This window comes from Ictalurus punctatus, chromosome 15 (genome assembly GCF_001660625.3).
Source record: "Ictalurus punctatus breed USDA103 chromosome 15, Coco_2.0, whole genome shotgun sequence".
Lineage (NCBI taxonomy): Eukaryota > Metazoa > Chordata > Actinopteri > Siluriformes > Ictaluridae > Ictalurus > Ictalurus punctatus.
Window position 1 is genome coordinate 22960296 of NC_030430.2, and position 144179 is coordinate 23104474.

Below are 144179 nucleotides of genomic sequence, written 5' to 3' on the forward strand. Positions count from 1 at the left end.
AACGCAACAAAAACGCACAGAGAGTCAGAAAACGCAACAAAAACGCAACAGAGAATCAGAAAACGCAACAGAATCGGAAAACACAGCAGAGAATCAGAAAATACAACAGAATTGGAAAACGCAACAAAAAGGCAGCAGAGAAAAACGCAACAATCAGAAAAACACAAGAAAAACCCAACAGAGAATCAGAAAAAAAACGCACAAAAATAAAACAAAAAACATCAGCAAATTCAAAAACACAAGCACATGAAATAAAAACAGAAAGGGGAGGTCCTTACTGACCATCACATGATTGTTGCTGTTCGTGAAAACATTTTAAAGTTCCTTACGATGTTCTGGTCCACTCGGTGGATTCATTTTCTCTTCCTGTAAACATCCTCATCCCGTGGTCTATCCGACTGACGTGTGCTTCAGACAGTCAGCACCGAGCTTGTGATGTTTGAGTTAACTGTAGATGAGCTACGGGGAAGCTTCCACATACCGAAACAAAACGCAATCGCAGTGAAAGAATGAAATATAAAAACACAAACTGTCGTATGTTGCTCGAACACCTTTTCAGTGGAAAAACAATCCGCAGGTTATTGCTGGTGATTTAACGTCAGCGTACAGAAAATCCAAACACACACACACACACACACACACACACACACAACATTTCTGATCTTTGAGTCAAATTTTATTCATTTCATGTTACTTTTTTTTTTTATTTAATCTTCCACATACAGTCATGGTTCACGGAACCAAATTTCCCCCCCTGAATAAGTAAATACCCAATGACAATATAAATATAAAATGACGATCTGAACACTCTTATAAGATCTGAGACACGTCTCAGGTCTGACGGGATCTGTAAGATGGTGCGAGTGTCCATCTGATGAGTTTTAGTGTATTAATGAGGAATCAAACACACCTGATGTCTCTGGGTCGCGTCCCATTTTGCCAGGGTTTTCTAATCTTACTCCTGGCCTTGTTCACGCCAAGGTTATTAATGACAGGACTGTTTTAATACACGTCTGAGAGAGCCTTGAAAGTTAAAGTAGCGGGAGAAATTCAGGTCTGCTCCTGACTTCTACTTTCTAGTTAATCTAAATGTCCTCATATTACAATATTATTAAAAAGAAATACATTAACCTGCTGGTGCAACTGAACGGGGGGGGGGGGGGGGTCGCGTTACAGAGTCATGGCCGCGTTTGATTCTCTCGTTCCGTCGCGTTAGAGTCACCGCCGCGTTTGATTCTCTCGTTCCGTCGCGTTACAGAGTCATGGCCGCGTTTGATTCTCTCGTTCCGTCGCGTTACAGAGTCATGGCCGCGTTTGATTCTCTCGTTCCGTCGCGTTACAGAGTCATGGCCGCGTTTGATTCTCTCGTTCCGTCGCGTTACAGAGTCATGGCCGCGTTTGATTCTCTCGTTCCGTCGCGTTACAGAGTCATGGCCGCGTTTGATTCTCTCGTTCCGTCGCGTTACAGAGTCATGGCCGCGTTTGATTCTCTCGTTCCGTCGCGTTACAGAGTCATGGCCGCGTTTGATTCTCTCGTTCCGTCGCGTTACAGAGTCATGGCCGCGTTTGATTCTCTCGTTCCGTCGCGTTACAGAGTCATGGCCGCGTTTGATTCTCTCGTTCCGTCGCGTTACAGAGTCATGGCCGCGTTTGATTCTCTCGTTCCGTCGCGTTACAGAGTCATGGCCGCGTTTGATTCTCTCGTTCCGTCGCGTTACAGAGTCATGGCCGCGTTTGATTCTCTCGTTCCGTCGCGTTACAGAGTCATGGCCGCGTTTGATTCTCTCGTTCCGTCGCGTTACAGAGTCATGGCCGCGTTTGATTCTCTCGTTCCGTCGCATTAGAGTCATGGCCACGTTTGATTCTCTCGTTCCGTCGCGTTACAGAGTCATGGCCGCGTTTAATTCTCTCGTTCCGTCGCGTTAGAGTCATGGCCACGTTTAATTCTCTCGTTCCGTCGCATTAGAGTCATGGCCACGTTTAATTCTCTCGTTTTCTCATGTAATGTCCACGTGTAATCATCGTGTTATTGATTCACGGCTTCACTTAATTATCTTGTTCCCACATGTTATTCCTTTTGGCTACACGTGCATAATTATCCCATTTGCTTGCATTACTAAGCAGTGTCCACATTTAATTACAGCTCGTTCTCATGCGTTAAGTTGTGGTTACACTTACGTAGATCATCTCGTTCCCCCGTGTTATTAAGTCATGATTCCTGTTCACACTTCTTTACTAAGTCATGGCCATGCATTAGTTTTTATTAAAGTAGGGATGTTACCTGTAGGGGTCTGTAGAAATAAGACTCGGGGACAGACTGTAATTGTTTGTTTTTTTTGACTATACCGTAACAGAATTTACATTTTGAAAATTTAAACATGAAATGTTACAGGAGACCACCCAATTGTATGCCAAGTCTATACAGACAGGACACGTCCTAAAATCCCCAAACTATGTCTATATGTCTAAACTGGGCATGGAGGAATAATTCAGTTATACAGTAGATTGCAGTATGTTGAGCACACACACACACTGCACTGTATCATGGATGTTTAAAAGTAACGTCACGTCCTCTGGCATTTCATTTATCTGCATTTAGCGCGCTGCCTGGCTCGAGAGCACCCTAGATCCAGCCAGTTACATTCTGCAGCATAATGACAGCAGTCTTCTGTTTTTCATCTGATTGATTAATGAATTCATTATTTTCCAACGCTAAACAGGGACGAAGTGAGCATGCAGGGCGGACAGCGGTTTGGGACGAGGCCACAGAGGCGGCGTATCTGCACCATCGGCGAGATGAAATGAACTTTAGCAGGAAATCGATCTTAAAGTGAACTGAACGGTTCATGACCTCGATCATACGCACAAAAAGACTACAACTACAAAAAAAAAATAATAATAATAATTAAAAAAATAATAATAATAATAATACTACATTGCAAATTCATACAAACGACAGGAGACTGGGCTGTGTCCCAATCTAACACAGTGCATCCTAAATCAAACCCATGACACTGATATACACACTGATACATACACAGTAGTGCACTTGTGTAAAATATCAAGTATGATCATGCATAAAAATGTTTACGATAAAGAAACACAAAAAGAGCTTATCTTGTTAGATCTTGTTTTTGCTGTGTGTTTCTCTTTCAAGGTGTCCAGTATATACAGGAGCAACCCCACACACACACACACACACACACACACACAATCTCTCTCATGTGGAAGACCATTTACATTCTTAAATGCTTACAAAAATGCTACACTTTTCACACTGTAGATGTGATGGTGTGCCGCGAGAAATGAAATCATTCTAATGTTAATGTCACCATGTGTCTAAGACCGAGTACGATGTACGCTGCCAGTCAAATGGGTTGTTTTTTTTTAAAACATGTGAAGGTTTATTTTTTAAAACCCACTATTGGCTATTAAATAAGAGAGATGTAGTTTCCTTTTGTATTTAAATCTGTCTTTAAGGACTGTCATTGTCCACGCTCAGACAAGCTGAGATTTGTCTCCGTTGAACAGTGGACTAGTTCAACACACAGACTTCATGTACGAACCGTAATGAACTTTCTTTTACTTTCACGCTCTCCGTCGTTACCCAGATGAGGACGGGTTCCCTTCCGAGTCTGGTTCCTCTCAAGGTTTCTTCCTCTTAACATCTTAGGGAATTTTTCCTCACCACCGTCTCGCTCAATAAGGATAAATTCACACACTTTAAATCTCTATCCTGTGTTGATATGTTTCTGTAAAGCTGCTATACAAATCAAATTGAACTGAAATGAAGTCTTACGGCTGATATTAGACAGTATCGAACCATAGGACTGTCGGAATCGTGTCCGCTCTCCGGTCCCGTGGCTGCGGCCCTAATCGACCGTGACGCGAACGTGTCGTGTGCTATGAGCGTCTCCGGATCAGCCTTTTCCGGATAAATCTAGATTTCGTTTCCGAATAAGAAAATAAAAGGTCACATTTCTTACTTAGGTTTTCTGATTGTATGCTACGTTTAACTAAAAATGTTAATACAGGGTGCTCAAAAACGTTTAACTGGCAGTGTGACGTATGTGGAACATTTCTCACCAACCCTATTCCCAGCATGTTTTAGAGCAGAGCTGTGAAACGTCCGAGCTTGTCTCTTTTATTCCACTAGGGGGCAAAATAGAGCAATAAACACAGGGCTGTGTAATAATGTTTCATTAGCATAAAAACAAAGCCCTGACTCTGTAACCATGAGTGCGTCTCAATAAGCTCCCTGGGTGGTGAATCAGTACATCGTGTACACGGGTTCGAGCGGCAGTAAGGACACGGTCTCACTGCACATCGTTACACCGATGACTCGCCGATTTCCGGGGACGTGACTACATCCTCGCGTTGTAAACCGTCAGCACTTCCTGACATTATACATCATATAAATGTTAGCTTAAAATCACACGCGATTCTCTCATGCTGCATCGCTAACTGTAATCGTAAAGAGCTGGGATTCCCATCCCTGCTTGAAATGTTCCCTAAATGATTCAAGGAAACTTGTGAAATGGTTTCCCACGTCCTGGTTAAGGTCACAGGGTCACCCGAGGTCACCTGTAATCACCTTCGGATAGACCGAACATCCGTCTTTATAATGAAATGAACAAACACTGTATGTATTCATTTTCTATTACAGCAGCTCTGACAGTAGTTCCCACTGTAAGCCAGGCTCACGTGTACGGCGACAAAGTGACCAGAGACCTTTCGTTTTCTACTAGAGACTTCCGGTGACCGTAGGCGACTAGATGTGGGCGTGTCCAGTGACGCGACAAAGTGGAGAAAAGTTTAGCTTTATGCCAATTTGGAGCGACTCGGTGCAGCGACTACCGATGGGAGCGAAGACGCACGTGTGCACGTGATCCGTGATCTCTCATGCTGACTGCGAAAACGGGTTTCTTGTCAAAACTGATCGATGTTCCTACGGAAACCAGTAGACTTCATTGTACAGCGACTGGCGACTCGCTACGTTAAAATTCCTGTACGGTACACGTGTGAACGTAGCATAATATACATTATCGATTCTATAGTAACAGCTTACACGCAGCGTCTCACGTGATCTAAGACGGATTAAATAAAAAAAAAAAAACGGATTAAAAAAAGAGAAAGTGTTGTTATTTAACATGGCTAAATGAATAGACGTCGATAAGGTGACGTTTTTCGTCAAGGATATGTTCGTTTAACATACGGGTGCATCTCGAAAAAATTCGAATGTCGTAGAAAGGTTCGTATTTGTCCCGTAAACTCATTAAAAAAAGTGGAACTTTCGTATATTCTACATTTATTACACGTAAATTGGAATATTTCAAACCTTTTTTTGTTTTAATCTCGATGATTACGGCTTACAGCTCACGGAAATCAAACATCCAGCAACTCAAAATATTCGCATAAAGAATTTATAATACAGAAATGTCGACCTGAGAAGAGCTCTAATCGGCTAATTGACTCGAAACACCTTTGCGGAGTACATGAAAGTTCCACTTTATCCATTAACTTACGGGAGCGGGAGAAGAACCAATTTTTCCACGATATTCGAATATTTTTGAGACGCACCTGTATAAGGAAGGAGTCTCCGATATCAGCGCTTTGTACGCGCTCAGGAAACGTTCTGGTTCTCGGTAACGTGACGAGCTGTGTCTGTTTCCTGATGTATTAACTTGTTTATAGCGACTATAACGTAAGGGATAACAGGAACTAATTTGATTGACGGTACATTAAGCGTGATGTTGATTGATTGATTAATCGACCGAGGAATAAAACGCTTCGGGATGTACCGTTCTAGGAAAATTACCCACTTCAGCGTGATAAAAGCGTCTCACCACCACCACTCCGTCGTGTCTTATTCCTCACCTATACACTTATTAATCTACGGATGTCGGCGCTAACATGGCGTTGAGGGCTGAAACGCGGAACCTCGGGAACACAAGGCGGCGCCGCTGGTTATCTGCCTATACGCCTTGCAGACATAAACAATAAAGTAAACTTATTTACACTACACCATCCGCTCCAACCTTCCACCCGACTTCCCCGGCACTATAATTACATAACGGACCACTGAACACGTACGTATTACGGACATCCGGTCCGTCCCAAAACATTTTAACACCTAATACCTTTACACTTGATTCTAAACAGCTTCGGGAGAGACGGAGTCGAGCATGCAGATCACGTCAACACCTCGAGGTGCGTCACATTTTCAGGTTTGTGCAAATCAAGTAAAAAAATTATAATAATAAAATTAAATAAAAGAGAACTAATCCTTCTCACACACACATGTACGTACGTCCAGTACCAAAACATCATTTAAAAATAAATACTATACTACAAATAAAGCATGCAAGCGCTGATAATCGATTAATGATACACTGTGATATTCATCACACGCAATAGCACTACCGTGGTCTTGCTAAAAGTATTTAGCGTTTATGGTTGTGTTCTAATTAGCACTTTTTACAAAACCCACCACACTACACACTGCATTTGAGGATATTAGGAAAGAAGTCCAGTGTGGGATGTATGTGTAAAAAAAAAATAAATTCTGAATGTTGCTTAGATTTTATGAACCGTGATGAAAGGTGGCGTGGATATTTTGTGGCGTTTTTCTGGCACAAGCAATAAGTGTATGTTGGTTTGACAGTGTGTGTGTGTGTGTGTGTATTATACAATTCCCTATAACTCAAATCACACATGTACCTGATGTAACACACCCCCCTCCCACCCCACACACACACGCACGCACCGTGCAGATGAAATAAGACTGAGGTCCACTGCTGTGTTCTCTCCTCTCACACTCTTCTCATGAACACACACCCACACACACACTCTGCAGTAATGCATCTCATTAGCAGCCTATACTAACTGTACCAGTCTATTTACAACAAAGTAAAAGAAGATGTGAAAATCAATATAAAATAACACTGTAATGGTCACTAGGTAACAGGAAGTAAAGCTCTTCATGGCACCTGGTTGTCAGTAGAGCAGGAAGAGGACGCAGAAGTTAACACTCACTCCTTCCACACACACGGATTTTGTTCTTGCATTTGAACCATGACCTCTGACCTTTGCCCAATAGTGGTGTGAGGTCATAGAGTGAAGGACGGGTCGTATTTGCGGATTTCTTGTAAGAGACGTTCTCTGTCGGAGACGGCTGTGGAGAGGGCGGAGTGAACGTCAGCAAGCTCGGACTGAAGGGCTTGTACCTGAAAACACACACACACACACACACACACACACACACACACACAAGAAATAAAGTACTAAATTGTTCATCTGCTAAAGCTGTGAAAGTAAAGTGTGCCATAAAATGACTTTTGGTACATCAAGCAGGACATGAATCATTTAGGAATTCAGTTGCATGAGTCATTTAGACAAACGGTTCAAAGAATCATTAAGGAGTCATTTATCTAAATAGTTCCAAGCATGATTTAGCAAATCAGAGACAAGAGTCTTTTAGACAAACAGATAAACAAGTCACTTAGCCAAATATGTACGTACAGGAATCATTTAGCCGAACAGATTCAAGAGTCATTTAGCCAAACAGATACAAGAAACATTTAATTTAACAGGTCAAAGAATCATTAAAAAGTGATTTAGCCAAATACTATATATAGTATACCAAACAGATACAAGAATCATTTGGTCAAACAAAATCTAATGGTCATTGATCCAAACAGTCTAACAGGTCAAAGAGTCATTAAATAGTTTTTTTTTATCCAGTCAGATACAAGGATCATTTAGCAAATCAAGAGTCATTAAGCCTAACAGTTCAAAGAGTCATTTATCCAAACCGTTTCAAGAGTCATTTAGCGAATCAAGAAAACAGATACATAAGTATTTAGGCAAATGGTTCTGTGTGTGTGTGTGTGTGTACCTTGTCATCTCCTTCAGGTCCACAGCAGGCTTTGTCTCCTGATTGGCTGTCAGTGGCTGAGAGAGGAAAGGACAGAGATCTCAATAAATTACACACACACACACACACACACACACACACACACACACACACACGCACGCACGCACGCACGCACGCACACAGAGTACCCACGTCTGACTGTAAGCATGGTATCGTCCAGCCGCTCCAGAACTACACCATCTAGAACAAAGGAGACAGGAACAGACTGGGGGGCGGTGGGATATACACGGGGGCCGTCATCCTGAAACACACACACACACACACACACACACACACACACACACACACACACACACACACACACACAAGATAATCATGACTTCACCACTTAATCGGCGAATATGTTGTTATTCGTCACAAACACACGAGTTCCCTTAGAACTCCAACAGCTCCGCCCCCTCACCTTGAGCGTGATGCGGGTGTTGTGTACAGTGATTCTGATTGGCTGGGAGTCCGAGTTCAGCTCGTCCTCCATAAAAGGACCGAGTGTGTTTATTGTTGAGGTGAGTAGCTCGGCCTCACACCCACGCACACACACCTCAACGAAACCTGCACTCTCCGCCGCGCAGCAGTGACGCCCCGCCCCTGGCCCCGCCTCCACCCTCACACACACCTCCGGGGGGCGGGACACAGGGGATATCGGTGGAGAGGAAGCACCTGTAGAGGGGAGAGAGGAGATTGCTCTGATTCTGGGTTAGGGTAATGTAAAACTCTCCGTCTCTCAGCGCACGAGAGTGTGTCTGACCGTGTGTGAGTGTTTGTAGGTCCACCACTCGCTGGTTTCCCAGCTGCTTTGGCGTAACAGATTGAACCTCCATTGCCACCACTGCGTCCTGCGCGTGGAGCTCCATCAGAGAGCGAACAGCACGCAGAGACAGCAACAGCACACACACCTGAGGGAGAGAGAGAGAGAGAGAGAGCGAGAGAGAGAGAGACAGCTGCTGTAGTGATGTCATATCATAAAGTGTGTAGCTGAACTGAAGCTCCGTGCCGAGACATAAATGGCATAAAACCATTTGTAAATGGCAAAAACGTATATAAAACGTGTGCGTGTGTGTGTGTGTGTGTCTCACCATATCCTGAGACATGTCCTCAGTGCTGTGAGACAGACAGCTGCTCAGATCAGCCAAGGATCCTCCGTCTGTCCTCACTGAATGGATGGGAGTGCCGTTAGGACGAGTGAACTCTGAGACAGACAGACAGAAAGAGAGACAGACAGGAAAACAGAGCGAGACAGAGAAATAGTGAGAGGCAGACAGACAAGCAGAGAAAGACAGAAACACGTGCAGAGAGACAGACACAAAGAGAGAGACAGACAGACAAACAGAGACATGCAGAGAGAGACACAAAGACAGACAGACAGACAGACAGAAACACGTGCAGAGAGACAGATACAGAGAGAGAAGGAGGCAAAGAGGCAGGGTAAGACAGAGAGACAGAGAAACAGGCAGAGAGAGAGACAGAAAGACATGTAGAGACAGACAGACAGAGAGAAACAGAAACAGGCAGAGAGAGACAGACAGAGGCAGAGAGAGAGACAGATAGAGAGAGAGAGAGAAACAGGCAGAGAGAGACAGACACATGCAGAGAGAGACAGACAGACAGCGAGACAGAGAAACAGGCAGAGAGAGACAGACACAAAGAGAGAGAGGGACAGAGAGGTGTGTCTTAGTGCGTGATGTCAGAGATACAGCGAGGGTGATGACTGACGCAGTGATGATGTCATACCTGAGTCTGTGAGGATGACGAAGTTTTCGCTGGTGTCGCTGTCCAATGAGAGGCCATCGTCAGCCACGCTGGTGTCCATGACAACGCTGTCACAGGAATTCTGGGAAAGTGAGTGTCTGAGGGGTGGCAGACGCAGAGCGGAGTCGTCTGGTTCTCTACACACACACACACACACACACACACCAAATTAACACCCAATCCATATACACATTAAACCTCTCTCCACACACACACACACACACACACACACACACACACACATTGCGCATGCTGTGATGTGCTCATGTGGTTCTTACTTGCTCTGAGCGCTGAATATTTTGCTCATGGCAGAACTGCGGCTCAGGATGCTGAGAGCGTCTTTAGTGATGGACAGCGCCCCCTTGGTGAGGTCCAGGGAAGCGCTGAAGGCGTCTTTAGTCACGTCTTTTGTCACGCTGAGCGCGCTGGACAGCTCCCCCTCCAGGCTGACCATGGAAGTGTTCAGATTCTGCACGGTAGCCGGAGACGGTGAAACGACTGAGGTCACGACCCGAGATTCACCTCCCTGACCATTCGCTTCATCCAATCCCTCTTCGATAGCCTCACACGCCTCCTCGACATCCACAGGCCCCTCCCCTGCTCCATCACACTCACCCTCCTGCTGCTCCCTCGCTTTTTCCGTGCTTCCGACGATCCCGCTGTCTGGGCGTGATGGAGAGAGATCGGAGTCAGTCAGGCTTTGCGTATCGGTTTCCTCTGGCGCCTCATCTTCCGTTTTCCCGACGACGGGTGGAAGAAGCACGCCGAGCTCCAGCGCCTCCAAGAGGAGCGATACGCACGCTGTAGGAGGAGCCGCCGCCGCCGTCTTAGACTTTGCGCTCGGAAAGCGATTGAGGTCGGAGGCTAACCTGGCGAGATAATCCTTCATACGGAGCAGAGCAACGTACTGGTAATGACTGAGCCACATTCGGATCGGACTGATGGACTGAACCAGGAAGTGGATGGATGCTGACGGAGCGACGTGATTGGACGGTTTTGCGGCACCGTTCTCTGCATTCGTTAACGATCCCTCCTGGCTTAACGACTTCGTTAAAGCTCGCGCTCGGCACATCCATACGCACGCAGCGAACGGCTCCATGAACGGTGGCGCGTTGCCTCCTCGCCGCGCGCCCTCAAAACAACCTGCTACTCGGGACAGGCTGAGGCTCCACACGTCCAACGAAGACGAACGCGAAAGTGAGAGCGAGGGATCGGATTTTAGGAACGCCAGAGGAAGAGGGTGCAAGGTGTTCCGGTCACGAGGAAAAGGAGAGACCGGTGAGGCTCGGAAAAACGGCTGAGCGGAAAAATCCGAGAACGTGGACTCGAGGTCGGAGAAGGACGAGTGAGGAGAGTGATGGGTGTTGCTGAGAAATGCCTGCGAGAGAGTGAAACCCAGAGCGTGTGGACGATCAGCGTGATCCAAGATGGACGAGTCGAGAGGAATGATCAGCTGTGGAGAAATACAACAAACAATACAACGATCAGCAAGACAGGAAGATGAAGAGAGCGTCTTGGCTAGATGAAAGCGTTAGCCATAAAACGTCGAGGAACATGGATATTTTCAAAGACTTTTCAAGAGCTAGCATTCACGTCGTCTTGAGTACCTTCAGCTGCGTAGCGTCCACTCTCACATCCACGTGTTCGTCGCTCTTGCTGCTGTCCTGCAGGTGATAAAAAGCCTTCACCTGCTCCAGAGTCGTCAGCAAACCACGACAAAACACATACATCCACAACACACTCGCAGCGTCCACACACAGCTGCAGACCGTTCAGCTGACCGTACAGATTAGAGCAGGGCACTGCAGAGAGAGAGAGAGAGAGCGAGAGAGAGAGAGAGAGAGAGAGAGAGAGAGAGAAAGAGACAGAGAGAGCGAGAGAGAGAGAGAGCGAGAGAGAGAGAGAGAGCAAGAGAGGCAGAGACAGAGAGAGAGAGCGTGACAGAGAGAGACAGACAGAAAGAGAGAGACAGACAGAGAAAGAGAGAGACAGAGAGCGTGACAGGCAGAGAGAGACAGAGAAAGAGAGAGCGAGAAAGAGAGCAAGAGAGGCAGAGACAGAGAGAGAGACAGAGTCAGAGAGAGAGAGCGTGACAGACAGAGAGAGACAGACAGAGAAAGAGAGAGACAGAGAGAGAGCGTGACAGACAGAGAGAGGCAGAGAGAGACAGAGACAGAGAAAGAGACAAAGACAGAGACAGAGACAGAGAGAGAGAGAGAGAGACTTGTTTACCACTAATTTGTGGTTAACATGTTCATTTTAAAACTAGTTTGTGTTTAACCCTGTTTATTATTTTACTATAAAAATGAACCGTTTACTACAGCGCTAGCGCGTCGTTCGGCCCGTTCACTACAGTTGTGTCCTGGTTATATATTATTAGTAAAATTGAATTACTAGTTAATGCTAGTTAGTGTTTGTGTTCTCTGTGTTTCAGCCTGTTTAATGCCAGGATGTGGTTAGCCTGTAGCGACTTTCATCATGTACACAAAGTGAAACGTAATCACAAGGACAACGAGGGTTCTGTATCTAAGTCCTGTATCATCACATACAGACGGGAATAAAGATGAATAAATAAACAGAACAGTGAAATATCAGAGGTACCGGGTCCTGCGGCGTGGTGAGGGAAGTAATACTCGGTAAACTGCAGGTGGATGGCAGGCGTGTTCTCCGCCATGTTCAGCACTTTGCGGTTACACGATAAAAGCGACTGGGTTTTCTTGCCGTGACGCCCCCTGGTGGACACCTGAGACAACACAGAGACGGAGAACAGAGAGACAACAGAGAGACACCAGAGCACGGTTTCACCACATGGACTAACAGAGGAAGTGTGTGTCTCCTAGCAGTGAGTCACAGCTACAGCTGAGGTCCTTCTTTAGTTCTTCAGAAATTTGGAAAATTCCTGACATTTAAACATCTGTGTGAGTGTGTGTATGTGTGTAAAGCACCGCTGATGGCATCACATACACTGGAAGTGTGTGGGAGAGAGAGAGAGAGAGCGAGAGAGAGAGAGAGAGAGAAATAGACAGACAGATACATTTGAGATAGATATATGGATGGATAGGAAGAACAGAATACAGATAGACAGATAGATAGACAGGCAGACAGATAGATAGATACAGACAGGCAGCTGGATAGATAGACAGGGAAATAGACAGACAGATAGATAGATAGACAGACAGACAGGCAGCTAGATAGATAGAGAGACAGACGGATAAATAGATAGACAGAAAGACAGATAGACAGACCGACAGAAAAATAGACAGACAGACAGAGAGAGAGAGAGATAGCTAATAGTTGAAAACAATCCCTGTATGCTTGGTAGTAATCCCCTCTCATTTTTGTTCTGTCATACTTCACACTGTCTTTCTCTTCCTACTTTTCTCACCCTGCTAATCATCCCTCCATCTTTCCTGTGACCACAAGCTCTTTCACTTCTCTGTTCTTTTTGTGTTACCGTCACACCCAAGAAGAGACAGGTGGAGATAATATACAGCCACACAGACAGATAGACAGACAGGACATGAGACAGAGACGCTATTGAAAACTGGCTGGAAAAACAATTCGATATTATTATGGTGAGAAATAATGCAGAACTATAAAGGGGCGGAGCTACAAATCCTAAACCCCTGAAGAAAACTGCGTCTCCATCATGCTCCTGAAACATCTGATTATTTCACGAGTGCAATTTTGAAATGAAACCCATGACTGTGTGACTGTGTGTGTGTGTATATGTGTGTGTTGACAGAAACCTGGTGGATGTCCAGATCGTCCACACGGATCACCATACAGCTGGAGCGGAGTTTCTTTAAAGCCAAGCTTTCATCAGCGTTTGTGACGGACTCTCCATCTCCTAATGAACATCAAACAACTGGTGTCTTTTCATCGGTTCACAAAAACCTATATCACAAGTAATATTTCTCAGAGATAATTCTCAGCTCTGTCTTTCTCACTGTGTGTTTTTTTGGCTGGCGACTGTGTGTTGGGCTCACGAGGTTCAGATGGAGGTTGGGGAAATCCCGAGCTTTCGAGTTTCTTCTGAAAATCCTGTAGCAGTTTGGACGCCCACTGAGTGCGAGAGTCCAAAGCACTGCAGTAACGCTCCCAATGTCGACAACCATCGCCTAAACACACACACAATTTTTTGTCTAAAATAATTTATATAGACTATTAGGCTGAAATAAATGAAACAGGACAAGGTAAAAAAATTAAGAGTTGTCCCCATACACACTCACCTGGTCTGTGGAAGGGGTAGTAATCGAAGCCCAGTTTACGAAAGGTCAGCTGCATTGCACCCTGGGAGCCTGGAATAGGGGGTTCATCTAAAGAGGAAAGGTCAAAAGTCAAATATCTCAAGGCATCATTCATAAGGTCTGGGCTCTCAGTGGCCCCCATTAAATGCTTTTAATCAGTTTGGACTGGATAGGACATGTAGGACAGATGAGGCATGATGAGGCCAGGCGTGTTGGGGTGAGGCATGAAGAGGCCAGGCGTGTTGGGGTGAGGTAAATGAGGCCAGGCGTGTTGGGGTGAGGTAAATGAGGCCAGGCGTGTTGGGGTGAGGTAAATGAGGCCAGGCGTGTTGGGGTGAGGTAAATGAGGCCAGGCGTGTTGGGGTGAGGTAAATGAGGCCAGGCGTGTTGGGGTGAGGTAAATGAGGTCAGGCGTGTTGGGGTGAGGTAAATGAGGTCAGGCGTGTTGGGGTGAGGTAAATGAGGTCAGGTGTGTTGGGGTGAGGTAAATGAGGTCAGGCGTGTTGGGGTGAGGTAAATGAGGCCAGGTGTGTTGGGGTGAGGTAAATGAGGCCAGGTGTGTTGGGGTGAGGTAAATGAGGTCAGGCGTGTTGGGGTGAGGTAAATGAGGTCAGGCGTGTTGGGGTGAGGTAAATGAGGCCAGGTGTGTTGGGGTGAGGTACGATGAGGCCAGGTGTGTTGGGGTGAGGTACGATGAGGCCAGGTGTGTTGGGGTGAGGTACGATGAGGCCAGGTGTGTTGGGGTGAGGTACGATGAGGCCAGGTGTGTTGGGGTGAGGTACGATGAGGCCAGGTGTGTTGGGGTGAGGTACGATGAGGCCAGGTGTGTTGGGGTGAGGTACGATGAGGCCAGGTGTGTTGGGGTGAGGTACGATGAGGCTAGGTATGCGTGCTGAGGAGAGGTAACCGACCTGTTTCTGATGCTGAACTGTCATTGCAGATGTGCAGGTCAAGCCGAGAAATAAACGTGTGATACGATGACTCCTTCACATCATAAAGGTCGAAATACTGTGCTAATGTGTTGGGCGTTGCCACGGGAACCGGGTGTGGCTCTGGCCATGGTGGGCGGGGTCCAGGAGAGGTAGGGACCGTCTGAAACACAATTTATAGAAAACATTTTTTAAAAACGTTTGCGTGGTAGTTTAAAAAAAAAATAAATAAATAAAAAATTATTACGGGAACAAACCATTCCTGAACCAAGGGGCTGGATCAGCAAGCATGTATCTCGCATTAATGGATATTATAGAACCTAGAGTGGCTTAAACAACTCTCTTCTGATACCAAAAGTAAATACACCCCCCCAGTCCAGAAATACCAGCAGATGTAAGAAATGACAAAAACAGGTGACAGATAATAAAACGGTTTAAATTGTCGGTGATGAAGAACCTAATCAGTGACTGTGTGTGTGTGCGCACCTACCTCCATATTCTTCCTCTGCTTTGCGGATTTCTCCATAGCCTCACTCAGAGATTTAGCGTAATGGATGACAGCTTTAAGCTGAGAGTCGGTCAGAACCCACAGCAGGTCATCCAGGATGAAGAGCAGCTTCGACGCCAGGACATTACAGTCCTTCACCTGGCAGAAATAATAATAATACTGTAATAATAATAATGAACTGGAAGAGTTTTCATTTGTACTACCTTTAATTTGTACAATCTCGCAGTGAGGTAACCACTTTATAATCAAATATAACGAAATATAGAAGCAGGTTAAGTGACATTAAAGTGAACTATAATAACATGTCTATATGCAACAGCAAGCGGTTTATAATATCAATCTCCAGATATTTTCTAGTGACTTGCAGTCACACTCCTTCACTCGCACACTTGTGTGAGGGATTTGTGAAGGAAAGCCAACAAGGGCTCGCTGATAACCTAGAGCTGGTGTCTCACCGAACGATGCTAGGAGTGTATAACATACGCTACCGGTCAAAAGTTTGTGGACACTCGACTGAAATGTTTCTCATGATCTTAAAAAGCTTTTGATCTGAAGGCGTGTGATTAAACGTCTGAAATCGGTGTCGTAGACAAAAATATAATCGTGCCGACGTATTCGTTTCTTTCATTGGAAAACTAACATTTTATTTATAAAAATTATTATTTTTTTTTTTAAACGGACGACTCGGAGAGAAATATTTCCGAAAAGCAGCCGATTAGAGTCCGGCGTCGGTGGGAACTCCTTTAATCCTGTTTAAAAAGCATCTCGGGGAAATTCCTCGAGAAATCGCTCGAGAAAACGCTGAGAATACATTTCTGGGAATTCTAGGCGAAAAAGGCGTCGACTTTGAAGATGCTAAAATATTAAATTATTTTGGCTTTTTTATCACAACATAATTCCCATAGTTCCATTTGTGTTACTCCAGAGTTTTGATGACTTTATTATTATTCTAAAATGTGGGAAAAAATAAAGATAAAGAATGAGGGTGTATAAATTTTTGACTGGTAGTGTACCTTGTGTATTTGTGGGTTGGGTTTATGATGTTCAGGGCAAATTATTATTATTATTATTATTATTATTATTATTATTATTATTATTATAAGATATTACCCTGCGTTTAAGGGCGATCCTGATGCGCCCCTGGTTCGTGATGAGGCGTAGCGGTGTGTTCCCCAAATCCTGTTCCTCGCTCTCCATAGCGTCCGCTTCGATGCGCAAACTCTGCCAGTGAATTTCTTTAAAGGTCAGCACCTACAACACACACACACACACACAAGCACCTACAGTTAGTCTTTATGTTTTGTGTGTGTGTGCGTGAGAGTGTGTTTAGACGTTTATGTTTTATTCTGTGTGTGTGTGTGTTACCTCTCCTCTCTTAGGGTGTGTGATCCGTGTGTATCGGAGGTCACTCTTCTGCCACTTAGGGTTCAGACTGAAGCCCTGAAGTTGCCAGAGCTCGAAGGAGGCGTGAAACGCTTTGGACTTCATTTTAATAACGATGGAGTTAATGATGACCGACATGCCCTCCACGACCTTCTCCGCAAAGCCGTACTCACTACACACACGCACACGCACACACACACACAATTCATTTTCACTAAGCAGAATTTTATGGTGCATATAAACCAGAGTATACGGTATACGAGTTTAATATCAGTCCCAATGTAACAGACAGGACTACACGTCTTAACTGGTGTATTTAGTAGAAAAAGTGATTTTGGGGGGGCGGGGGAGGACAAAACAGTTCATCTCTGACCTTTGACCTGCAGTGATGGCAATGGGGGAGGGGCCGTTAGGTGGGCGGGGCTCCTCACATGTCATCATTTCTACTTCCACCTTGTCGAGAAACTATAGACAGAGAGAGGAGAGAGGAAGTTATTCAATTGTCCGTCTATCCATCAGTCAGTCTGTCTATCTGTCTGTCTGTCTGTCTGTCTGCCCACCCAGAACAGAGAAGCAAAACAGTCCACGTTCAAATAAAAATAAATAAATAAACAAACAAACAAACAAACAAATAAATAAATAACGCAAGGGATGATCATCAGAGCGAGAAAAAGAGGAAGAGACAGAGCGTGAAAGTGAGATTGAAGTATGACAAATACAAACGACAAAGAGAGAGAGGGGGGGATTCCCACCAGGCATATGGGGCTCGTCTTTAATTTCGTCCACTGGATCTGTAGAAGAGATCGTGTGAGAGAGAGAGAGAGAGAGAGAGAGAGAGAGAAACGTGTTAGTGTGAACACAGATACGCTCATATTAGATTACTTAAAGAAAGAATCGAACAATCAGCGTCAGATGCTATTCAAACGCTCCGAAGACGTAGATTTCGTTTGCGCGTATCCGTGTGAAGGTGAAGGGAATATTGTGAGACGCTGATGTTAGATGTGCGCGTGTACAGTACGGTGTACCGTTACTTTAAAAAAACCTTCACACCACACCGCTGTTTCGTTCTCGAAGCTACTCAAAAGGTGTGGGTTAATTCTTCAATAACGATAACTCTGACTGTAGTGCAGATGCAATTGAAATGAATGTGCTCGTTTTAATACACGTTATCGTTTCCATAGCAACAACTCGTTCACAGGGACTCGAATGAAGGATGCTCCAAATGATAAGAAGTTTCCACCATGGGGAAAGGGGTTTTTTTGTTGGTTTTTTTTGGATTTTGCACTTCCTGGTTTCTCTGGAACACGATAAGCTGTGGGTTTTTTTTTTTTGTCTTAATAAGGGGAAAAAACAGACCCTGGTTCCACGACCTGAAATCTCATTTTTAAACAACGTTTGGCATGACGCTGTGGTAGACTACACGTGGAATTCTAGCGTGTTATCCGGCCTCACTCTGATGGCGGCTTTGTTGCAGTAGACGCGGCTGATGGAGAGCCACGTAGGCAGATCCAGCATGTTCTGCAGAACCTCCTCGTCCAGCTCCAGGTTGGAGAGCTGACCTTCTCCCTTCAGCGTGCTCAGGTTGATCTTATCCGGAGACAGGTTCTTGGTAAACCTGTGACAGGGACAGAGCGAGAGGAATTCAAACTCGTATCACAGCCACTGCACCCTCAAATCCCATGATAAATAGGACACAGAGTATGACTGCTAGTATTGTGCAAGAGGAAAATTCAGAAGGAAGGGAGGGACGGAGGGAAGGAAGGAAGGAAGGGAGGGACGGAGGGAGGAAGGAGAGAGGGAGGAGGGAGGAATGAAGAAGGAAGGAAGGTAGGCGGAAAGAGGGGTAGTAAGGGAGTAAGAATGGCGAGGGAGGAAACAAAGAATGAAGAAGAAAGAAAGGAAGGATGGAAGGAAGGATGAATAGCAGAGAGGGTATTGAGGGAGGGAGGGAGGGAGGAAGAATGGAGCGAGGAAGGAAGGGAAGAAAGAAGAAGAAGAAAGGAATGAAGGATGGATAGCAGAGAGGGTATTGAGGGAGGAAGAATGGAGCGAGGAAGGAAGGGGAGAAAGAAGAAAGGAAGGAAGGAATGTAGGGAGGAAGGAGGGAGGGAGGTGGAAGAGGTGGAAAGAGGGATGACGAATGGAGCGAAGAAGGAAGGAAGGAAGGAAAGATAGGCGGGAGAAAGGGATCCAAGAAGGGGAAGAAGAAAAGAAGAAGAAAGGTGGGAGGGTGGAAGGAAAGAGGACGAAGAGAGCGAGGGAGGGAAGAAGAAGGGCAGAGGAAGGGAGAGAAAAAGGAAGAAGGGAAGAAGGAGAGACGGAAGGAGTCGCTGTTGAAGGAAGAAGAGGGTGAACAAGGAAGGACTGAATGAAAGTCGGAATAAAGGAAGTTTTAAAAACTCCTCTACCCACTCTAACATTTAAAACTCTTTCTGCACCGGGTGTTTCGGTTTTCTTCTTTAAACCGAAGTTAAACACGCAACACCGATCCTGCAGTACAGCGGTCCGTGTGAGCGCTTCGACAGCGAAACCTCACAATACTCTACATCGCCATTGTGTACGCTGACCTGAGACCACAACACACTCGCTTTGGCACCGTTCCTTCTGCTTACCAGTGTGTTCGGGGCTGGACTGAGTAACCCGTCTCCCCCACGGCCTCGTCTCATCACCTGCACCACAACTCGGCCTCTCGCTCACTTCCTCTCTAAATAGCCGACCTCTGTTACAGTTGGACAGAAGCTGAGCCTTTCACAATCATTGCGCCTTTCGCACACACACACACACACACACACACACGAGTGTGTATCAGATCAGATTTGTTCAACGGTGAGACCTCGGTTTCCTTCAGACGCTGTACATCTGCTCGCTAACTCGCCTCCCGAAATAACTGGACGAGGTGGAGGTGAAGAACTCCATTGTTATCTCACTTACACCACATTTACAGACCTGTGTTTAAACACACACACACACACACACACACACACACACACACACTAAACAAGTTATGTTATATGCTATATATTAACATCGACTGAATTCTAATAAACCTCCTGTTAGTCTCACGTTCACTCTCCACAAACAAAAACATTTCCACGTCATCTCTGAACATCAAACTGGTCATATATAGGCCAAATATAAACCTTTTTTTGATATTAACTCAAACACTAACTACATATGAAATATACTACTCTACTAATATTTTTCTGTGCAATATGTAGCAATATATACACCTTTGTACAACTCATATTCCTTCTACAACGGTGTACTGGCCCTTTAATTCAGAACGAGCAGCCCTAGTAGCGTGGGGGGCGGGGGGGGGGGGGGGGGGGGGGACTCGTTTAACCGCTGCAACGGTAAAATTTTTTGCAGTGCAGAGATTACAAAATGCAGTTTTGTCATCATTCCACACAAGAGACATCATCTTTACGAAATCAATGTGTTTTCCCGCCCTCTTTTGATTTACAGGATACAATCGGCCTTGATCATCGGATGTTTTTAAACTATCTAGTAGAGATAAACAAGTCACGTCAGAGTGGCCACAAACAAGTCACGTGATAGTAGCTATAAGTCACGTCATAGTTGCTGTAAGTCAGGTCAGAGTAATGATAACGAGTCTTTAGTCTCACATATACAGTACAGCACAGTGAAATTGTTTTCTTCATATACCCCAGCCTGTCAGGGGTCAGAGTGCAGGGTATATGATACAGCACCCCCTGGAGCAGAGAGGGGGCCTTGGCAGTGCTGGGGCTTGAACCCACGACCTTCCAACCAGTAACCCAGAGCCTTAACCGCTAAGCCACCACTGCCCCGCCACCACTGCCCTTAGTAGCTAAAAGTCACGTCATAATAGCTATAAACAATTCACGTCACAGTAGCTATAAATAAGTCACGTCATAGTAGTGAATAAGTCACGTCATAGTAGCTATAAGTCACGTTATAGTAGCTATAAATGTGCCTTCCCTCACCAGCCTCTCTTTTTTAAATTTCTTGAAAGCAGTAAGAGAGAGAAAAAAAAACACATAGTTTTTTCAGAAACTCCTCTGAATTCCTGAAGACTTTCCGGTGTAGTAACAGTCAATAGACTGTTCCAAACTGCTGACACTGGAGACTCCTTCCGTAGTTGTTAAATAAACATCTACTTACAGAAAAAATCATTAAAAAAAAAAAACTTCAGGATATCAATGACTGTTTGCTTTTTGTTGCAAAATAACAGCATGTTTTTAAAATCCGTTTATTATCAGTCTTAGACGGTGTTACGCGTCCGCCATACACGTCCCCGCGTAAACGTATTTGAACGAGTCGGCGCTATCGTCGTCAGGGACGTTCCGTCCGTACAGGACTTCGTGCAGTTTTTTTTCCGTGATTGGCGCGGCAATAAACGCTTGGTTTTGTTGCGGCTTTTTTTCCAAAACGTGCGCCGCGACTTGCGGAGTTTTGTGCTCTTTCGCAGTGATGTCTGATGGTAAACGAGACCGTTTAGCCGTACTCACGTTCGACGCACGTGTATCGAAGAGGGCTTCGGCTGAATGCGCGTTGCGATGACGTCACATGACGCGTCAAGCCCACGGATCATCTCTGGGATGAACTGGAACTGGAGCTTCCTCAACCAACATCAGTGTCTGATCTCGCTAATGCTCTTAAGGCTGAATGAACACAAATCCCCACAGCCACGCCCCAAAATCTAGTCTAATGCCTTTCCATTAGAGTGGGAGGATGTTATAACAGCAAAGGGGGAATAAATCTGGAATGGGATGTTCGACAAGCACACATGAACGTGATGGTCAGATGTCCACAAACTTTTAGCCTTATAGCGTATTTCATGGCTCTGTTCTACTCTCCATGCTCGTTTCTTGCTCCTTCACATACGGACCGCTGATCTAGCTGGAAGCCGTGTGTATCGTGCGATTATCGTTTTCCCTCGCGCTCAGCGTGTGTCTCGTTAAACAGACACTCAGTGGGTGTAAAAGCACATGCTGCCGTGTGTAATCGCAGCCGATTCGCTGCCAAAACCCAAATCGGCACAGGCTCGGTCTGTTCCACCATCTTTATCCAAGATCCTGAGGCATCGCTCGGTGACGCTGGAGCAAACACGAGGAATGTTTGCTTCATCCGCAACGGCTAGATTTGTTAAAGTTTTGGCACCCTGCCACATTAATATCGCCGTACACGATCTAATCTAATCTAATCCATCCATCCATTTTCTGTACCACTTATCCTACTGGGTCGCAGGGAACCTGGAGCCTATCCCAGGGGGCATAGGGCACAAGGCGGGGTACACCCTGGACGGGGTTGTTGGGAAAGATCTCGTTAACGGCAAGAAGTTTTTGATTTGCTTTATGTGACTCTCTGTTATTGATACGCCCACGCCAACTCGTAAAAATTTACACCGATCCTCCTGTTCAAAAGTTTGCACCCCCCTCCGGGACTTAACGTGTTGCCTTCTCGAGCATCAGCGAACGTTTGCACCTTTTGTAAAAGTCATGGACGAGTCCCTCGGTCGTCCTCGGTGTGAATTGATGGATCTCAACATCATATAAGGGTCAAATATACAGAAGATGCTGGAAAAGCAAAGAATGTGCACGGACCTGGAGTATTGTTCTGAAGAACAGTGAGAAGTTGAACTTCTCAGGACAAACAAGGGACTCATGAACAACTCTCACAAAAACATCACCGAGCGTGTGTGAACTTTCGAACTGGTCCGTTTGTGTAAATTCACTCCTTGTCGTGTCTTGTGGACTCTATGTATACATCTGTTATGAGAAACAGCTAGAGCAGTACTAAATAAACGACAAGTTAAAATTATTAACATTTTGCATATTCCGCAAGGCGTACATAAACGTATAACCTCAACTGTAAATCCGTTTATTATTAGTTTTAGGTTACGTCTACGCGTCCGTCCTAAAAGTCCCTGTTTACTGTATGAGCTGTTACTATAGAAACCATAACGTATTAGAGCGAGCGCACTGATATCGACCTGTCGTTCACGTCACAGCTGGAACCACTGTCCGAGCCGCACACTTCATTCTCAGACCAATCAGATCCGAGAATTAACCCATGCTGTAGGTAATATCAGGCAGCATGATAACACTGTCCCCATTGTGACGTCACAGGGGGAGACAAGCCCGACTTTCTCATTGCACAACAGAAATACACCATTAGCTACTAAATTAAGACCTGAATCGTTAAAAACATCAGAAATATTGCAGTTCAAACACGTGTCATATGTTTCAGAGTGGAGTTTTAGTTTAAATGCAGTCTTAATAATAATAATAATAATAATAATAATAATAATAATAAAGCTATATGATTCCCACGTGACTGTGAGATTTTACTGGGTTCATCAAAGAAAATAAATCACAAGGTCAATAAATCTCCCAGCTTTCCCAGCGCAATGAAAAGCTGATGATAGAAGAGCTGTCACGTTTATTCTCCTCCAGCTCTGAGTCCTGTTAAACCCCCGACCCACAGCTTGGCCATGTTTTTACCTGGATAAATGTTTCAGGATTTGCTTTTTAATAATTCCAGCCATCTTTATTTCTCCCCCAGCGCTGCAGTCCAGTCCGAGATCAAGAGCGCAATGCAGAAATTTACTGACTCTTCTCTTTAATTCGCATATTCCAGCTATCTGGCTAAGCTAGACTTCATGAGCTAGCTATGTGTCCAGCATCTTTAGAACTGCTCGCGGTTTAAAACAGTCACGGCGCTGGTGTGACACGGAAATCTGTACCCGAGAGGACGCGTGTACCCCGAAAACGCCGAGCACTGCGCATGCGTATGAAAAAAAACACGATTCTGACGGCATAGGATGGAGCAGGAATGACGCCATTTTGTATGCCAAATTTCCTGTGTAGGTTTTGTATACATAAATGTAAAGTTTTCGAATTGTAAAACTATTTTTTGTTTGTAATCTTACAAGAGATTTCACAATTTCATCTTCTCTTAACAAAAAAGCACTCAGAACATGTACAATTTGCACGGCCTACAAACTTTGTACTGTAATTAATGTGTAATTTTCTTTTTATTTGTTTGTTTATTTATTTTCGTTGCTGTCTAGTTGTTCTGTTTTGAGCGACGGTGTTTTTTTTTTATTGCAGCTATTCTTAATACTTATTGTTTATGTTCTATTTTGGTTGTACCATACTGTAAACTGGACGTTCAAATAAAACATTAAAATAATAAAAAAATAAATAAAAATTGTATGCCAAAGCCCGGAAGCGAGTTAGCATTTTAGCTCTTCCGGTTCCATCGTCCTTAAGTCAATGGGTTTTATTTGATTTGATTTGATTTGATGGGATTTTGGTTAAAAACCTGAAATAAGGTCTGTGGTATATTTTCACCTTTTATTCTACGACGTAAAATACAACGGTAATACCCCCACTCGTCACTTCTTTTTTTAAAAAGCTTTTACGTGTATTGTAAAAGGCGGTTGTTAACAAGTTGCAAAATGGGACTACAGATGTTGTCAGGGACATCTGTATTAATAGTACTGTGTGTGTACCAAACACAAACATATTATTTATTTATTTATTTTTCTTCTTAAATTGTGTCACCAGTCTTTTACGTTGAAGCTTCGCACGAGTAGTAGCGACTTTTATGTTGAATTGTAACACAACCGGAAGTCTTGGGCTTGTTTCGGGCTTCACTCCGTAGTCTGCCTCTACATAAACAAAATGTATAAAGACATTTTAAACCTATTTTCCACCAGATGCTTACATTAGAAAAAAATCAATGTATTTTCATCGGGATTAAGTAACTAATCAGGTAAGGTATTGTTTAACTCGGAGGTTATGCGATAATTTATGACAAACAGTCTAAAACCGAGAGTTTTGGCTTTATGTTGGTTATCTCTAACCGGCTAGTTAGCCGGTGTCATGGCGCATTTTGTATCCTTCGTACATCCTGCACCGCTTCCGGTTTGTGTTCGCAATCTGATTGGCTGAATCAGGATGACGATCCGCCTAGCAACTATTCTAATAGCAGTTCTTATTACAATCAAATTAAACGTTTTTTTTTTCTTTTTTAATAAACATTTACATCAATTATGATCCATCATCTAGGGCATGTTTATGGCTTTAGCGTTGCTAGCTAACAAATTAAGCATGTTTACTAACAATTAGTACCTTCACACTGTGTCATAACATTCATTCACACATTCACTGGTATAGACTAATATGAAATATATAAGGAATAATACACTTAGGGATGTGCAGTTATAAGAAAATAATCTACAACGAGGAGAAGTGGAGTTACCTAGCTGAAGCTGATTATTTTTTAGAACAGCACATTAAAAAGTACTTTATTCCTCCAGTATTTTTATTTATTTATTTATTTATTTATTTATTTATTTATTTATTTATTTATGTATATGTGTGTTTGTGACCTGGTGTGTGTGTGTGAAATCTTGCACTGATTACCGTTCATCCTATTTGCTCTCAGCGAGACGATGCCGTATTTTGGGTGTGAGGAGACGGTGAAGGACTTAAAGAGGGCGCTGTCCAATCCAAATGTCCAAGCAGACCGGCTCCGCTACAGAAATTACATCACACGGGTTATCAGGTCAGTGCCATGGTAACAAGGTGGTCACCCTGCTTGTCACACACACACACACACACACACACACACACACACACACACACACACACACAATACTATTAATCTCTATCAACTACATTTGTGCTTTTATTTAATGAGCATTTGAAGAAAAGTGCTTGGACCCCGATGATTGCTGCTTGCCGCACTATTTATCATTTCATTCACTTTGTTATGCATATAAAATGTTGAATAAAAACGTCTCGGTGTGCATGCGTCTGTAATTTGCAGGTGTATGACGGAGGGTGTGGACGTGTCCAGTGTGTTTATGGAGATGGTGAAGGCGAGCGCGACGGTGGACGTGGTGCAGAAGAAGCTAGTGTTTCTCTACATGGTGACGTTCGCCGGAGCGAAACCCGACATGGCTCTACTCGCAATAAACACCCTGAGGAAGGACTGCGACAATCCCAACCCCATGATCCGTGGCCTGGCGCTCCGCAACATGTGCAACCTCAGGTACGGACGCCGATGTAGAAACAGCCCGTCGATGTAGCGCTGTCTATTGTACGCCACAAGATGGCACCACCTCGATGAGGTGTGTCGGATTATCATCTTATAGTATTTTCCTTTGATCGCAGGATGCCTGGAATAATCGAGTACATCCATCAGCCTGTCATGAACGCTCTGCGGGATAAATCGGCGTATGTGAGGAGAGTGGCCGTGTTAGGATGTGCCAAAATACACAGCCTCCAACCCAACGCTGAGATTGGTATGGAGTTCACAGACGGGTCTGACAGTCAGAGCACACGACTGTATCGCCTCTCCTCTCTCGTATTGAAGAACTGCACACTTCTGTGTCGTTAATCGTGAAAAAATATTCTGTTTTATTAAATCTAAATCTAATCTAATGGAGAGAGGTTTGTTTTCCCTCACAACACACCTCAAAGTGTCCAAAAAGACGCAAGTAAGAGCTCCGTGTGTGAGATATTGTAGATGGAAATTAATGTTAGAGATAACACATTTAGTAACATAAAACATAGATAATTAAATATCAGTATATTATAGTGTATTATATAGATTTACAGTTTATTGTTCAGTATACAGTATGTGTAGAACAGTTTTGAACCACAAGGGCGGCGACAAAGCCTCAGTCGCTCCAATAAACCTGACGCAGCTGAAAGAAATACAGAAAGTAATAATAAATATCCAGACACACATTTGTTATAATTTTTGCCGTTATCCGTGCGTTCTTTCTTTAAATCGATTCTATTTTATTTCTTTTCCCTCTCTGTCCCTCGTTTCCTTCATTCCCTACATTCTTTCTGTTCTTTCCTTCTCCAAGCTGGTCTCAGAGTGAAGTTCTAACGTTCCGTTGCTTATTTTCTTTGAGTCCCTTGATGCGGATGCTGATGCCGATGATGTTTTTGATGCAGATGGCGGCGTGGTGAATGAGCTGTACAATCTACTGAGAGACCCTGACCCTGTAGTGATGGTAAACTGTCTGCGTGCTCTGGAAGAGATTTTACACCATGAAGGAGGCGTCGTCATCAACAAACCCATCGCACACCACCTCATCAACAGGTCTGATTCCTCTACAGCTCGCATGTCTGCGCTTGCTTTTCTTTTGAACAGCACCAGCTGGTCAGAATCAGAATATTTATTATCAAAGTAAAAAAGAGGAGGTGTGGCCTCCTGTGTCTTTCAGTGAAGGAGGCGTGGCCTCTTTCTGTCAGTTGCAGTGAAGGTGGTGTGGCCTCTGTGTCTCAGTCTCAGTTAAGGAGGTGTGGCCTCGGTGTCTGTCACTCCCAATTAAGGAGGACACCTGTCAGTCCCAGTGAAGGTGTGGCCTCTGTACCTGTCAGTCCCAGTGAAGGAGGTGTGGCCTCTGTACCTGTCGGCCCCAGTGAAGGTGTAGCCTCTACATCTGTTAGTCGCAGTGAAGGAGGTGTGGCCTCTGTACCTGTCAGTACCAGTGAAGGAGGTGTGGCCTTTCTGTGCCTGTCAGTTCCAGTTAAGCAGGCGTGGCCACTGTTTTATATGTAACTTGTAACGTGTTGCTCATGTATCGAGACTCATATTGTCTCAGAAGAAGTTTATAAACATTTCCCCCCACGTTATTCATCTTTAATAATTTTTTCCCCGATTCTAGGCTAAAGGATTTGGACAGCTGGTCTCAGAGCGAAGTTCTAACGTTCCTCCTGCGTTATCGTCCCCGTAACGATGACGAGCTCTTCGACATCCTCAGCCTGATCGACACCTTCCTGCTCAGCGCTCAGCCACCTGTCATGGCCGCCACACTCCGGCTTTTCCTTCATTTAGCCTCCGCCCACCCTACAGTGCAGGCTGACGCCCTTACGCGCGCTCGGGGCCCCCTGCTGGCCGCCTGTGGTGCTGCAGCACGGGAAATGCGCTTCACAGCACTCTGCCACGTGCAGCAGGTTCTCCGCAGTCAGCCGACCGCGTACGGCAGCCATTACAAACGCTTCTTCTGCGCGTTCTCTGAACCGGCATACGTCAAACTCCGCAAAATTGAGATTCTGGCGGAGCTGGTGAACGACGAGAACGTAGCGCTGATCCTGGAGGAACTGAAGGGTTACTGCACTGACGTGTCTACTGAACTTGCACAGGCAGCCATTAAAGCGATAGGTAACGCAATGAGTCTGTGCTTAAGAAACACACACCGTGTAACGCGTACACATTCATTCCTAGACTGATACGCTTGCATTTTTAATTATTCTAAAAAGCCAAACGTTTGTTTCTTCACGTTTGGTTCAGAAAGACACAGTCGCAGAGCTGCACGTATCTCAGAGGAAGCGCGTTAGTGCTTGACCAGATTAGATAAGAAAAATGAGGTAAAAAATCCTAAAATGCATTCATATTACGTACAACAAAAGCGTGGACTAAAATGTATACGTTTAACGTTTCAGATTCGCAAAGACGTCCAATGAAATATACCACAACCAAAAAAGTACTGAGATTAACTTTCTGTGTCATGTAAAAGATATTTTGGATATATACACTACCGGTCAAAAGTTTAGACACTACTAATAACATTTAATGTAAATTTACTGATTGATTAGGGGGGAATCCTTTATGAGGACTGTTTTCAGTGGTATATTTCGCAACCTGGGTGTTAGTTGGTGGCCTTTCAGTTTTAATGAAGGAGTGTGAGAGAGAGAGAGAGAGAGAGAGAGAGAGAGAGAGAGAGAGTGTGTGTGTGTGTGTAAGAGAGATGGAAGTTTTACCTAGATTTGTCTCACCTACACAACAGCTGTGTTTTTGTTTGTAAATTTGCATATTCGTGAAAGCTTGCATAGTTAATGAAGGTAAAACTGCAGGTGTATTTTAAACAATGACCTGTTTACAACGACACTTTTATACTTTTAAACATATCCAGCATGCGATGTGTCCGTCTGTAGCGGGATACAGAAGTGATCGTACTTAATCCATGCTTATGGTACGGAGTAAAACCTGGCCCAATTAATCAGACCACGATTAATCAACATGACTGATTTAAAAAGACTCTCCTCCTGTGAAGGGCGCATCGGGCGAACTTATACCGAGAAGTGTTTGGAGATTCTGACAGGATTGTTGGCACTAAAGCAGGAGCATATCACTTCTGGTAAGAGAGAAACACACACACACACACACACACACACACACACACACATATCACTCCGTAATCACTGAATTCATTCACCGCTGTCTCATTTCCTTTTATCCAGGGGGTGCCAATATTAATATCACACTCATGATCGATGCTAATATGATCAAGATTTAGGAGTATGGTAACACTTTCAGGCTGTAAAGATTTGCTCTCTACTTTTCCTTTTGTAAACATGCTGAAATCTGACTCACTGTGTGTTGTGAAACGTTCAGTCGAGCTTAACTTTATGCAAATGAGACACCGAGTTTAGCCAATCAGGTGACGGCAGACGTAGTCCTAGACGTTTGCTTCAGTTTTAAACAAGTTTGATGGAGCTCTGAATTTGACACTTTTTTAAAAACACAGGTAAAGTTTCCTTCATACTTCACAACATACATGCATGTTTCAGATAAATAATATAAAATATTATTAACAGCATTTTTGCCCATCCCAGCCCACTATACCTAGACTTTAGAGTGAAAAAGAATAAAAAGGAATTGGACAAATTATCATAATTTTGAATGTAGCCAGAGCTACATTTCCCTGCCGTTCTCGCCTGGTTTCCCACTGAAGCTAAGCAGGGTTGAGCCTGGCCAGTACCTGGATGGGAGACCTCCTGGGGAAAACTGCTTGATTGCTTCATTTCAGATCCATTGTGGTGGTGTAGAGAGGCAAAGTTGCGAAAATCGTGTCACTGTCCGAATACTTATGGACCCGACTGCATATTTATGCATTATCGTTTCTATAGAAACAGCTCATTCACGGGGACTTGTGTAACGGACGCTCCATATAATTGAACTTTAATAATAAACAGATCAAAAAATATGTTGTTATTTAGCACCATTTTGTGTGTGTGTGTGTGTGTGTGTGTGTGTGTGTGTGTGTGTAGCTGTGTTACAGACGTACAGAGACCTGGTATGGTTTTGTCCTCAAAGCACTGCGGCTGTGTGTCGTGCCGTCGAGGGCTGTGACGATCTCCCTCAGGATGACGAGGTAGGGAATCTCAAAACATAGACACCCGAACACACACACGTACAAAGAAGACGGGTTATTCTGAACACAAAGATCACTAAAGAGAAAAAATAAACGTTAGACTTTAGATGAGTGTTAGATGAACATTAGATGGGCGCTAGATGAAGGATGAATGAACGTTAGATGTATGTTAGATGAGCGTTAGGCGAATGATGGATAATGTTAGAGGAACGTTAGATGTATGTTAGACGAGCATTATGTGAATGTTGGCTAATGTTAGAGGAACGTTAGATGTATGTTAGATGAACGTTATAGATGGGTGTTAGATGTTCAGTGTATAAACATTAGATGAACGTTAGATAAATGTTGATGGCCAGTGGAGTCAGATGAAAGTTAGTCAGATTTTAGGTGAGCGTTAGACAGACTTTAAATGAGTGTTTGATGAATGTTAGACGTTAGATAAATGTTGGATGATCGTTAGACAGATGTTGGATGATCGTTAGATGTTGGATGATCGTTAGACAGATGTTGGATGAGTGGATGATCGTTAGACGGATGTTGGATGAGTGTTAGATGAACGTTAGACGGATGTTGGATGAGTGTTGGATGAACGTTAGACGGATGTTGGATGAGTGTTGGATGAACGTTAGACGGATGTTGGATGAGTGTTGGATGATCGTTAGACGGATGTTGGATGAGTGTTGGATGATCGTTAGACGGATGTTGGATGAGTGTTGGATGATCGTTAGACGGATGTTGGATGAGTGTTGGATGATCGTTAGACGGATGTTGGATGAGTGTTGGATGATCGTTAGACGGATGTTGGATGAGTGTTGGATGATCGTTAGACGGATGTTGGTTGAGTGTTAGATGAACGTTAGACGGATGTTGGATGAGTGTTGGATGATCGTTAGACGGATGTTGGATGAGTGTTGGATGATCGTTAGACGGATGTTGGATGAGTGTTGGATGATCGTTAGACGGATGTTGGATGAGTGTTGGATGATCGTTAGACGGATGTTGGATGAGTGTTGGATGAACGTTAGACGGATGTTGGATGAGTGTTGGATGATCGTTAGACGGATGTTGGATGAGTGTTAGATGATCGTTAGACGGATGTTGGATGAGTGTTGGATGATCGTTAGACGGATGTTGGATGAGTGTTAGATGAATGTTAAACGGAATGTTAAATGAGGTATTGAGTAAATATTACTGCTCAGACTTCAAGTCATTGTTGTCCTGCCTTTTACAAAATGGACTGTACGTCTCCCTCATGCTCGCTCTCTCAGGGAAAACAGGCTCTGTTGTGGCTACTTGGAGTGCATGGAGAGCAGATCAGTAGCGCCCCCTATGTGCTGGAGGGCTTCATAGATGGAATAAAGATGGAGATCTCCTCTGCAGTGAAGATGGAACTGCTCACAGCGTCGCTGAAATTATTCCTGTCTCGGCCAGCAGAGACTCAGGACATGCTGGGCCGTCTCTTACACTACTGCATCGGTACGTAAGACTTAGGGGGGAAAAAATGTGCCAGCTAAAAACATTTTCCACGCTTAGTTAGATCATTCCAAGTCAGCTCACTAGTAAACTCACTAATTTGTCTTTGGTTACACAGTAGCTCACAGCTGACATCATTCTCCTGCAGGATTCAGGAGAATCCTGTCCTCTCAGGGGACGCAGGCTCACTCACGGCTGCTTGGAGAGCTCAGATAGATTTAGCTAGCTCAGCACAAGCTATGGTGTCTGAGCGTGTCTGTGAACTTTGGTGAATCTGGAGTTTCTGATTCTGTTTGTTCCACAGAGGAGGACAGCGATATGTGTGTACGGGATCGAGCGCTGCTCCACTACAGACTCCTGCAGTGTGGAGTGAACGAAACCCGCAAGGTTCTCCTGGGACCTAAATCAGACCCGTCCATGACAATCATTACCGGACGAACCGAGGAACCCGTCAATCACTGGGCTTCCAGTTTTAACACGCTGGATCCCCTTTTAGGAGCTGAGAGCCGTGCGCAGGACGTTCCTGGAGAGATCTCGGACGGAGATGAAGAAATCAGAATAAATGATCCGGATCAGGCCTTTCAGAATGGAACCCTGAAGGAAGGTACGCTAGATACCCCATGCTCTATATTTTATTTTATCTTATTTACATAATCGTTAGACAGATGTTGGATGATCGTTAGACGGATGTTGGATGAGTGTTAGATGAATGTTAGACGGATGTTGGATGAGTGTTGGATGAACGTTAGACGGATGTTGGTTGAGTGTTAGATGAACGTTAGACGGATGTTGGTTGAGTGTTGGATGATCGTTAGACGGATGTTGGTTGAGTGTTCGATGAACGTTAGACGGATGTTGGATGAGTGTTAGATGAACGTTAGACGGATGTTGGATGAGTGTTAGATGAACGTTAGACGGATGTTGGATGAGTGTTAGATGAACGTTAGACGGATGTTGGATGAGTGTTAGATGAACGTTAGACGGATGTTGGTTGAGTGTTAGATGAACGTTAGACGGATGTTGGTTGAGTGTTGGATGATCGTTAGACGGATGTTGGTTGAGTGTTAGATGAACGTTAGACGGATGTTGGTTGAGTGTTAGATGAACGTTAGACGGATGTTGGATGAGTGTTAGATGAACGTTAGACGGATGTTGGATGAGTGTTAGATGAAGGTTAGACGGATGTTGGTTGAGTGTTAGATGAACGTTAGACGGATGTTGGATGAGTGTTGGATGAACGTTAGACGGATGTTGGATGAGTGTTGGATGAACGTTAGACGGATGTTGGATGAGTGTTAGATGAACGTTAGATGGATGTTGGGTGAGTGTTAGATGAACGTTAGACGGATGTTGGATGAGTGTTAGATGAGCGTTAGAAAAAATTACATTTTACGTAAAATACTGTGGTGATATCATATGCTTATGTCCTGAAGCTAATTTCCGTTCCTGTCCGTATTCGCAGGAGACACTGACGGCGCACCTGACGCCTCAGAAGAACCAAGGCTATCTCTGAGTCCTCTGGTATCCCATGATGCCTTTGAAAAGCTGTGGATGGAGCTGCAGGTGCTGCATCGTCAGTGTCTGGGTGTCCCTCGTCCCTCCGTCTCGCCTGACACCCTAAACTCCGCCTTCCAGCTGGTGAAGATCCAAATTTTGGCGTATAGCCGGAGCGATGCTCGTCCTTGGAAGCTCTACATGTACAGCTGGAGCGGTGGCAGCGTGATCCTTGCCGAGCTCCTGCAGGACAGCGCTGACACCGTCACACTGTCCATCAAACAACACCCTGAGGAGCGAGGAGCCGTCGAAGGCTTCGTGTCCGTGGTCTCAAATGTCCTGCGCACTCTGAACTCATCATGATGTATTTACTTTCCTAACTACTGACCGTTTATTTTCTCCTTAATAAAAACTTTTTATTAATAAAGTAATTTGATTTACAGCAGTGTGTGGTTTCAGTTCAATTCTGTATTGAATTATTTCTGTGCATCTCCTGTGCACTGCCCTCTTCAGGTCACCCCACAGATGTTTACTTGGATTCAGGTCTGGGTTCTGGCTATGTCATCCAAAAACATTGATCTTCTTTTGGTTAAGCCGTTCCTTTGTTGATTTGGACGTATGCTTTGGGTCATTGTTGTGCTGAAAGGTGAAATTCCTTTTCATCTTCCGCTTACTAGCAGACACCTGGAGGTTCTGCACTAAAATCGACTGGTATTTGTAGCTATTAACGATTCCCTCTACCTTGATAAAAGCCCCAGTTCTGGCTGGAGAAAAGCAGCCCTAAAGCATGATGCCGCCACCACCATGCTTCACCGTGGGTGTGGTGTTCTTTTGGTGATGCGCTTTATCTTTGCACCAAACATATCTTTTGGAATTATGAAATTATTATACCTTTTGGAATTGGTCTCATCAGACCATAACACATTTTGTCACATGGTTTAGGGTGATTTAGTTGAGCTTGGATGTTTTTTTTATGAGAAAGGGCTTCCGTCCCTACCCTGAACCCCAGATGTGTGAAGAATACGAGAGATTGTTGTCACATGCAGAGAGTAATCAGTACTTGCCAGACATTCCTGCAGCTCCTTTAATGTTGTCATAGGTCTCTTGGCAGACTCCCTGGTAAGTTTTTGTCTCGTCTTCTTGGAAATTCTGGAGGGACTTCCTTAGACGTTCTTGGCAATGTCACAATGGTTCTCCATTTTCTTTATTTGTTGATGATGGCCTTTATGTCATTCCATGGTATATCTAATGTTTTGGAAATTCTTTTATACCCATCTCCTGATCGATTCCTAACAACAAGTGAGATACCGTACACGCTTTGTAAGCTCTTTGAGGACCGTGGCTTTAGCAGTCGGACGAAAGTAAGAAAATCCTACAGAAACAGATGATCTTTATTTGGGGTTAATCAGAATCATTTCATTGAGCACGGCTGTATGATAATTACCTTTGAACATAAGATCGAATGCGATTGGTTCATTCCAAACACAGCCATGTGCCTCATTGTAAAAGGGTGTGCACATGTATGCAACTAGTTTATTGTAACGTTTTTATTTTTTCGCTAAAATATTTCTCATTTTTATTTATTTTTTAATCGTAATTTCACATTGTGTGTGTGTGTGTGTGTGTGTCAGATATCTACGCAGTGTAAATATTAATTACAGCATGGGACATTTTAGTCACCTTGCTTCCTCTATAGCACAGAATTTATTGCATTTGCTTGACGCAAATTTGCAAAGCAAATTTTAAATTCAAAGGTCAAAGTACATGAAGGGGAATCTAAATGGATGTTAATGTCTCCCACAAAGAGAATTTTAGAGCAAATAGAAGATGCACTAGTGAGCAGTTAATTAAACTCAGACCGAAACTGTGGTGCAGGTTTAGGTGGTCGGTAAATCAAAAGAACAGGGACAATAAAAAAAAAAAACATTTCAAGAAAAAAAAAATTAAAACGATGTGTTATTTTAAATGCATCTGTTTTAAGAGTGTAGTAAGATACTGTATGAGTGTATCTGTATCTGTGTGTGTGTGTGTGTGTTTGTGTGTATGCAGGAAATTAGTCCTGTTACAATTGTGTGGATTTTTAAAAAATGAGAACGTAGGAGTGTATGTGGGTGTGGTAAACAGTCCTTGTTTTAACCTACACATTACCTGTAGAGAGCGTTACCTACTTTACACGACACCTGTGTGTGTGTGTGTGTGTGTGTGTGGGGCGTCATCTCTCTTCCACCTGTGAACCCAAGTGCAGTGAGAGGGTACAGATTGATCAACGCTCAGGTGAGTGTGAGCACTAACTCATTACTGACCTTTCTGCCTTTGACTCGTGAGCTTTTATCAAATGACTGACAGCCAGATGTTAGTGCTTTACTGTAAATAATGATCTCAGGTGTGTGTTTGTGTGTGAGATGTGTGAGCTATTCCCATCAGGGCGAAGTCCACATATTTGTGTATAAAATGTATTAACTGGTATATATATACTGTATATTTTATATATGTTTACAAAAAACACGACACTGCATTGATGTCCAGACTTTCATTCCTCACTCTCACTCTACTTCTTACCTGCATTCCTGTAGCTTTCTACTGTTTGAAGTCTTGGAATAATTTGTAGTAGTTATTGAATAATGCTTTAAAGTGAATAATTCGGTAATATGCTGGATGTGTAATGGGTTAACACTGTTAGATTTTGCCAGTGTAATGCTTATAGTTTGACTAAGACTGGTTTTGGTAGTGGGGACGCTTTCTGTGTTATCATGTAAACCGGGATCTTTTGTATTCATTAACCTAAATTATCACAGAAGAAGTAATATTTAACTTTTGTTCTGACGTGAAATTCTGGCATTAACGTGTCGTGAGGGAGGTTTGACGGTAATCCTACACAGTAAAATCCCTAGTGTTGAGTAAACATCCAGTGTGTAGATTTGTGTCTAATGGTCTTATACAAACACTGTAGGGTGTAAATTCAACACTCTGGGTATTAAATCAACACTGGGAGATTGTGCTGTGTATTTTTATAGGTCTGTGTATAAAGTGATATATACAGTCTGAAAGTGATATATACTATGTTATGTCATTGCATTTCATAACACCCCCCCCCCCCCCCCCCCCCCGATTGGCGCCCCTAAACACAGCATGATTTTTTCTTACACAAGGGGAGTGAAGGGGCTTGGGGGCGTGGCTATAAAATGACTGACAGGAGGCCCATCTAAACTATTCCGGTCCGTAATGAAGTGTATTTGAAGTTTTTCACTTGAATTGTCTTGGTTGCTATATCCAATTAACCTCCCCACCCCCTCCCGTCCCCTCCCGTCCCCTCCCCTTTGTAAAGAAGGCCAGTGAAATAGTAATAGTAAATAGCAACACTGCTAATTCCATGTCCAGTTTCATTCGTTCATGAATAATAAAATACTCCATCTGGAAAAGCACTGCCAGTGTTCCCCCCTCCAAAAAAACACAGCATGAGCAAGTGAAGGGGAGTGAAGGGGTTTGGGGCGTGGCTATAAAATGACTGACAGGAGGTCCATCTTAAACATTTCCGGTTTGTAAAACTGGTGCTGAGGCCATGGTTTAAACAATGACCGTGTTATCATTTTCTGCATTTTGTTCTTCTTCAGATTTTGTACAGAAATAAGAATAGTAAAGAAGTCGTGTATTGCACCTTTAAAAAGAGTGAGATCAGCATTTTGTAAAAAAAAAAAAACCAAAAAAAAAAAAAAACCCCCAAAACAAACAAAAAAACCCAAAACCACTTCCTATACTGAAATGTGTAAGTCTGACTCTATCACAGGACAAAACCAGAATTTCCATACTCTTAATTTTCATGTCAAATAAGCTAGGGCCCATTGTACTGCGGTGGTCAAAGTCATTTGACTCTTTATCCGGATCCTAATCTGTACATCAAATGCAAAACATCTAAAAACATTTTCCGCGCGTGCGTGTGTGTGTGTGTGCGCGTGGGTGCAGCGCGCGAGGCACCACAACATCAGTGAGAACACACGCGGAAATGAACTAATGTTCGAGAGATACCTCTCGAGCGAACACTGCTTTTTCCCAACGGGTGAAACCGGTTGTTTTTACTCTATTCTTCTGGCAGAAATGAGAGAAAAGTCCGCAAAAAACAGGACCCAGGACATGTGGACCAGGATAACCCGCTGAACTAAAGACCAAGCTGGAGCATCCTGAGCTTCTGACGGTTTTATTTGAGAGGATCGCGAGTTTTTCTTGTCAGGACGTGTAGGGCTCGAGCGCTCTAGCGCTCACACACACACACACACAGACACAGAGAGAAGTGTGTATATACAGAGACAAGGTCCAGGAGCTGTCACTGAGGTAAGGACCTGCACTATGTACTGAATGACTAAGGAGAAAACATCAAACTGGGTTGTTGTTGTTGTTGTTGTTCTTGTTGTTGTTCTTGTTGTTGTTGTTGTTGTTGTTGTTGTTGTTCTTCTTCTTCTTCTTCTTCTTCTTCTTCTTCTTCTTCTTCTTCTTTGAAAGCATGATAAAGAAAGAAAAAACAATACAGGTCAGGTAGAATCTAAATTTACCCCTAGGTATGAATGAGTGCATGTGTGTGTGCCCTGAAATGGACTGGTGTCCCATCCTCGCACACAGAGCGTTCCCAGGACTCCAGCGCAAGCCAGACCGGGATAAAGGTCTTACTTAGGATTAATGATTGAATGAGAACAATACAGCTACACACGCAGACTCTGAGGAAACGACAGACATGAACACACAACCGGTCAAACTAGTTTTTATTTGCTGGGGAAGCTGAATGATGCTTCAGGAGACAGCTGTGGAAAAGCGAACTTGCTCTCAGTATATTGTAAAGAAGTCCAGGTTCTAGAGGTTCTGGTTCTGTCTTTAGAGTTGAGTTAAATAGTGTGTGTTTTTTTTCTCTCAATTAGCTGTTTGTGAAGTTTAAAATGTTACCCACTAAGACGATAACAGGCACCATGTGACTGTGTATCATCATGGACTTGACATGGACAAAAAGGGAACTTAACACACATACCCACCCCACTTCTAAGGACAATGTATCCACAGTTACATTCCTGTTTTCTCTGTCTGTCTGTCTTTCTATCTGTCTTTCTATCTGTCTGTCTTTCTATCTGTCTGTCTATCTGTCTGTCTGTTTGTATGTCTGTCTGTCTGTCTAGCTATCTATCTGTCCGTCTGTTTGTCTGTCTACCTATATATCTGTCTGTCTGTCTTTCTATTTGTCTGTCTAGCTATTATATCTATCTGTCTGTCTGTTTGTCTGTCTAGCTATATGTCTGTCTATCTATCTATCTATCTATGTATCTGTCTGTCTATCTGTCTCTCTGTCTGTCTGTTCTGTTCAGCTTTAGAGAGTGATTTAAAATATTTTTAAAAATGTATATTGCGTGTGAAAAAGGGTAGTAAGTGTAGTCTTAAACTTTTTCTTTCTTTCTTTCTTTCTCTCTTTAACATGTTTACACTGTTCAGCTCTTGATAGCTTAGAATGTAGTCAGGTTTTACGACTGTCCATGTTTTCTTTCTTGTCCGCTTATCCAGCTCCACTTGAAACAGTTAGGACCTAACTGACCTCTCATTGGTTACAAAGCCAGACCCCCAGCCAGACCCCTCCCTTACTCCACAGGCACATAACATTTCCAAATTTATTTCAGATTCTGTGACTGTGCATGCCTTGGCTGGTGTTTTGACGCGATCTGACCCCCGGTGTATTTGTGTGAAATTGCAGTTGTGTGTCCCTTCGAAAGACACGGAGTGATTCCCGTTCAGGACGATTACAGCACTGCGCTGGAACAGACTGCGTTGGTTTAGCTGGTTTAACCTTTCGATACTGATGTTACTCTTCTTGTAAACACACAGGAAGGAGAGAACCGACTGAAGCGATGGAAACCAGAGTGTGATCTGATGGACTGGACTTGTAACAGCAGCTGGTGTGACGCTCACTGAGTAAAGGTAGATGATGTCCTTTAACATAATAACAATTTTATACAGTTTCACTCACCTGGGTGTGTGCAACAGGAAGTGGAAGAAGTGGGTGTGGGTGTGGGTGTGGTAGTAATGTTCTTTTTAATTTTGCAGTCTTCTTCAAGATGAGATGTCACTTGAAAAAACTTGTACAGACACTTGTTGGTCTGCTCATCCTCACCTGCTTGTATATCTCCATGAGGAGAGGACAAGAGACAGAACAAGAAAGAGAACCCGTGGTAACACACACACACACAGATACACAGACACACACACAGCAATTAAGAGGCTCTAACAAATTCATTTTCTTATCTCAACAGAAAGCGTGTGTCCGTTTTATTTCAGTCCCTCACCACATATGTGCAGCCTGTTTTTGCTCTCTCTCTCTCTCTCTCTCTCTCTCTCTCTCTCTCGCTCTCGCTCTCTCAGCCTGGGGCTTTGTCTCGTCCTACTGACTACATGGTTTTATAAGACGGTCTGTTTACCCACATGACTAAACTCTGGCCTAATGACACACATGAGACACATCATGTGCTTAGTAGGACCATAAAAGACCACCAGTGAACGCCTAATCCCACCCACTGAGCTTGACTGACAGGCAGTCTCACCAATCTGGCATGAAAAAAAAAAGACATAAAATAATACTGGCTAGGAAATCAAACAAATGACTTTTAATTTAATGTGAATTATACCGTATTATAGTATTATCCTTTTTTTTTTAGTATCATTCTTTTTTTCATCAACACACAAAGTCTGGGTTTACCGTTTTCCACGTTTGTTTTCTTCCTTCCCTTCACTTTTTTTTTTTTAAATTCACTTATCTACCTGTGTATTATTATCTGGATTTGTTTAAGATGTTTTAAGATGTCCTAGATGATATTTCCAACTGGAAGGGCATCCTAGAGAGCCATGTTTTCTCACACATAGGAGCATCTTAGAGGGCTTTTCTTTTGGCTTTTACGGACTGAAGGGCACTGAAATAATTTCACTTTTTAGCCACCCTGCCCTCTTAGCCCTTGTTATATTCATGGAAAACTTAAGTCTCCACCTCTGCTTTCACACCTTCGTCCAGTTGCACCAGAGCTCTCTTTACATGTTTTCAACCTGTATCATTACCTGCTTAGAAACGAGGCAGCAAACCAGTTATTAGCTGTCACGAGAGACACGTACTAAATCCACGGTGGTCACAGCAGCAGTCCTGTAAGGCACAAATCAAATTCTGACCCCTGTCTTGTCATTGGTTTATTTCTCAAATGTATTCATAGCTTTCGGTTCCTTTGTCCTTTGTTTGCGATGTCTTGCTCATTGTTTATCTGAGTTTATAAGCGTCTGTTTCCTGTTTATTGCATTACATGCATGATTGAATTACCCAATCATATCGACAGTGAAAGCCAAAAGCAGCTAAATAAATTAGCCAGTTCCAATGGTATCATACTGAATTGATCTCTTGTGTGTTGTAGGACGTTGCCAGGCTTATTGGGAACTACAGCAGTGAAAAATGCTCTCCGGAACTTCAACAAAATACCCTGTGTCTCAGAGCTTCGGTTCGAGTGTTAGCAGGAGATATACCGCATCGGCAAAGTGAGAACAAACACCGGTTAATATAGAGAAAAGTATATCTGGGATATTTGCATTAAATAAAGATATTTTTCTACAGTGAAAATGATGGGGAGAATTGCGGTCTGGCACAATCGTCAAGCTCGAACCCCATTTTCCCCAATGAGGAACACGAACGAGGATATGAAAAGACTTGCATCAAGGTGTTCGGAACGTCCCGTTTGAACATCGCTAAACCGGACGCTATACGGTGCTGTGAAAAAGTATTTGCCCCCATTTTGATTTCTTCTGGTTTTGTGTACATCTCATACTAAATTGTTTCAGAAACGAAACAAAATCTTAGATCAAAACAAAGGCAATGTGAGTAAGCACAAAATACAGTTTTTAAATGATAACGGGCCGGGGCAAGTTGCAGTAATTGAGAGAAACACGAAAATCTTAAAGGAAAATGTCCGGGCTTCAGTTTGTAAGTCTTTAAGCAGCTGGATTAGCAAGATAGAAAGACAATGATCCAAAGCGTAGGAGTAATTCCACCTCTGATTGGCTCAAAAAAAAAAGTTTCAGAGTGGCCTAGTCAAAGTAATGACTTGAACCCATGTAGACGCTGTGACTGTACGTTAAACAGGAAGTTCATGCTCGAAAACGCCCATTGTGGCTAAACTACAGCAGTTCTGCAAAGAAAAGTGTACCAAGATTCCACCACAGCGCTGTGAAAGACTGATCTCCAGTTACCGGAAGCGTTTGCCGCTAAAACAGATTTTAAGTTGAAGGGGGCAATTAGATTTTCACATGGGTGATAGGTGTTGGATGACTTTACACAACACAGAAGAAATCTTTTTCACAGCACCGTACGCTGAGTCTAGCACTGTCTATAGTGCTAAGGCTGTAACCTTTGTTGTTAGCTGAATGTATACAAGCTGTCCCCGGTGTCAGTGCTTTGTAACAGTCAGTCATTTTTTCCCTCCATTGGAAAGTCTTCAGTACAAGGAGTTTGAGCTGTCCAGTTTCTTTAACCTGATATTAAGTGATGACAGGAATTAACTTGTTTCACGGCCACGTTAAACACGTTAAATATAACTATAAGTTCTTTAAAAATGTGACGTTCATTAATAAGTTAACGTTCGCACTCATTGGTAAACTGGTTTTTTAACAGGTTTGCTTGTTTCGGTAGGGTACCTCACCGTGGGTCTCTCTTCTGTGAAGAGGAAGAAAGAGAATTATCTTCTCCAAACCCTTCACTCCATTTTCAATCAGTCGTCAGAGGAGGAGCTTTCTGAGATGGTGGTTGTGGTTCTTCTGGCTGATTTTGACCTGAGATGGGTTCAGCAAATGCTAACCAGCATTAACAAGCTTTTTCCGAAAAGACTGATCCAGGGTCAGCTTCTGGTAATCCACGCCGACGAGGAAAAGTACCCTCCTCTGACAGGCCTGAAGAGGAATTTTAACGATGCTCCGGATCGCGTGACGTTCCGCTCCAAGCAGAACGTAGACTACGCCTTCCTGGTGGACTTCAGTGCCACTCTTTCCAAGTATTACCTCATGCTGGAGGATGATGTGAGCTGCTCTAAAGGATTTTTGTCCTCCATTCGAGGTTACATTCGTTCAAAAGGATCTTCCCCATGGGTGACACTCGAGTTCTCCAAACTGGGATATATCGGGAAACTATACAACTCCAAAGAGCTCCCTCGCCTGGCGCACTTCCTCTTTTTGTTTTACCAGGAAATGCCTTGTGACTTTTTACTTTCACATTTCCGCACTTTGCTAACTCAGGACAAGGTCATCCGCTTTCGACCTTCCCTCTTTCAGCACATGGGAACGTATTCCTCTTTTCAGGGAACATACAATCGCCTCAAAGATGATGACTTCCACGATAATCCTGCTGATAACCCCCCAGCCACTGTTTACACTGACATTGGAATTTTTGAAAACTACAATCCAGACGAAGCTTACAGTCAAGGAGGAAGCTATTTCTGGGGCAAGACCCCTATAAATGTAGGGAACTTCTTTCTCGTGGCTTTCGAGAAACCGGTAATCCCCTCACGTATCGTGATTCAGACAGGGCTGAAAGGGAATGACATTCTTCAATCTGCTGACGTGGAGCTCGGGGAAAAAGTGGTGGAAACAACAGATGGAGTGAAATGCACAGAAATTCACAATTTAGGAGTCCTAAACAAGGGATATTTTGAGTTTCAAAACATTCACCAGACAGTGAACAGATCGGTATCGTGTTTAAATATCAGAGTAGCTGCGAGTCAGCCAAATTGGGTGATCATAAAAGACATCCAGGTGTGGTTAAGGAAGTGATGTAGGATATATATGAGATCATAAAATAAGATCGATTGCATCATTCCATGAATCCGGAAACGGATGCGTTTCAACCAGGACCAAATATGTGCCTTTTGTGTTGTGGAGTGTTTTCCAAAATATCCTACGTATCTAATAAAAGTAGATTTACAACTTGATGGGACCCAATTTTACTAATAAGCTATAAAAAGAAATGATAAATTTAGCACCGCATTGGGCAGACGTTGTAGAGGGAAGGGAATTTGTTAAAATGGTGGCCGTGGGGTAAACTTTAGACATTTGATGGAGGTGAGAATGAACCATGGCTCCTGTCAGCCCACATTATTGGTGATGGGAATAAAAAGAATTTCTACTATAGCTCTAGAACGTTTCACTGAGGTAAACGATAGCAAAGTTACTCCGCCTGTCTGTTCTGTTTTTAAAAACGTAAACCTGTCAAAACAGTATGAGTCATTCTCGAGTTTCCCAGAACGGCAACGGACGATACTTAGACAAAGAACAATACATGATTGATTCTTCGCCACCCCCCCACAAGGTGACTGCCCTGACGCATATTATATTACGCTGTTGATACGGACTGTGTTTACACAATAGAGACCGTGAAATATTATCATAGTTTGGACGTTTAAGGTTATTTTCTTATTGCAAAGGTGGGAAATATTTGTTCTTATAATGGAGTTTGTGTTGTGTTTGGTGAAATCACCACTGGTGCAGTCACACTGTACTCAGCAGGGTTTATTGCTGAGAATGAAGGGGAAAGTTAAGATTAAGCATCTACTCCAGATTTTGGAGTTGGTGTGTATCCGTCAATCATCGGGTCAAGTGTTTCACTCTGGTTTGTCTTTTGGAAACACTTTAATTTCTAAGTGAAAGATTGTTCCTAGTCTGAGGGAACTTCCATCAACTTAACAACATGGTGCTAAAATTTAATGAGGTATATTCTGTTATTAAATCAAGCTGCTGGTCACATAAAATGAGGTGTATACCATATGGTTCTTCAGTCGTGTGTTCAGATATGTTCTAGGAACACCGACGTCCCTTTCTGCACCAGTGGATGTTCATTTGAACATGTTTTATACACACAACAAACGGGTTCACTTAAAAAGCGAGAGTATTTCGAAGAAGGGACCAGTGAAATGGATGACATGGATTTAAAAGTCAATGCAATTGGCAACAAAAGGTTAAGATGGTAAATGGTCTGCACTTATATAGCACTTTATTATCCTTAGCGGTTACAAAGTGCTTTACACTGGTTCTCATTCAAACATTCACTCACGCACCAATGGTAGCAGAGCTGCTGTGAAAGGTGTTAGCTTGCTATCAGGAGCGACTTGGGGTTCGGTGTCATGCTGGCTGGGAATCGAACCACCAACCCTACGATTAGTAGACAACCCGCTCCACCACCTGAGCCACAGCCGCCCCTAGAAACCCCTAGACGCGCCAAGAAGCAAGTAGAAGTAGAAAGTTTTTGTTATACCAGGACAAGACACAGAATCTAACAGGATATTGGTACTTTTACTTTTAAGGGAAATGATCGAGCATCTTTCTCAACTCCACAAGCCAAAAAGTATCAGAGGCACTGCCAGGAAAGAGTTTGTGTTCCTAACTTTGACAGGTGGAATGTAGAGATTGCAGGAGAGATGTCTTCTCAGGGTTCAATGCTATTTATAACATGGGATTTACTTAAATCATATGCCTTAGCCCACTGGACAGTATCTACACTGGACAGTATCTACACTATGCAGGTCTCTTAAGATTGTTGCAGAACTCTAGGGATACACTTTTACATTTGACACTTTTACACTCATTTTTACATTTCGACTCATTTCAAGCTCTACATTTTCTTGTTCTATTGTCAGATAATCTTGCTAATTTCTTTCAATAAAGCAGCAAAACCATCTGCCAGTAGAACAAGAACATATAGAGCTTGAAACGAGTCAAATGACGTCTAGAAGTAGGTTTAATAATCTTATATTTGGTTAATTGTAATCTTATAATAGGAAATACAAGATCGAATCTGACTATATTCGAGATGTTTTCCTTACCAAGATACCAGTTTTTGCACTGTACTGTATATGCATACCTGAAACCACAATAAACTGAATTCTCTATACAATAGCTCTGTGGAAAAGCTTTGGTTTTGCCCATGGTGCATTTCTGAAAACTGGTTGAACTACTGTGAGAGGTTGTGTATTTTTGCATTCACTGCTGTTCAAGGGAGACGGCACGGCAAGATGACGTTGTCGAAGGTTTTCCAGTCAAACAGAGAGACAAACCTAGAGATGACATTGTTTATTCTAAACACCACTTTTCCTTTCTATTTTGTCTACTCAGCATCCATACACTCTCAGAAAATAAGGGTACTAAAACGTTCCTTTCCTAGTCTCTAGTGTGCTTCCCTCAAGCGAACCTTGAGTATGGATCTTTTACCTAGAACTGAGTATGTAGTGTACCTTTAAATCTTTACTCTAAAAACTAATTGGTGTATCTTAAATAATTTTTAATGAGGTAGGTACACTACGGTATGTCCATGTTTCCAGGTGAAAGATGTACGATTGATAGTTCCACCCCAATGACAAGGAACGGTACTGTTTTTCCTGAGAGTGTTGTTGAGACAGTGTTCGGGAGGACCAAAACACTGAGACTGAACTTGGACAGGGTTCCGAAATGTATTTCAATGCCTCCGAGTACTTCTTGATCTTCTCTTCTCTTCAGACAGTCACAGGATGTGTTCCAAACTACAAATTACTGTTGTTTCAAAATGTGTGTGTGGTTGGGCGGTGGGAGGCGCGTCTGTCCCAAATCTCATTCTACCGTACAAGCTAACACCACATTCAGTTACCATAATTGGTGTACAGTTACAAAGAGTTAAACTATGTCTCTAGAGGTTTGTTCTGCGTGACCTTGGATTAACAGATTTATTGAACACGCTGAGCTTTAGGAAAGCTAATGGCTGAGTAAACAGCTCAGGTGTCCATGGTAACACACAAGGTGATGGCGCACAGCAGGTGTTTTGTTCCTCCAGGTGTTTGTCGGAGAGCTCAGCTTGTAAACACACACACACACACACACACACACACACACACACACACACACACACACACACACACACACAGAGTATACCTGCTGCTCTCTTGTGGGAAGACCTGACAATGTTTGATTTGCGGTGCCAAGGAGATATTAGTGACGTAGTCCAAGGATCTTGTGACTTATTTTTGAAAAATAAGTTGTGTCTCTGGGGAAGCCTTAAAGGTCCTATCTAGTACCCTACAATAATGTTTTGTGTTTTTGTAGTCATCAGACTACTAATTTTTGGAGAGTAAGGCTCATTATTAGCTAATGAGCCCTTAAAAAAACATCGAAGAACCCCATTTCTATAGGCGTCTGGATATAGAGGGCAAGAGGGCACACAGGGACTAATACATATATATATATATATATATATATATATATATATATATATATATATATATATATATATATATATATATATATACACACACACACATACCATAACACCATTTCCTGTCATGTTCTGGTGTGCCTATCATCCATTAACCATTGGCAGGTATTATCTTATCAATTAAAGCCGCATTTCCACCGAAATTACCTGGAACAGTTAGTCCCAGGAACTTTTTTCTAGGGACCATTTGCTTCCTCCAGACCTTCATTGTCTGCGTTTCCATCGCGGTCTAAAGTAATGTGAAGATTAGATAAATTAGTCAGGTGACGTACAGTATGACTGCACGACAAGCCCTTGGCGAGGATATGAAGCCTCGAAGTATGCTACAATCAAACTGATTATTGACACAAAGTAAGCTGGTTTTAATGATGAAATGATGTAAAATGTTTGCTCGGCTTATAAGAACACGTAGCAGGCTCTGATTGGAACAAAAAAACCTTTGAATAGTAACAAAAGCGTTCGCTGTAAATAAACCGGTGGTCTAATGGTTAGGATAGGGCGTGGTCATTGGTGCGGCCTGGTCACGGGAATCAAGGTTCGTGTTTCAAAACTAAAAAACGGACAGTCTATTTTCTGAAATCTGAGAACGACACTGCAACAACAACAACAAGCATGGAGGAGATTCGTTGTGTTGATTCAAATTGCAATAAACGATTGTTAATGTACACACCGCAACAGACTTTTAAAAAATGGTTGAAAAAAAATGCTGCGTGAACTCAACCAATCAGCATGTTCAGCGCCCAAGTCCCACCCCCCAAAGGCCCTGAACTTTGAAAAAAGAACCACTTCCTGAGGGAGAAATATTTTACCGGAACTTACATTACACCCTGGTCCCTGCAGTGGAAACACACCAAGTACCTTGAAAAAGTCCCTAGTTCCTGCGGAAAGTTCCTGCGGAAAGTTCCTGCGGTGGAAACGTGGTTTAAGTCATTGTTCACAAAACTAAAATCTGTAAATGATCCGCTTCAGATAACAGTGAACATGTAAATATTGTCCAAATTTGATCTATTCTTATTATTGCAATGAATTAGTTAAATATCACATTAAAGCAGTGGCTTTTATTTAGCATTATTATGAATTAAACCTTCAGTATGGAGCTGCTAGGTCTGTTGGATGAGTTATGATGAGTTACTGAGTGCTGCATGTCATTACTGTTACCATGGTATTAATAATACTATCTTGGGGCAATGTAAATACATGTAAATCATTGGAGTCCAGCCACAGGACAAAATGCGGCTTGCCGACAGATGTAAACTGATAGGAGGCCCGTCAACCAACACGGTACTATTTTTCCTTTCACCTGACAAGGGTGCCTAGCAGACTGTGCTAACACTGTTAGCTAAAATGTAAGAGCCTACACCTGCAAATTTATTTACAGAATGCTATTTAGTCCTGTCTACGGACAAAAAGCGCAAAGATAACAGTGCAATTTCCATCAAATCCATCGGAGTGTCGTCTGAACACCTGCTTCAATCGAACTGATTCGTCTCATTTGACACTGCTGTCTCATTTGTTTATGGAGACTTTGGGTGTGTGTGTGTTTGGGGGATTGTGAGAGTAAGCAGAACATGCCAATGCTTTGAAGGATGTGAACTGGAACAGAGTAATGTTATTTAATTGCGAATCTGTTTTTATTAGGATTTAAACCTAACATGGTGAACAAGTTATATTATAGAATTCAGGCGATTTTACTGAGGTTATCTCATACAGTGTAGCAAGTAATAATCTGGAAAGATCCTTGTAATAGTCTAAAACTTAGACTTTGTAAAAGTCTAAAACTGGATTTAAAGAGAAGCAAATTAGTAAATGAATCACATGTAAATGAATCATACGTAAATGAATCACATGAAAATGAATCACATGTAAATGAATCATATGAAAATGAATAAATAAATTAAAGACAAGAGTAAAATTTAAAAAAAACAAAAAACTGATTAGACATGAAGAACATCTGACCTTTTGTACATAGCAGTTACCACGGTCAATATCACACATATGCTTGTATTTGAGTAGGTACCTAGAAACAGTGCAGAATCTTCAATATTAAATATTTGAGACATCGAACATCCACTTTCTTTGTTTTATGGGTTTCAAAATTCTAAAACCTTCTGTTTACTTCCAATTTTATACCGATCAGCCATAACATTAAAACCACTGACGGGTGACGTGAATAACTTTGATTATCTCGTTATAATCCCACCTGTGAAGGGGTGATTATGTATTAGGCTGTATCTGAACAGTCAGGTCTCAAAGTTGATGTCTTGGAAGCAGGAAAAATGGGCAAGTTTAAGGATCTGAGCGACTTTGAGAAGGGCCAGATTGTGATGGCTAGACGACTGGGTCAGACGACTGGGTCATCTCTAAAACGGTAGGTCTTGTGGGGTGTTCCTGGTATGCAGTGGTTAGTACCTAGCAAAGGGAAGCACTATGGGAAGAAGTCAAGCTTGCGGAGGAAGTGTGACGCTCTGGGCAATGTTTTGCTGGGAAACCTTGGGTCCTGGCATTCATGTGGATGTTACTTTGACACGTACCACCTACCTAAACATTGTTGCAGACCAAGTACACCCCTTCATGGTGTTCCCTAATGGCAGTAGATTCTTTCAGCAGGATAATGCGTCCTGACACACTGCAAAAATCGTTCAGGAACGGTTTGAGGAACATGACAAAAGGTGTTGACTCGGCCTCCAGATTCCCCAGATCTCAATCCGATCGAGCGTCTATGGGATGTCCTGGACAAACAAGTTCGATCCATGGAAGCCCCACTTCACAACTTACAGCACTTAAAGCTTCTGCTGCTAATGTCTTGTTCCAGATACCACAGCACACTTTCAGAGGACTTGTGGAGTCCATGCCTCGACGGCTCAAAGCTCTTACAATATTAGGCAGCTGGTTTTAATGATATGGCTGATCGGTGTAAATGAACGTTCGGACACCTCTGTTGTAAATGAATATTTCCGTTTGCAGCTCGGTGGTCAACAGATACTTTACTGCCGTTCAGTGGTTGTGAGTATGAAATGCAGGTGTAATTTTAGATCTTTTTATGCTCTAGCTGATGGGAGAATCCCTTGTCCTGCACAACTGAGTGTTTTCCTGCTTTAAGACACCATTAGAACTGGGAAAACACTGAATTATGTGACACATAGATACATTCTCCAGGACCAGGACCATGATTGGGAGCCTTTTTTTTCCTCAGGTCCCACCTCTTTTTCTCTTTTTTTCCATTACCTATACAGTATCAGACTTCAAACTTTTAGCACCAGGCTTCAACCTGACACTGCTTATACACTCCGAACCACAGTGATTAAGGGTTCATTTATTATTAATGAATTCAACAGAGGCATCACATTGTCTACAGGATGATTTTATCACGTGGTAATGACCAAAGTGACTGTGAGCTCAATGTTTTCTTAAAGAAACAGTCTGAATTCATAATTCTTTTTACTTTTACTGAACCCCTTTTCTGATTAGTAAAGGAGCATTTATGCACCACTTACTACTGTCAAGTATTTTTGAATATCATAACTAGCTAAGCCTAAAAATGAACACGAACTCTTTGCAATTCTGAGGAAACTGCACAGGAAGTCACATGACTGTGTAACTAGGGGGTCATGTATGTTTAATGTCCCTTTGTCTTCGATTTGAGCTTTACAGACCACCAACTGCCTGATTAGCAAATTAACTAGCAAGCTAATCGACTAGCAAGCTAATAAGCAGTCAATAACAGCGTAAGGTTATAGTTTTCTAGAGACTTCTATTTGCAGTCATATCCTACAGTATCTGCGCATGTTATTTAAAGTTGAATTGACTTGTCAGAATGAATTCTAATAAGAAAAAAAAAACCCTTCATCATAAACATATAATATTTTAGGATATGATTATAAAGCAGCTGTGGGCCCATGCTGATGCTGTTCGTAAATCCCTTCATAGAAGAAGGTCATGTTTCAATCTGACCTAGTTTAACTCAATCATCTGCTCTATATTATGTTACGCATCTTAAATTAGCCCTGTTGAGTTTCTCCCATCAGTTGCTGTTATTCTGCACTACCGCTTTAAAACTTTCTGCTTATATACTAACAGCAGTAGAATTACAGGGGAATATGTTCCGCCTTATACACACTTCATACACATTTACACTTGCCGATAATCATGAATGTTTTCATTAGGCTTGGGACAGAATCTGAATCTGGTGTGAAGTCTGTCACGGTGCCAGTGCCATGAGAAACGATGTTGTGCGTACAGTATTGTTTAATAATGTAGGAATTATTTGGTGTAGCGAGGTATTTTGGTGTTTTGTCACAAAGATCTGTGGGTTAATATGGTGGTGGTGGTGGGGGGTGGGGGGTGGGGTCACAATTACGAATCCATAATTTTTTCTTTTCCTTTAAGATTTTAAACCATCACCCCTTAACGGTTTTGTGTTCACATTTCAAGTTCGACTTTCAAACAAAACTTTCTGACCAATCATACATTTTATTTATTTATTTTTTTAAATTCCGTGTGCACACGAGTTTGGTCTGGTTTGGTTTGGTTTGGTCATTCAGCAGTCCTCAGACTGTCTGTGCTGAAAAATAAAACCACGTGTGTATTTGAAATGTGGGCATTTTTATGGATTGTTAAACCTAAGTATCAAAAACAGACTCCTGATGGGTTAAGGGACTACACGCTACTATTAATAATCATGATAGTAAACAATGACACTGAGCTGCCTGTGCTTAATGTAATCTAATCTACATTTTGAGAATGCTCTCGCTCTTGCCAACAAGCCTCGATGCTTTCCAGCTTTCAGTATTCAGTCTGTTGCTGACAGGCAGATGTTACTGTGTCAGTAAATGACCAACGGATCTTTTTAAATATAGTTATGTGCCTTATGCATTTTAAAAATCAAATCTATTGGCAGCATTGACTCTGAAACTGGAAAGATAGGTTTAGATGTGACATCCAGTCTCTGAAAATGTAAAAGGAACACATAATTATATTTTTGTCTTCCTGGTAATCCTGTTCTTCTTCTTCGTCTCCTTCTTTAAAAGAAAAAAAAAAAAAGATTTGCTTTTCCCTGTTTTGCCGTTTGCATTGTGATTATGTAAATGCCTTTGGGGCATTTCAGTTTAAGGATATAAAATAAACAGTTACTCGCATGGCAAAGTTCATCATTCAGACACTAACACTGAGCTGAGTAACATCATTCTTGGAGCGCTAAAAGCAAGACTTCGCAAAGAATCACTGAAAGTCCGGGTTATTTATGACTGAGTGATTATGGGCTGATTGGGAACAGGTGGTTGTGATTGGAACTCTGGGGAAGTAGAACCAGGTAGAGGATCATGTGACAGGTCATCTGACTGGGTTTTAGGTCATTGTTTGGCAGAGGATTGTGGGATATGTAGTTTTTCAATTCGATTCAGTTTTATCTGTATAGCGCATTTCACACTTTACATTGTCACAAAGCAGCTTTACAGAAATATATCAATTTCAGGTCTAAATTTTAAATTGATAAATGTATCCCTAATGAACAACCCAGAGGCGACGGTGGTGAGGAAAAACTCCCCGGGATGGTATGAGGAAGAATGCTTGACAGGAACCAGTCTCATCTGGGTGACTTCGTATAGTGCGATTATAAATACTTCCCTTCTGTAACCGTACGCTATATGATATAGCAAATAGTGCAACTGTGTAATCAGGAAATTCACCACAGTCTCGACACGCAGTCTATTCAGCTGAAATCATGAACTGTCCATCGATGGAGACCCATGCGCAGAGTCTGTTTTTTTGTTGGTATGTGGTGCAGTCTGTCTACCTATCGAATATCTATCTACTTATCTATCTACTTGGTCCATGTATTTTTGGACAGTGACACAAGTTGTGTAATTTTACCTCTGCACACCACCACCAAAACGGATTTGAAATGTGATTTGAAATGACTTCAATAAATGAAGCAATCAGGATGTGATTGAAGTGTAGACTTTCAGCTTCAATTCGAGGGGTTTAACAAAAATATTGCGTTAACTGTGTAGGAATTACAGACATTTTTAGGGTTATCCCTAACTCTTTATCTATCTATCTATCTGCTGTCTGTCCCTAGATCTGACTGAGCATTTACCCTATATATACATTTATACAGCACTTTTCTAGACACTCAAAGCCCTTTACATAGTATGGGGGGGGGTCTACTCAACCACCACTCGTGTGTAGGATCCACCTGGATGATGCGACGGCAGAAGAGAGGAGGATTATTAGGGGGCCATGAGGGAATTTCACCAGGACACCGGGTTACACCCCTACTAATTAAGGTGTAAATAAGCACAAGTGTCCTGGGATTTTTAATGACCACAGAGAGTCAGGACCTCAGTTTAACGTCTCAGCTGAAAAACAGCTTAGTGTCCCTGTCACTATAGCATTAGGACCTACACAGACCACAGGGTGAGCACCCCCTACTGGCTTCACTAATACCTCCTTAGTTTTCCCCCCAGGAAGTCTCCCATCCAGGCACTACCCAGGCTCAAGCCTGCTTAGCTTCAGTGGGAAACCAGGTCAGACCTACAGTGAGATATAAGTCTACCTACTGTAACACACACACAAGCCTGAGGTTTGGTGGTGTCCCAAACCGCAGCCTATGGACTGCACAGTGCACTATTGTGGGAGCATGTGTGTGTTGTATGATTAACGTATCTGAAGCGGTATGGTGTGTGATCATCACGCTCCGTTAAACCACACTGATTGCTGGTTGGCATGTACTAGAGAATGTATCTCTCTCTTTTTTTTTAATTGAACTTGTGCAGGAGTTCCACTTTGTGACGGCACAGTATGTACTCAGTACTATGAAGGCAGTAAGTACTCATTATAAAACCCGGCCCAAAAACAGTATGTCAAACACATTATGTGAACATTGTTCATTTTCAAGCATGCAGCCAGAGAAATGTCCATAATTCCAGAAAAGAGGCTTCAAAAGCCTCTTTATATATATATATATATATATATATATAAAGATCACATTAAGATCTTGACACAACACTCCACCCTTCCTTCCTTACTATAATGACATGATCTGTTTAACCATAACATCAGATACGTTACATAACCAGTTGTCATGGACGCAGGTTCTGTGTGTAAAAACGTGTTCTCATTATCTTTTAACGAATAGCAAATCAAGAGTGATTGGTTCAAAGTCACTGAAGTGTATTTAGTGACATCAATCTGATCTCACATGTAGCCCCACCCTAGAAACAGTCTTTTACAGAGGTACTGACATTAAAACATCTCAGTTTTAAATAAGAAACTTTCGGTGTAATATCACATGACATTAATAGTGATTATTCAGATATAAAGATTTTTAACTATTCATTTCCAGTATTGAATGAATGAATGAATGCATGCGTGTGTGTGTGTGCGTGGGTCACGCATATGGCGTAACATGTAACCTACAATCATAGTTTAAGTACTGTATATATTGTAAGCATGTAATTATATCTTGAATGTCCAATGTCCCCAGAAAGATAGGAATATCTGACAGTCAGCTGGTACCTATGAGGAAAACTTGATGTTAATAAAAGGTCCTCGAAAAGATAGTAAGACAAACTTTTGTGTATGTGTGTGGGAGGGGAGGGGGGGAGTGGGAGGAGTCATGCTGCATAGCTCCAAGCTGTAAGGTGTGTGTCCCCCTATATAAAGCCCTGCCACATTGGCAGTCTGCTCTGCTCCTGCCTCAGACCCACACACACACACCCCCGACCACGAGTAACCATGGCTCAGCAACCAGTCAGGTAGGAAAATATTTATAAATCTATATTTATATCTATTAATGTGTTAAAGCTCAGTAATGTGTACTCTTAACTTCATAGATACAGTATGTGTGTGTGTGAAATCTGAGATACTGCAGACATGATACGTGCTTTTATGTACTTAAATATGTTTAACCAAGAAAGTCGGGTATGAAAAATGAACTGCACAGAATTTTTTTTTACTATAACGCATTTCATAAAGAAAAGTTCTGCATGAATACAAACATAGATAAATAAATGAATAAATAAATAATGCAAATCTTCCATCAATGCAAATCTTCCAATCAATGCAAATCTTCCATCAAACGGTAAGGATATGGCATGAAAAACAGGTTCACACACAGTGCATTTCGTGCGGTTTCTTCACATAGTTTAGTTCGGAGGATTAACCTGGAGGGCAACAATGAAAGAATTTGTGTTGACACACCTACTATTAACAGTAACCACAGTTATTTTGGCAGTAACCCCTTTGCTTAGAACAGCTGTTCTACAGTCCGAACCCTTGTAAAGACAACGACACGTATGATTCAAGTTTATTCAGCGTGTACACGAATACATGATTTGTGCAAAAGTAGAATTTTTTTAGCGTAAGAATTTCTTGTGATATTTATCGAAACCGTATTGCTCCCCCAACGTCAAATCAGACTCGAGATATACTAAAGCCTACTAGCCCTAACAGGTTAGATGGGAATCAGACTAGATTAGCCAGGTTATCATATTCAAATGCCCTCGAACGTATACGATAAAACACATCTTAACTATAAACTAATGTAACTCTCATTCCTCTGTATTTTTTCCCCCCCTCTCCGTCTAGTCTTCCTGCAAAGCTCATTAACGGAGGCGTAGCAGGGATGGTCGGAGTCACGTGTGTGTTCCCCATCGATTTGGCCAAAACGAGACTTCAGAATCAACGCAGCAGCCAGCAAGTGTACAAAAACATGTACGATCACATCCTCACTCCTTTCTGTTTCACCTTAATGCATTGGCTTATCTTTACAACACATACACACATACACACACACTATGCACAAATGCACCTTGTTAAAAAAAGGTCCAATCTAGGATAAAGTGAAGGAGAAAAGAGCTCGGCGATGTTTTAAAATGAGCAAGTCAGAGCAGGTTCCTACTCCAAACAAACTGCACAACCTGTTTCCTCTGTTTTCATAGTGGCAGGTTTCCAAGCAATGGATTACGGCTGATGTAACACCGCTATATCATCCCGCCAACTTGTGTGTGTGAGTGTGTGTGTGTGTGTGTGTGTGAGTGTATATATCTGTGCCAGCCCTCTAAGCTATACATCTGTCCTAAATGCTGTGTTAGACTTCATACTGCACCAGTATATACTGTACTCCCTCAAAATTTATACCTTATTATACTACACTACACAGTCATGTGACCACCTGTCAGTCAAATTCTCTTCTTACCTTATTACCGTTGTTTGCTTCACTTCATGTTCGTGCAGAGTATTATGAGTTAGTGTGATCTAAAACGTGTCGTGGTTAAAGCCAAATGTTTCACAATAAGTTGGCTGAGAGAGGTTTTTTTTTTTGTTTTGTTTTTACAGTCACATTTGCATTTATTCATTTGGCAGACGCTTTTATCGAAAGCGGCTTACAAACTGAAGAAATGCAAGCAAAGTCTTTTTAAGTCTTCAGTTGGAAACGGAAATCCGTATCTACCCGGGGTAACAAACTGATATTGGACTTTCATCTATTCTGGGTGGCTGTGTTGGCACCTACCTATAAAACAGCAGCAAATATTAGCAAAGGAGCACTTTTAATGCCAACCCTGCCAAAGCTGACCCAATGGCAAAGTTGACACAGGTTGATCCAGCATTAGTCAGGTGGATTTAAAGCAGACTGAAAAACTATCACTTCTAATGTCGGCCCATTGGGAAAACTTACGAACGGCTGATCTCTTCCTCACATCAGGTTGCTACCTGGGTAGTATAAATATCTGTTTTCTGTTCTGTATCAGTACATCCAGTAAACTATGATTGCTGTAGCAACAAATATAAATAGGAAAACCAGATGTTGTTGATGGATGTTCACAGCTGTTGATAGTTTACCTTTATACTTCCATAGGCCATAAATTAGAAAACATACTGCAGTATAACAACAGAAATCACAGGATAATAATAATAATAATGAGTCTTTATTGGTCACATATACATTACAGAACAGTGAAAGTCTTTACTTTGCATACCTCAATATGTCAGGAAGCTGGGGTCAGAGCACAGGGTCAGAAATGATACAGCGCCCCCTGGAGCAGAGAGGGTTAAGGGCCTTGCTCAAGGGCCCAACAGTGGCAGCTTGGTAGTGCTGGGGCTCGAACCCCCGAGCTTCCCAGAGCCTTAACCGTCAAGCCACCACTGCCCTGATATTGACTGATGTGTCGCCACTGTTGCCTTCTCCATGTCAGTTTTCTGTTATTTTCTTTAAATGACTATTTTAAAAATGAAATGCGAAGAGAGTAATATGAGATGGTGATAACTCGGGATGCATTTGGTACACCGAAATCAGTAGTGTAGCTCAGGATTAATTGCAGAGAGGGATCACTGTACAGTCGTACCGATATACTTAATATGCTTATATACTTAATATACTTATGAATATATACTTATATACTTAATATACTTATGCTTAAATATGGACAAATAATAATGATGACTTGATTGAACTTTTGAGCCTCCAATTCTTTCACAAAATATTAATTGGGCATATATATATATATATATATATACACACAGCATATATATATACATATATATATATATATATATACATACACACACACACACACACACACATATATATATATATATATATATATATATATATATATATATATATATATATATATATATATATATATATATATATACACACACACACACACATATATATATATATATATATATATATATATATATATATATATATATATATATATATATATATATATATATATATATATATATATATATATATATATATATATCAGCTCTGTCTGTGTGTTATGTTAACCAGCCAAGAATAGACATTTGGATCTGTCATAAAATATTTGGGGGGGGGGTGTCAAACCTGAAACCATAGCTATGTGTAATATGCAAAATTCTATCTACTATACTTACACAGTATTAATTTAAACCATGTAACGTATCCTTTTCTGTAGCTTATGGTCATTACATAATCATATATACAGCATATACACTGTATAACCAGAAGTCTGTGGACACCTGACCATCACGCTCATGTGTTGTAGTTCTTCTTTAAACTGTTTCCACAAAGTTGGAAGCACACAATTGTATCGAATGTCTTTGTACGCTGCAGTGTTTCAATTTCACTTCACTGGAACTAAGAGATCCCAAACCTGTTCCAGCATGAGCTCTGTGAAGACATGGTTTGCCAAGGTTGGAATGGAAGAACTCGAATGTTCTGCACAGAGCCCTGACCTCAACCCCACTGAACACCTTTGGGATGAACTGGAACTGGAGCCATCGGTGCCTGATCTCGTTAATGCTCTTGTATCTGAATGATCACAAATCCCCACAGCCACGTTCCAAAATTTATTCGAAAGCCTTTCCAGAAGATGTTATGGAAGTTATTATTACATCAAAATGGGACTAGATGTTCAACAAGCACATGCGGGTGTGATGGTCAGGTGTCCACAAACCTTTGGCCTTATAATGCAGTTTTATAGTAAAATTATAAACAGTCGTGAAAGTATTCTGTCTTCAAACCTTACCCTAATGTATGTTATCTTTGATTAGGATGGACTGTCTGATCAAGACGGTTCGGTCTGAAGGCTATTTCGGCATGTATAGAGGTAAAAACTTTATTTCTCCAATAAAATTAAACCACTGTTCACTAATATTGATGAACTGATTAATATTGATGGACTGAGAGCAGTAGAGGAGTGTATCGTGGCTAGTTATTAAGCATTATTATTAGCGTGTGATATATAATCAGATATCATTAATGGGTAATTCTCTGTGTTTCTACAGGAGCAGCAGTCAATTTGACCCTGGTGACCCCCGAGAAGGCCATTAAACTAGCCGCTAACGACTTTTTCCGTCATCAACTCAGCAAAGGAGAGTACGTTCATCCAGTCGGTCATTATATCGAATTAGAAATATAATGTGCAACAGCTCCCTTTAGTATATAATACATTCATGACAGCTCAGTCATCATGTATTGGATATAAATATAGGATCGTAATGAATACGGCGTGTCTTTTTTTTAAATCACTGCAGCTCCAGATTGAGTGTATTTAAAGAGATGCTGGCAGGATGTGGAGCGGGAGTGTGTCAGGTGATCATAACCACACCCATGGAGATGCTCAAAATTCAACTTCAGGATGCAGGAAGGCTTGGTGAGACAAACGTTAATCTCGGCTATATATACAAAATTTATTGGCACCGTCCTAAGCATTCACTATATCCTCCAGTAACGCAGCTCAGCCATGTCGGCTACCACACACACACACACACTAATAATTCCTCCTTTTATAGGGCGTCGTCACTTTTCTCCTGATTCAATGGCTAGTCTTTATTTGTCTTCATTTATTTTGGACTAATTTATTTTCCCCGAGTCATTATCACGAGAGTACTGAGACTGAGTACTGAGATTATTTTCATTTGTGTGTGCGTGTTAATTAATATACATGAAATACAGAAACAGGAACATGTGTGTGTACTTTAAACAGTGCATTAGACACTAGATTAATATTTTTTTTCTCTCTTTTTCTTCAAGACAGTTTGCTTGCATTCATTTGAAATGTTCTATGGGGTGCCAATAATTCTACCACATATGGCTACATTCACACTTTTTCACGAATATGAGTAAAGTATAGTGTGTTCTGACTGGTTGTGTGTGTTGTGTACCCCCTGCAGTGGCTCAGAGGAATGTAGCTGTGATCCCGGCTCTGAAGTTCGGAGCAGGAAGCACGGTGATAAACTGTGCCTACAGCCTCGGACCAACCACACACATCAGAAGAACCTCGGCCCTACAGATCACACAGGAGTTACTGCGCACTCACGGCGTTCAGGGACTTTATAAAGGACTCGGAGCCACGCTAATGAGGTACCACAAAATAGTTCAGCCTACAGAAAGTGTTTCCAACTTCACATAGCTGAAATGTAAAGATCTGCCAAGATATGGTTAGTTTCTGAAGTTTGCATCTTTAGTTTTGTACTGGACTAATGTGGCTAACAAGTAAGGGAGGTTATAGCTACTACATTAGTTTACCATTTATTTGTGCATAAATAATTTTGAAGTAAAATTCTAAGTCTGTATTGAAAACGAAACACACTAATCAAATAGGAAATTTACACTATATGGCCAAAAGTATGTGAACACCTGACCAATCATACACGTATGTGCTTTTTGAACATCCAAATCCAGCTGTTATAATAACCTCCACTCTTCTGAGAAGAGCAGAGGTGAAACTGAAAGCTAAAACCAAGAGTAGATATTCAGGGGTATTTACTGTTTAAACAATCAATCTAACAGGACACACCTGGGTAACAAGAAAGACCTGTCAGTCACATGTTCCAATATTTTTGCCCGCCTAAAAATGGGGTGGTCTGATACAACATGTGCTGTGTTTTATGTTGTTTAACACATCTACATAGCAATACCAGGAAACAAAAGCTGAAATTATAAACTCTCTTCTCATATTCATCTTTTGATCTCAAACCCAAAATGTCTTCCGTCTACTGCGAAATAATATTAATTGGCCTTGCCGATCTAATAGCTTTGAAGGCGACTGTATGTTACATTTAATAATGTTGTGCAGCGTCCATGAGACAAACCAGTTCCTGTTATCACGTACATGCTGATCCTTGTGTTGTTGTTTTCTTCCCTCAGGGATATTCCATTTTCCGTCATCTACTTCCCTCTGTTTGCTCACCTGAACCAGTTGGGAAAACCATCAGAGGCTGAAAACGCGCCGTTTTATTGGAACTTCGCTTCAGGCTGTGGTGCTGGATGTGTAGCTGCTATCGCAGTCAGTCCCTGTGATGGTAAGAGTGTGTTCGTGTTTTTCTTTCGGTATGCTTTTTAAAAAATGTCCCCACAAGGATAGGAATATCTGACACATGTGTTCTTGTGAGGACATTTGTCGAGTGAGGAAAACTTGTCTCTCTGTATCAGTGGTGAAGACAAGGCTGCAGTCGCTCAGTACAGGCGCACACGAGGAGACGTACAGCGGGGTGATGGACTGTGTCAGGTAGAGTAACCATGACTACTGACACCATACAAATCACCATTACCATCACCTAACGAATGTCCTTGTTATACATACACTACCCAATGTCAGCTATGATAGCTGGTCTCAACCATCTGTGGTAGCTAGATACGATCGAGTTCTTAATTATTCGTAGGGAATAATGTCACAGTATGTTTGCAAATTAGGTATTAACATGACTGATGTTGAAGTTAAAATGAAAGACACATTTCTTTATACTAAATACTACAAATCCGAAACTGGAAAAATAGGTTCAATTTGTAAATGCGACCTTATTTTAAAAGTTATAATAACTACACCAAACTTGCTGTAATAGATTGGGGTTAGCAGTCATAGTCTAGTGGTTAGCCTAAACTAGCATAAACTAGCTTAGCATTTAGCAGACACAAGTGGAATTATTACTTACAAACAGGGTTAGCATAGTTTTGAAGGTAGAATTGTATGGCTTGGTTAGCAATGATACTTGAGGAGGTTGGCGTTTATTTGGTTGTAGTTAAGCAGTTTTGTGTAGGGTTAGCAGTCGTAGTCTCGCTAGTGGATGTTTTAACATCAGTAAACACTTGGAAGTTGTTAGACTCAAACAAACCGTATATAGAATGTCAAATAAAGTTAGAAAATCACTCAAGTAAGTAATTGTTTGAGAGCTACAACAATGATAACAAGCCACTTATGTTTGTAGACGGAATTGCTGAGAGTTTTGAGCTGAAAGACTTCCGAAAACATGGCGTCATTTCCTGTAAGGGAACATTTTTTTGCAGGGCATTGTGGGATTTTTCAGGGAGCAAACATTCCAGTGCACTGGGAGAATTTTGCGATTGAGACAGTTCTTAAAATGTCCGACTCTGAGTCAGTGCTCTGACTACTGAACTAGGGAGCTGATTGAGATGCACACTTTGATAGTAATTGTACCTTTGCGGTTAAGTATTACAGGTGGGTTTGGTGGTTGTGTCCTAGCATTTATGGCTATTGGTTGGTTTTAGTAGGTGTACCTTAGTGGTTAGCATTCAGGTTTGGGATTAGCATCATATCTTAGTGATTACAGTACATACATTGTTGGAGGTTATAGCTAAGTGAGTAGTGGTTATAGTTCGCAGTATGTGCTACAGCCAAAGTTAACACTCATAGCTTAGCGGTTTATCGTTAACGTATTCATTCAAAATGAAAATTTTTTTTTAAATCAATTGAAATCAATTCCACTGCCTTTTTTTTTCTTCTAAAACGTCGCTTTCTGGTGTGCTTGTCTTCTTGCAGTAAGATCATCCGTAAAGAAGGCCCCGCTGCTCTTCTGAAGGGTGCCGGCTGCAGAGCGCTCGTCATCGCGCCGTTATTCGGCATCGCACAGGTCGTTTATTTCATCGGAGTTGGGGAATTCGTCCTGGGACGGTTTCCCAACTTCAGATTCTAAATGCCATAAAGTCAGACATCGGAACCAGGTGAACATTAAAGATGAAAGTCTGAGGCAGCTACACTGTGACCATTTGGAGAATGACATGCTGTGAGTTAGAGATTTTCTATGGAAATGCTAACGTTAGCATCTTACAGGTGGCTTTATTAAGAAGCTGGGACAATCTTGTTTTTATAAACCGTTTAAAAAAAAAAATAAATCTCCAGGGCCAGCCTTCAGTTTCCCTCAATGAGGGAAAGGATGCCTTAGACAATAATCAGTACTGTTTTTAATATGCCTTCATCAGCTTCCCCTTCACGAAGTATAGTTTCTGTGAATTATACAGTTATATGCGCTTGGTAAATAAGCTGAACTGTTCTAGAATCTATTCTATAGAGTGATATATGACGCTGTGAGCTTCAATCTGATTGGAGAACCGAGGACCCTCTGCCAATCAGATTGATTTATTATTATTTACTGATTTGATTGATTGATGCTTACAGCGTCATATATTGCCGTGAATGGGTTATTATTGAAGTGAATGGATGGCTGGAGCGTCTGCTCTGAGCGTCTCTTACCGCCGCGGACGGGTTTACATTGGAGTCAATTGAGAACGTTTCATACAGACGTGGAGGGGTCCCTTTTGCGTCAGTATCAGACGCCTAAGGGCGTGACAAATCGTCGGTATTTTACAAGCGGGGAATGAGAAAAGCAAAAATGTATGTTAAGACAATCCTGCACCTATCACGTTCTCGTGGGCCAGATAAAATGACGTGGTGGGCCTTGAGTTTGACACATGTGATCTATAGTGATGTAGATTCGATCCCTCATCTAAAGTGGAGAAGGGAAGTTGACGAGGGTATATTCAACACACCACTGAACCAAAGCCCCATTGTCTTCTTCTTGCCTGCCTGTCCGAGTTTGCCTGAGACAGATGGGAAACATTTCATTTGAGTGGGCAGCCTTGGAGACATGTATTTCAATCCTGATTAAACCGTGTAGTCCATTTTCATTGATGCGGTTACAACAGAGGATCCAAAAAGCTCAGAATTTCAGATGCTGCTTGTAAAAAAATATTGATTTGATATTTGGTATTTGCAGAATCCAGGATTGCGGTTGTGCTATCCGTTCAGACCAAATCAGGAAAAGGGTTTAAAGATAATTTAGAGAAAAGAGAGGCTCCCAAGTGACGCAATAGAAAAGCTTCGCCATATTGCCGTGATATCGTGAGTTTGAATCCATCCGTGGCTGGGAGCCAAGGGAGCAAAATTGGCTGCGCTCTCCGGGTGGGCGGGATGGCTTACTCTCCCTCCCCTGTCAATCACAGTGACACTAACCAATCGTAGTCATCGGTGAGCTTGTGGGTGCGGAAGAGGGCGGATAGCGCTTTCCTCTGTGTGTGTTACGCTGCCCTGTGACACATCATGAGCAGCTGTTCGAGAGAAAAAAAAAACAGTTGGCTGTCTTCATGTGTCTGAGGAAAGACGTGTTAGCCTTCACCCTTCTGGTTGGAAGTTCTTATATGATAGGGGAGAGCTGGCTGGTGGATGGGAATTGGCAGGTGACCAAATTGGGGAGAAAATGAGGAAAAATCCCACCATGTATTAAACATGTAATCACGGTATCTTCTCTAACATTACAGAGTGTTAATCGGTGAACCACACAGTGTTAACCTCAGAATCACACAGTTGGGTCAAAAAGTCTGAATGAACCATTTTTCTCAACTGAGACATGTTTATCCCATAGATATGGCACATTAGAGCCCTAGATCGGCAACCAAATGTGCACTACGGACACCCCTGTGCATTCAAAACCCTTTTTCTTTTAATATGTGACAGAATAAAAGGGGTTGCAGTGCATTCTGAATAGAATGGCATACATTTTTTTTTACTATTGTTGTTGTTGTGAAGATGTAAATAAAAACCCAAAGTTATACCATACGAGTCCATACACTGTGACTTGTAGTTTCTTATGTCTTCATTGTGTGTGTGTGTGTGTGTGTGTGTGTGTGTGTGTGTGTGTGTGTGTTCCAAACCACAGCAACCCTGACCTGCATAAATGAACATAGGAAATATGTTGCGCTCCCATGTTAATCAACGTGGTCTTTCTTTGTCCATACGGTCTTCACATCTGAAAGCGCGCTCCTACAACTTTTTTTTTCTGGGTCCCAATCCAAATCCAATTGGGATCCCAATCCAAATGCACGCTCAAGGCTAAGTCAAGGCTAACAGGCTAATCAAAGGTACCGTTAACCAGATACGTGTTCATGTCGGCTAAATCCGACATGTTGCACAATTAGCTAATTAGCTAATGTTTCTTGAATTAACGCTAATATCGAGAATGTGGATAAATATCATTTATATAGATACTTACACATGAATTGTCTCACCATGACGTGTAATCTGTTTGCTGGGTCAGCATTTTTTCGTTTTATCGGCAAAATGTTTACATTGCGTCTAAAGACAACTGCTTATTTTATAGCGACCCGACGGTATTTCAGCTTTTATTTCAGTCTCTGGTGTCAGAATCTAGTATATGGTACAAACAGAGCATTCACATTTACACCATTTAGCAGACGTACTGTAAAACATACCCTCATGCTAGAAAGAATAGCTCGAGGTGTAAGCTGAAACCCTGTTAGAGAGGAGGTAGTAGTACAACAGGAAGTTATTATGCTGGGGGGACAAGTTAAGGGTTGTTCCTCTGTCTTTATGTATTTAGCGCTCTGTTAAGTGCTTCAGTGCTTATTTGAAGACAAACAGTGACTCAGCTGTTTATACAGCCAGCGAAGTTCACTCCACCACCTAATTGTCAGCACAGAGAAAAGAGAAGCGATAGATTTAAACATTCGTAAACGTTCGCTAGGTTTAGTGTTGGAGGACGACACAATCGTCTGATACTTGTGCTGCGTTTGTGGTGCCTTTTAAGTGGTAGTTTGCAAGTTGTAATAATGTAATTTCCCACCTTGTGACGTTTGATACGTGAAGTGAACGGAAAACATGAACGCGATAGTGAGTAGCGTTAGCAAAAAGCTAGCTGGCTAACGTTAGTGATGATTACCTTCTCAAAACAGTGATGAGTATGGCCAACGTTATAGATTTAACAAAGTATACTGCCTGTATATTAACCGATCTAAAGCTAATACTGTTATAAACTCGTTTAAAAGTAGGGAAAGGGGACTTTACACTGTTTACTGCGCGAGCGGCCATGTTGTTTCGACGTCACTCGGTAAACGTGGAAAGAAATTGACGAGTTGAAATTTCAAGTTGGAGGGGTGTTTTCAGAAAAAAAAAAACGTATTTAAAACAACAGAAAATGTATAACAGAATCTAAAACATCGGTTCTCAAACAGGGACTACTTTAACTGTAAAACAAAAATCACGGATCCCCTCAGTACATATTTATTTTTTTCAAAATTGCCGCATTATTTAAACATGTGCAAGAATATTTTGGCTAAATTTTTGGAGCAGGAACATTTTTAAATTGACGAACGTTCCACTCAGAACCTTTTATTTTTTATTTTTATTTAAATTTGTCATTAGATTCCAGTTAATTAGAAAAATGGACCTTTTAGAGAGAAAAAGATCAAAGAAAAGAAGACCCTACTTTGAGAACCGTGGATCTGGTGCATACACACTTACAGCTAAAAGCAATGTGAACACATGCTTCCTGAATAGTTTCTGAATAAAAATAAGCTGTCATGTTTTGCTTCTGAATTGTGGAATGCAGAACAAACATAAATAAACCTCAATAAGAATTTCAGTAAGAGTTTCCTATTCAGCATTTATTAGCACTGTTCCACAATCTGCTAGCTAATCGGCGAATTAGCCGTTTTACAAGTTAGCATTGTATACGCTACAGTTAACGTAGCAATGCTCACACTTACTAGAGGTTGCTAAACCTAGTGCTCGAAAACATAAAATCTGTTCTGTTAAGACATGGTTTTTATTTTATGTTTGAATGTTCATACTGTGTATTACCCATAATGCCCTGCGAGCAGTGACTACCAAATGTGACATTCAGATCAGTCTGTAAGGAGATAAAACGTAAAGATGACCTGCATTAGGGGTAACACAGAGGTCAAAAGTGTCTCGTGTCAGGATTGCACAAAGGACTGTAATTAGCCGATTAGCATGCTGGCTTTTAGCTAGCTCGAACAGACTGACATCATTACGATGATTTCCTTTTTGAGAAACTCTTCTTTAAAACCAGGCGTACTGTGATGTGTACACTGCTGCAATGAAATTTCAACAGCCGTCAGAATTTGGGACGCAGCCATATTGACCGAAGCGTACTTTTTAATGTTATTCGGATCTTGTTTTTGGAGACCTGTCAAGGCTGATATTCATTCTGTTAAACCGCAGCAGTGGAAGTGAGCTGTAATCTGACAGCTGGGTAAAAGTGTATACTCTGCAGTGAGGATGAAACCCGAACCCACACCTGTTGCCTTCGTTTCAGACACGAAAGATGACACCGAGCCCGGAGCACAGCTCGCCGGGAAATACAATCTCAGACATGCTATATGGCACACTCACGCTGAGGAAGAAATCAGCTTGCTCTTCATTGCCAAGTTCACAATTTCTTGGTTTTCTGACATTCTTTACTCATTACAATCCTTTGCGAGGTCCATCATGAGTGTGTTAGAGCACACTAATACTGATTAATACACTCACTAACGTGAACATTTCACATCTAAGAGAAACCTCGATAATAGCGTGAGTTAAAGTGCATCTTTAACATGCCTAATTTATAGAGGTCTCATACAATAGACTTACATGCATCCAAGGTGAAGAAACACTTTAACGTGCTCATAATTTAAACTGCAGCGTTACCTTTTTTCCCCCAGTGTCACAAACGACTCGTTCAATGATCCGTTCTAAAGGATTCGTTCTATACTCCTCCTTTCTGATTGGTCAGACGTCCCAGTCTGTCGTGATTGGTCTACCGCTGTCAGCGAGCAGCCGATGAAGACCAGAGGCGGGGCTTTTTGTTACAAACCTACGTAGGTTAGTACAGGAAGTAAAGTCTGGAATCACTAACGACTCGATTCAGCTGTTCACAATCGGTTCCTTCTTTTGGGAGTCGATAACTCCGTTTGTCGTGTGCGTCGATTTTTTAAACTTTGCAGACCTTTCACATTCACAAACAGCTACGTGTATAACACGCTACATGAGAGGTCATATTTGAAAAACCATACCAGGTGCACTTTAAATCAGCAGCTAATTCAAGCATACTACCAAATGTACTACAAACATAGGAATATATACCGGAACAGATCTACAGTTTACTTTTGATATACTCTGAAAAATTGCCTTCATCGACCGATACATCGGTGAATCTCTAATATATATTTTTAAACATCCTGCGTCCTTTCCCCTTCAGTGAACTGGCTTTTTCTTTTGCATTTCAAAAATCATACATGCTAAAATCGTACAGCTTAAGCTCGAACGATTTGATTTGGAAATGTTTTACTGTAACGACAGAAGACACAAAACAACACACGAAGGTAAAACCTCAGAAAAGTTTATTTGTTCTTTTAAGTCAATCTTCCATCCTGAGAGGCCTAACTGCTGTTTGAACTCATTAGCCAATAAATAAATTACATGTTTCAATACCCAAAAAGACAACAACAACAACAACAATGTGTTGTTTACAGTACGAAAAACAAGCTTGTTAAAAAAAATGACTACAACACAAAAGGTTTGATCTAAGCTGCTATGTGAAGCCATGCAATGTTACATACAACATACTGTACATGCATCTCCTACATTCTGAGCAGCTGTGAACACACACACACACACACACACACACACACACACACACACACACACACACACACACAACCTCAAAACCAACACACAGGTCCCCAGTTTACTTTAAGGTCCTGTTCTTAATCAGCTTTAGGCATGTGCTGATGTGACATTTGATCCTTATTAAATTGTTTACGCAACACCGTGACGTTAATGTGTATCTCAGCTGGGTTTCTTTCGAATTTCAGCTTCATTATACATCATCACGCTCACCTTCAGCTCGGGCACAAATAAATCTACTCCTTGTGTAACGGGTATGGAAAGTATTCCATACATTTAATATGTAGAATTACACAAAAGGAAATGTATACCTGATGTAGCTGTCTACTTGTGTGAGTACTTTCCCCTTTAATTGTCATGATGTCATTGGTCTGTGTAATTTCCTGTTTTGGCTCCTCCTCTTCCCTTTCGCATCGTAATTGAACGGGAGAGGTAGGTTTAATTTTGAGTTCTCGATCATCTTGTTTCATCTTTATTGAAATCATCGTTTATACACATTTTTTTTTGTAAATAAAATGTTCGTTTTCTAATTAAAGAAATGGACACGTCGTCGCGATTATATTTTTGTATACACCTTCAGATCAAAAGGTTTTTAAGATCATGACAAACATTTCAGTCGAGTGTCCACAAACTTTCGACCGGCAGTGTAATAGCAACAAGATTGCATTTTATTTGTGCTGTTCAAATCAAAAAATTCAAGGCTAACTGCAAAACTGACAACAAGATTAAACGATGGTTTGACTTTAAGCCTAGTTATTTTTAACAGTTTGTATTAAACCGAGACGTATGCAGCGGAACCGTTGCTGCGTACACCGCGAAGACACGCCCATTCTGAGATCGCTTAAGCTACGTTCACACATACAGCGATTTTATCAACCGTCGCTGTACTATGATGTCGCAAGTAGGCGTTCCTACTACTGGTTGCCATAGTAACATTTATTAACACGAAACATTTCGGACTCGCCGGCAGTACGAGGGGTCACGGATCACTCGCGCCCTACCGTCTTCGCTCCCGTTGGTAGTCGCTACGCAAAGTCGCTCCAAATTCCAACTTTGTCACATCTCTGGACACGCCCACATCTATTCGCGTACGGTCGCCAGCTCTCCTTGAAAACGAATGGTCTCCGAACGCACCTTTATTGTCCTTTGGCTACATCACTTAACAGAAATACGTCTAGAATCCAGTCTGAATAGTACGCATGACAGAACAGTAGTTCTGGCTTTCGTGGTCGTTCTTGTCTGAGGAACAGACTGACGAGACTGGCTTCTCCGGGAATATAAATACAAAATAAGAGTTCATTGTTTAACTGCGTCATGTTTGTGTATATCTACTGAATATCATCAGCACATGCCTACACAGCGTCTTCAAGAAGAGAATGAATACACTAAACCTACTCATGGAAACGTTCAGTATTACTATTGATCTTCACTCAGTCTATGTTTTTAAAGGAGTTTTAGCTAATCGGGCGTTTCATTCCTGTTTCCAGTGCACACTCGTCGACTTCAGCTCAATATCTGTGTCCATCATGGAGACAGCTGATGGAATTGTCTTACTTTTCTACACTGGCGTGCTAGTCAGCTAGCTGGTATGTTTAAGTAGTTACTTAACAGAAAAGTAAAGCAGTTTCATTTACTGGAAAGTGGGTTTTTTTTTTGTTTATTCTTACAAGTTTTGTCCTCCATTTGGAAAAAATGAAAAGGAAATGGCGTCAGATTGCGGAGGTGGCTTCTAAGTAAGTTGAGTTCCTGAAGTAATTCTTAACCTCCGTTCACACTGGCAAGTGATAATGTGACAAGAGGCTAGTGCGAACTCAACTTCGCTGAGTTTGTTTGTGATTGCTGCGACTAAAAATGTGCGATTTTGCTGCGTTTTTCTTCTTCTTCAGAATTTGCGATGCTACTCGAATTGGGGAAATTGCAAGCGCACAGTCTTTCGCAGTGATGTTTGTTGGTAAACCCGAGCTTTTAGCTGTACTCACGTTCGACGCACGTGAATCAAAGAAGGCTGAATGCGCGTTGTGATGTCACATGACACGTTTTGGCCCAAATCTGCAGTAATTTTGCGGAGTTTGCTTGATTTTGCGTTCATTTCTGCGATCTCAAAATCACGAAATCCTGGAGGGACCGCTCATGTAACACTGACTGTGTTTACACGGACAGCAGTAATCTAATTATCGACCTTATTCTGAATAAGACAATATTCTGATTAAGGTGTTTATATGAGTCGCTTTTAGAATACTCCTTTCATGTTCAGGTTTTACATGTTATAGAACATAGATCGATTAATGTCACACGTCATTACGTCCCCGCGTCACGCCGTCCGACGTCGCTCCAGAATTTCACGTATCGACGAACAGTTGGTCTTCGTTATGGAACCGTATACAGTTTTGAGTGTTTAATTTTTTATTTTATGAAAGCTTCAAGTGCGGTTAATTATTTCTCATGCTATACGTGCAAATAGACGACTGCTTGAAGCGGTGGGCTGCGTCCCAAACCACGTACTTACCTACTATATAGTATATAGAGATACATGTATTTTGCCTACTATACAGTAGATTAGTATGCCGTTTGGGACGCAGTCGTGCTCTCTTGTTTGTCGTTAAACGGTCGAGCGCTGCCGTGTGTGATCGTGTCCTGTCGCACAATGCGGTGAAAACTCCCACACGACGTTAATAGTGTGATTAAGGTGTGTACATGTCTGTAACGCACGTCGATAATGCGACTAAAACAGGAGTACTCCACACGTCTCGATTCCATTTGTGTTTACTTCGAGTATGACTTTAGTCGGGTTAAGGTCCTCAATAATCGCTGTTTACATGCCAGTTTCTTAATCAGAGTATCGTCTTAATCGGATTATTATTGTCCATGTAAACGTACTGACTTACACAACACATTTCCACTATCTGGTAAGATAGAAGTGGACAAAGTGTGTGTTGAAAACAGGACTGAAACGCAAAAAAGCTGCATCTGTATCATATGAACTGGATGGGTTGAAGCGCTCAGGTTATATACGTCGTATAAAAGAGCAAGGCACCTTAATTGATCGTATACGTCATCGTCGAACAGGAATGACTTAAAAATGACAATGACTAGCTTTTACACAAACCAACAGCACGTCACAGATATTCACCATCACACACATTACAAAAATGGAGTATAAATCTCAATAATATTTACAAACCTGTCCTTAGGAAAGGCAGCGACTATGTAATGCAACATGGATGTGAGCAAACATCAAAAATGCAATTCAGATATGGTGTTAATCAGGTCCAAACGGCTGAGTGCACTACCAGGGATTATTTATCTACCAGCTGTCAAGCACTAACTCTAGATTAACATCATCAAGTCTACCGTGGACGTGTCCCAAACCACATTAATCTTAAACACGCTCCCTGCGGTAGTGCACTCGGACCGTTAAACAGGACTTCATGCGTTATTTACGCTCGCTATAACATACTAGACCTCACTGGTTTTAATCTCCCTCGGTCATGTGACCTCAGAGACCCCGGTCTTTAAATTCCGCATCTCAACAGCCTCCTGGTTTAGACATCGACAGAAATATATAAATTAAATTAAATTACATTCCTTAAAACAGCTTCACAAACTGAATATTTACGACACCTATCCAGCAGGTAAAGTGAAAAAGAAAAACGAATCAATCCAAACAAACTAAAAAAGTTGAGAGTAAGACTTCCTTCCATTAGCTTCTGACTGGATGTTCTGAATGACGGGGGGAAAAAAAAAAACACGAGATGTTTGTTGATCTCGAAGCTCTTGTTGTGTCTGTAAAAAAAAAAAAAAAAAACTGGCACAGAGGTTAAAGGTGAAAAGGTCATGAAGTTAGATGACCTCACGGCTGTTCCGGATCGCGCAGCACAGCACCATGCTGAAGATCATCCCGATAATCTGCGGAGATCAGACACAAATCAGTCATAATAACAATTAAAGAATGTTGTTGTATTCCTAAGCAAGTAGCACCTAGCAATGTTTTTCTTTACTTGTTAGCAAAACTAGCCTTGTAATGTAGCTCCAGGACAAAAGCAAAGACAGTACACTCGAGTACACTCGGGGAATATTGTGTACATATATGTAATTCTTGGCCAAACTATTCCTTCAAACGGTCTCACCATGACTCCGGCGATTCCGATCCCCACGTATCCGATGATAAAGAGTTTACTCTTGAAAAAGTCTCCGATGGCTACGTCACAGTTCTGCGGAAATAAAAACAATGAGATGCATAGCTTGTAAATCTATAAGGAACTTTTATCGGCATATAAAACCCATTACGAGCGCTAAATAATTCCTCTCCTCACCACTAGAGGGCTCAGTCTCTCAGTACTGACTGTTTCTAACGCTACAATCAAGCTACTCTAGCATGCTAGGCAGGCGACCAGTCGTTTGCTGTCTACGTGTGCGACACGGAGCCGCGATCTCCGTGACAGCAGCAAGCAACAAAGCGAAGAGACATTTGACTCAGATTTATTCAGTTCGATGCAAATTTATGTATGATGCGGTAAAGTGACAAATCACTTAGCAAATCTCATACATAGCACATTTCTTTCAGTCCCCATTTCCCTCTCCCCATTCCATTCCCTTCCTGGTTCATTTGTGTAAATCCAGTGATCATTGTGTCACGTGGACTATATCTAAACATCTGTAATGTGAAATCGTTTATTCAGGGCAGAATTAAATAAGAAACAAAAAATAATAATAAAAAGATGAGCATTTTTCCGATTCTACAAGGTGTATGTAAACGTATGACCTCAACTGTAGCTCAGGGTCACGCCCTTATACAAGAATATGACACAGTTTGTGTTGTTTTCCAGTGTGAGCACGATTAGTGTTAGGACTCGACCTTCTAGACTAGTAGCTGTGTTGCAACAAAGAGAGTGTCTAATAATTTAGGAAGGAATACATTTCAAACGTATGTAAAAGGTATGTAAGATTTTGGAATTTCGCCGAAGAAAAATTTGCTTGTGCTACTTTAGGGCTGTAGGACTCACGTCTGATCTCTGTATTGACTTGGATTTTGCTCTTGGGCATTGTTGTCGCTAAATATGGTCTTGGTCTCGACTGAGTTAAAAACAAATGTTCACGGTTTCTTTGCTTTTCGCATTCACAAAGTTTGACAAGAAGTAATCCGTTTGTTGAGAACAGAGTAATCAATGGCGCACTGCATGTATGTGACGTTAAGTAGGCCTTTTGATCTCACTTTCATTTGGATTCGATCTTGACTAGTCCTGGTCTTGGACTTGGACTTGACAATGGCAGAGTTGATAATGATAATGAGTCTTTATTGATCACGTATACATTACGGCACAGTGAAATTCTTTTCTTCGTATACCCCAGCATGTCAGGAAATTGGGGTCAGAGCGCAGGGTCAGCCGTGATACAGCGCCCCCTGGAGCATAGAGGGTTAAAGGCCTTGCTCAAGGGTCCAACAGTGGCAGCTTGGCAGTGCTGGGGCTCGAACCCCCGACCTTCTGATCAGTAACCTTAACCGCCAAGCCACCACTGCCCCAACTTCGTTGACTATGGTCCTAGTGCTTCATCCTTCTTTAGGCCAGTCTTTAGCCACATTCAAACAGAATCCAGTGCTGCGTCCCAAACGTGAGGATGGCTCTATCTCCCGACTATCTGATCCTGACAGCTCGTGACTGGAAAATTTAGTATCTCAGGATTCCCAGGGTGACTCGCAGGACCTCCAGAACATCGTATTCAAATATACATTATTTCCCTGACTAAATAATCAAAAATAAAAATAATTTTTAAACTAAAACAACAAGTTTAATAATAAGAGCAGAGTGAGTTACCTTGGTGTCAGAGGATCGGTCGGGACAGAGAGTTTTTAGCGAATCCGCAGTGCCGCAACAGTTCAGCTGCGAAAAGTATACAACATGAACTCAACACAGAACTTAAAAACCAATAAAAACACACGCATGCACACACACACACACACACACACACACACACACACATACAGAACGAAGCAGCGTGACACTTACGACTCGATGGTAGCTGGTGAGAATCGCCGTGTTGTTACTGTCTTTAGCAGATTCTATATAAAACGTCTGAATCTCCTCAATGATCTGAGGGAAGGAACGCAAGAGGAAAATGAATCCACGCCGACGAACGGACGAACGAACGAACGGACTTAGAACTCGAATACACTTGTGTATATGGTTTTACCGTGTCTTTATTCAGGAATCCAAAAACACCAGCAGCAATTTCGGCTGCGAAAATGATCACGAGGCAGGCGAAGAACTGCAGTTACACAGAAAAACACGCCGTGTGTTAATCCCGCACAAGATTTACCAGTGAATTAAACACAACCGCACCATGTGACACAACACTACAGTACAAATGATCAACTGAACCAGGCTGCAAATCTGTAACAGAACGCAGTGTTTCCATGTGAAAGAATGAAACCAGGACATTTAGACACTATCAGGCGGGACGATGAGAGACTTTCATCGAGATTAAGAACTTTCAGAAAAATTAAGAACTTTCATTAAGATTAAGAACTTTCAGTGAGATTAAGAATTTTCAGTAAGAACTTTCATTAAGATTAAGAACTTTCAGTAAGAACTTTCAGTGAGATTAAGAATTTTCAGTGAGAGTAAGAACTTTCATTATGATTAAAAACTTTCAGTAAGAACTTTCAGTGAGATTAAGAACTTTCATTAGGATTAAGAACTTTCAGTGAGATTAAGAATTTTCATTATGATTAAGAACATTCAGTAAGACCTTTCATTATGATTAAGAACTCTCATTAAGATTAAGAACTTTCAGTGAGATTAAGAACTTTTAGTAAGATTAAGAACTTTCATTGAGATTAAGAACTTTCATTGAGATTAAGAACTTTCAGTGAGATTAAGAACTTTCAGTAAGACCTTTCATTATGATTAAGACCTTTCATTAAGATTAAGAACTTTCAGTGAGATTAAGAACTTTCATTAAGATTAAGAACTTTCATTGAGATTAAGAACTTTCAGTGAGATTAAAAACTTTCAGTAAGACCTTTCATTATGATTAAGAATTTTCAGTGAGATTAAGAACTTTCATTAAGATTAAGAACTTTCAGTAAGATTAAGAACTTTCAGTCAGATTAAGAACTTTCAGTATAATTAAGAACTTTCAGTGAGATTAAGAACTTTCAGAGAGATTAAGAACTTTCAGAGAGATTAAGAACTTTCATTAAGATTAAGAACTTTCATTAAGATTAAGAACTTTCAGTGAGATTAACAACTTTCAGTGAGATTAAGAACTTTCATTAAGATGAAGAACTTTCAGTGAGATTAAGAACTTTCATTAAGATTAAGAACTTTCAGTAAGATTAAGAACTTTCATTAAGATTAAGAACTTTCATTGAGATTAAGAACTTTCAGTGAGATTAAGAACTTTCAGTGAGATTAAGAACTTTTAGTAAGATTAAGAACTTTCAGTAAGATTAAGAACTTTCAGTAAGACCTTTCATTATGATTAAGAACTTTCATTATGATTAAGACCTTTCATTAAGATTAAGAACTTTCAGTGAGATTAAGAACTTTCATTAAGATTAAGAACTTTCAGTAAGATTAAGAACTTTCAGTGAGATTAAGAACTTTCAGTATAATTAAGAACTTTCAGTGAGATTAAGAACTTTCAGTGAGATTAAGAACTTTCAGTAAGAACTTTCAGAGAGATTAAGAACTTTCAGTAAGATTAAGAACTTTCATTAAGATGAAGAACTTTCAGTGAGATTAAGAACTTTCATTATGATTAAGAACTTTCAGTGGGATTAAGAACTTTCAGTGGGATTAAGAACTTTCATTGAGATTAAGAACTTTCAGTAAGGTTAAGAACTTTCAGTGAGATTAAGAACTTTCATTAAGATTAAGAACTTTCAGTGAGATTAAGAACTTTCAGTGAGATTAAGAACTTTCAGTGAGATTAAGAACTTTCAGTGAGATTAACAACTTTCATTGAGATTAAGAACTTTCAGTAAGGTTAAGAACTTTCAGTAAAATCTACAGCTTGAAACGTTTGAACTTTTTTACTACTCTTTTCTCTTAGAATAATTTCAAGCGTTAATTTCTCGAAAGAAGCAAAATGTCGACATTTTCTTATTCCTTATTTCTTATCTACAAATAGATTAAGATGTAAAACTTAAAATCAGTAATAGTTTCTACACATAGGTTTAACACTCTTACATTTGATGAATGGAAACCTTATTATAAGGGTATTTAGAGTATTTTCTAAGATATTTGCATTTGCTAGAATGTAGATTTTTGCAGTGCATGCTAAAGGTAAATAATAATAATAGTAATAATAATAATAATAATAATAATAAAATATATGCATTTATTTATTTATTTGAACAACTACATAGTATTTTTTGCACCTTTCATATTTGGTTCGATAAAGATTTGTTTATAAAGGGAAAAGGGGAAAGGAGGGACAGGGAATGGAACAAAGGAGAGGAAAGAGGGAAAGGGAAGGAAATATTAAGCTTAAGATTAGGAAGGTTGGAAAGAAAAATAAATAAAAGTGAAGTCTGAAATATGAGGAAGGCGGGAGAGAGGGCGGGAAGGAAGGTTTGGGAAGGTAGGGAGAATTAAAAAACAAACGTAGAAGGAAAAAACAATGACAAAATAAGTTACGAAAGTTAAGGTAAGGTAACAAAAGAACAGGACAAGATAGAAGTAGAAGAAAGAAAAAGTATTGGAAACAAAAATATGGACAGAAAAATAAGTTTCAGGACACAGAGAGAGAGCCACTCACCGAGCCGAGGAGACACTGAGACTCTCGGACAGCACCGCAGCATCCGAAAAAGCCGACCAACATCATCAACCCCCCTGCTGCGATCAGGATGTACACTCCTACACAACAGAATGAGACAAGGCCGCTTACATTCACCGAATGAACTGAATCCCAGTGAGTCACAGACTTAAACCAAGCACAGAGAAAGATTTCACCTATGATGATTTCTCACAACGCTCGACACTGGACTGTTCGATATGACAAATTTGAATTCTAAGAGACAAAGATAAAGCTTGGATGCAGATTGTAATCGTACACTTTGGCCAGAAGAGGGCAGTGTAAAATCACTGTTTATAAGAACAGCTTCCCTCTGAAACATGAGCCTTTGTTTAAGGGCGATGACATCATGCAGCACTGAGAGATGATGTAATTAACCTCATCTGACTTTTCGCTCATCTGATTACCTTCATCACAGCAGGGAGGGGAGAGTGATAGCAAGAGAGAGAGAGAGAGAGAAAGAGAAAGAGAGAGAGGAGAGAGAGCGAGAGAGAGAGAGCGAGAGAGAGAGAAAGAGAGAGAGAGGAGAGAGAGAGCGAGAGAGAGAGAGAGAGAGAAAGAGAGAGAGAGGGGGGGAGAGCGAGAGAAAGAGAGAGAGAGAGGAGAGAGAGAACAAGAGAGATAGCACTCCCATTATTAGTTGTGTAAATATTATGAAAACGAACAAATTGTGTAAACAGAGGGTTCTAGAAACAGGATTCTACTGTGGACTGATGATGGTGTTTATGTGCTCTATGTACTGTAGGTGTGGTTCGGGACACGTCCACTCTGGACTCAAAATGATGTTTATATGCTCTGTATAGGCTCAATATTGTGAATAGGGTCTGCAGTTTGGGACACATCCAAACTGAACTGATAATGGTGTTTATGTGCTCAATATAGTGAATAGGGTGTGTAATTTGGGACACATCCACTCTGGACTCATAATAGTGTTTATAAGCTCTGTATAGTGAATAGGGTGTGTGGTTGGGACACCTCCACTCAGGACACATAATGGCATTTATAGGTGCTATGTAGTGAAGTGTGTGCGGTTTAGGACACATACAAATTGAACCGATAATTGTTTATGTGCTCTATATAGTGAATAGGGTGTGTGGATTGGGACATGTCCACTCGGAACTCATAATAGTGTTTATGTGCTCTGTATAGTGAATAGGGTGTGTGGATTGGGACATGTCCACTCGGAACTCATAATAGTGTTTATGTGCTCTGTATAGTGAATAGGGTGTGTGGATTGGGACATGTCCACTCGGAACTCATAATAGTGTTTATGTGCTCTGTATAGTGAATAGGGTGTGTGGATTGGGACATGTCCACTCGGAACTCATAATAGTGTTTATGTGCTCTGTATAGTGAATAGGGTGTGTGGATTGGGACACGTGAATGCTGGACTCATAATAGTGTTTATGTGCTCTGTATAGTGAATAGGGTGTGTGGATTGGGACACGTGCATGCTGGACTCATAATAGTGTTTATGTGCTCTGTATAGTGAATAGGGTGTGTGGATTGGGATACGTCCATGCTGGACTCATAATAGTGTTTCTGTGCTCTGTATAGTGAATAGGGTGTGTGGATTGGGACACGTGAACGTGGGCAGATAATAGTGTTTCTGTACTCTGTATAGTGAATAGGGTGTGTGAATTGGGACATGTCCATTCTGGACTCATAATAGTGTTTATGGAATTCAGAATTCGGAATTCGATGGAGTAGGACGCGAAGTTGGAGGCTCCTGCTGATTTCGATTAAAATTGTAATTAATTTGCGCTTTTCGGTCATACAATATATTTTGACTTATTCTACTCTGTTTCCTTGTTTGCAGTTTTAACTTTGTGGTACGTTAAAATGTCTGGAAAGAACACGAAAACCCGTGGTAGCATTCAGACACGACTGAGGCCAAGTGTGCGTGCCGCGAGCGAGTCTCCTTCTCCCCCTGTATCCACATCGCCGAGCGGTGACCCTGACTTCACCGCACTCTGGCTCGAGCCGCTGGCTTTACTGAGGAAGGACATCGCCGATATTTTTAAAAAGGAGCTCCAGAAGCTCCAGGAGACTCTCGGGGGTGCGCTGTCTACTATCCAGCTTGACCTGCAGGCCGTGAAAACACATCTGGCTAGTGATAAAGTTGCTACCGAGGCTACCATATCAACATTGAAAGGTACTGTTGGGGAAATGCGGCACGCGCTCTCCGGTTGCACCGATGATATGACGTGACTCAATTAGAGAATAAATGTGAGGATTTGGACTCGAGGTCACGGCGCAATAACGTTAGGATAGTCGGAGTTCCAGAGGGCGCTGACACCTGTACAACTGCTGCTGTAGCGGCCTTGTTAAAAGAGGCGTTTGGTCTGGAGAAGGAACCGGTTTTGGACCGGTCCCACCGGACCCTTCAGCCGAAGCCCAAGCCTGGTGAACGACCACGAGCTATCGTGTGCAGATTCCACTATCACAGTGACTGCGTTGACATTTTACGCCGTGCGAGAGAGCTCCAGAGGATTAAAGTGAGGGATTTGACCATCTCCGTTTTCCCTGACTACGCAGCCAAGACAGCCCGGGCCCGGGCCGCGTTTAACGAGATTCGGCGTCAACTTCGTGGTATTGAAGGCACTCGCTATGGAATACTTCACCCGGCTCGGCTTCGCATTACATATAACGGTGTTCAGAAGGACTTTATGTCAGCGGAGGAAGCAAGAGACTATGTTAAACTCTTGATATCGGGGTGAACTGCATCACCTACACAGCGGTGTCTTTTTTGCTCTTCTATTATTTTTATTTTTTTCTACTCGGCCTTCCAGCTCTACAGAATTCAGATTTTTATTGAAGATATTGTCGTTGCATTACTTCACCTAGATTTTGTGGACTCACTCTGTATTTACTTCTGTATTAATGTGCTTCTCTGTTTCGATGCTCTGACCGGGTTAGAGTTTCTGTTTATTTAATTTTATTAGTGTTATCTCCTCGGCTTTACGTGCTACACTGTTATATTATTTGTTACAAGTCTTTAAAAGGTAAGGACATTATATTTATTATTGTGTGCAGACTGTTTATCAGTCTTGGTAATTTTGTTGGTTAGTCCAGTTTACTCTCCGAGTTGTTTTCACATTGTGGACATCGTTCGGTTTTTGTAGGATACACTGCTGTCTCATTTGTTTATGGAGACTTTGGGTGTGGGTGTTTGGAGGATTGTGAGAGTAAGCAGAACATGCCAATGCTTTGAAGGATGTAATGTTATTTAATTGCGAATCTGTTTTTAGAGGATTTAAACCTAACATGGTGAACAAATTATATTATAGAATTCAGGCAGTTTCACTGGGGTTATCTCATACAGTGAAGCAAGTAATAATCTGGAAAGACCTTTGTAATATCACAGTCTAAAACTGGATTTAAAGAGAAGCAAATTAGTAAATGAATCACATGTAAATGAATCATATGTAAATGAATCACATGAAAATGTATCACTTGAATATGAATCACATGAAAATGAATCACATGTAAATGAATCACATGAAAATGTATCACTTGAATATGAATCACATGAAAATGAATCACATGTAAATGAATCATATGTAAATGAATCACATGTAAATGAACCATATGAAAATGAATAAATAAATTAAAGACATAATAGTGTTTATGTGCTCTATATAGTGAATAGGGTGTGTGGATTGGAACATGTCCACTCTGGACTCAATAGTGTTTATACAGTATGCTCTATATAGTGAATAGGGTGTATGGATTGGGACACGTGCAAATTAAACTGATAATGGTGTTTACGTGCCCTATATAGTGAATAGGGTGTATGGTTTGGAAACACTGTTGTGATGCCGTTTATTTATTTGATAAACAAATCAACCAACCCGTCCTCATTCTGTTCCCTAGATTAGTGTGCCACATAGTGTGCATGATTCTCCAGTGTAGGGATCAGGGCGTGTAGGGAGTAGGAAAGACATCTGGGCTGCGGCATCACTTTTCCCTGTAGGTCAGATGTACCTGTTCAAACTCCTCCCATTCCCCCACATCTCTGACTCCACCCACAACTGTTTTTCTCTCCTGTTTCCATGGCGACTAAATCCCTGCCCTACAAACTGCCACCCTTTTTCTAAAAACAAAAGAGCGAGGCACCAAGACGGAGTGTTTGTGTGGTTTTGGGAGGAAAGTGATGAATAAGACTCTTTCTGTCTCTCTCACACTCTCACACACACACACACACACGCACACACACACACACAGACATACACGTAGGCTGAAATGAGACACCACAGTCAAATATATTGTAGGTGTGTGTTATTTATGTGTCTGGACTGTAGGAGGACGTTTACTGTGACACGATGACATCACTGCTGAAAAACGGTCCATTATTGACACCCCCCCAATACACACACACACACACACACACACACACACACATTTGAACTATTGTTCCCTTTCAGCATGTTAAATTTGTCTTTAAGTAAATTTTAGACAGTGTAACGGATAAGTGATGTGAGGATGTCACAATGAGTGTGTGTGTGTGTGTGTATTTTACATTCAGTCACACTCTCTCTCAATCTTACACACACTCTCTCTCTCTCTTACACGTTCTCATACAGTTATTACTATAACACACAATATTTACACAGAATAGGTCTCATTTTTTAAAATTAATTACACTGTTATTTAATGCATTGTTGAAAGTTTTAGTGGTGTAAAGATCAGTCTCACACAGGTGTCTGTTTGTCACATGGTCATATGTTTGTCTTATTTTCTGCAAACCAAAACCACCATTTCCTGTTTTTTAAACAGTCACGGGCTGTGTGCTAATCCACATAATTCATACTTAAACATACTAAGTACGTAAATGTGACAGAATAGTATGCCACCTTCTACTCAGCAGACAGTGTTAGCGAGCTAAGTATATTAGCTCCCTGCTTGCCACACTAAAACCTAACACACACACACACACACACAATCTAACATACTCACACTCACCAATGAAGAAGGTGTCCGGTGCTCTGCCGCTGTCCAGGAGAGACACTGTGTCATTTTCCAACCGCAACCACAAACCAATAGCCAACACCAGAGAACCCATTAACTACAGAGAGAGAGAGAGAGAGAGAGGGATGGGGGGGGGGGGGGGGGGGGGGGGGTGTTGTACAGACAGAGAGACATCATCATCATCATTCTTAATCATCACTATCACCATGATACATCATCATCATCATCATCACCATCATTAGTCATTACCAACATCATAATCATCGTCCTTAATCATCATCACCACCACCAGCATCATCATCTTCATCATCACCACCACCAGCATCATCATTAATATCATCATCATCCTTAATCATCATCTTCAACACCAACATCATCATCATCTTCACCACCAGCACCATCACCACCACCACCAGCATCATCACCACCACCACCAGCATCATCATCATCTTCACCACCAGCATCATCATCATCATCACCACCAGCATCATCATCATCATCTTCACCACCACCAGCATCATCATCATCATCTTCACCACCACCAGCATCATCATCTTCACCACCAGCATCATCATCATCATCTTCACCACCACCAGCATCATCATCATCATCTTCACCACCACCAGCATCATCATCTTCACCACCAGCATCATCATCATCATCTTCACCACCACCAGCATCATCATCTTCACCACCAGCATCATCATCTTCACCACCAGCAACATCAACATCTTCACCACCAGCAACATCAGCATTTTCACCACCAGCATCATCATCTTCACCACCAGCATCATCATCTTCACCATCATCTTCAACACCAGCAACATCACCACCACCAGCATCATCATCATCATCTTCACCACCAGCATCATCATCTTCACCACCAGCATCATCATCATCTTCACCACCAGCATCATCATCTTCACCATCATCTTCACCACCAGCATCATCTTCACCACCAGCATCATCATCTTCACCATCATCTTCACCACCAGCAACATCATCACCACCAGCATCACCATCTTCACCATCTTCAACACCAGCATCATCATCTTCACTACCAGCATCATCATCTTCACCATCATCATCATCAACACCAGCATCATCTTCACCACCAGCATCATCATCTTCACCATCATCATCATCAACACCAGCATCATCTTCACCACCAGCATCATCATCTTCACCATCATCATCATCATCAACACCAGCATCATCTTCACCACCAGCATCATCATCATCATCTTCACCAGCATCATCTTCACCACCAGCATCATCACCACCACCAGCATCATCTTCACCACCAGCATCATCATCTTCACCACCATCATCATCATCATCACCAGCATCATCATCACCACCACCAGCAACATCATCTTCACCACCAGCAACATCATCTTCACCACCACCACCATTATCATCATTAGTGTCATCATCATCATCAGCATCATCATTAGTGTCATCACCACCACCATCATCCTTAATCACCATCATCATCCTCATCACCATCATCATCCTTAATCACCATCATCATCCTCATCACCACCATCATCATCATCCTTAATCACCATCCTCATCATCCTCATCACTACCATCATCATCATCACCACCATCGTCATTATCCTTAATCACCATCATCATCCTCATCACCACCATTATCATCATCCTTAATCACCATCATCACCACCTTCCTTAATCATCTTCACCACCAGCATCATCATCATTAGTGTCATCATCATCATCCTTAATCATCCTCATCAAAACTGGCATCATCATCATCATCACCATTAGTGTCATCACCAACATCATCACAAGCATCATCCTCATCACCAACATCATCATCACCAACATCTTCATCGCCAGTGTTACTATCTTTATGTACAGTCTCTGTACTTTCTCATCCTGTCTCCTATACTCTTATACTTATGTCTCTCTCTCTCTCTCTCTCTCTCTCGCTCTTCACTTTGGAGTCAAACAGAGAAATAATAAATCCCTTCTCGTGAAAATGCAATAACCTTAAATGAGAGCTCCAGATTTTTCCGTGTAAAACCACTGTGTGTGTGTGTGTGCGTGTGTGTGCGCGCGCACGTGTGTGTGTGTGACTTTGTGCATGCGTGTGTTGACTCTCGGCTTGGATTTTACATTCATGTTTATTGAGGTTCATGTTGGTGATGGATTTTCCATGTTTGCTTTTCAGGTTACACTAGCTGTGTGCTGATATTACATTTCATAGCACCGCATTCAAAGAATGTAAAACATGTCCGCACCGTATTATAAACCTCCACAGAACAGAATCCTGGGATATTATGGGCTGTTATGTGATATTATGGGATGTTATGTGTTATTCTCTTCAACACTGTCTTTATTCTGTCATGTGAAAGAGCTGTAGAGATGATATTCAAGTGTCATGTGCAGTGAATATAAATACAATATCACGCACACACGCCTTATATACTTCAAGCCACATTGTGAAATTTATTTTTGCAGTCTAACCGAACTGTAGTTAAACATTTTAACAGACCACGCCATATGCCCAAATAAAACAGTGGAAAAATCATTTCTACTGCAGCCTTAAACCACACGTTTCACTCTTTCTCATTTCCCTTCATCCTTCTTCACTGCTCGTGCCATGCTTTATCATTTTTTCCTTTGGTATGTTTGGGTATTTGTATATTCTCTTTGTGTCTGCTGTTATATATACTGTATATATGATCACGTATCTATAACACGAATTATAAACTAAATAGAAATTTCATCAGAGCCTTACAAATCCAAAGCAGATCCGATCCCAACTCTTAGCTTTGAAATTAAGCTTTAAGCTAAGACTGTTGCAATACATATATTGTGAATTGTCCTTGTACAAATAAAAACAAACAACAACAACGAAAAAAACTATGCGGTACTGGCAAACATAGTCCCCTATATAAGGGGAGTTTTGGAACACCCTGTATTTTTTTTTTAACACTATTAATTTATTAAAATCGTATGACTTTTTTTCATTTATTTTGCATGCATTCATGTGCTGTGATATTATTATTATTACTATTATTATTATGATTATGATTATGATTATTATTATTATTATCGTGCACGTTTATAAGTAGAAGGGGTGGGTATTAAAATGTTAATTTAATATTGAGTGTATAGTGTTTTTCTGAAAGAAAGAAAACATGCCTTCCATTAAAAATTAGAAGTAAAATAAAAAAAATAAAAAATCAAGATAAAAAAAAAAAATCTGCATAGTAGTATCGAGTTTTATTACAATTTAATAAAAATGAATTCAAAAGACACTGTGCATATAGTGTAATGTTTTACAGTGAACATGGAAAAACATTTATTTATAATATATTTTAAATAAAAAAGCAGATTGAACTAGAGGTGTTTGTTAGATCAGATCCAGTACGGCTTTTGCCAAATGTCAGCTATGGGCAAACAGAAAGGGGGAGGGGCTGGTTAAATGGTGCACTTATATAGCTCTTTTATCCAAAGCGCTTTACACTGGTTCTCATTCACCCATTCACACACACCAACGGTAGCAGAGCTGACATTCAAGGCACTAACTTGCCATCGGGAGCAACTTGGGGTTCAGTGTCTTGCCCAAGGACACTTCGGTATGTGGAGTCCCGTGGGCCGGGAATCGAACCTCCAACCCTACGATTAGTGGACGACCCACTCTACCACCTGAGCCACAGCCAACCCCTATTTGCATAGTTTTATGCAAATCATTCCAATTTGAATAAGGCCTTTTTTATGGACCATTGATGAGACTTCTGTGTAAATCAGCACACTCGACTGAAGGACACAGTGTCACTAAACACACACGGCCGCTAACACCAGGCTACACGTACTATAGCTAACTTAACACTTTATTTCATGACACACTCATCCGAACGTCAGTGTGAAACACGTCAGATATCCGATCCTGTAATAAATGGAAAAGTTTGGAATTGGATATGTTTACAACTATAAGGAAACTTGACTGTTTTTTTCTTTTGCTAGAACTGGTTTGATTATATATCTATAATTAATGCTTTATTATATTTATATTTACAATGCGAGTTCTTTGTGACGTGCTTTGGCTGCAAAAACGTTTTAAAGCATAGTGGCTTTTAAAGCAAGCAGTCTTGTGCGCCGACTTCTGCGTTAAAGGATTTAGGACGGAGCCTGAAATAAATAAATAAATAATACTAAAATCTGTGATAATAAAATAAAGACTTGAAGTCGATAGGACACACCCTTTATTCCGGTCGTTCCAGAGTTATACCCCTTTTTCTATCTTTCTGAGGACCTTCCATAACCACATAGTTAGATTGTAACACAATCTGTTTTACAATTGTAACACGATTATAATCATTACTTATACTTCTCGAACCTTTAAGTGACCAAAAGAAAAGAATAATTTCTTCAGTTTATTTCGATAAAAGCTATAAAAACATTGTATATATTTTTGTAAGGACCGATTGATTGTGAGGACATTCGACACTCTTCTACCACTGTGAGGACATTTGATCCTTTTTTGTTCACACAAAGAGCTAAATACATGCAAACACACACACACACACACACACACACAGAATAACAGCATTATTAAGGATTTATGAGGCCGTCAGTCTCCACGGAGCACATTAGAGGAAGCCGTGTGATCGGAAAACACACAGTTTCTGTGTATGTTGTATAAAGAAAAACTTTTCAGCTCAGTTCACACTAAACATCTGTGTCTGTCGTGGATATGTTTAACCAAGAGTAAACTCTTGGTTTTGCTTCCCACCAGCCTCTTCTGGCTAAATCTTCATTTCCTGATGTTGAACCTGAGAAGGTCTGCACCCCAGACCTCCTCACCATCCCAACATCAGTGCCTCTATCTCACTAACACTCTTGTGTCTGAATGATCACAAATCCCCTCAGCCATGCCCCAAAATCTAGTCTAAAGCCTTCCCAGAAACAGTGGAGCTTATTATAACAACAAAGTTCCCACTTTATCTGGAATGGGATGTTTAAGAAGTGCAAAAACCTTTGGCCATATAGTGTCGAATAAACGAATAATAAAAGACTTAATATCATGTTGGTGTGCTGTTACAGGAAAACAATCAATGACAAGAATGTCATGTGCACTGATGTACCAGTGCAAAATGAATTACCACCAAGTAAGCTGATAGTACTGTCCCTTGTTTCTTCCATCTGTAATTTCTACTCCCACCTGCATATATATATATATATATATATATATATATATATACACACACACACACACACACACACACCTGCTATGGTATTAAAAGTCATACAACTATAAGATCTAAAGCGATGACTTTGCTGCAACAGGACAGAACGGCACAGTATCCTCCCCTTAAGTACGCTTTGTCTGGTTTACTGGGTGTGGCAGTGTGATGTTTATGAATCTGGAATTGATCACAAGGGAATTCTGGGTAATAATGGATGGCCGTGGATCATAAATTACAGCCTGAGAACGGAGAGATATTGATTGTAGATCAAATCTCTTGGTTACTGTGTAATACCCATTAGCACTGTTACCACACACACACACACACACACACACATTATTATTATTACTATTATTACTATTAGTATTATTATTAACTATGTAGAACATTTTAGTGTATGTTTATTACCTTTCACTAACACCTGACAACAAGAGTCTGCAGTGTGTGTGTGTGTGTGTGTGTGTGTGTGTGTGAGTTTGACAGCTGTACTCACAAGTTGAAAGAACATGCCATGAGATAAAAAATCGACATTTGTAAACAAAGTTAAAATTCTAATCTCTGAGCGTTCATACAGTGTTATTCTTGGTGTGTGAGCGAACACATTTCTTTACCCATAATGCCCTGTCGAGCTTAACACCGAAAGAAAGCAGACAACGGCGAGACGTTTTACAAAAAGAACATTCAGACGAGCGCGTCATTATATAAAGGATAAACTGACCTATGATGTTATCTGTAACCGTGTCCGGCTTCAAAAAAAATACGTAAGGAATAAAAAATTTGCCCAGTGAGTAATCCAATCTATTATTTTGCTATATCAGCACTTCTGGAAGAGTTTAATAGCCTATATGTTACAAAGAAAGTGGAAAGTGTGCAGCCTTCTTTACTCCTGAAGACTTTCCCGTGTTGGCGAACTTACTGACAGCGGAGACTCCTTCCATTAACGTTAAAGAAAAGGAAAAAAAAACCTCTCCTTACAGAAAACGTCACCGTATCAAGGATACATGTCTCTGCGTTACTATGGAAACAGTAATGTATTAGAATGCGCACATTAATGTAAACCTGTCGGCGCGTTCTGACCAATCAGATTCGAGAATTCAACAGCACTATAGTATAAAATGAAAACAAGCCATTTTAAAAGGAACATGAAGGAACAACCATGAGCTAGTCGACTGAGTGACAATGGAGTTCCTCAGTGTAGAGTAGCATTAGCACTGATGTACACATGATAGTCTCAGAAAAGTGTACTGTAAGAATTTATCATGATATCATGCTGCCTGATGTGATTTCGCAACCTGGACCTGTCATAATTCCTTGCCCTCCGGATCTGCCGGATTTATCCTGATACTCCTTCAGCTTGGAGCTTTCTGCACTCATTTTCCATCCCTAAAGATGTACACTTCCCAAGTCTCAGCTTTAAACTGGGTACGGGATACAGGGCAGTGGTAACTCAGTGGTTAAGGTGTTGGTGTACTGCTCAGAAGGTCATGAGTTCAAACCCCAGTGCTGCCATTGTTGGGCCCTTGAGCAAGGCCCTTAACCCTCAATTGCTCAGATGTATGAATGAGATAAACGTAAGTCGCTCTGGATAAGAGCGTCCGCCAAATACCGTAAATGGATACTGAACTTATTCAGTATACTCAGGATACTGAACCTTTCAACATACTAAAGGTGTGTTTACCCGAGTGTGCAACAAAGCCACAGGTGACTGTTCATTTTCTAAGTACATGTGCAACACAGAGTCGCGATTTCAGCAACATGGGAGTGACTACTCCGAGCGATTGGCTCAATTGACCAATCATGTGGCAGATGGAAACCACCGCCAACCCAGAAGAACATTAAGGCTCGTTTGAATTTTGCCAAAACACTCCTTGATGTTCCTGAAAACTTTTGGGAGAACGTTCTGTGGACTGATGAGTCGAAAGTGGAAGTGTTTGGAAGACAGGGGTCCCGTTACAGGATTGGGGCAAATACTTTTTCCACAGCATTGTACATACAGCACACGCACACAATCCCCTCTGAAAGTATTGGAACGGCAAGGACAATTCCTTTTGTTTTTTCTCTAAAGACACTACAGCTTTATTTCCTGATATTTACATCTAGATACCTCAGAACGTCACTCCTTCGGCGGCAGAACTCCCAATTTTTAGGTAAGCAAAAGTATAGGAACAGATAAGTCTAGAAGTAAATTAAAGTAAACAACACTTGGTTGCATAGACTTTACTCGCAATAACCCCATCGAGTCTGCGACGTCAACAGATTTATTGGTTTCTTCTTTTGTGATGCTGTCCAAGGTTGTTTTTTTTCTTTCACCGCAGCCGCTTTCAGTTATGTGTTTATTACGGGGTTTCTCTCTTCAGTCCCCTCTCCAGGAGGTAGGTATATTTCTGCTCTCAAAATCTTCTTCGAACAGTGGATTGTGACACCTTCACCCCTGCCCTTTGTTGCTGATGTCACTGTCAGTTGTTTTGGGGTTTTTCCATCACAGCTCTCACAATGTTTCCGCCATCAACTGCTGCTCTTTTCCTTGGACAACCTACGTGATGTCTGCTTGTTACTACATTCGTGGTTTCCTTCTCGTTTTCTTTCTTTTACCAGAACATTCCAAATTGTCGTATTGGCTATGCCCAACGCGTGTGCAACGGTGCGTGATTTTCCCTATTTACACAGCTTTGAATGGCTTTTCTCCCACAGACAGCTCTCTGGTCTTCATGTTGGTTTATCCTTTATTAAGAACTAAAGCAGTCTTGAGAGGTCCAACTGAAACTGAAGGCTCAAACCAAGAGTAGACATTCAGAGCTATTAATTGTTTAAACAATCAATCTAACAGGACACACCTGGGTAACATTAAACACCTGTCAGTCACGTGCTCCAATATGTTTAACACATCTATATATATATATATATATATATATATATATATATATATATATATATATATATACACACACACACACAGTTTATGCAGACAGGATGAACTGAAGAGCTTGTGTAGCCTGTGTAGTGCACTATATGTGGAATAGTGAGCTCTTTGTGAACTCCAAAGAGGAAAAAGGGGCGTTTTGTTCCCTTAATGGAAAATCTGATTTACCTTTCCATGGCCGAGGGGATAAACACACACTGAGACGCAGGCAGGCAAAGGTGGGGGGGAAATGGAAAGAAAGGGGGTGTTTTCCTTTCTTTTCTTCTTGCTAGAGAACAGCCATCAGTTCATCAGTGTGCATGCGGCTTTCAGCTCAAACATGAAACAATTATTTATCTGATTCATTCAGCATTTCATCACCAACAGGCGCTCAGGCATCACTCACCCAGAATATGAAGTTGAATATGAAGAGCAGGTATTTCACGCATTTCATTCCACCTTCCACTTTCCCCATTTTGTGCCCTTTTTTTTAATGTAAAGAATTAAAGCAGGATGAAGAAGAAGTGTTAAAATGATCCGGAGATGAGAGTCAGGCGCAGCTGCTGTCAGTACAGTAAAACACCCAGCGTGTGTGTGTGTGTGTGTGCGAGCAACTAAAATCCGCCCATTTTGCACTCATGGGGGAAAACTAAGGGGGAACCAAGACACACGACAGATAAAATCAACGACGGCAATATCTGCCCAGATATTAGTCTTTTAAAAAATAATTAATTTGTTTCCTTTTCAGGGTCAGTGTGTTTTAGTGAGGTCCACATTGCAAAAATGAGGATACCGCATACAGATGTTATCTTTGTTGTTGTTTCTTTTGTTGTTGTTGTTAAATCATAGACTATGTTTACATGCACAGCAGTAATCTAATGACTGACCTTATTCTGAATAGGACAATATTCTGATTAAGGTGTTTACATGAGTCGCTTTTAGAATACTCCTTTCATGTTCAGGTTTTACGTGTTATAGAACGTAGACGGATTAACGGCACACGTCATTACGTCCCCACGCCACGCCGTCCGACGTCCCTCCAGAATTTCACGTATCGACATACAGTCGGTCTTCGTTATGGGACCGTATACAGTTTTGGGTGTTTTATTTTTAATTTTACGAAAGCTTCAAGTGCGGTTAATTATTTGTCGTGCTGTACGTGCTAACAGACGACTGCGTGAAGCCGTGGGCTGCGTCCCAAACCGCGTACTTACCGTCTATATAATAGCTGAGCTACATGTATTTTGCCTACTATATAGCAGGCAAGTACGCGGTTTGGGACGCAGCCGTACTCTCTTGTTTTGCGTAAAACGGTCGAGCGCTGCCGTGTGTGTACGTGTCCTGTCGCACAATGCGGTGAAAACTTCCACACGATGTTAATAGTGTGATTAAGGTGTGTACATGTCTGTAACGCACATCGATGATGCGACTAAAAGAGGAATACTCCACACGTCTTAATTCCATCTGTGTTTACTTCGAGTATGATTTTAATCGGATTAAGGTCAGCAATAATCTCTGTTTACATGCTAGTTTCTTAATCAGAGTATCGTCTTAATCGGGTTCATATTGGATAATTGTTGTCCATGTAAACGTACTGATAGTAACCATGATTCCTATAGTATGGGTTGGTATGTGTTTACTATGCTTAAATTACAACATGAAATTTGATCATTTGATCATGACATCTTGCGTGCCAGCAAAAGGGTTTCGGATGCACGTGTGGGCAAGAAAAATGAGCTGAAATTAGTCAAGCGATCCGGTTACCAAAAATGTAATGAATAATTGAATAATCCTGACTTGTTGCGTGTTTGTTGTCGCATAGCTACTGTGGATATTGCATTAGAATGTCATGTTCTTTACATGTATTTTCATGTTGCTAATGAAACGTTCATGCGGTTCTTTTGAATAGCGATATGTTTGTAATAGATGTGTCTGGTTAACACAGAGGCAAGTTCAGTGCACCTGCAGCAGACAGAGAGCACTGTTTGACTCTGTTTACAAGAGAAGCCAAGGCTCATCTATCAGTCCTTTAAAGATTTCACGATTTTTTTTGCGATCGCAGAAACGAATACAAAATCCAGAAAACTCCGCAATATTTGGAGATGCTTGCAATTTTTCAAAATGACCACAGATTGGGCGTAGGCAGTATATGTGTGTTTAGAATGTATTAAACATGTATAATGGTAGGAAACTTTATTAGGATTTAAAATGCTTTTTTTTAAATATTGATTTAAAAGTAAGCGGACTGTTAATATTTTAAAATGTTTTAATATTGTGTAATATGGTATTTGTGTATAAAAGCTAAATCAATCAGTTAACCAATTAAGAAAAAATAATAAGTAAAATAAAAATTAATTTAAAAAAAACAAAAGAATAAAATAAGTACTATTTTGAAATAGTATATTAATTCCTTTTTATAAATTGAGGCGATTAAAGAAGAAAATGCCTCGCTTCCCATTGCGTTATCGGTACTCATTACATACACTAATGACAGCACACAAACATTTTTTGTCGTAACTTCTATGAGAAAATACTTTGCTGTCCTTTCTGTGTTGAATGTTCTGCATGTTTTGCTTAGCACGGATACTCTTAAAGAAAATTCACCCACATCTCAGTTTCTCTGAATCGCTGAAATTATAGAAATGTCGGTGGAGTTCCCCTTTAAATCCATACGCACCCTGAGGAAGAATAATCAACTGCTCGTAATGCAATAGCTAATGGAAACCACAAAGCAATAAAACTCCAGTATTGGGCATTTGGTGTGGTCGACTGGGCTGCTGTTTAGATAAAGCGTGAGATCCACTTACGAAAAAATGTCATTAATGCTGTTCAGATGTCTCACTGCATTCATCTACACTGAAGTCAGCCTGAGTACATGTGCTCCTTTCAGCAACTGCTAATCATCATTGTCTGTCTCTGGATGCAAAAAGATTAACCCACAGCAGTGTGCAAGCTAAATATTGTTCTTATAACCATGGGGAACATGGTGAACGGACTGGTGTGCGGATAAAGCCGTCACATAAATGAAAATCTGTCTCTAGCAGTGCAGTGCGCCAGAAACATCCAGATATGTGTATAGGTGAAAGAGTATAAATGATAATAATATTTAAGCAAAAAAAAAGAAAAAAAAGAAAAGAAAAAAAAGAAAGCAATTTACACAATGTTCACCTTGTCTCAAAGGTAGACGATCAGCCAAGACATGTTTGCTTCTTTAGTTTTGGACTGAAGCTCATAGACAAGCTATTATTATTATTATTATTATTATTATTATTATTATTATTATTATTATTATTGTATGTTCAGTACATAAATGAACTGTTTCTATTAGTTTATATTAGGGCAAAATGATGCAAAACTAAACTTGGTAACTCTGTAAATCTCAGTTAGTCTATTAGTTTGAATAATAACAGAACAAAAACATCTCTGAGAAACGTTCATTTCAATGGCAAGAACTGACAAGCTGCATAATGTCATGTCAGAACAAGCATGTTTAGCTATCTAACACAGAAATGTGTCTAGCTAACACAGAAATGTGTCTAGCTAACACAGAAATGTGTCTAGCTAACACAGAAATGTGTCTAGCTAACACAGAAATGTAGCTAGCTAACACAGAAATGTGTCTAGCTAACACAGAAATGTGTCTAGCTAACACAGAAATGTAGCTAGCTAACACAGAAATGTAGCGAGCTAATACAGAAATACGGCTAGCTAACACAGAAATGCAGCTAGCTAACACAGAAATGTGGCTAGCTAACACAGAAATGTGGCTAGCTAACACAGAAATGTAGTTAGCTAAAACACAAATGTGGCTAGCTAACAGAAATGCAGCTAGCTAACACCGAAATGTAGCTAGCTCACAGAAATGTAGTTAGCTAACACAGAAATGTAGCTAGCTAACACAGAAATGTGGCTAGCTCACAGAAATGTAGCTAGCTAACACAGAAATGTAGCTAGCTAACACAAACTTTTCCAAAGCCATAACTAGAAAACAGAAAATCTTGGTCAGACTTTGTTTTACGTGAACGATATTCATTATTTGGAGGTATAACACTGAATTTCTTCCCTGCTTTATAAGCTACCATTAGCTAATGATATTGAATAATATATAGCATAATGCTAGCATACTTCATAAGCTGTATTCTATGTTAGCGATAGCTTTCTTTGTAGCTTGCCACATGAGAAGCAAATGTTGTTTTACGAGGGTCCCTTTTACACAGAAAGGAGAAGTCACATTATGTCATTTTCTATACATGTGGATTAGTATGTTGCTATACTCTAGACTGCAATTCCATTACGTCCAACCCACACCCCTGCTGGAGCTAATGTTGCAAACAAGTAATGGACCTCTATCTCTCTTTTCAGTCTTAAACCACATCCATTTCCTCAGCAATGTCCCTCAGATTCATGGCTCACAATGTGTAAACATGAACAGATCGTCACCAAGTGACTGAATACTGGAATGTCCTGGGGTGGCCATCTTGGACAATAAGAATAACTCCCCCCTCCTTAAATCTGTGAATATGGACTGACTGTGCTATTTTACAGAATCATATTTTACAAAATCAAAAGCAAATAAATTAAGTTTTTATCCTTTTCTGGCACAGGAGCCTAACATTTTTTTGACACGGCTCTGTAAAAAAATAAAATAAATAACTATCTGTAATTCCTAAACGGTTAATGCAATATTTTTGTTAAACCCCTTGAATAAAAGCCAAAAGTCTACACTTCGATCACATCTTGACTGCTTCATTTCAAATCCATTGTGGTGGTGTGTGGAGGCAAAATTATGAAAATCGTGTCACTGTTCATATATTTATGGACCTGACTGTATGTATGAGATGTTATGGTGCAGCCCTACACAATGTACTGACTCTGTCTAGCCAATTAATCAGGAGCCATTTGTTTTCTTCGCCTAAATGACTACAAACACAGACTTGGATGTGGAAAAACCATTTCCATTACCATTATTGGTCCATAATGATACCTGGGAACTAAATCTCAATTCAAAAGGCTTTGTTGCTGAAATGGTGGCTCAATACAACATACATGTACAATTTAGTTAGTGTATTGAAAAATGAATGAATGTATGGTCGCCTGTGTTTGTCGCTCTGTAGTACGAATGTAAATTTATATGACTTTTTATTGATATAATCATACCTCTAATGCAAAAGTTCATCATTATTTCCTTTAAACTAAGCTGAAAATGTCCTTATCCCGAATAAATCGGATGAAAGGCTGGGTTGTGTCAATGTGTTTGTTTTAATGGGAGTGAACTGGCCTTCTTACCAGGGTGCATTCTGACTTACAACTCAAAGCTATATAAGGAAACATTTTTAAAGATCTGCGCACACACACACACACACACACACACCCACACCCACACAAGCCATTGCCTTCACATGAGACAATTACAGTCAGCACATTAGAGAACGACTCGTTTTTCGTATCTGATTTCATGACCGATTCGGACAGGGTGTATATATCTAAAAATATGAATTATATATAAAGTAATAATGGCGTTACCCCATCCCCCCCCCAGCCCCCAAGCCAATTCGGCATGTAAAACTCATCCGGTCCAAATAGAACGCAATTTCAACCATAAGCAAAATGTCTTTAAGAGAACAAATAATGCATATTCAATCTACAGGGTGTCCCCAAAGTCTCCATATATAGGGGAATGTGTTTGCCAGCACCATGTCGGTTGCGGCTTCGTCAGTGGATGTTGGTGGACGTCCACTTCTCGGCTGAAAATGGAAGGAACATGAAAGGGCTCTGTAAAAAATAAACGTCTGTAATTCCTAAACTGTTAATGCAATATATTTTTGTTAAACCCCTCGAATAAAAGCCGAAAGTCTACACTTCGATCACATCTTGACTGCTTCATTTCAAATCCATTGTGGTGGTGTGTGGAGGAAAATTACGAAAATCGTGCCACTGTTCATATATTTATGGACACCACTGTATGTACAGTATGAGATGTTATGGTGCAGCCCTACACAATGTACTGACTCTGTCTAGCCAATAAGGCAGGAGCCATTTGTTTTCTTCGCCTAAATGACTACAAACACAGACGTGGATGTGGACTTTAATGTTTGTAAGTGGGGTTTGTGTGTCTGTGCGTGGGAGACGCTGAGAGCCGTCTGCGGCGAGCCACTTGTATAAATGTTCGCAGTAATCAGCCTGAAACATGACCGGGCTCTCCGATCCTCCGGCCCTCGCCGTTACGATCTCTGCTATTGCTATAATGTCTACATAAAACACACACAAAATTACATTTAGTACATTCTAGTCATGCAGTAGATATATATGTATTTGAAAACTTTTCTAACTTACCAGACTCATGAATAAAAAAAAAGAAACTGAATTGTTCCTGTTTCTTAACACCATATATGGAATGGAATCATATTAATGACATTAGGGTGTGTTCTCTCTGTGTCTCACTGTCTCTCTCTCTCTCTCTGGTTTGAGCTGAGTGTGTCACGCTGTTGACCGTACGCTGTTCAGACCTACGGTAAGATCATATGTGAGTCGACCAATAACAAAACTTTAGCACGAATAAAGCTGGTTTTACGCTGTATGAACACGCTTTTAGCGTGATTTTGCTATCGGAGACTAAAAATCTCACATCCTAAAAGAACTCCTAAAAGAATGTGCCATGGATAGAATGGACACAAGTGCAGGTTTTGTGGTTTCATTAAAACCAAGATGGCAGACAAACAAAAGGGCTGAGCATTACTAAGAAAAACGTGAGGCAGGCTTATGGTCAGGCGATCTAGCTAAGAATACATCTTTAAAAGTGGATTAGGTTAAGATGTAAATGGTATATAAGTGCTTGGAGTCTTCTCAAACATAATGCTGGGGCGAGACTTTGGCAATCCGGGTTATTTAAAGGGATTAGTCAAACTGCAAACTGACGAGTGTCATTACTAATCAGGTGACTGTGAGAAAGTTTAGGCCCTTGCTGCAGAATAAAAAAATCCATTTGGTGGAGTCTGACCTGATCAAGCTCCGCCCTCCTGGGCGGAGTCATGTTAAAAATCCATTGGGGTGGAGACAACTCAGTGTCTTTCAGGATAGATAAATGTTTTTAATGAGTTGTTTTGTCTTGTATAGTGCTGTGTTGTTGAGGGTTAGGGGTTAGGGTAAAGCTTATAGAAGGAATACGACCAGATCCAGCTCCACCCCTTGGACTTTTAACCACAGGCCATGAGATGACGTAGTGACCCGAGGCTCGTAGAAGTTGTAGCTCGTAAACATAAGCATGGCAATTAGCATATAATAATTCGCACCCTTTTCTAGTTTATCCCACAGCGCTGTTGATCGGTTTAATATGTTATCGTTTCTATAGCAACAGCTCATTCACAGGGACTTGGATCGTGGACGAGCTACATAATGTACGACCAATAATAAAAGGAGGAAATGTGAGTGTGTTGTTGATAAAATATAACAAATAAAACAAATGTTGATATGTCGATACGTTTTCTGTAAGGAGATGTTTACGGTATTTATTTATTAAGGAAGGAGTCTCCGGTGTCAGCGCCTCGTAACAGAAAGTTTTCCAACATGGGAAGGTCTTCAGGACTTTGTAACATGACAAGCTGCTTTTGTTGTCTTACCAATTTCATGAAAAAGGAAGAAAGAAAAAAAGAGAGAGACGCTGGTGCCGGAACAGCTGTTTACAGCTGCAATAACAAGTGATAACAGGAACTAACTTTTTTCTTGGCTTTGTAACTTGTCAGTATACTTGTAAATATAATCACGCTTAAAATAAAATAAATAAATAAATAAATAAAATCTGCGATGGGTTGTCTGAAAAATCTGATTATTTAATTGAAGACTTTTTTAACACTCAGGTTGTCAGTGTGGAGTTTGGAGCTAAAAGTCAAATATATTTTGGTTCCAGTGAGGTCTGTGAACCCCAGAGCACATGACATCTGTTACTCAAATGTGTGTGTGTGTGTGTGTGTGTGCGTGTTCCCCATGAGACACGCACGTGTGGTATTTTTAGTCGGACTGTGGACGTCCTGTTCAGTGTCCTCGTACGGTTTTATTATTACAAAAAACGACTGAGGAAATCCCATAATCCTCCCGAAGAGCATTTCTGATTCTGTTCTCAGAGAGCTCTCCTCCATCCTCATACCTGTCACAGCGACAACTTTCACACACTTTGACTTTTTTTTTTTAAACATTTTTTTAACGTTGGGAAATAAACGCTACACTTCACATCTCGTTAAGCATTTGTACCAGCTGGTTCAAGACCTCACATCAAACACTAGAAGACGGAATTTGCTCCGATGGGACGTCTTGGTGCTGTTTATTTGATGTTTGAGTGTTCATACAAACCTCTATCTCGGTGTCTGAGGGAGCGAATGTGTTTACATGAACGTTCACGGTATTTGGCAGATGCTCTTATCCAGAATGACTTGCAGAAGTGCTTTCAAATACACGTCCTCGTGCTAGTAGAAGCAGGCCAGGGTTTTGAGAATACCATTGTTCAAGTTCTTAGTGAAATGGTGGATCTTCAGCTTTGGTTTAAACACAGTAAGGAATCAAACAATTTATATGGACGTAATTAATGATGGAGTGGATAACAGCATGCGGCATCCTGTTTCATTCCTCTAATACCACAGCAAATTGTCAAGGCTTTCATTTTTTTTTTTCATTATTAACGGCCAGATAATACTTTATATTCCATAACATCTCAAAACGGGATGTCTGCAAAATGCATTAGTTCCTGTTATCGCTTACGTTATAGCAGCTATAAATGTCGTTCCCTCGATAGTCTCTCTTTTTTCTCTTTCTTGAAGTTAATAATAATAAAAAAAGAAAAGAAAAGTAACGTAAAGGAACAGTTTTACCTTAAAGCTCTGACGCTAGAGACTCCTTCCGTAAATCGTGACATTGCTACAAACGTCACCATATCAACGACGATATGTTTTTTTTTTCTCCAAACGATCATACGTTCATTCCTTAAAAAAAAAGAACACATCTGTTTATAAGACTTAGAAGACTATATGGCACATCCAGGAAGTCCCTGCGAATGAGTTGTTACTATGGAAACGATAATGTGTTAGAACAAGTGCATTAATATAAGTATTAAGCCATTTGAAATACATGTGCTACTGTTGTACTATTGCTACTATTATCAGGACCCTGAATTTAACAACACTCTTTATATATATATATATATATATATATATATATATATATATATATATATATATATATATATATAATACTAAATATTTCAAGTTGCAGGTGCAACCCAGGCACTAAACGTAATACCAGCTATTCGACGTCAGCCGTAGCATTGCTTCCACTGTGCTACTGGAAAATGTAGTTAGTAAAACTAGTTAGTTGACAGCTTTGCTAGCTATGTGATTACTCCATTATGTTTGTCGCTATCTAGTAGCTAGCTATGTTAGTCTAACTTACAGATTTGGCAGTGTATTGTAAACAAAGTCACCAATTAAACATTTTCCATCCACATTTCCTGGTAAGTATTGCAAGCAATAAAACATGAGACATGCATAGCTTAAAGACTTGAACCTCCCAGGATCTGGTGATGTGATCATCTCAAAACTCCTATGAGAATGATAATGAGTCTTTATCGATCACATATACATATGCACAGTAAAACTCTTTTCTTTGTATACCCCAGCATTAGGAAGTTGGGGTCAGAGTGCAGGGTCAGTCATGATACAGTGCCCCTCGAGCAGAGAGGGTTAAGGGCTTTGCAAAAGGGCCCAACAGTGGCAGCTTGGCAGCGCTAGGGCTTGAACCCCCGGCCTTCCGATCAGTAACACAAAGCCTTAACCGCCAAGCCACCACTGGGGAGCTTTCCGTACTATCCGTAATGTGCTTGCGTCTAACATCCTGTACATTTCCTACACATTTAGTCTTTCCACTATTTGATTACTTCCTGTAGTGATTTATAATCCCACTATCACCCAGAAGAGGAAGGGTTCCATTTGCAGTCTGGTTTCTCTCAAGGTTTCTTCCTCACGTCATCTCTGGGAATTCCTCCTCACCACATTCATTAAGGACGGAGACCTAGACTGAAATATCTAGAAATTTGCTCCGTGACTATGCCTAATGTTAAAATATGTAAATACACCAATAAGTAAATTAGTTTATACAGTCCATTATCGCTAATAATCACACTATTATTGTTCAGCTCTAGATTAGTACTACAAAATCTAAATATTATATACGCATATAGAATGACCTGCCACTTTAATAGGAACACCTGTACCCCTACTCTTTCATGTACTGTGATTATCCAGACCGCTAATCATGCGGGAGCAGCACAAGGCATCAAATCATGCAGATACACCGAATTTACACCGAATGGTGCAAAAAACATCCGGTGAGTGAAGAGTTCTGTGGGTGGAAACATCTCGATGAGGAAATGTTTAGTGTGGTTTGAGTTGACAGAAAGGATATGGAAACTTAAGTAACCGCTCTTTACAAGAGGGGTGTGACATGGGTTCTTTCGGCTGGTTAAAAAAGAGGCGTGCTGCTGCATTCCGAATCATCTGAAGGGGGTTGATGGAGCTGGCTGAGCTGCCTGGACTAGTATCTGTGTGGCATGATCAGTGAGAGAGGGTCTGATATCCTTAACGTTATACAGAATCAACCTACAGGACTGTGCAGTTGTTGCACAGCAGTGTCTTCATATTCTTGTTCTCTATCCTGTTAATGTGTGGGCTGAACTAATAGCGAGAAACAGCTGATTTCACATCCACATCAGTGAGGTTGGCCTAAGTGTCATCTTCTTCCTTTACCCAACATCACAGTGCACTTATTGAGGAAGGAAGTGACTCTGACATTTAACCACAGCCGCTCTTCCAGCTAATGCGTACCTTCTTTTTAACGCCTCTCATGAGAGCACTCTCTCTGCCCAGAAGCATTGTGGGTGTGCCAACTCCTAGCAACGTTTAAGCCATAACCTAGCAACATATGAGGAGAGTAGCGAGGGAGTGTGTACATCTCCGGGGGTTTGGAGGAGAAAAGCATTTAGAATGCATTTAGAAGTCTGCTGTGACACAGTTTAATGGGATTAACTGTAAACTGGATTTCCTATTCAATGTTCAAATCACTATAATGGGATCAATCTTTTAAGAAGTGAGTTCAATACCGCTGTGAAGAGTTGTTCATGAATCCCTTGTTAAACTGCCCACTGTTCTTCAGAAAAATCCTCCAGGTCCTGCACATTCTTTGCTTTTCCAACATCTTCTGCATATGTAACTCCTTTCCAACATGATGTCGAGATCCATCTTTTCACACCGAGGGACTCGTCTCATACACGACTATGATGCTCAAGAAGGCAACACGATACGTTAAGAGCCAGGGGGGTGTAAACTTTTAAACAGGATCATCAGTGTGAACTGTTATTGTTTTGTTTAAAGATGACACATTTGAAATTTAATCCTGCCTTTCAGACGGTACATCAGATATTTACATATTTCCCAGGAGATAAAATAAAAAGTGCGGCACCACCGACGAAGAATATTTATTTATACGTTATACATATATATATATATATATATATTTATTTATTCTTTAACATTTTTTAAATGCTTTGCTGTCAAAGTCCCTTGTTCGTTTTTTTGTGTGTATTAATCTGGAGTGGTCAGTGAATTTGCAGAGTGATGTTCACATCCCCGGGTGCGGCTCAAATGAAATTAGGTTAGCCAAATACAAATTTAATCACATGACATCAGCACTAGCCTATGAAAAAAAAAAAAAGGGTAACTTTATATCTCAGAATTGCAACTTTATCACTCACATTTGTGTCTTTAAATCTCGCAATTCTGACTTTTTTTTCCTCACGATTTTTCTCACAACATCTCACAGTTCAAACGTTTTTCCTTGCAATTTTGAGCTTACATCTCACAATTCTCACATTTTTTGGTCTCACGATTTCTCACAACTTTCCGCTCGCAGTTTAGAAATCCACTTGACGTTTAGTGAGACACTTGACGTTTACAAAGAATGCACCGACAAAGCATCGATCATTCTCTATAAATATTCTACACCCAGTACGTTCAACACTCATCAGCTATTCAAGACAAGGAAAACCAGATGCTCGTGCACGCTCGGTACCTGAGGTTAGTCATATTTCAGGTACTGCGTCAAGCGGACGTCTAAAGTGCGAGAAAAAAACGGCAGGATTCTGAGATGTAAACTCGTGATTGTCGAAAAGGTCAAAATTGTGCGATACGAACTCAGAATTGTGAGATTTAAAATCGATGGCGGGAAATTAAGTCAGATCTGCGAGATATAAAGTCGCAATTTGGAGAATTAAAGTCACAATTCTGAGATATAAAGCCGCAAGTTCCCTTTTAAAATTTCTCTCCGATGTGGGAATAGGCGTCCGTGCAAATGGCACGAAAATTCGCAAATAATAGCAAGCATTATCTAACTACATAGTGAGCTTAGCTACCATTAACATTATAATAGCTATATAATACTGAGTTGATATCAAAATTTAGCTACCGATCCAGCGAAGATTAGGTTTTAACTTTAACTTTTTAAATCAAAACCAGCAGCCAAGCACACTGTGGCGATGCCTTATGAAATTTGGAAGTCGCTGATCAAATTTTGCACGAACTTCACTGTTGTTACTTAGTCAAATCAGGACATGATGTCTAACATCCATTCTGCTTTAATAAAGCACCAGAAGTGAGGGTACAACATAATTCCCAATAGGAAGCCAAAGACCCTGAACCAGGAAATCTCCAGAGTATGAAACATGAGGTGTGTGTGTGTGTGTGTGTGTGTGTGTGTGTGTGTGTGTGTGTGTGTGTGTGTGTGTGTGTGTGTTTAGGTGAAATCTTTCTCTGGAGGGCCTACTGAAGCATGTTGTCTCACTAGACTTGTGTTTTGTCAGCTAAATGGTGTGCAAATTCATAAATAAAGATTCATACGTGCATGCTTGTTGTTGAGGAACTGCATCGCCCCCTAGTGGAGCACAGTGTCAATGACATTTTCCTTTATTTTGCACTTTTCATTATAATGTCAAGCTGCAGTTGACCTTAGAAGGGTCCTGAGTAAACACTTATGACTTATCCCTCCACGGGTCAAGATGGGACATGCTTTTTTTTTTTTTTTTTTAAATTGAAGTGTACAGTATTTATTCATGTTTCTCAGTTTGAACGACTTTAACAGTTCTGTACAAGTAAACAATATCATACATGCTCACGTTCGGAGTCTAAAAAAAATCAAACTTCATTTTGGTTTCTGAAAAAAGAAAAAAGAAAAAAAAAAAAAAAAAAAAGAAAAAAAAGAAAAAAAAGAGAAACCCTCATAGAATTTGTAATGGTTTTAATGGTTATCATTTGAATTCTATTAGTTTTAATGCAAACTGAAATGATCCCTGTGGGTCTCTACTGGTCAGTCGTTGCCTTCTATTGGTGGCATGTTATGTCTAGTGGATATTTTGATGTTTTGTAATGGTATTTGTAGTGGAAACCATTAGAATTTCACTGATGGTTTCTATTGTTTTGTTTTTTTCAGCGGGGTTGTGTGAAATCTCAAGGTTGAACGAATGAGCAAACGAATGAGCTAAAAAAGCATTTTCCAATGATCAAATGAGAAAAAAACCCCCACATTGATCGTTTGTAACCTTTTATTCTTAAAGCTCCATATAAACACAGTAAACACACACAGTAAACACACACACACACACACACACACACACACACACACACACACACACACCTGTGTATTTTAGTGGTTACTGTAAAATCAATGTGTTGGATATCCAGGAACAAAATCTGTCCAAAAACAAGTGTTTTACTTTATTTATTTATTTTTTTTACTTTAATAATAACGGGTAATAAAAATATGCTTTACTTAAAAAAGTATATATATTTTTTACTTTAATGCTCAGTTTTTGCAAACGCCACTTGGCCATTTTGTAATTTTGCTGTTACTCCAAGATTCTCCACAAGGCGGCAGTGTGCACTACCGTTAAGGCGCAGCTTCAATACAAGGCATTGGTTTGTTTATAATGAATTACTGAAGTACCAGTAATGTCACACCATAACACTGGAGAAAACTAGGCCTACTTTATGCTTTAAACTTAAAGCTTAAACTTCCTTAAGCTACTACCGCCTAAAAACCGGAGGTTCTTACTTACAAGGCATTCACATGAATGAATGAATGAACGAATGAACGAACGAATGAATAAATAAATAAATAAAAATGTTTGTCCATCCAATTGTTTGGGGATAAATTAGATAAAAAATCTGCCCAGACAGCTACCTAGCCTGATAAAGTATAATGACTAGTACAGTTGTTTGTCTTTAAGTGGTGATGTTAAACTAAATAATACTACGAAAGCTAACTAGTGTATAGTTAGCTAAACAGTGTTAGCTTGTTAGATAGTAGCTAGCTGGCTAGATAGTACTTTCTTAACTAGCATGACTAGCATGTTTTTTCATTTTAGTAGTGATGTTGAGCAAAAAATGGCACCTAGAGCCATAAGACATATAAAACATAAAACCCTTTTGAACATTTTCTTGTTAGTTTCTAGGTATTTAGATGGACAGTTATTTATTATTAAAAACTTCCTTGACTAGCATGTTAGCATGTTTTATTTTGAAGCAATGTTAACACTAAATGTAGTAATAAAATGCTACACGGCTCATTTAACAACAACAAAAAAAGATTTAATCATGTAATTCTTATTTATATATATTTATGTATAATTAAATATGATTTTTTTTTTTAGTAATGTTTAAAAAAAAAAAAAACAAACCCTAAAATAAATTCTACCTAGCTGCACAGGTTAAACAAACTCTAAACACTTCCAGTAATACTTGTTAGCTTGTTAGCTAACTCACTTATAACAGGTCTATGACTAAAGTTGACAGTTTCTGGCTTTCTCTCAGCGTTATCTCATGACGTGAGGCTCCACAGTGGGGGAAAGGAAATGTTTCAAACACAAGCTGTTCATGTTCTTGGAGGGAATCACAAACACAGTTTGTAAGATTTACTGCACACATTCTCCAGGTTTCAGGGTGAACGTTATCACTGAGAATCCCGCTACAAAGATCCAGATGTGTGTGTGTGAAATTCAACACAGCTGGACATTCAATCATGAAGTGCTGACATACTGAACATAACTTGTCGTCTCTGAACCGCTGACGGGCTGTGTTCCAAATCGAGTTTGAATAATTTCCTGTTTTGGACCTCCATCATAAAAACACTATCCGAGGGAAAATCTTTTGGGAGAGCGGTGTTCATTGCTCCAGTACAGCTCCACACACACTAGGATCAATGCCAAGGTGCAATGAAGCTGTTCTGGCAGCTTGTGGTGGCTCAACAACTTATTAACACACTGTGTGTTGTTATTTTCCTTTAATTTGTCATCTATCATTTGGAAGTCAGAAAATGTGGATGATCCAAAGTAAACACCCCCTTTGCATTTTTGCTTTTAGCTTTATACATCATGAAATGTGCTTTCATTCTTTCTTTTTCACATTTGTGATGTAATACAGTTGATAGCGCCCAACAATACTGGACCCTTTCTCCATTTCTTGCAATTGATACCAAAGAACAAAAGATGTAGTATTAGTAAATAACTGCATAAATGTGTGTTTTAAAAAAAAAAAGGAAAGGTTTTCGGGGGCATGTTGTTAGAGGAAAATAATCAATGATGGGGTGGTGTGATTAAGCTCAGTGTGAAGCACAGTGTTTTATTTATCTTCTTCCACATCAAGTTACCAGCAATGATCATTTTTAATTTCTTAATGTAAGGGGCACGGTGGCTTAGTGCTTAGCACCCCACCACCTCTGAGGTTTGGAACTCAAATCCTGCCTCCGCATGTGTGCGTGGAGTTCTCCCCGTGTTCTGGGGGTTCCTCAGGGTACTCCGGTTTCTTCCCCCAGTCCAAAGACATGCGTTGGTGGCTTACAGGCATTTCCAAATTGTCCGTAATGTGCGAATGTGTGTGCGATTGTGCCCTGCGATGGGGTATCCCCTGCCTCGTGCCCCAAGTTCCCTGTGTAGAATAAGCGGTATGGAAAATGGATGGACGGAATTTATTTTTTGTCATAATGACATGTCATAATTTGATCAGTTTATAGTTACACTTAATGTTGTGTAACATCCACAAGGCAAGTTAGTTCCTGTTATCACTTACATTACAGCAACTATAGACAGTCATATCCATGCAGTTATAGAAAATTAATCAATACTTTCTGAGCAATCAGTTTTAGAGGTCGACTGACTGATCGGTTTTGCGGATTAATCGGCACCGATAACTGATTGCTATTGATTATCTACAGAAATCCACACTGATTTTTCCCCGTTGCATCCGTTACGTTGCTGAGAAGGGTCTGCTATCATTATACAGTACGAGAGTGGCCTCTAGAGGCGAAATAAGAACAATTACTATTTTTAAATAAAATTTTTAAAAAAACAAATTTTTAATAAAAGTTATTTGGAGTGTTACTTTTTGGTTCAGTTTGGATGTATATCTTTTATTTACTTTAATATTAATAATGAATATTTATCTAATCAAAAAATACAGTACATTTTCATGCTACAGTCAGTACTGCTTATTTTTGTCATAAAGTTCAGTAGTATTTTACTTTGAGTGTTTTCATTCATTATCAGTTTTAAAAACTCTCGGTCGATTAACCGGTTATCGGCAGGATAACTTAGTTATCGCGATCGGTAAAATCCACTATCGGTCGACTTCCAATCAGATTAATTCTACAGCATTGTGGTATAAGGAACATTTAAAATACAAATGCTTTTCCAGTTTTAGAATGGAAGTCTGGAAAAACAATTGTGACGTTTGAGTACAATGGAACCTAGCACAACAAACAAAATAGCTAGCAAGTTAATTACGCTGCATGTTAGATCACTACATGTGAGAAAGATATAAGAATTGATAAGAATATTCTATTCACATGCACGTCTTGTTTTGGAAATATAAATTGACAAAAGAGTGTTTCCTATAGTGTTGCTTTATTCAATAAAACACACACACACACACACACACACACACACGCACACACCTACTGCTCCCACACGTCCTCATCTGTCTCTCTCTTCCTCTCTGTCATCATCTCCAGGATGTGTAAACATCCTCTCGGATAAAACATGGCCGCTCCAGAGCGTGCTAATTCCAGATCTCACAATTCCAGATGTCCATCTCGACCCGCTTCCACACCTAACGCACACATATAAATCTTTAAAGGAACCGTTCAGCCAAGAATAAACTGTACATGATATTCCCAAGACATGTTTTTGTATCTGCTTCTTCAGTTTTACACTGAAACTACAAAGCTAATGTAGCTAACAAGTAAAGGAAGCTTATGTATACGTACTGTAGCTGCCATGTTTGACATTTGCCACGCAAACTGCATGTCTAATCATCACACTTACCTCAGATGGCTTTGTGGAGTTTGTTTGTGGTTTCCTACATTATATAACACACTTTTGAAGGAATCTTGAAGCCAGTATTGATTAGCAATCTCAGTTATGTAGGTAATGTTTATCTACTTCAGTGACTCTTCTTGATGTAACACAGTTTAATATTCAATACCGTGTTTTGTTTCAGAGCGATAGCAGCTACACTACCCAGTTACCTAGCTAGCTATTTAGCTATTTATTTTTTTCGCTAACACACTTCAGTGGCAGCCCCTCAGTGCAATGCTAGACAGCTAGCTATATTAAATGCTTCATATTATGGCTCTATTAGCTAGCTAGGTGTTTATGTGAAGCTAAACATAATCCTCTGAAACTTAACAAGCTAGCGTTTCAATCAAGCGTGATGGCTATGTTATGCCTCGTGAGCTATGTGTTGAAAGGTGATTAAAAGGGTAATTATTGCGATAGAAAAATGCAAAGACTTATGTGCTAATTTGTCTCTAACGCTAATGAATATTTTTCTGTTGCCGTGTCTAGTTAGCGTGCACTGTTCTGTGTATTTGTTGTGTTTTGTGCGCTCGTTCTACACTGATGCGTATTTGCAGTTCATACAGTCGTGTGTAATGCGATGTAACAGTGTTGCCGTGTGTTGCGCCGTGGTCCTGAAGAAACAACATTACATTCCCATGTATAAAATTTCCATGGAGGAATGACAATAGCGAATAAACTCCACTTGAACTGAAGGAGAAGTCGTGCTCTGAAGTACTGAAGTGTTTAATAAATAACAGGAACAACAACAACAACAACGACACAACATATGCTTGCTTTCTGGATGTATACTGTATATACACATACATATTTAATTATATTTTTGCCTGTATAAACTATATAAATATGTCATGCAGTCATCATAACTTAACAGACCAATAATTTACAGTGTGAGGTAGGGTAGGACAGGGTTGGGGTGTTGTAGGTGGAGAACAATAAAAGGGGGGAAGGAGTCTGGTATGCTGAATTGGCAGTATGGCGTTTGTTTTTCCGAGACGTGGACGGGAGGATGGAGGTTTTTAGCCAAACAATCGAAACAAATCAGCGCATCTAGAGAAAGATTTATTGAAATAGCTTCCTCTGGAAGCACAGACACGATTTGATTTGGTCAATTACTTTGATTCACTTGATTCGTTTAGCGAATCTTGATCACGAATCAAGTGCATGGTGAACGGAATCGCTCGTTAGTGCGTCTTCCACTCTTCGGTCCATTCGTCAAAACAAGCGGAACAAATCCTTTCTACGATTCGAACGATTCGATACTTGTTGACTTGAGTGCATCGGTGAGTACGTCAGTTTGATTCACTGATGCACTTGAATGACTAGCAAACCGAATCATGAATTGGATCATTGTTATGACGGACCAATTCACTTGATTTACTCATCGAGGAAACGAGCAAGTCAGATCATGAACCAGTACTTCCACAATTCAATTCATCGATTCATTCAGAAAACAGGTGAAATGTCGCGAATCAGTGCTTCCACGACTTTCGACTGACCACGCACACGCACGCGGCGTTAATTCGGATGAACCTCCAGGTGACCTGATTCTTGAAAGATGTTAGCGCACGAACGTATGTGTGTGTGTTGGTGCAGTAGGAGTTCCAGCGCTTGTTATCGATCCCACGGCACCCGGTTGTTCCCGCCTTCATCCCGCGGTGGGTGGGCCCACGGTTTGTGACGCGACAAGTGGTTTCGTAAAACATCTGCTTCTTGACCACGTTGTTGATGCGAACATCAGGCAGCACCATCACTTCGTTTCCCCCTAAGTCTGTAGCACGGGTCATGTTTCCCACCCAGTGGTTTTCGCTGTCGCAGGCCGAATATTCACCGCGGTTCTGGATGTCGCGTGCTCTCCGCCGTATTCGCGGACTCCGAGGCTCTGAACGGCCATCGGAGGGCACCACGTCGCTGAAGAGCACACGAGGTGATCGGTAACGCCGCTTGTTGAACAGTTTAGGGTCGACTGTGGGGATGAGGTCATCGTGGGTCGAGTCCTGGGTTCCTGCGTTCTGATTGGCTGGTTCCTGTGAGTGGGTGTTTCCCACCATGTTGAGTGCAGCCTGGACGCTGATCAGGAAGAGCAGGACCGGCGTCGACGACCTCATGGGCACACGTGCTAGAGAGAAAGAGAGCGAAAGAAAGGATTGTAATAGACGAGTCAGCTATAACATCTTATAAATCTTTTCATAAATACCTCTCTTTTTTTTTTTTTTGTTAACACAGTTTGATATAATTTCACCCCCTAAGCTCCGCCTCCCAAAATTTGTTGGCAGAATGTAGCGGAAAAAAATGGAAGTAAAGACGATGATAATATAGTTACGCTTTGAACTTATATGTTAAATATTAAGTATGGCCTCAATAGCCCATGTAGGAACAGGATGCGTTTCACAGCGAGTGTGTAACGTGACGTGTGTTCCACCTGTGAAATGTTCCTGGTTGAAGTGAACGTCTCGTGGGCCCCTAAAGCCAGTGTCCAGTGCTGGCTGAGCCCCGAGAGCCTGCCATCAGGACCGGCCTGTGCGTCTGCTTCTCTCTGTAACACACACACAAATACATTTCGTTTACGAAGCATAAACTTCTCCTCTCCATTTCCTTTTCCGGCGTCCGGCTCTAGACTTCAGGTGCCGACAAGCTAGGAAACGTCAAGATAGGATTCTGCATACGTTTCTTTCCTAGAAGTTGTCTTCTTAAATTCATACCTGTTTCACGACCGTAAAAATCATTTCTCATCCCAACTAATCAAAAATATATCCACGTTATCATAGCCGAAAAGCTACTGTTGGAGAAAATGCAGAAAGTTCACAAGTACGTGGAAGTCTCAAAGGAGATCTCAGAGAATGTGACTGGCGGACCAATCAGCATACAGAAACAAATCAATATGCAAATCAGCTCGATAAACTTGGTACGTTACTCCAAAATGTACTTTTTCTCATCATGGCACCCGTGTTATGACTGGCTAGTCTGCACGCTTCAATTCTTTTTGATGTTTTGATGCGTCTCACTGGTTTCAGTCAGGCATCTGATTGTTTTTCCCCCCACTCCAATGAATATTTGATGCTTAGTTTTGATCTAGCAAATTGATGGTTCACTGCTGAACCAATAAACAATACATTGAAAATACTTTGACATTTTTATAGATAAACTGTGAAATAAAGAATTCTTTCCATTTGTCCACACAAAGGGAGTGCAAATTTTTGCACTTAACTGTACCTGTCTATCTGTGCAGCCCATAATAGACATACAGCCACTAGAGGGCAGTAAAGCACTTTATATGTCAGCAATTTCTCTCTCTCTCTCTCTCTCTCTCTCTCTCTCTCTCTCTCTCTCTCTCTCTCTCTCTCTCTCTATCACACACACACACACACACACACACACACACACACACACACACACACAGAGTCACAAATCCTACAGAAGGTAGTATTATAAACAAATCTAAGGTTGCCATGGTTTAAAAGATGGGAATTCCTGCTCATTACAGTGAGTCCACTCATTCAGCTCAGCTTACCATTTCAACAGAAAGAAAAGGGAGGAGAGAGCAAGACTCGTGTATACACAACTCTCGACGTTCACCTGTGTTAGTGAATGACATACAAAGATTTTGCCTTTCTCGCTCTCTCATTTCTTTCTCTCTCCCTCTTTTCCTCAGTCAAACTAGCTTAGTTCTAGCACTTAGCACAATCATAAATTCATTTGATCTAGCCATCAAATTGAAATCAGTCCAGTAAAATCATTTAAGACGGTGTTTCAAACCATTAGCGTCTCTACGTCACAGTCCACTTGTGTCTTTCTATGAAATGTGAGGTATTTGTAATCATTTTAAACCTATTCCTTCTAGCAGACCAGACCGTTGTAGCTAGTGAAAATTAGCCTGTGCTCTCAGTATAATGTACTTTGTCGCGTGGTACCATCAAGGGTACGTCTATTGTACTTTTAGTGTACATCTTATACGCAGAAAATGATGTCAGGTATACAATTTGCCCTTAACAACCACTCTTGTACCTTTAACACACTTTTAGAGTACTAGTTTAAAAGTACTTTGTGGTGTAATATGTTGAAGGGTACACTATTGTCTACTACTTTCCAGGGACAAGATACACACGAAAGGGACAAAATGGTACCACGATGGTGATAGGGAAAGGTACAGTGTAGTACCATTTTTAATTAGATTGTAGACAAATCGCTGCCTTCAAAGTGCACTTAAACCACCTCCTTACAGGGAACTTAGTAGCTCTGTTTATTAGTTCCGTTTAGACGCGTTCTGATGATGTCATCTTGCGCCTCTTTAGAATATTATACAGGAAAAGAGGTGATACAACTAGCCACCTTGGCATTCCCTGAATTGAGAGTTCAAAACTTAGCATCGCTTGCTAAATAATATGTGTTACAGATGTCATGATATTACGAAACAGCTGATTATTTAATGCAGTAGTATTCTGCGGTTTGGGACACCACCCGTGGCTGTATTCCAAACGGGTGGGGGGGAGTAGCAAGAGCTTAGCACAGTCGAAAATCACAAACTCTCTCTCCAAGCATGTTTTTTGGTGCAAGTGGTCACTTTCTTGTGGTTCGTTCCCTCCACATGCAGCACATGTGCGGTCCGTCTAAACACACACTCACTTGATGGATGCTGGATGACTAAGGGGGGTAGGGGGATGTATTTACACTACGACCAGCGTAGTTGCACTTTAACGCTGAAATGTGCGCTCCATGCTCCCCTCTGTAAACACACACAGGAGGTCAAAGTGGTTTAGCAAATCCTTCTGACAGCTTGTTTCAATGGACACTCCGCACTACCCCTAAACACTACAGCCATCAATCATTGGACTAAAACACAGCCACAGATACACCCTGGTACCGTTTGCTTATTTTTCACCTCCATACCAACAGCCATAAGATGTATTTCTAAGGATCTATTATGTTTTTGAACAAGATGATGTCATCAGAAAGTGACAAGCAAACACACGAGAAACTGAAACACACACTAACCACAACATTTATTTGACACCACGATTCTTACACCTCATCCAATCACACGCAGCCGAGGGCTGTGTCCCAAACCGCATAGAAAACAGTGCTCTCAATAATAGATTAAAAAAAAAAAAAATAGTCCGTTACCTAAGGTTCCCACAGGTATCATGTTATTTTTTTTTACACACTATTTAATATGCTAGTATTTAAAATAATTGAGGATGCTGTTCTAGCTTGCTGACATTCCACATCACCACCCAGTTTAGGATGCGATTTAGGACGGAGCCTTATACACTTCCTAAGCCTATATTTATTCAAAAACACTCTGTTTATCTTTTGATTCACACCAGAAACATTCAACTTCATGTGGCCTGCATCCACGAAGCACATATGCCAAAAAATTACAAATCCTTTATTAAGCAGTGTTAGATATTTGTCTAAATCTTTAGTTTGACACTTTCCTGTCCTTCCTGTTTAGCCTGACTCCTGGCCACTGTCAGAGGCTGCGTCCCAAACCACCCACTGCCTAATAAATAATCAGCCACCACAGTTGATCTCCTATTTTGTCGTATAATTCTTTGTTAATTTTGTTGATATTTCCCAATAACGTTTTTTTCCCCCCACGATGAACGTGATACGTTAAGTAAATAACAATTTAGTCTTCTGCTGAATATTGATGAGGAACTCCGACAACATTTTAGTTTTCCTTGCGGTCATTTTCCATCATCTAAATCTACACTGAAACTAATAACTAAAGGACTAAAACGTGCCTTAAAACTAAGAGTAAAAATTTGGAATTGGCCGAGCACTGGTGCGATTTAACACTGAATTTAAACTCAGACTGCGATAGTCATGATGTGACCTCAGAGGTTTAATGCTTCCACCATTAAACTGTTAAAGATTTGATATTAAAGCAGATAACAGCAGCTCTGACATAATAGATGCACTAAAATAGACTTTAACCAGGGCATGGTGGGCTGGTTTGATTCTTTCTGAAACTGATGATCTCCTGTGATTTTACACACATAACAGTCTCTAGAGTTTACACAGAATGGTGCAAAAACCAAAAAAAAAACATCCAGGGTCTGCAGGCGAATGACCAGACTGGTTTGAGCTGACAGGAAGTCTATCGTAACTCAAATAAGCATTCTTTACACACCGTGGTGAGCAGAAAAGCATCTCAGAACGCACAACACACCAAACGTTGAGGTGGACGGGCTAAAACAGTCAGCTTATTGAACAGAAAAAAAAAATCCTGTAGCACAAAACGAACAAAACAGTGAATCGAGTAAAACGAACGAGTTTTTAAAGCGAGTTATGACTTTATTCATGCACATTAAGTAAAAAAACGAGCCGATCGTAACAAGGGGGAAAAAAATAAAGGGCTGATAAGATCAAAGAAGACTCAACCGATATGGTGCGGATGTTGTAAAATTTCAGATGTGATCGTTATCACCATGTTCAGTCCTTCACCATTTAAGACTCATAACACAAACTAAGCTTTAAACACATGGTCATGTAGAAGGGCCCATGGATATAGCGAATATTCATTGAGTAAAAGAAAGGCCATGAAAATATATGTCAATTCAATTTTTTTCCTTAGAAGAATTATTTGATCGTCTATCGTCTACTATGACTGTTTTTTTTCGTATCACTGATTTCTGTTTTTTTGTAGAAAAAGGCAACTGTTACTTCTGTTTTCCAAGAGAAAATTTCACAGAGGAGTGATTAATTGAGCGAATTCCCCCTCCAGCTTGTTGGATCTCGGTACATGCCTTGGCGCCTTACCCGTATGTGGTGCGTGGAGAGGTCCGCTACAATATACTTCCATACTTCCATTGGAAGTTTTCTTGTTCTGCATTGGCCATGAAGTTAATTTTGGTTTTGGTTGAAGACGATAGTAAAGAACACTTCCTGGAGTGTCGTTATACTGCAGAAAAAGCCTCCAGACCTCTTTCTCAACAGTATACAATGGTATAAAAGTTTGTGGGCGCCTGACCTTCACACCCATATGTGGGCCTTTCTAAACTGTTACCACAAAGTTGGAAGCAAACAACTGTATAGAATGTCTTTGTATGCTGTTGGATTACAATTTCCCTTCACTGGAACTAAAAAGTCCAGAACTGTTCCAGTATAGTAATGGCCCTGTGCACACAGCGAGGTCAGTGAAGACATGGTTAGCCAAGGATGGTATGGAAAAACTCGAGTGTCCTGCACAGAACCCTGACCTCAACCCTACTGAACACCTTTGGGAGGAATTGGAACACTGACTGCACCCCAGGCCTCCTCATCCATCACTGCCTGATCTCACTAATGCTCTTGTGTCTGAATGAACACAAATCCCCACAGCCACGCTCCAAATTCTAGTCTAAAGCCTTCTCAGAAGAGTGGAGGTTATTAAAACAGCAAAGCGGCGACCGACTGTCTTTCAATGCCCGTGGTTTTGGAATGGGATTTTGAACAAGAATATACACCGATCAGCCAGAACATTAAAACCACCTGCCTAATATAGTGTAGTTTCCCCTTGTGCTGCCTAAACAGCTCTGACCCGTCGAGGCATGGACTCCACAAAGACCTGGGGAAATTGAAGGCCAAGTCAACACCTTGAAATGTTGGTCAGGTTCAAACCACTGAACAATTTGTGTGGCAGGGCGCATCATCCTGCTGAAAGAGCCCACTGCCATTAGGGAATACCATCGCCATGAAGGGATGTACCCGGTCTGCAATGATATTTACTGTAGACAGGTGGTACATGTCAAAGTAACATCCACATGAATGCCAGGACTCACGGTTCGCCCAAGGTTCGGTGTAAGGGTGTACTAATCAGGTCTCTTCGGTTCGTCATTCAATAAGATGATAGCTGCTTATCAGATTACATTCCAAATGACAACTAAGTTACTTACATGCTTTTACCTTACTGCTATTTTTAGCAATATATTTGAATATTTGTTACTTCTGTGTAAGCACCAGTGTGTACATGCTTGTTAAAAAGCCTACGAGTCTTTATCTAAACTGAAAAGTTAGTATGCTTTTGTAATATATATTCAGGGTTGCCAGGGCCATGGTTTTTACACCACATCGGGCTAATTTTGGAATAAATTCGCTTGTGTTAAAAACAATACCCTGTGTTCGCCGAACTCTTAGATTCAACCTCAAAAGGAAACTCTCGCTGTGGTTGCTGGGACTACAGTCGCTGCGATGGCCTCGGGACTGCAATTACAACATGCAGTTTTGCACTCGGGTCTCCTTTAGTGAACAGTGGACTAGTTCAACAAACAGACTTCATGTGCAAACCGTAATGAACTTTCTTTTACTCTCACACTCTCCGTTGTGGACGGGTTCCCTTCTGAGTCTGGTTCCTCTCAAGGTTTTTTCCTCGTATCATCTTAGGGAGTTTTTCTTCACCACCGTCGCCACCGGCTCACTCAATACGAATAAATTCACACACTTAAAATCTGTATCCTGTGTTTATATGTTTCTGTAAAGCTGCTTTGAGACAATGACCGTTGTTAAAATTGCTACACAAATAAAACTGAATTGAATTGAACCAAGAGAAAAGAAAGATGTTCATGCATTTTCAAGGCAGGTGAGTAAAACGATGACTTGCGTATTTTTTTTTTTTTTGACCAATGAATGAACGACCTTACACTATACTGTCACTGTTCTGTGATATACCACCAACATACAGTATTTCGGGTTAGTTTCAGTTCTTTGTGTGCATTTTTAAGGCTTAGCTGGAAATTTAGCTAAAACCTGTGCATGCTAGATGCAGGTTGAAAACTAGCTAGAGTTAGTAAAATAGCTAGCTGTGTTAGCCCTGTTTTTTTTTTTTTTTTTTTTTTTAAAGAACTCATTTTGTTTATCTAAGCTGAGAAACTTGTGAGTGATTGTATACCAACAAACGTCACAGTGATTACATCGTAATAACATCATTAGCAGTAATAAAATGCTAGATGATTGCTGATATGAGACTAATGCCACCACAAACTTAGCTTACATGCTTTATGTAATTAGCCCACGGCATCCTGCGCTAATAGATTGTCAGCATCGGATAAATTAACGTCCTTCAGAAACACAAACATCCTGCCACTGAGCGCTGCGTCTCGCACACCGAGGGCAGTGTGTTAACTGAATCGGTGTTGGGTGTCGACACGGTGCTTTTGCCAAAGTACACACTCTCACTGAGGCGCTGACAGCAACGACGAGATTATGAAGTGGTGTTAAAGACTGACGGCTCATTTCTGTCATCAGAAAGACAGACAGAGCGCGTATTAGAGATTCAAACAGGAGTAAAAACTAATCCGAATGACCGCAGAAAAATTCACTTTATGTTTGAATTGCATTCAATGAAACGCTGGGGCTCTGGTTACGAATCTGCAAACTCAAATCGGATTAAGCTTTAAAAAATAACATGCTTTGGAAGGATATTTAACCAGAGGATAAAATCTTGTTAGCTACATAATTCCCATGGCTCCAGTTCATAAAAAAAAAAAACAACAACAACCAAATAGTCAGAGCCAGACACCAGGGATATCTTCCTCGACTGACTACGTCTGTGAAAAATAGAACTGTTTTGCCGAAATTTTTGGTGTGTGTTTCTATGTGTAATTTTTAAAATGTAATGTTAAAAACAAATGTTATTTCTGATAATTGAATTTCTTGCTTAAATCTAATTTGATATTTGAAGGAAATATGGCAATAATGGGGGGGAGGGGGGGATGGAAAACTCAAAGTATATATATTCAATATATATATATACAATATATATATTCAATTTTCCTCATGTCTAATCTCTTCTATTGACGCATGTGTTCAGACAACACTCAGAGGGAATTGATCTCAAATGGATCATAAGGTTTGGTAACACTTTACAAGAACAGTATATGATAATAATCATGCACTAAACCCTGAATTAAGGCGTGTACTAATCTTGAAGCGATAACGTCGTGATACGTTAGTCTTATGAATTTATGCACGAATAAAGATGCACGAGCATCTTAAGTACATGTTAGTACACGTATTAATTAACACGTAGGGGTAAAGTAAATCAAATACGCTCTATAAGAAATATTATGAATTAAACGTGTACAATTTAAATTTTTTTAAATATAATTTGCCGTACGCAGCTGCGTATACAGACGTCACCGGACGGCGTTAAAAACGAAATTATCGGTGTTTATTATTAGTGCGTTTTTTGACGTTCGATAAGGAGGATCAAGGTAAATTATGAAAGTAATCCAGCGCCATCCAATGATGTTAGTGCACGCAGCTGCAAATTATGTAAACAATTTGAAATGATGCGCGTTTAGTTCATAGTAAGTATTAATTCAGGTATTAGCGCATGATTATTCGTATACTGTTCATGTAAAGTGTTACATAAAGTTTTGCACAAACGTGTGGAGTCCATGAGAGCTCGAGTACACACTGTCATTAAAGCAAAAAGGGGACATACCAAACGCTACGAAACGCTGAAATTCGTGTAAATATTTAAAATATTCTACTTCTCACGCAAGTTGTGGTCAGTAATATAATTTGTAATGAAAACTGCTGTATTAAATTGGAAAAGAATGTAAAATAGAAATTGGTACCCCGTCCAGGGTGTACCCCGCATTGTGCCTAATGCTCCCTGGGATAGGCTCCAGGTTTCCCCGTGACCCTGAAGAAGGATAAGCGGTATAGAAGATGGATGGATGGATGGATGTAAAATAGAAGACATTTTCACTGATGGTCTCACTTTTGAACCCCATTGTATTTTTTTTTTTTTGACGAAATATAAAATTAATTACAGTAAAGAAATATTCTGAGTTATTTAACAGGACCTGTAAAATGCATTGTATAGAAAAACCACACCTCGTTTATTTTACATGAAATATACTCTCGTTAACGATAAGTCATTTATGATTCTTGCCAATTGTGAGGCTCGGCTTCTTTTTAAATGCCATAAAAGATCGGTCTTTATGGAAAATATGTGGTTTTATATTGATTTGCTGCGGTTTTAAACCACGCTGCAGAATATCTTGCCAACTGTGCAAATGAAAAATAATACTGTTTTTGCATTCCAGGTTAAACCATATTTATTTCATTATCATGCTAACTCAAATGGTAAATGACACGTCATTGATAAACTGAACTGGAATACATTGCTCAATATATAAATACATCTCTAATTCCAGGATTATCACTTGCATAAATAATAAGTGTTACTTTAGTGCTCAATTTAGTCTCATTCTCTCTTGCTCTCTCTCTCTCTCTCTCTCTCTCTCTCTCTCTCTCTCTCGCTGCCTGTGGTCCATAAAATCCTCCTTGTGGTTATATTGAGGTCGAAGCCATTATTAATACCATGTGTTATTCTAAACACACGTTTCAGTCAATACACAGAGCTATTATTGCATAGTGATTATGGTGGCCTGAACATAATATCTGTGTAACACAGAATGACTGATGACAAGTTAATATATGTTCAAACATTAATGCAGATGTAGTCCAGAAATCACAATGGGACCAACCAGTCATATGCCCCTACTGCGATGAGATCTGATGTACGTGGGCTGCTGCAGACCCTTACAGGTTACACTCAATGATTTTATTTCCGTCTGGATACATCTTCACCCTCGAGAAATTCAGCCAAAAATACCTTGATACCAAAATAACTCAAGGGCGGGCTGAAAACTTCAGTCCTATCTGGATCTCTGATTTTATAAGCAGATGTTGATTCTAGAATTGGAAAACATTATGATGGCTGAGTCCATTAAAAGGAAGATGGAAATAAAGTCAATCCACCAGGCAAACTATCCAACAAGCAATTAAACGGGTGATTAAAATAATCGACACGGGTATAAAGCGTCAGTTTATCTTCATGTAGGATGCAAACACATTTTGCTCTTCACACATTTCTGCTCTTCAATATTTAAACTTCTAGGAAAATCGTGAGGAATGGAGCGAAGATCATCATGCATGACGCAAATCATTTATTAGAGTTGTTATCCTGAAAAATGAATGCGGTCCAAGTAATGTCTTGTGAATGAAAATACTACACAACTTAAGTAAAGGGGCCGCAAAAGCAATTACTGAGAAACAACGGGAAGGAAAGAATGCTTATGACTGACCACAAGTGAAGCCTTTGTAGGGTTCAAAGTGGAACGCTGGTATTTATATTTGAGATGAAGACAAACAGATCACCAGTAGAAACACCGTAAAACTTCAATCCATCCATTCATTTTCCTACACTGGGTTGCAGGGAGCCTGGATCCTATCTCAGGAGACTTGGGGCACAAGGCGGAGGACACCGTGGACAGGGTGCCATCCCATAGCAGGGAACAATCACACAACGACAGTTTTTGAAATGCCAATCAGCCTAAAACAAATGTCTTTTGACTGGGGGAGGAAACCGGAGTACCCAGAGGAAACCCCCAAAGGACAGGGAGAACATGCAAACTCCACGCACACAGGGTGGAGGCAGGAATCAAACCCCCAAACGAGGAGGTGCGAGGCAAACGTGCTAACGAATAAGCCAACGTGCCCCCGCCACTGATACGAATGAAATTCGCATGGAAAACTATGTGCAATAAATCCATCCCTTATTCATTCTCAAGTCTGCACAACAACTGGAGAATATATGCTAACTGGAGAAGAAAAGAATGAACTGTTCTTTACGAGACTGTGTTGTGTACCACAATCCTCTACAGGCTTCAACAAGGAAGCTTAATGCCAACTAGTAAGTCATTAACAGTCTTGACTAATATTAACAGGATTAATAAAGGGAAAAAGTTCTGCATTGTTACCTTTGTGACTCTTACTCCTGAACATTACAGCCTCAGTTAAAGATGTTTAAAGATCATCTATTTGCGTTAAAACTGCACTCATTTTACACTTCGACACCCCCCTGCAATGCTAAATTAGGGTAATTACCATTAAATGGTCAATTTTTCTGAAATTAACCAAGTAACTGTGCAAATTTCTCAGTAAATACATTTCTAAATAAATAAAAGTCCCTGTATTTTGGGCTGAATGTAGTTTTTCTGTTCATTCTAAAATCTCATAACAGATGTGGGATGTGAACAGTAGTCAACACTCCCATATCCCAAGGAAAGGCATAGTATCTAAAGACATGTAGATGCAACGTACTGTAATTTTACTTGTTGCATTGCTCGGGGATATGCCAGCATAAATAAATGAGGAAGATTTTGGAAACCAGCACATGATGGCTATAGCTTTGGACCATCTAAATCTCCAGTGAAGTGGGGCCAAGAACATTGCAGTACAAACAAGACCCAAGGACAACCATGAGAAAATACAAAGTGGTGTAATCACAAACAACAAGTCATGGTACCTCACTTGAGGCCCCACAGCTAAACGCGCTAAAGTTATCCAAATTCCAAAAAAGTTTCCATTAAGCCACTTTAAACCATAGCATGGGGTCTAATTATTTGCGACTAGCAGCAGAAGCCACCTTGGTTGAACAGTCCATATGCAATTATAATGTCTCCTTGAATAAAGACGTGAGGGGGGGGGCCATGGTGAATTTAAATGATCAAAGTTGGCAAACCCAGAGAACAGTTGGTTTTCATTGACAATGGGACAACTGGGTCAAAATTCAACAGCCTGGAGCTTTGTGTATCCATTTGTAGCTCACAACTGATGCTACTTTAGAAAGGAATAGTGTTGAGAATTGATGTTCTATCAGCTGGAAATAGGAATTTGCTCTAGACAATACATAACCTAAATTCACCATCTTTCTTCCTCTAGTTCAGTTCATCGTAGTTACATGAATCAAGACCGCAGCATCCTCTTCCACATAAACTCGTCCAGGTGAGTATTTCCGGGGTTGACTAGTCCAGAATTCGTTCAGTATATTGCTCCATTTGGCTTTGAAGGCAGTCCCATGGTCTATGAGATGGAAACAATTCATTGCCATCATTCATAAGTTACTAATAGTGAGATATCTCTGGATGCTAACAAGATTGAGACTAGGGTATGGCAAAGAAATGCAATACCAGAATATCAATACCAACATGGTTATCAAAACTATTTCACTATAAGCAATGATTCTCTTCTTGAATGTTGGTTGAATGCCAAGTCAGGAGCACATGTCTGATTGATGGATTTCCAGTCGAACCTAAATACAAGGGCTACTAGTGCACAAGTACTAATTTATATAGGCATATCCCAGCGTCAATAATAAAAAAAAAATTCAGAATCACTCTTCTGGAAAGGGTAGAATTTGTGTATTTGTCACACTCTACTCATCAGTGATGCTCCTGACTACAATACAGGCATTTTTACCCCCGATATTTCCCTCGAAATACTCATATTCACTTATCTGCAGGTTTCAACACTTGGAATTCTATCAATGCATGAGAATAAGTTATGATGAGTATTCAAGAGCCCAACAGCAACTCTATTAAAGTATATATAATTGTGTTGTTACAAGCGCCAAAACAAACCCTCCGAGCTACCTTTCGGCAGATTTGTCACTTCTTATTCTTAATTTGTGAAGTAGGCAATGACCAATTTGCTGTTTGCAATTTGTTTGATGTCCATGAGCGCTAGTTATGTTGAATCTTCCATGCTGACATCAAATTGTAATACCCAAGTAGGCCAGGAAACTAGTTGGGTATTAGTTGGTAGACGAATTGGTAACTAGTTGGGTAACAGCTAGGACATTCTGGAAAAGGTTTCTCCATTCAGACAGCTCAAGTCAGTGAGGAGGTTGTCATTCAGGCCTTGTTGGTTAGGTGTCAGTATCCTCCTTATTCCATTATTATTTGAAGCAATTGTTTATGACTTGTGGGCTGACGCTTGCTATGTAATCTTGTTTGAGGCCATTTTTTTCTCTTCCTCATTTCTTCTGTAAATGATCAAGATTATCGAAGCCTAGTTATCCATAGCCAATGAACCTACCACACTAGTTTACTCTTAACTAACGGGTTAGAATTCACGTTACACCCTGACTGACTGATTGAACGTATGTTCAACTGATGCAACATTGACTTTGATGTCCATCCAAGATGTCCTGCAGTTCATTCAGCATATGATTAATGCCATTGAAGTTAAAAGACAAAGGTGGATGGTTGTAAAATAAAGAGTACAGAAGAAGGAACCGTTTACATTTGGCTAGAGCCTGTAGGCAAACTTTGATGTTCTGAAAGTCAGCTAAAGACACGCTGAATGACAGGATGATAGAACTTACTGAGGTTGAATGATTCGCCGTGTGACCGAGTGAAAGAACTTACCAAATAAATAATCTCGAGGGCATTGTAACATGGTGTGCTGAAGGTCAAAGGCGAACTGCAGCTTTTACAACAACCATTCAGCAGTCTGAGGTTTATCTGGATGCCTATTGATTTTGACAGCTTGTCAGCGCTGTGCCTTTCGACATGCTTTTAGAGCACTATTGTAGTTGAAAGCCTAGAGCTGACAGGTGTAATATAAAGAGTACAGAAGAAAGAAGCCCTTACATTTGTTTAGAGATCACTCGCAGTTTTCTGGAGCTGCTAGGCAAGCCTTGATGTATGTTATGGGAATGGATGAACGAATCGCTGAATGGCATAACTATAGAACTCGCCGAATGACTCACTGAAGGATTTTTGAGAAGATTTGGATGTGTTGTGCTGATGGTTCAAGGTAAAGTCCTGTGTTTTGGTTGCCTGGAAACTGATTCATCTAATGAGTGGTAGCTAATGTAAAGAAATAACATCTAGCAAGCTAGTTAGCTAGTTTAGTTGAATTGATGCAGATGAATGGAAATAAATGAGTATATGAATTCCCAGGGTGGGGATGACTGTGCAGTTCTGGTCTTTATCCTCACCTGATAAACTTTGTGACCTCAAGTCATTGGTGGACATCTTAACTATGAGATTTTACTGTTGTCTCCTTCTTGCATAAGCAGTAAAATATTATTTATGTCTGATGTTTATTTTCTCTCAGTGATGCAAGATGATGTATTTTACACGGAGTACGCGTTAGATTAAAACATACACACCAAATGAAAACTGCTTTTGTAGATGTTAATAGGAAATACGGTTTATGTTCTTTCTCTGGTTGTTGGTTGTCTGCCAGGCAACTATGAAAAAACAAACAACAAAAATAAAGATAAAAAAAACAAACAACAACCCCAAACTGAATAGCCCAGGCATGAACTCCTGCTTTTCCCAGACACCAGGTCCAACGATTTGTCAAACTCTGTCCATCATTTGTAGTATTCTGGAGCCATTAAGCACACCTTAATAAATGACCTCCTGATTGATAAATGACAGAACTTTCTGGATAATCTTGAAGGTCCTTTAGTGGTGTGCTAGAGAGTTGAAACTGTAGCCTTTGCAACACCAAATCAACAGCATTGGTAAATCTTCCAACATGTTTTTAATGGGTACCTTGACTCAGGAACAGAAACGGATCTTAACACAGACAGACTAATGATATTTTAATACATATCCAATCCACTTTAATGTAGATCAAGTCCTAAAATAACAAATTGGTAAACTTTAAAAAAAAAAAAGAAACGCCAAAAACAACAACTTCAAGAACAACAGTAACTTCTTCCAAATCTATGAGTCCAATCCAAGTTCAGAGCTAAACGGTTACGGGCTTAAGGAACTAAATAATGACAGACTTTCTCAAGCACCCTATACCAGTTCTCTGGCAGTCGTACCATTTGAACCCACGACCTGCTAATTATTGCCACCTTAACCTTAACCACGGACCTTAAGCAACATCTACTGCCCAAAGATGAGTGTTCGAATAGTGCAGTAGTAGGAATAGACTAGCAAACAATATCTAACAAGCTGGAGTCAGAAACAATAATCAGATCAGACAAAATGTCAGGAAACAACAGCAACAGGAAATTGACCAGATCAAGTGTGGAGCGGATATTTATACTCTAGGTAATGAGAAACAGGTCCTTCTAATCAGTCAATATTGTAGAGAGAGAGAGAGAGACAACTTGGTGGGTGAATGAATACTGAGATGTGAAGGGATGGTAAACTAACTGAAATGAACCGAATGAACTATTATAAATAACTCTAGGAATGAACTCCAGCCTTAAGACTGCACTTCACTGAGTGAAATTATACATGATTCTAAAAACTAAACATTGTCATGGACTCGGATTCAAATCAATTCAGTTTGATTTGTGTAGCACTTTGTCATAAAGCAGTTTAGGGAAATCTCGATGCACTGTCGATGTACAACCGTGCTATGTTGATAGGTATTAGCAAAAAAATGAATAAATAAAGAAGCCCATTATAAAACTATTTCAGTTCTAAAACTGACTGAGCTGTGTTTTAAGCCATTGCGCAATCCTCGATAATATTGGAATGCGCTGATCTTTAGTATGTTAGTATCTTAGTATGTTGCTTAGCAACCAAAGCATACTGTTAACAGGCGACTTTACGTAGCGGAAGAATGTGCATCACCCTATTTTTTTTTTTTTTACCCGTAATCATGATAAAAACACAGTAATACACGCCCTCTCATGGCTCTCTTATTGCTTCATTATACACTTGTTACACTGTACATTTCTGTATATGTATAATATAATGTTGCTAATTTCAGAAACCTCACTGGCTAGCTTGAAGTACTAGCATTCATGTCACATATATCAGCACAATGCATAATCATGCAGATACAAGGTCAAAAGCTTCAGTTATTGTTCTCATCAGACTTTAACCGTCCCAGAGATCACCCAAACAGACTCAGGCTCACCCAGACTGGACAGTTGAACATGTACAGTTTCAGTGGGTCTTTGCCCATGATTAGCATCAGATTCTTGTTCTTGGCTGACGGGAGTGAAACCCGATGTGGTCTTCTGCTGTTGTAGCCCAACCACCTCAAGGTTTGATGTGTCGTGCATTCTGAGATGCTTTTCTGCTCACCACGGTTGTAAAGGGGGGTTATTTGAGTTACTATAGACTTCCTGAAAAGGAGCTCAGGAGAGCAGCAGTTTCTGAAATACTTAAACCAGCCTATCTGGTACCAACAACCATGCCACGATAAAGGTCACAGAGATCACACTTTTTCCCCATTCTGATGTTTGATGAGAACATTAACTGAAGCGCTTGACCTGTATCTGCATGAGTGTATGCACTGTGTGCTGCCGCCACACGATTGGCTGATTGGATAACTGCATAAATGAGCAGGTGTACAAGTGTTCCTTTACTTAGTGAACTTAGAAACGTAGGTTTCTGTAATCTTGTTCAATTATTTTACTCTGAAGAGTCATCGGTGGCAGAATAGTGCTACATGACAGACTGCATACCGAGCTAACCTGAGGTCAAAGGTGACAGAAAGTAATTCAAAGTCAAAATAGTTTTTAAAGTCAAATTCTGGTCAGTTTTTTGGCTCTTTCTGGCAGAAATTCTGAAATGAGCAACGTCAAACTAGGCCCCCCCCACCTTAACATCCATCTATCCAGCCATCTATTTTCTATACCACTTATCCTAAACAGGGTCATGGAGGAGCCTACAGTATCCCAGCGGACTCCGGGCACAAGGCGGGCGACATCCTGGACACGTGGACATATTTCTATCTACTGTACTTATGAAATGCAACAGCAGTAGCTAGCTGCAATCCCATGCTAGCAATACTGTTCAGTTCATACCACCATGGTTAAATGGAAGTCAGAAGTCATTTGGTGGACGTAGCTAAGTGTCAGAGTACCAGTTGACGAATAAAATAAATTTAATAAAATTGATAAAACTAATAAAATTCGTTTAATAAAATTGAAAGTTTGAATTAAACCAACCCCCCCCCCAAACCAGACAGACGATAAAGTATCAGCCGAACTCACTGATCAGACCAGTCTGAAATGATGTGTCCAGATATTCTAACGAGCGCGCCTGACAGCCCGCTATCCGCGACTTTTCTACTAGACCTACTATTCCACAGAACTAAAAATAACTTAAGCAATGAGTATCAGTATTGGTTAACCCTGCATGTACCAAACTATCCATTTATAGAGTCAACACAGTGGATTTGCCCCGCCCATTTTACTGTAAAAGTGGAAAAACATCGAGGCACAGTTCATGTAGATGTTAATGGGACAACAATGATTGAGATACTGTGCTGCAGATTGTGGCCTCAAGACAAACATTAACTTCATTAGAAAGAGATCATGGGTTTAACTCCTCTAAGCCAGCTTTCTCTGGAAGCTCTCTCTCTCTCTCTCTCTCTCTCTCTCTCTCTCTCTTTCTCAGTAAAGAAAGTGCGCAGACTGTGGAGAAGTTTAAAACAATCCATAAATCAAGTGCACTTGACTTCAAATGAATAACTGACATGTTTGTGCGTGTCACAGGCCCTGTTAAAACACAGTTACCCTTCCTTTGCCCTCCCCGGGTTTTCTTACTGAAAACAGTGGCTCTGTGGCAGTCCTGGGATTCGTACTAACAACTGTATTATGACAGAAACAAAATATTAATCCTGACACTTGCCTGTTTTATGAATAATAAGTCTGGTAGGGATTGAAATGTTGACTTAGAGGCAGAAATGATCCTGTTGTAACCAAATGAAAATCCAGCTCCATCATACTGTACATCATACCGTGCTCAAATCACATAGAGCCTGTGGTTGAATTGTAAAACAATATAAGAAAGACAATGGTGGTTTCATGGCTGGGATTGTTGTTTTTTAGACCAGCTCTGGATTTAATTTATGCGCTGAGGGTTTTTTTTGTTGATAAGTGGTGCTTATGAGCTTCTTGGCTATGTTAGCTTTACAGCATAAACGATTCGATTTTGGCCAGAATGGAGTTTTGCCTGATTTCTGGCACCTCAACTAAATTCTGCCTGATTTCTGGCACCTCAACTTCAAGAAACCATAAATATATTTCATCAAAATGACTTTATTTGCTTGTTAATCTTGCCATGGCTAAATTCCTGCAAAGTTCATGTTGCGTCAGATTTAATAAACAGAGCGGTAAACAGTCGGTGTGCCAAAAGATGTCGAAAACCTTGCTGTGTCATTTCCTCACACAGTAACCATCACAATTTGATCAAGTTGCTGGAGAGATACATGCCATGGCAAAACAGAGTTACGTCTAATCGATTCTGTCTGAAATGACTGTCCAAATGTCTTGTGTTGCTCCTGTGCTGTAATCAAAATAAAACCTTTAAATGCAATGTTCTCTCTAGATTAAAACGCTAGACTGAGATACATGTAATAAATAAATAAATAAATAAATTAAAAAAAGGAATATATTCCTGTATTCCGATATATACGTATTACTAATCACTGAAATCTGCAGGAAGTCTTATTGCTTGTTATTTTAGTTAAAAAAAATTAAGGAAAAATTATGTTCTCACGTGGTTCATTCAAACACCAGAGAAAAATGGCACTGTTTTAATAATAATAACAATAAAAACCTGTCGTATATTTCAGCTTTTATCCAGTAAAAGTGACATAACACAGCACAGAAGTCTTGGTCAATGCTTACGTCACATCCCGCATTGACTACTGCAATTCCATCCTGTCTGGCATCCCTAATAAACTACTTCACCAGCGACAAATAATCCAAAACTCTGCAGCAAGGATCGTTACATGCTCCAAATCAACCAGCCATGTGACACCTCTACTCATCCAGCTTCATTGGTTTCCTGTTGCCTATCGAATTTAATTCAAAATTCTTTCTTTCTCACATTTAAAGTCCTACATAATCATGCTCCCACTTACCTCACTCACCTCATGGAGAACTACACCCCTACCTGCATACTGCGATCCTCCTCAGCAGGTCTACCAGCAATACCGGACATGAACTTTACCACCATGGGTGGAAGAGCCTTTAGTCACATCGCCCCTAAGCTCTGGAATTCACTTCCCCATCACATCCGCAACTGTGAATCCGTTTCAAGATTCAAAAGCTCTTTAAAAACTCATCTCTCCAGGCTTGCATATTCTCTGTGACATGGTTACATAATAATTAATTATAATACGTGTTTTAGTGTTTTATGTATAATATTGTATAATGTATATATATATATATATATATATATATATATATATATATATATATATATATATATGCATATGTATAATTGTGTATATATATGCATATGTATAATTGTGTATATATATGCATATGTATAATTGTGTATATATATATATATATATATATATATATATATATATATATATATATATATATATATATATATATATATATATAATATTGTGTTTGAGTGTTTTGTGAATTGTATTTGCATGCTGCATTTGTGACGTGAACTTCGGTGTCGTGAAGGCACTTTAAAACATTTTAAAATTATAATTATTATTATAATTATTATAAAAAAAGATAATACAAAGGCAGTTAATCCTAAAAAAACGTAAGCAATTTCACGTGTTTTGTGTGTGCATGATTTCTGTACAGAATCGTCAGAATAATCTTTTCTCGCACGGTTCAGTGGAGAAGCAGACGAGACAAATTGAAGGTTTCCTGGACGGTCGGCTGCTAAGATCATTGAGACGTCTAACAGTGAAAGCAGATGGAGGACGGTAGACAGGGTTTATAGTTAGTGCTGTGATTCAATTGTCCCTAACGTGTAATCAGTCTCACTCGGCACTGCTGCGTTGTGTTACGGAAATTTCATAACCTCTGCCTGAAACAATAAACACAGCGAGACATTTCTGATTTTCACAATTGACAGAAATGAGCTCAGCACCATGATAAGGTTGTGGGAACGCTAGCTTTTTAGTTTTCTCAGTGTAAAGCCCTTAAGATCATCAGCAATCGCAGTGTAATCAACAATACAATATCTACAAAAATCTTTTTTTCTCAGAGCAGAAATTATCCTGACTAGCTCAATCAGGCAACCAACCAAATCATTTCCTAGAACCACACTGAGGTTCCAAGAACCACCTTAAGAACCATCCTAGGGATCCTAACACCACAGTGCAGATTCTAGAACCATACTGAGGATCCTAAAACAACACTGAGAATGATCCCAGGGAGCCTAAAACCACATTGAGGATTCTGTACTTGCTCTGAAGATCCTAGAACCTCCTGGAGAACCACTCTGAGGATCTTAAAATCGCACTGGTGATCATAGAACCACACTGATTACCCTAAAACCACCCTGAGAATCTTAGAACTACACAGAGGAACCTAGAACTGCACGGAAGACCCTAAAACCACACTGAGATTCTAAGAACCTCACTGAGGATCCTTAGAACTGTACTGAGGGTCCTAAACCTCCATTGAGAAGCCTAGAACTGCACTGCGGATCCATTGACCACACTGAGCACACTGAGCATCCAAGAACTGCATTGAGCTTCCTAGAAATGTAATGAGGATCATAGAACGGCTTTGAGGACCTCAGAACTGCACTGAGAAGCCTAGAACTGCACACAGGATCCAGGGATCTCAGGGAGGTTGCTAGAACTGTCCTGAGGATCCTAGAACCACACTGAAGATCCCAGAACTGCACGGAGGATCCTAAAACTACAGTGAGGATGCTAGAACAGCATCAGCACTGAAGATCCTAGAAGTGCACCAAGGAACCTAGAACCACACTGTGGATCCTAAAACTACACTGAGGATACTAGCACCACACGGAGGATCCTACAACCACTCGAAGGATCTTAGAACCATCCTGCAGATCCTTGACATTGAGAAATCTAGGATATCTTATGGATGGATTTAACATTCCGTTATATATAAACATGGCTGGAAGCACACAGTACCAGCAGGTTAAAGCATCAGTATGTGTGTGGAAATGTAATTATGTTTCTCCTTCCTCAAGAGTCCCATAGTAACTTAATGGCCAGTGAACCTCAAAAATAACAATGTAATGCCCTGATATTATGAACTGTTCTACATGATCTGGAAAAGAGCTGCCATGATGAATCAGTATTAGAGTTTGCTGTGATCATTACACATGATAGTGTTACATCAACATTACATTAACATAACACTGAAGTGCATAATCACAGCTTGTAGGAGTTTTACTCTTCCAAACCACGAGGCAAGATCTGAGATAAACAGAATAAACTAGAGAAAAGGTATCACGCTGTGTTCATATCGTATAGCACTGTAAGTATTTTTTGTAAGTTCCAGCCGATAAAGTTTTTCAGAATTAAAAACTTTCTAATTTGAATGAAGATGGTGATGCGTTCAGAATGTCTACCGAGGTTCTAAATGTTTAAATGTTTCAACTTTAGGCTGAGGCTAAAGTTCCTGGGTTAAGGTTCTTGAGCTAAAATTCCTTGGTTGAATTTCCTCAGGTATGGTTACTGATTTAAAGTTCCTAGGATAAAGTTCTAAGTTGTAAATTACTGTCAGAAAGATACTCAACTAAAGGTTCTGGGCTTAAGTTCCTTGGTTGAAAATTCTCAGCTATAGTTCCTGATCTAACGTTTCTGGGCAAAGGTTCTTAAGTTGACGTATGTTGGATTCAATTTCTTAGCAATAGTTCCTGATTTAAAGTTCCTGGGCTGAAATGTCTTGGCTGAAATTTCTCATCTATATTTCCTGACCTAAAGTTCCTAGGATAAAGTTCAGAGTTGTAAATTACTGGGGAAAGCTCCTCAACTAAAGGTCCTGTGCGAAAGTTCTTGCGCTAAAGTTTTTTGGCTGAAAATTCTCAGCTATAGTTCCTGATCGGTTTCTGGGCTAAAGTACTTGGGCTTAAGTTCCTTGGTTGAAAATTCTCTGCTATAGTTCCTGATCTGAAGTTCCTGGGATAAAATTCCATGGCTGAAATTTCTCAGACATAACTCCTTTTCACAAGTTCCTTGGCTAAAGTTCTGGTACGTAAATTACTGGGTTAACGCTCTTCAATTAATGTTCTGGCCTAAAGTTCTTGAGCTTAATTTTCTTAACTGAAATTCATCAGCTGTAGTTTCTAATCTAATCTAATCTAATCTAATCTAATCTAATCTAATCTAATCTAATCTAGGCAAAAGCCCTTTGGTTTATGTTCCTTGGTTGAAAATTCTTAGCTATAGTTTCTGATCTGAATTTCCTGGGCTAAAGTTCAAAGGTGCAAATCACAGGGGCAAAAGCTCCTTAACTGAAGGTCCTGGGCTAAAGATCTTGGGCTTCAGTTCCTTCCCTGATATTTCTCAGCTATAGTTCCTGATCTAAAGTTTCTGGGCTAAAGTTCTCAGGCTTAAGTTACTCGGTTGAAAATTCTCTGTTATAGTTCCTGATCTAATATTTCTGGGTTAAAGTTCTTGGACTTAAGTTCCTTGGGTGCTCATTCTTAGCTATAGTTCAGTTCCTGGGCTAAGGCTCCATGGCTGAAATTTCTCAGTTATAGCCCCTGTTCTCAAATTCCTTGGCTAATGTTCTGAGGTGTAAATTACTAGGTTAAAACTCCTCAATTAAAGTTCCTGGCCTAATGTTCTTAAGCTTAAGTTCCTTAGCTGTAGTTTCTAATCTAAAGTTCCTAGGTTAAAGTTCTTGGGCTGAAGTTTCTTGTCTGAAAATTCTTATCAGTAATTTCTGATCTAAATTCCCCAGGATAAGTTCAACGGTGCAAATTACAGGGGCTAGATTTCCTCAACTGAAGGTCCTGGGCTAATGTTCCTTGGGTGAAATTTCTCAGCTATAGTTCCTGATCTGAATTTCCTGAGGTAAAGTTTTGAGATGTAAATTACTGATTTAAGTTCCCGGGCTAAAACTCCTTGGCTAAAGTTCCTAAATTTCCTGAAACCACAATTTTTATGCTAATCAGTACATGTTACATGATCATGTTTGTGATTGGCTGATCACATTGAACTCGTACATAACAGCAGAAGTAGCGTGGGAGGAAAGGACCTTGAGTGTTACACCAACACATTTTCCAGATCGCCGTATCTTTACGACCTTGACATTCAATGATGTCCTCATGACAGTGGAGTCGTTGTTCGGCTAAACGCCACTGTGCTTCATATCAATGAGCTTACCATCTTCCAGCACTCATGCTCACATCTGCTACTTTGAAAATGACCTTCTACTGTCTGTGCACTCTTCATTCAAACGTAAATAAATTCATGGATCTGGAAAAAAATGAAAAATACATCAAATCATATACAAATGGTCTGTGGTAGTGAAAAATGAGATGTGAGTCTTTGTGAATTAAAACTAAGGCTGAACAGCAGTGAAATGAAATAAAATGATATATTGTTATTGAATTAAAATAATTAAATTGTATAGAAGAAATCCGTTATCAAGCAATTATCTATAAACGTAGCATTGATATTACAACATGGTGTGAGACAGGAAACTTTCACACCGGATCTGACCCGAAATAATTCCATCTGGCCCACACATGCCACTCAAAAATCTCTACTACACACGTAACTCATTAAAGACTTTTAGTATGTAAGTAAATGAAGTACTGAGGTGTAATTGCACACACACAACACACACACACACACACACACACACACACACACACACACTGAAAGAAATATGACACATTCTTGGAATTTTTGGAATGTTACTCAACATACTTCTGATACTCCTCACACTTCTGTTACTCCTCACACTTCTGATACGCCACACACTTCTGTTACTCAAAACACTTCTGTTACTCCTCACACTTCTGATACTCCTCACACTTCTGATACTCCACACACTTCTGATACTCCACACACATCTGATACTCCTCACACTTCTGATACTCCACACACTTCTGATACTCCACACACTTCTGATACTCCACACACTTCTGATACTCCTCACACTTCTGATACTCCACACACTTCTGATACTCCACACACTTCTGATACTCCTCACACTTCTGATACTCCACACACTTCTGTTACTCCTCACACTTCTGTTACTCCACACACTTCTGATACTCCACACACTTCTGATACTCCTCACACTTCTGATACTCCACACACTTCTGATACTCCTCACACTTCTGATACTCCACACACTTCTGATACTCCTCACACTTCTGATACTCCTCACACTTCTGTTACTCCTCACACTTCTGATACTCCTCACACTTCTGTTACTCCACACACTTCTGATACTCCACACACTTCTGATACTCCACACACTTCTGTTACTCCTCACACTTCTGATACTCCACACACTTCTGATACTCCACACACTTCTGATACTCCACACACTTCTGTTACTCCACGTTACTCCACATACTTCCGATACTCAACACACCTGTTACTCATCACACTTTGGTTACTCCTTACGTGACTGTAACAAAAAGCATTTGTACTCCACACACCGCTGTTACACTTCTGTTACTCCAGAAGCATTTATTATTCCACACACTTCTGTCACACTACAGACATCGGTTATTCCTCACGCTTCTGTTACTCCACAAGCATCTGTTTCTCCACACTCTTCTCAAAGAAAGAAAAAAAGGGATAAAAAGTCAGAAGTCATAAAAAACTCAACAGCACCAGTGGTAACATTCTGTACGTATGTTAGACATTTTCCAGCTTGGATCGGGGCAATAACCGAGAGCTAGCTAGTGGGTGGAAACTGGCTATAAATGATTTGGAAGGAAAAAGGGATAAAACTAAACAAAAAATATGATCATTCCTATGATGAGTACCATGTCCTTTTTTATTTTACAGGTGCATTGCAGCTGCACAAACAATGCTAGACATGCACACACACACACACACACACACACACACACACACACACACACACACACACACACACACACACACACACACTTTAGTCCAGACTTCAAAAAGAAAGTGTGTGTGTGTGCACTTCTAACACTGTTTGTGCAGCTGTGCGAACCATTAACTTTCAATCATCATAATAAGCAGTGGTTATGGCAATAAAATAAGTATAACCGCTTAAAAAACTTTTGATGGGTACAGATATAAATCATAGGTTGCCATATAATCATACACACACTGTGGGGTATTTTAACACTTCTCAGCACGTGTTCAATAATACATACACACACATATTTTAAATAAACAGGTTACAAAGTGTTGTAAAGGTTTTGAGTGTTCTCCAGGCCTCGGGGCCTTTTGGTAATCACTTCTTTTATAAATAAGTCACTACTATAACAACACTGGCACACACACACACATGGTGCAGGGTGAGTCAGAGAGTTTAACAGGATTTTAAATGGATTATGGACTTTGCAAACCATCATTAGCTAATGGAGAAAAACACAAACAATTTAGTGTAAGGGTCTGTCGTATACAAGTGCGCCTTTTTTTTGCAGTTAAAGAATACTAATTTTATGTCGCACATGGTTGAAAATAGAGATAAGTTTATCGTTTGTAATCCTACAAGGAACGGGGAAGAGAAAACATGAACATGGAGCACAGGAAACTGGTTCGTGAGCTAAAACCCTTCAATAGGTGAACGTAAGATCGCACGATATCGACTGTTATCGTACAGTTTTAAGGCATATTATCCCCTGATCCAAACACAACAAGCCTTTCTGTATTATGGCACTTTATCTAGACAGGTGATTTTATTCACTCATTTATGAATTCATTTATCCATCTTTAGTAAGCGCTTTATACTAGATCCAGAGCCTATCCCATGGAAAACCGGACAGGAGGCGGGAATACACCCTGGGTGGAAGGACAGTCCGTCACAAGGCACCAAACGCACACATTCACACACATATTCATCCCTGGAGCAATTTAGAGTAGCCAATTCACCCTATTTGTAGACGGAGGAAACCTGAGAGCCCTGTGGAAACCCTTATGGAAAAAGCTCCGAACAGACAGTACACTGAGCTCAGGATCATACCAGGGATGCTGGAGCAATAAGCAAAGTGACAAACTGTCATAGAACATCATTTGTTTGAATGGAAATTTCCATCCATCAGTGTGTGGTGGCGTTTAACCGTAAAAGCAGATAAATATACATCTGTATTTCCCAACAACTGAACTTTCTTTTATTATATCATTTATTATATAACGAACAAATTGGACAAATCAAATTTTATATACAAAAGAATTATGCGATCAAACGCTACAAATCTCGATACGAAGTACTTCCATATGTCTTCTGCTCTAAATATCGTCAAATAGGAATTGATCAAGAACAAGCCATGACAGAAAGTAAACACTGAGATATCATGATTGTAACCACAAGAAGTAACTGCATAAATCATACAGATTTGCATGTTTGTATGACAAAAACACAGCTGGTTGAAAAAAAAAAAAAAAACCCAAACAAACTCCATGTGTGTCCAAACAAGCGAACCAATCCGGAAGGCCGCGGTTCAATCCCCCTCGTTTTAACTTTGCACTCACATACTGTAGAAATACCAAGATATGAAATCCTAATAAAACCAGTCGTGCTTTACTGTAGACCTGATACCATTTGAAGTCCATTTATTAATCAATATATGCAATTAGACGTGCACTTCCTGTAGGAAATACTGTGCCTGCAAATAGCTGAAAGTGGTGGGGGGATAAAAGAAATAAATAAGTAAAGAATGTAGAAATAAAGTGAGAGGGATTAGAGGAGAGTCGATCTCTTCAGTGTGCTCTTTCATCGAGGGTAAGTTGAAACGAAGCAGCTGATTGGCCAGCTGCTGTAAAGACTATTATGAGGTCATCATGGACATGGAAGTTGGAATTCAAATTCCCAAACATTCTGTCAGTGTATCCTGAGTGGAAATGAAAGTTTCTTGCTTCACTCTGAAATAGTTTAAAGCATACAGTAACTTCTGCAATTCTCCAGCTGTGATCCTTGGAGATCACCGTCCTCTTCACAGTGCATTGAGACGATATAGACACACGTCCAATTCCAGGTCGATTCATAACTTTTCCAGTTGACTGGAACTTCTTAATTATTGCCCTGATGGTGGAAATGGGCATTTTCAATGCTTGTGCTAGTTTCTTATAGCTACGCCCCATTTTGTGAAGCTCAACAACCTTTTGCTGCACGTCACAGCAATATTCCTTGCTCTTACCCATTGTTAATGATTAAGGGAATCTGGCCTATGTGTTACCTCATGTTTACAGATGTGGCCATTGAAAATGCGCATCAAAGGAAAAGGGATCCTACGATTTCATACGGAATCACGCGGAATCAAGCACATGCTGTGGACACCGGAAATACTGGTGGAGACCAGTAGGGGGCAGTCATGTTTCATTTGAGTAAACACTGCTTGCAACCGTTTTGCAACAAGCAGCAGAGCACATTAAACGTTGTCGAGCCTGAAAAAAAAAAGGAATGTGTGGTCGGTTAGATTGAAGAAAAAAACATTATGTATGGTTTACCAGTTTCTTTAAATATTACAACTTTTAATCTAAGAAAAGAACAAACATTTCCACTGGCAAGAAAGGCATACGACAGCCTGCATGTTACCACGGCGCTAATCTAGCATACATGCTTCAGCCACGTTCATTTAAATACTATAGTTATTGTACTTGTACTACGTGACTCGATCACGCTCACGTTATATAATTAAATCTCGAATTAGAAACTTCTTTAAATTAGCTTTATCATAAGTATTGATGAGAAACTTAATATTTTTAGACCACACATTCCGTTTTTTTTTTATTTATTGTACTGTGTTCAGCTACAGTGTGTTGTTCCATGCGCCACCTGGTGCTTATTGTGTGAAGCACAACAAATGAAATTAAATTCTAAGAAGCGTGCCTGCAAGGTAATCATGTGAAACCATGTGAAAAAAAATGCACATTCTTAAAGGCCACATCTGTATACACCTGTATACCCCTTAAATATCAGGATGCACAGCGGTAGACATTACACTTATTTTAGCACGTGAGCCACCATTTGTCAGTCAACGTCATGCTAAAATCATCATCTTACGATGAGTGGAGACAAATAAGATCTTAATAATAATCTTAGACCGAGTCACTGCCCATGTACTGAAATTAAATTCTCATATTATGATAAATTATTTTTTATAGCAGATTGGTCCTATATGGTTCTGTTGACTCCCAACTGCTTACTAGCTTCTGAGCTTAGATAGAAACACAACTAAACATACTGTAGCTAGCTCTTATGGGTAGTGAGTTGACTAGCATCGCTAGCTAAACTCTTGCGTGACACACACCGCCTGCCAGGTAATGTCTTGTCATGTCTAGCTTGTTGTATATGTAATTTTTGTTGTTGTTTTTTTTTTTGCTTATATTCCCTTACTAGTTTGTACAGCGCTTGTTGTGAGGACCAAGCTGACAAAAATAACTAGCTAACTGACTAACTGATGCTAGGTAGTACTGCCTGTTATGCCAGCTAGCATTATATTAGCTATCTAAATGAAACCATGGGATGGTAGATAAATGACTACCATCTGGCAGTCCAAAAACAGGAATATGACTATTTTTTTTCTTCATGTTTCTCATTTTCATCACATCTTGCTTACTTAGGCAGCCTCCTTTATACCACAGCATTGTTCAGTATTCTAGTCTGTTAGTCAGAAAGTGCTGAGTCATTTTCCAAGGCTGCAGCTCTGACAATACTGCTGACTTTAATTCAAATAATGAATGTTTGAACAGAGGCACGCCGGGTTCGGTTCCCACCGTGGCCCTGTGTGTGTGGAGTTTGCATGTTCTCCCCGTGCTGCCGGGGTTTCCTCCGGGTACTCCGGTTTCCTCCCCCAGTCCATGGTAGGCTGATTGGCATGTCCAAAGTGTCCGTAGTGTATGAATGGGTGTGTAAATGTGTAACCCATCCCTGCGATGGATTGGCACCCTGTCCAGGGTGTACCCCGCCTTGTGCCCTATGCTCCCTGGGATAGGCTCCAGGTTCTCTGTGACCCTGAAAACGATAAGCGGTATAGAAGATGGATGGATGGATGGTATTTGTAATGGTTTTAATGGTTATAGTGGAAAATGTATTGGTTTTAATGGAAACTGTAATGGTACATGTGGGTCTCTACTGGTAATTTGTTGCCTTCTATTGGTGGCATGTTATGTCTAGTGGATACCATTAAGGACAAATCATGGTAATGGTTTTAATCTTTAGCTGATGGTTTGTAACATTAAACGTAGCTATAAATGGATAAAAAGTCAAACGTGTTGTTTTAAATGAATAAAGAATGTAAGCAGTTGGGAAATTATAACGAATGAATGTATAATAATGAATGCTAAACTAGGCGAGAGGTGCAGTTTATCGCCTCAGTGACGATGAAGAAAACGTTACGAGATCGTGCAGCTGCTGAGTGGAACTGAGGATTTCTGAACACGTGACGACATTCGTTCAAACGCCCACGCAGAACGGGAATTCACGCAGAGTGGCGGTTATATAAAAATCACATTTATTTAACTTTATAGCTAATTATCATTTTATGCCTATTACTGTAGCTCCAAAAAATCCCCCCCCCCAACACACACACACACACCATAGAGAAAAGGAAGCTGGGATTCAGAAGTTCTGGTTTATTTAACATAAGCAGTTATTTTCAAATGAAATGTTGGTATATGCCTGTTTGTAATTATAAAAACCAAACCGAAGCATTATCAAACGAGTAAATGAACGTATTAAATACGCAACAAAGGCACAAAATACGCTTCCAAGTACAACAGTAAGTGCTCATTTTTAAAAGCAATCTTTATTCTGGAGGTTTTCTTCCCATTAATCTCCACCGCAGACATTTCCCACATAAAGAGCTCCGAGTGCCAAACCAAACTGGCGAGACGACCTGAATTACAGCCTTCTGACATTCATTTCTGAGGTGAAAAAAAGGGGAAAAACGAAACTTTTCAGACTGATGTAGAATAACTGTGTTATCTAGAGGACTGTGAGGTGATGGCATCCACAGATAGTGGTGATGGTGATGTATTATAATCAGAATATTATCATATAATATATTATTATAATAATGGATTATTCTCTCTCTCTCTCTCTCTCTCTCACTCTTTTTCTCTCTAACTCTCTCTTTCTCTCTCTCTCACTCTCCCTCTCTCTCTCCTTTCTCTCACTCTCTCTCTTTCCCTCTCTCACTCTCTCTCCTTTCTCTCCCTTTCTCTCCCTCTCTCTCCCTCTCTCTCCCTCTCTCTCTCTGTCTCCCTCTATCTCTTTCTCTCACTCTTTTTCTCTCTAACCCTCTCTCTTTGTCTTTCTCTTTCTCTCCCTCTCTCTCTCTCACTCTCTTTCCCTCTCTCACTCTCTCTCCTTTCTCTCCCTCTCTCTCCCTCTCACTCTTTTTCTCTCTAACTCTCTCTTTCTCTCTCCATCTCTCTTTCTTCCTCTCTCTCTTTCTCTCTCTCCCTATCTCCCTCTCTCTCTCCCCTTCTCTCTCTTCCTCTCTCTTTCTGTCTCTCTCCCTTGCTCACTCTCCCTTTCTCTCTCTCTCCCTCTCTCTTTCTATCTCCCGCCTCTCTCTCTCCATCTCTTTCTCTCTCTCACTCTCTCTCTCAAGCTATCTCTTACTCCCCCTCTCTCCCTCTCCCCCCCCCTCTTTCTCTCTCTCTCCCTCTCTTTCTATCTCTTTCCCTCTCTCTCTCTCACTCTCTCTCTCTTTCGCTTTCTCTTTCTCTCTCTCTCTCACTCTCACTCTCACTCTCACTCTCATGCACAAACGCGTTGTGAGTAAATGTCTCCGGCTCAGTCGCGTCTCAGTGACGTGAAGTCTGACTCAGCTTGGTGTCACCAAGATAAACACGGTGAATCTCTTCCTAAACACATGTCTCTGTGAAACACACACACACACACACACACACACACACACACACACACACACACACACACACACATCACTGTGGAACGGTGCAACTAGAGCCACATACACAAACAAATTACCTTCTGAATCCTGCAGCTCTTGTAGCTGGAAAGATCAGGAAATCACACTTTATATCTAATCTACTTTAAGCTTCCTTTACTCGCTGGCTATGTTCAATTATCAGCGCTGTTCTTAAACCAAGAAGAAAAAGCCACACATGAGCTACAATGTCTTATATAACCAGCTACGTCTGTAGACATTTCACTGTTGGCCTAATTGCTTTTTTTCTTATTTATTTTATTTTATTTTATTTTATTTTACAGCTCTTCTTTCTTGGTTCAGAAATATGCAGACTTTGAGCTTAGTATAGTATTAGCACGAGGTCAGACTAACATGACCGTTAAACTTGAACTTTAATTTGAACTTTTGTAGTTTAACTTCACCATCGGAAACTTCCAGAACATACAGTAAACCACTGCAAAAAAATAAAATGAAATAAAATTGGGTGCTTGTGTTGTGTTGTTGTTGGTTCCTTTGACAAATATTATTTACTGCATCAGTTAGCATTAACAAGCCATAAATGCCAGAATGAATAAAGTAATGAACATTTGTTCAGAAATGTTTGGAGACTTTGTGAGATCCGCGTAACTTCCCCGGAATCAACCCTGTGATGATGTGATGCTTCTACAGTGTTTCTACGGTGAATAATAATAGTGTTGAATTCAAAAGTGCTAGACACAGTGTCGCTAATCTGTACAGTAGATACAGGATTATTACTAAATGAGGGACTGTATAAATTTGTACCAGGAAACTCGGTGAATGAAGTCGGCTGTAACTCCCCTGAGAGTGTGTGTGAGCGTCCCAGCTGCTCTCATTAGCCCTCATTACGTCTCATTACACAGCGGCGTGCTACGCTGTGTGAGCACATATCTACAGAGAGAGACCTTTAACTCAGGTTCAATGGGAAACCCGAGAGGCCTCATGAATAATAACAAGGCACATCATTGTATAGGAGGAGAGGGCCATTGTCCATCTGCTTCCATACCTCAGATCAGTGTTACCATGTATACCGTCCATCTCGTCCCCTCATTCGACTCAGCTCAATTCTTTTCTTCAATTCTTTATTGACATTACCATATACATTTACAGTACTGCCAAAGTATTTCTTACTTTCTTTTTTACTTTTGATCTTTTTTTTTTTTTGTCTTGCCAAACTTCTTAACATGCACCAACGGCCATGTGAGACAACCCTCACCAAACCCTCTTCCTTGAGATCTACCATCCTGTAGGTTTTTATCTCCAACCAAAATGGAACACACCTGATCAAGAATTTCTTAAGGCAATGATTGGATGGTCAGGTGGGCAGATCTCCAGGAAGAGGGTTGGTGCCCACTGTTGTAAAGTGTTCAGGTGAAGTTTGCTCTATTCACTGCAATCGTTTTGAGCAATACAAGATTTTATCCATTTGATGAAAATAGCAATTTAAAATCCTCATTAAAAACATGCAGATACTTTATTTTGCAGTGATATTCATGATGTTGGACTTTTTTATTTATTTATTTATCAATAATTAAGCTGCTTTTGTTACTCAAACCTGGCAACCCTGCAACAAAGCATGCTCTAACAGAAGCTTTGCTAATCCAAAAGCGCATGTTGATCATTTACATCAGCGGTCACCAACCCTGTTCCTGGAGATCTACCTTCCTGAAGACTTTAGCTCCGACCATAATGGTGCCCACCTGACCGTCTAATAGTTGCCTTAAGAAGTTCTTGATCAAATTAAACAGGTCTTAGATATTGCTTGGAGATGAAACCTGCAGGAAAGTACTGTAGATCTCAAGGAAGAGGACGTTGGTGACCACTGATCTACAGAATGTCTCAAATAATTTCTCAAATAAACATAAAGAATCATTTTATTTCCTAGCATTTCCAGTGTGCAAGCGTTACAGCAGGGAAAGTGACACGTATTTAGATCTGGGTTACGCAGCTGCTTATGTCGATTTGCTGCGTCCGAAGCATCCAAACCAGGCTTTATCAGTAGCATCTATACCACCACCTAAACGCAAACTATAGAAATCAGGGACTGAATAATGAAACGGTATGTTTCCACATGAATAGTCTCGGTTATAACTTTCACAATAATCTCTGCAAAATTCGGGTCATTTTAACAATATGGCTTCCACTCACCGCTCTTTATTCTGCAGCTTATTAAATAGCACTTGATCCAGTACACACATCGGATTATTCTGCATGTCATTTTTCACAACGCGCTCTGACAGTAACTCGTACAACCAACTTAATGTACACACGACGTACTACATCAAGACCTACTTTGCGCATGAAATTATGGTCCTTGGTTTCTTGGTTTGAACCAGAAATGGTTCCCTACTCGTTATTTGATCGGACTGAAGAACCATACGCAGTCCACATTATGGGGTGTTCGCCTGGGACTGTTGAACTCATGCTTTCAACATTCACACAACATGTATACGTGGTTAAAGTTGTGGGTACACTGTTGCTAGGCATCATAAATAGAAGACGCTTAATGAGTGGAGTTGGCTCTGGTCATTATTGTATACAGACAATGTAAAGTGTCTGTAAAGTGACGGTGGAACTGACAGCTTTAAAGCATGCGAACTTTTTCCTCGGCTGTGATGGTAGATTTGTAAGACTCTCAAGACTCAAGTTCTTAAGACCGTTCTTGAGAACATGCCGCAACTTATGAACTCTACCAGCAGGTAACTGTTATCGTATTGCCATAACATCTAAAGACCTGAGGAGATTGGGTATAGCATTGCTAATAGCGAACACTACAGGACAGTAAACCGTGCTCACGTGTAGGAAGAAGAGATCGTCAGGTTTTATTGGATCGAAATGGGATCCCCCCCCCTCTATAAAGCCCGCACTAACTCCCGCTCACTTCCTGAGAAGCATGTTATTCTTTACAGATGTTGGCTGTTAGTCGAGCAGGATTTTATTTTCTTAGGCAACTAAACTATCAAAACCAGCTTTTTTTTCCCCCACGTTCCACAGAAAAACTTATAATTATTTATTACATTTCAAATACATAACAGAGCTGCTGATGCTCTCCTTTAAACAGAAATATAATTTGACAAGTTTGTCTTTGAATGGAATAAATGCAGCGCTTGGTGGTCTTAAGCTAAATGATTAAATCCAGACTCTGATACGCGACTTTGGTTGTCCTTATTATTTTTTCTGGATATGATATGACGTGAATTTCCTCTGGGATTTTTCTTTCACTGGTGTGCAGGTAGTACTAATCATGACCTATTCCTTGGATGGAGTGCCATATAGAAATATAATAATTCAATTTAATTATTGTAGATTGACACTTTTAGTCTTCACTAACATTTTTAGTTCTGGATTTTATTATTACAATTTTTTTTTAAACTAGAGATGTTTACCAAATGAAGAAAATCTGACTTTCAAATAGAAGGGACAATTTTTATACTGCAAATATCATTCTTTATACATTATCTTTATATATTTTTACAGGAATTCACCAGTGTGTACTGATATTTTAGGTGTGTGTATAGAGCTTTAAGACCCTAATTATGTTATAATAATTACAATGAATCGTATTATGTTATAATAGTAGCAATTGCATTGCATTATTATATATATATATATATATATATATATATATATATATATATATATATATATATATATATATATATATATATATATATATATATATATATATATATATAAATAGATATACGCTTTCTAGGAACTTTGACGGATTCATTAGTGTTTTATTTTCTCTGGCAGCTTAACTGCTAAATCCAGTCTGATATACAGTGTCTAGGGACGCTTCTGCCCAACAGGCATCATGTATTATGCTAATTTATTACATTTAACTTCCATAAGACATCTGCTTGATTTCTTCGGCTCAAGCCTACATTAAATATCATCTGACAAATTGTATTTGAAAACAAATGGAACAAAAGCAGGTCTTGGATTTCAGCTCTGTAAACACTTATGTCTTCAGGGAACTTTTATATTTCTTCCCCTTCATGCAGTGATATTATCAAACTCTGATTTGCGGATATTAAAAGTTTAGCTGAATTACATCAATTAGTTTAAACGGTAAATCTAATTAGCCCAAATCTGAAGATTAAAGAAAGAAAGAAAGAAAGGAAGAAAGAAAGAAAGAAAGAAATCAACGACGCAATAGAGGATGAAAAGCTTACTATGTGAATTACATGAGATAAACAAATACATTAAGATTTTTTATTTATTTATTTATTTTGCTAAGCAGAGATCTGACTAAATATCTTTCTTTATCCTTTACAGGCTTTGGCTGTAGTTCATCTTCGTCTGGTGCGAACGGATTACATTTCACATGCTTAAAGAGAGCTGCTCGGGTCTGAGGTGTAAGACTCGGAAATGCACATAAAATACAGTTCTGTGTTTGAAATAAAAGCCGTTGTTGGTGCTCGTGGATTTAGACGTGTGGGCTCTAATCATCCCAGCTGTGTGGTTATACTGTATAGTTGTAACAGTTTGATCATGTTTCATGGATCAAGGTTTCTCTCCACACAATGCTCCTTTCAGAATGCTGTTAGTTCATTAGTGTTGAAATTTCTCTTAGAGATGAAACTATAAAAGCCAGCATCTCACAGCAGGGACCTTTCTGACCTGCAATCATTTTGTTTTGTGGTGACTTATTAAATTTCACTTGCATATCAGAGGTGCTTGGTGTCTCAGTCTGACGTGTCCAAAAAAGTATTGGAATACATTTTCAGAGCTTAATTACTCATGTTAAATTGTATTATTATTATTATTATTATTATTATTATTATTATTATTATTATTATTATGAAATGGATTATGGTCTAGCAGTTCTTCTTGTTCTTTCCATTATTTCCTAATAACAATAATTATATATAAATATA

The 144179-nt window shown here is 40.5% G+C and overlaps 6 protein-coding genes across 13 annotated transcripts in view; 3 read left to right on the forward strand and 3 right to left on the reverse strand.

Moving 5' to 3' along the window:
- Positions 1-2893: 2893 nt before the first annotated feature.
- bltp3a (bridge-like lipid transfer protein family member 3A) lies at positions 2894-23494 on the reverse strand. 5 transcript variants are annotated; one of them, XM_053686334.1, is made up of 21 exons: positions 23237-23494; positions 18204-18366; positions 17504-17542; positions 17125-17216; positions 16734-16923; positions 16479-16619; positions 15351-15506; positions 14843-15023; positions 13914-14000; positions 13632-13802; positions 13431-13531; positions 12283-12424; positions 11290-11483; positions 9961-11135; positions 9665-9819; positions 9010-9086; positions 8682-8829; positions 8340-8593; positions 8069-8177; positions 7898-7953; positions 2894-7226 (listed from the first exon to the last, which is right to left on the reverse strand). In XM_053686334.1, the coding sequence occupies exons 1-21, from the start codon at positions 23278-23280 to the stop codon at positions 7110-7112; spliced, it is 3792 nt and encodes a 1263-aa protein (XP_053542309.1). In that variant the 5' UTR covers positions 23281-23494; the 3' UTR covers positions 2894-7109. The 5 variants fall into 5 exon arrangements, with proteins under 5 accessions (XP_053542309.1, XP_053542310.1, XP_053542308.1 ...); XM_053686335.1 differs by having other exon boundaries at positions 9010-9122; positions 13671-13802; positions 23237-23493; XM_053686333.1 differs by having other exon boundaries at positions 9010-9122; positions 23237-23493.
- Positions 23495-24364: 870 nt separating this feature from the next.
- Positions 24365-33328, forward strand: ap4b1 (adaptor related protein complex 4 subunit beta 1). The gene is made up of 11 exons (XM_017486730.3): positions 24365-24512; positions 25188-25307; positions 25572-25796; positions 25919-26049; positions 26714-26861; positions 27430-27926; positions 28819-28902; positions 29816-29919; positions 31188-31395; positions 31697-31996; positions 32855-33328. The coding sequence occupies exons 2-11, from the start codon at positions 25195-25197 to the stop codon at positions 33247-33249; spliced, it is 2205 nt and encodes a 734-aa protein (XP_017342219.1). The 5' UTR covers positions 24365-24512; positions 25188-25194; the 3' UTR covers positions 33250-33328.
- A 1719-nt stretch (positions 33329-35047) lies between these two features.
- Positions 35048-44823, forward strand: zgc:101663 (alpha-1,3-mannosyl-glycoprotein 4-beta-N-acetylglucosaminyltransferase C). 2 transcript variants are annotated; one of them, XM_017486733.3, is made up of 5 exons: positions 35048-35160; positions 38740-38832; positions 38959-39083; positions 40305-40425; positions 41573-44823. In XM_017486733.3, exons 3-5 carry the CDS (start codon positions 38970-38972, stop codon positions 42703-42705), a joined length of 1368 nt encoding a protein of 455 aa, XP_017342222.1. In that variant the 5' UTR covers positions 35048-35160; positions 38740-38832; positions 38959-38969; the 3' UTR covers positions 42706-44823. The 2 variants fall into 2 exon arrangements, with proteins under 2 accessions (XP_017342222.1, XP_017342221.1); XM_017486732.3 differs by lacking the exon at positions 35048-35160 and adding an exon at positions 36834-37212.
- Positions 44824-53856: 9033 nt separating this feature from the next.
- Positions 53857-61772, forward strand: slc25a55b (solute carrier family 25 member 55b). Its single transcript, NM_001200865.1, is given in 9 exon segments — positions 53857-53922; positions 54755-54880; positions 57713-57768; positions 57947-58037; positions 58196-58314; positions 58835-59024; positions 59811-59965; positions 60096-60171; positions 61441-61772. Coding segments are annotated over 9 exon segments (987 nt in total). The 5' UTR covers positions 53857-53902; the 3' UTR covers positions 61595-61772.
- Positions 61773-67080: 5308 nt separating this feature from the next.
- Positions 67081-89876, reverse strand: tspan2b (tetraspanin 2b). Of its 2 annotated transcripts, XM_053686350.1 has the most exons (9): positions 89681-89874; positions 89464-89563; positions 81148-81250; positions 76147-76244; positions 73573-73647; positions 73389-73472; positions 73197-73262; positions 71511-71594; positions 67081-71289 (listed from the first exon to the last, which is right to left on the reverse strand). In XM_053686350.1, exons 3-9 carry the CDS (start codon positions 81245-81247, stop codon positions 71224-71226), a joined length of 573 nt encoding a protein of 190 aa, XP_053542325.1. In that variant the 5' UTR covers positions 81248-81250; positions 89464-89563; positions 89681-89874; the 3' UTR covers positions 67081-71223. The 2 variants fall into 2 exon arrangements, with proteins under 2 accessions (XP_053542325.1, XP_017341827.1); XM_017486338.3 differs by lacking the exon at positions 89464-89563 and having other exon boundaries at positions 89681-89876.
- Positions 89877-107419: 17543 nt separating this feature from the next.
- The window catches only part of ngfa (nerve growth factor a (beta polypeptide)), a 38650-nt gene continuing 1890 nt past the window's right edge, over positions 107420-144179 (reverse strand). Inside the window, exons 2-4 of one of the 2 annotated variants that reach the window (XM_017488212.3) lie at positions 131564-131656; positions 109137-109250; positions 107420-108833 (exon numbers count right to left, since the gene is read on the reverse strand). In XM_017488212.3, coding sequence (XP_017343701.1) covers positions 108187-108822 — 636 coding nt within the window. In that variant the 5' untranslated portion in view covers positions 108823-108833; positions 109137-109250; positions 131564-131656 and the 3' untranslated portion in view covers positions 107420-108186. The remainder of the gene's footprint in view (positions 108834-109136; positions 109251-131563; positions 131657-144179) is intronic. The other variant, XM_017488210.3, reaches the window with a different exon arrangement.

Excerpts from the sequence above, each read along its gene's own strand:
- bltp3a (XM_053686333.1), bottom strand. The coding sequence starts at position 23,280 with ATGGCTGGAATTATTAAAAAGCAAATCCTGAAACATTTATCCAG. Across the intron at positions 16,924-17,124 it reads GCCATCACTGCAGGTCAAAG|TGAGTACGGCTTTGCGGAGA; the intron begins GTCAGAGATGAA and ends GCGTGTGTGTAG. Across the intron at positions 16,620-16,733 it reads CACACCCTAAGAGAGGAGAG|GTGCTGACCTTTAAAGAAAT; the intron begins GTAACACACACA and ends TGTGTGTTGTAG.
- zgc:101663 (XM_017486733.3), top strand. The coding sequence starts at position 38,970 with ATGAGATGTCACTTGAAAAAACTTGTACAGACACTTGTTGGTCTGCTC. Across the intron at positions 39,084-40,304 it reads AACAAGAAAGAGAACCCGTG|GACGTTGCCAGGCTTATTGG; the intron begins GTAACACACACA and ends TGTGTGTTGTAG. Across the intron at positions 40,426-41,572 it reads AGATATACCGCATCGGCAAA|GGTACCTCACCGTGGGTCTC; the intron begins GTGAGAACAAAC and ends TTGTTTCGGTAG.
- ap4b1 (XM_017486730.3), top strand. The coding sequence starts at position 25,195 with ATGCCGTATTTTGGGTGTGAGGAGACGGTGAAGGACTTAAAGAGGGCG. Across the intron at positions 26,862-27,429 it reads GCACACCACCTCATCAACAG|GCTAAAGGATTTGGACAGCT; the intron begins GTCTGATTCCTC and ends CCCCGATTCTAG. Across the intron at positions 27,927-28,818 it reads GGCAGCCATTAAAGCGATAG|GGCGCATCGGGCGAACTTAT; the intron begins GTAACGCAATGA and ends CCTCCTGTGAAG.
- tspan2b (XM_017486338.3), bottom strand. The coding sequence starts at position 89,749 with ATGGGGAAAGTGGAAGGTGGAATGAAATGCGTGAAATACCTGCTCTTC. Across the intron at positions 81,251-89,680 it reads TATTCAACTTCATATTCTGG|TTAATGGGTTCTCTGGTGTT; the intron begins GTGAGTGATGCC and ends CTCTCTCTGTAG. Across the intron at positions 71,290-71,510 it reads TCGGAATCGCCGGAGTCATG|ATTATCGGGATGATCTTCAG; the intron begins GTGAGACCGTTT and ends TGATCTCCGCAG.